At 33.0% G+C, this 144,179-nt stretch overlaps 8 protein-coding genes, 6 long non-coding RNA genes and 5 pseudogenes across 16 annotated transcripts; 8 read left to right on the forward strand and 11 right to left on the reverse strand.

Moving 5' to 3' along the window:
- The first annotated feature begins 7,907 nt into the window (after positions 1–7,907).
- LOC146935207 (putative F-box protein At3g16210) lies at positions 7,908–9,171 on the forward strand. Its single transcript, XM_085750359.1, has one exon. The coding sequence runs from the start codon at positions 7,936–7,938 to the stop codon at positions 9,157–9,159; it is 1,224 nt and encodes a 407-aa protein (XP_085606485.1). The 5' UTR covers positions 7,908–7,935; the 3' UTR covers positions 9,160–9,171.
- A 2,659-nt stretch (positions 9,172–11,830) lies between these two features.
- Positions 11,831–13,855, reverse strand: LOC146935208 (uncharacterized). 2 transcript variants are annotated; one of them, XR_015030153.1, is made up of 5 exons: positions 13,482–13,855; positions 13,263–13,330; positions 12,918–12,954; positions 12,140–12,267; positions 11,831–12,047 (listed from the first exon to the last, which is right to left on the reverse strand). It is a non-coding gene; the product is annotated as an uncharacterized LOC146935208 (long non-coding RNA). The 2 variants fall into 2 exon arrangements; XR_015030152.1 differs by having other exon boundaries at positions 12,894–12,954.
- A 4,946-nt stretch (positions 13,856–18,801) lies between these two features.
- LOC146935209 (pectinesterase-like) lies at positions 18,802–21,281 on the reverse strand. Its single transcript, XM_085750360.1, has 3 exons — positions 20,614–21,281; positions 19,872–20,201; positions 18,802–19,628 (listed from the first exon to the last, which is right to left on the reverse strand). The coding sequence occupies exons 1-3, from the start codon at positions 21,170–21,172 to the stop codon at positions 18,934–18,936; spliced, it is 1,584 nt and encodes a 527-aa protein (XP_085606486.1). The 5' UTR covers positions 21,173–21,281; the 3' UTR covers positions 18,802–18,933.
- Positions 21,282–22,182: 901 nt separating this feature from the next.
- Positions 22,183–31,957, forward strand: LOC146935210 (uncharacterized). The gene is made up of 3 exons (XR_015030154.1): positions 22,183–22,698; positions 23,392–23,453; positions 31,628–31,957. It is a non-coding gene; the product is annotated as an uncharacterized LOC146935210 (long non-coding RNA).
- Positions 31,958–36,587: 4,630 nt separating this feature from the next.
- On the reverse strand, positions 36,588–37,371 carry LOC146935211 (uncharacterized). Its single transcript, XM_085757604.1, has one exon. The coding sequence runs from the start codon at positions 37,302–37,304 to the stop codon at positions 36,639–36,641; it is 666 nt and encodes a 221-aa protein (XP_085613730.1). The 5' UTR covers positions 37,305–37,371; the 3' UTR covers positions 36,588–36,638.
- A 7,170-nt stretch (positions 37,372–44,541) lies between these two features.
- LOC146935212 (uncharacterized) lies at positions 44,542–49,553 on the forward strand. Its single transcript, XR_015030155.1, has 4 exons — positions 44,542–44,739; positions 47,441–47,539; positions 47,944–48,240; positions 49,444–49,553. It is a non-coding gene; the product is annotated as an uncharacterized LOC146935212 (long non-coding RNA).
- Positions 49,554–50,861: 1,308 nt separating this feature from the next.
- On the forward strand, positions 50,862–53,786 carry LOC146935213 (uncharacterized). Its single transcript, XM_085750361.1, has 10 exons — positions 50,862–50,951; positions 51,041–51,337; positions 51,428–51,522; positions 51,620–51,713; positions 52,538–52,627; positions 52,733–52,822; positions 52,901–53,041; positions 53,140–53,264; positions 53,336–53,402; positions 53,486–53,786. The coding sequence occupies exons 4-10, from the start codon at positions 51,699–51,701 to the stop codon at positions 53,603–53,605; spliced, it is 648 nt and encodes a 215-aa protein (XP_085606487.1). The 5' UTR covers positions 50,862–50,951; positions 51,041–51,337; positions 51,428–51,522; positions 51,620–51,698; the 3' UTR covers positions 53,606–53,786.
- A 2,066-nt stretch (positions 53,787–55,852) lies between these two features.
- On the reverse strand, positions 55,853–57,378 carry LOC146935214 (uncharacterized; the record flags this gene model as incomplete). Its single annotated transcript, XM_085749019.1, has 4 exons — positions 55,853–56,226; positions 56,690–56,824; positions 56,918–57,214; positions 57,307–57,378. Coding segments are annotated over 3 exons (480 nt in total), but the record flags the coding sequence as incomplete, so codon positions are not given.
- Positions 57,374–60,756, reverse strand: LOC146935215 (protein FAR1-RELATED SEQUENCE 5-like; annotated as a pseudogene). The gene is made up of 2 exons (XR_015030156.1): positions 57,630–60,756; positions 57,374–57,543 (listed from the first exon to the last, which is right to left on the reverse strand). The product of XR_015030156.1 is annotated as a protein FAR1-RELATED SEQUENCE 5-like (transcript).
- A 5,611-nt stretch (positions 60,757–66,367) lies between these two features.
- On the reverse strand, positions 66,368–68,686 carry LOC146935216 (pectinesterase-like). The gene is made up of 3 exons (XM_085750362.1): positions 67,921–68,686; positions 67,470–67,799; positions 66,368–67,215 (listed from the first exon to the last, which is right to left on the reverse strand). Exons 1-3 carry the CDS (start codon positions 68,477–68,479, stop codon positions 66,521–66,523), a joined length of 1,584 nt encoding a protein of 527 aa, XP_085606488.1. The 5' UTR covers positions 68,480–68,686; the 3' UTR covers positions 66,368–66,520.
- An 11,251-nt stretch (positions 68,687–79,937) lies between these two features.
- LOC146935217 (uncharacterized) lies at positions 79,938–81,465 on the reverse strand. The gene is made up of 3 exons (XM_085749020.1): positions 81,126–81,465; positions 80,749–80,873; positions 79,938–80,540 (listed from the first exon to the last, which is right to left on the reverse strand). Exons 1-3 carry the CDS (start codon positions 81,463–81,465, stop codon positions 79,938–79,940), a joined length of 1,068 nt encoding a protein of 355 aa, XP_085605146.1.
- Positions 81,466–100,300: 18,835 nt separating this feature from the next.
- On the forward strand, positions 100,301–101,290 carry LOC146935218 (pectinesterase inhibitor 4-like). The gene has a single exon (XM_085750363.1). It carries the CDS (start codon positions 100,357–100,359, stop codon positions 101,038–101,040), a length of 684 nt encoding a protein of 227 aa, XP_085606489.1. The 5' UTR covers positions 100,301–100,356; the 3' UTR covers positions 101,041–101,290.
- A 4,880-nt stretch (positions 101,291–106,170) lies between these two features.
- Positions 106,171–117,898, forward strand: LOC146935219 (uncharacterized). The gene is made up of 5 exons (XR_015030159.1): positions 106,171–106,598; positions 106,770–106,841; positions 108,296–112,758; positions 112,926–112,997; positions 117,603–117,898. It is a non-coding gene; the product is annotated as an uncharacterized LOC146935219 (long non-coding RNA).
- Positions 117,899–120,282: 2,384 nt separating this feature from the next.
- Positions 120,283–121,655, forward strand: LOC146935220 (uncharacterized). Its single transcript, XR_015030160.1, has 2 exons — positions 120,283–120,586; positions 121,190–121,655. It is a non-coding gene; the product is annotated as an uncharacterized LOC146935220 (long non-coding RNA).
- Positions 121,656–121,861: 206 nt separating this feature from the next.
- LOC146935221 (uncharacterized) lies at positions 121,862–122,498 on the reverse strand. The gene is made up of 2 exons (XR_015030161.1): positions 122,408–122,498; positions 121,862–122,318 (listed from the first exon to the last, which is right to left on the reverse strand). It is a non-coding gene; the product is annotated as an uncharacterized LOC146935221 (long non-coding RNA).
- A 7,205-nt stretch (positions 122,499–129,703) lies between these two features.
- On the forward strand, positions 129,704–130,560 carry LOC146935222 (secreted RxLR effector protein 161 pseudogene; annotated as a pseudogene).
- Positions 130,561–132,070: 1,510 nt separating this feature from the next.
- LOC146935223 (21 kDa protein pseudogene) lies at positions 132,071–132,903 on the reverse strand (annotated as a pseudogene).
- Positions 132,904–133,666: 763 nt separating this feature from the next.
- Positions 133,667–136,626, reverse strand: LOC146935224 (uncharacterized; annotated as a pseudogene).
- Positions 136,627–143,424: 6,798 nt separating this feature from the next.
- LOC146935225 (21 kDa protein pseudogene) overlaps positions 143,425–144,179 on the reverse strand; it is a 769-nt pseudogene continuing 14 nt past the window's right edge.

The raw sequence follows: 144,179 nt of genomic DNA on the forward strand, positions 1-144,179 counted from the left end.
TTTAATGTGTGAATGAACTTTTTATGTTTGCAGGATTCAACATCATAAACATAACTTTTGTTTTTTGTCAACAAAAAACAAGACAAATTATGTTTCTTTTACTTAATTATCATAAAATGATTCTTATTGATAAAAAAAACATGTTTATATTAGGTGTGTTTCAAAATCAATTTTTAGAAAACTAATTGTATTTCGAAAATAATTTCAAAAAATAATATTAAAATCGATTATGAATAATTAAGGTATCTAAAATTCCATTTATGGGCAATAAGTTATAAACATAAATAACAATAACTCTAATACATTTGGTAACACAATAAGTGTGATTGATTACATATAATAATATTCTTTAAAAAAAAATAATAACATTACTTCTCAGTCATAACCTATCTAAAAAATTAATTATCTCTATTATAAATATTTCCCCTATTTTATTTTGATAGTACACGTGGCAACCTTATATTGAAATGTGCATTTAATTTTTTATTTCATATACACATCAAAATGTTTTTTTTTAATAAATATACACATCAAAATGTTATTTGCTAAAATTCGAAGGAATATTTAATGTACTAGAATGTCAACCGAAAATTTACAATTGAAATTACTCAATGACCCGACAATTTTGGCAACCAGAGGGTAATGAGCTTCTTAATTTTTTTATTTTTTTTTAATAAACATTGTCTTAACTACTAAGGAAGCATTGAAAGAAATAACAAAAAATTATTTAGTCATTTGTCCATTGTTTACAAAGTATTACTATAATCGTGTTTTACAATCTGTCAAGTTAAATGAAATTAATAGCCATCAAGATTAATGCAATTAACTATAATCATTTGTTTCCTTTACTTACTTAACCATCTAATGAACCAAGAGTCATAATCAGTCTATTTTCTGTTTCTTAGACAAAATGAAATTAACTCCCATCCCATTGATTTAGGACATCTTGCTTTCACTATTCAAATTCTTTTGATTTAATTTTTCTATATATAACTACCTCATAGGAACCCATTTGCTCAACATTTGTGCATATACAGTCTATGACTCCTCTATGAGTGTTCCTGAGAAAATGTTACTCAGTTCCTCTATCATGTTAGATACTGTTTTCGAGCCTCAATAGTTTCACACAAGTATTGATATTAACATGTGTGAAAGGACCACTTATGTTAGGGAAAATTTTATCAGTTAGTTGTAAGATTTACGATGTCGTACGAGAGATAGAGTGTTTGGCAGTGAAGAACCAACATAAACATAATGTAAGCATTGTATAAATGAGCAGTGTCAGATTTTGAGTTATTTTATTAGGGGTGCCAATAATGTATTTAATATATATGAAACCGTTTCAAGAAATAGCAAGAAGTAATTAACAGCTCATTGGTTGGGTAGTTTTTATAATTGTTGATCTCTCTGAAGAGTGGTCACCCTTCCACTGCAGCTGACGGAAATTTAATTATATATTTACGCCTAATATGATATATATATACCAAACTCTTGGGGTATCATGGCTCCCATGGGTCTCCAAAGAGATCCGTCCAGGAAATGAGGATGTTGTGTTGGATGTGTGCTAAGACTAGATGAGATAAAATTAGAAATGACAACATTAGAGAGAGTTGAGGTTGCTCCTATAGAAGAAAAGATTATAGAAACTAGACTTGGATGGTTTGAGTATGTAGGGGTAGACCTAGAAAAATTATAAGAGAGACCTATTAAGAAGAATCTGGAGATAAATGTCTTAGAGAAAGACATGATTTTTGATAGAACATTATTGTATGTTTGATTCATGCATGTAATCGATCCCACTCAGTAAGATAAGACTTTGTTGTTGTTTTTTAATTATGTACAATTTTTTTCAGAGTCAAAGATTTTTATTTGTTCAGATAATTGTACCTTCGATAAGAATAACAATGAGATTCTGGATGCATTCTTATGAAGACGTGCGTGTCTGTGTAGCAATTGATCATATAGAAAATAGAAGCCTCAACTCACTACTCCACTATTATTTTTCAATTTGAAGTCACATAATATAAGACAATCTCCAAGATTTTTTTTTAATGACAAAGTAAATGTATATACTAAGACAATCTCCGGTTTGAACCCGGGCGAAGCCACCAATAAAAAGTAGCCAAAGAAAAAAGAAGATAGAATAACGTGTACTATTCTATCTTGGTTCATTAGATGGTTAAGTAAGTAAAGGAAACAAATGTGCCAAGATAAATAATTCTATCATACACATGTGAAGGATTAATTCAGAGATCTGTGCCAATGTTATTTTTATTTTTTTTGGAATTTTAAGTTGAGCCAATTGTCAAATATGTAAAAGGGAATTCTCAATTATTTTTTGGCTATATATTAGTCAATTATCAAATGAAATTCCCAATTATTTTTTGGTCATATAAGTAAGAATAAGAAGAATTGATTCGTTAAATTCTTTTGAATCATATTAATAGTATTTAATAAAATAAGAATGGTTGGATAGGAATTGATAAACCCAACCAACATCTCACAAAAAAAAAAAAGTCCACCAACATTTCAAATCAATTCAATTTAAATATGTTTTTAATATCTTATTTAAAGCTAAAATGTACCTTTTTTGTACAGTTTTTTTTTAAAGTCGTACAAAAAAATATAGAATGTTACAATGCAATGAATATTTTTTTTTTGAAGAAAAACAAAGCAATGAATATTGATCATACTAAATTAACATATCTAAATAAATACATTGATGTGAATATTATAACACACTATCATTTACCTGGAAATTAATTATATGTGTTTTAATTCAAATAAATGTTTCCTTCAAAAATAAATTCAAATAAATGACAAAGGTTCAGTACATAAAGAAAAGCCTAAAAAAAGTTCACAACTCACCACTCTTTTCACTCAACCACAAAGTTGTTGATTCAATTTTTTTTTTTTTGAAGGAAGTTGTTGATTCAACTTTTGTTGCCATCACGATAATCTATTCAATGAGTGATGTGCAAATACTTTTTTAAATACTTTTTGAATCATGAGAAATGTCATCTGATCCAGGCGAGTCTTCGGAGTCCTACTCACATAAAAAATTTATCAGAAAAAAATTGTTTTATTTAAATTGTTGATTTTAAATTTCTATAGTAGTCATTAAAAAGCCTCAATTAGTTTTTTCAAACTGAGAAGACTAAATTTTGGAAAATTCTAAAAGAAAAAATATTATTGAAGAACATGAGAATATCATATAATTATATAAGTTTAATATACTCAAGTTCTAACAACTTATCACATAGATCTAATCACGGAATCTGAAAAAATATTTTTAAGCATATAGTGAGATAGAGGCTAAATTTTCTACTTTATTTTTTGAAACTAAAAAGTGCTTTTAATTTTTCTTAGCAACTTGGGTCTCAATTTTTATACAAAACTAAATTTTCTCTTCCCTCAAAATTCAATTGTGTCATCATTCACTATGCTAACATGTAAATATGCGATATCATATTTCTAATGAAACATTTTTTTAAGAAATATATAACATCAATTAACAGCTCATTATTGTATTTATAGCAATAGCAATGACAATCAAATGGTTTCAACGCAAATGTATACGACAACATGTATTTCAAAGTAAATAAGGATGCAGACTTTCTTTTGTAAAAATAAATAAAATAAAATGCGGACTTTCTTGCCTTTTAAATTTGAAACCTTGACCTTTATTTGCATTCCCAAATATTTCATCTATTCAATATCAAAATTTGTACATTGTTTTTTTGTTGCATACGTATGTAACTCATTTACTAAAGACAAAAAGTGAAGGAATTTGAAACAATATAAGCATGCATTTTTCAGCTCATCATAGCACATTGGCGTTTTTCCATGGTTTGATCCCACCAAAGACCAGACGTGAAGGAATTTGAAATAAAATAAAAAATGGAAATAGTTTTTTTATTTAATATAAAATCCAAGCAAATGACATAAAAAAAGCTAAGAAGACAATTCATCATAATGTTCAAAGTTCTGCGGAAGTATACAATAGGTTGGATCACCACATTTGGCTAAGAGAAACCTCGCAAATGAGATCGACGCAATATTTTGATCCAAAACCTTGAGACATTACGGGTCATATCGCTAACACGTTGCTTAATATCTACTCTTGCGTCCAACCTAGAAGTTTAACTCTCACATGACACATCAACATCTCTTTTTAAGTGTGAGACTCTTTGTATTTGTGACTTGGTGAGATAGCCTAATAAGATCAGATGCACAACATGGTAAAAAAGGTGGGTTGGTGGCAGTTTCAAAGAGGGATTTTTTTTTCTTTCTTTCATGAGAAGAGAGAAAGTAAATTAGAAAAAGAAATAAGATGAAAAAGAAATTTGAACATAGAGAAGTAATAAGGGAAAATAATAAGTTGATGTTAATTTTATGGGTTTGTTGAATAAATTGGAGATTTCTGGGTAACTATACTACCAAAATATTAGAGTTATTAAAAAAATATCACTTTAAAATGTCTAATAAACCTGTACTTTGTTAACTTAGTATAATACATCTATGTTTTCCTTTTGTGAGATTCCACAAAAGACCAAAGATTAATTTTTTTAATTCTTTTTTTAATAAAGGAATAAAATGCAAAAGCATCAAGAGAAAGTTACGACTTTTCAACTATGTTGACACCTCATAACTAGCTTTTTCATTTTCTTTTTGTGGTGGCCGGGGTTCAGAGGGTGAAGAAATTTGAAATAATAAAGGTTGAATAAAAAAAATTGCATGAAAACGAATGACATTCAAAGTATCAAATTTAAGATAAAATAATAAACAAACGACACTAAAAAACTAACAAAACAAATCATTGTAATGTTTTGTCAAAAAAAAAATCATTATAATGTTTGTTCTTCCCATAGAGCTTGCATTGGATTGTATCATCGTATTAGACTATGAGAAATCACACACATGAGATTAATATTATATCTTCATTCAAAATATCTAGGCACATATATACATGTCATCTCACTTATATGTTATTCAACATCTACTATTCCATCAATTGTAGAACTTTAGCTCATATTTGACATATTAGCATTTATTCCCCAATTGTGTGACTCCCGCGTCCGTAAATATATGACATAGTCAAATAAGGTCAAACAGAGGTTCCTTTCTTTCATGAGAAGTGAGAAAGAAAAATAGAATTTTTTTTTTTGAGATTGAGATAAATGATACCGGTAAAAAAAATTGTGTTTTGTGCACGAGGTTATAAAGAATAAAGTGAGTCGAAGAAGTTCAAGATTTTTGAGTAATTAATTTACCTAAAAATTAGACTTAATTAAAAAAACACATTAACATTTAAAAATTTCTAATAAGCACGCATTTTGTTAATTAAACATAACACATTAGAGTTTTTCTATGTTTAAATCTCACCAAAGACAAAAGGTTGAAGAAATTTAAAATAATAGAGGTTGATAAAAAAAAATTACATGGAAGCGAACAACAACAAAAAATTTAAATTCAATATAAAAATTAAACATCTACTCTTATATTGGTCATCTCATTTTTAAGTGTCTCAACATCTACTCTTGCATCTAATGTGGAACTATAAATTACAATTGACACATTAACACATCTCTCTTAACTGTGAAACTATGCGTCTATGATCTGGTGACACAACCAAATAAGGTCAGGCGGAGGTACTCCCTCCGTCCTATAATAACTGAGTCATTTGCAAAAACAAAGTGTCCAAAAATATCCGAGCCATTTCACTTTTCAATGCAATATTAATTACTTTTTTCTCTTCATAACGCTAATTAATACTACTTTCATCACTCCCAATTCAATATATTCCACTTTGTATTTCTAATAGTGGAGAATGCACCAATACTTAACAAGATCACTTAAAACTATTTTTCTCTCTCCTTCATTTATACGTTTTTCTTGATATGTGTAAAATGAACAAATGACTCAGTTAATCCTGGACGGAGGGAGTATAACATGATTAAAAAGGTGGATTGATGGTGATTTCATGGAGAGAGGCTTATGATTCTAAATTTCATGAAAAGAGAGAAAGGAAATTGTAAAAAGAAAGAATACGAAAAAGTAATTTGAAAATGAGATAAATGATTGGAAAAAAAGTAGTGTGTGTTTCGTCCGTGAAAGTATTGAAAATAAAGTGAGTTATTTGTAATTTTATAGTTTAGTTGAAGGAGTTAAAATTTATGAGTAGTTATTACACCAAAAAAAAAAATAGGCTCAGTTGTAAAATGTCACATAATTTTAAAATATCGTTTTGTCAACTCAGCAAAACACGTGCATTTTTTCATTGTTAGATCCCCCCAAAGATCAAAAGTGGAGGTATTTAAATAATAGAGGTTGGATAAAAACAATTGAATGAAAGTGAATGACATCCAAAAATGTATATTTAATATCAAAAAACTTATGCAAATGAAATTCAAAAACTATCAAAACAGTTCATCATGATGTTCGGAGTTCTTAGAGTGCCTACAATGAGTTTGATCATCACATTTGACTAAAAGAAACCCCACACGTGAAATTCACATCACATTTAAACCTAAAACCTTAAGACATTAGATATATTAGTCATATCACTTATATGTTTGCTTATTATCTACTCTTACATATAATGTAGAAGTTTAAATCATACATGACACATTAACGTCTATCCCTCAGGTGTGAGACTATATGTATTTGTGATATGATTTGATAATCAAATAGGCTCAAAGGCACAACATGGTAAAAAATGTGGTCGGTGATAGTTTCATAGAGGGATGTCTTTGTTCCTTTCTTTCAAGAGAAAAGAGAAAGTAAATTAGAAAAAGAAAGAAGATGAAAAAGGAATGTGTACAAGAGAGAAATAATAAGGGAAAAACTAAGGAGTGTGTGCTTTATTCGTAGGGAATGAAATGAGTTGCTGTTAATTTTATGAATTTGTTGAAGGTGTTGAAAATTACTGGGTAATCATGCTACCAAAATAATAGATTCATTCAAAAAAATGTCACATCAATTTAAAATATCTAATAAGTGTATTTTGTCAACTTAGTAGAACACGTCTACATTTTTCCATTGTGAAATTGGACCAAAGACTAAGATTGAAGAAATTTAAAATAATAGAGGTTGAATGAAAAAATTTCATGGAAGCGAATGACATCCCAAAACTAAAATTTAAGATACAAAATTTAACAAATGACACCCAAAAACTAAGAAAACAAATCATAATAATGTTGGGACTTTCGTGGGAACCTGTATTGGATTGTATCATAACATTAGACTAAGAGCAAGCACACAAGTGAGATTGACATCACAGTTACATCCAAAATCTTATGACATTATAAGTCATCTCACTTATATATTGTTCAATATCTATTATATGGCATTCAATGTGTTATTTTAATCCACACTTGACACATTAACATCTCTCAATTAAATATGAGACTCTTCGTGTCTGTGATCCACCACCACGAAGCACTTCCGCTCCCCAAAAATGTTGAAGCGTATATGATATCACCATTGGGACTTACGGGGGAGACAACACTTGTGTGATTCGACACATTGCAGAAAAAACAACCACACAAGTGAGAATGATGTCGCATCTTCATCCAAAAATTTAAGGCTTTCATATATGAGTTTTTTTTTCTTTCACTTATTTGTTCTTCGACCTCCAATATTTTATCCAATGATCAGATTGAAATGACACTTTTTTTTTGTGGTGTCCGAAGTTTGAACCCCGGACCTTGCATATATTATGCATTGTCCATACCAGCTGAGCTAAGTTCACAGGAACTTTAACTAATAATTGATACATCACAATATTCTTTCCATTAAATATGACGAAATTCTAGCCCGTGCTTGGCACGGGTGTCCAAACTAGTTAGTTTAAAAATACTGCCAACTACAAAGCCAGTATCGCTTACAACGACATTCTAATTCATCATATCTTTTGCTTCCACATTTTCAGAGATGGTGGCCAAATCTCAAGGTGAAAACAAGGTTAGAAATTACATACCCAATGATCTTGCATTCTCTATTTTGTCAAAACTTTCTTTAAAACCTTTGAAGCGATTTGGATGCGTAAGAAAAACATGGGCTCTCTTATTTGAAAACCCTTGTTTCCGAAATAATTTCATATCTATTCCTCACTCTTATTACGATGGTACTTCGCTCCTCTTATATGAGGTTGTGGAATGTCCTGATTATTCTCTTCATTGCTCTTTCTATTTACTTTCTGGTGAGAGGTATGAGAATCAAGTCAAATTAGACTTTCCAAATCCATTTCAGGAGAACAACTCTTTCGGTGATTTTTATAATTGTGATTTTTATGGGTGTGATACTTTTACCGGAACTCTTTGTCTAAAACAACGAAACACACTTTTATTGTGGAACCCAACTGCCAGTGAATTCAAGGTCATTCCATTCAGCCCCATTGAGTTTGTACCACCTTATCGTGAGGCTTCAATTGATGTTCATGGATTTGGTTATGACTATATTAAAGACGACTTTAAGATTATTAGGTACATACAATTTACTCCAATAAGTAGCGGACATCTTGAACGTCTTAATGTGCGATACGAAGACGTGTCATGGAGCGAAATATCTTATGAACCTGAATGGGAGATTTATAGCCTAAGGTGTAACTCTTGGAGAAAACTTGATGTCAATATGCCTAAGCGTTGTTGTAGTGGTTCATACGAACCATTGTACATTGATGGAATGTCTCATTGGTGGTCTGAAAGTGAAAATTGTGATGAACATTTTTTGGTTTCATTTGACTTGAGTAATGAGATGTTTTTTACCACAATCATACCCATAGACCTACCTTTAGACATAGACACAAATTTTAATCTTGGTTTTGTGCAAAGACGATTGGTGGTATTTAATGGATCAATTGCTTCGATCTCATGGTATTTATTAGATACAACTACATTTTACATATCAGTTTTAGGTGAACTCGGTGTGAAAGAATCATGGACTAAACTATTCGTTGTTGGACCACTTCCTTACATTGATCGTCTTATTGGAGCGGGAAAGAATGGTGATATATTCTTCAAAAAAAAAGATGGTAAGCTAGTCTGTTTCAGTTTAAGTACTCAGAAGACTGAAGAACTTGGTGTTAAAGCAGCACATTTTTATGATCTTGCAATTTACAAGAAAAGTTTTCTCTCGTTTGAAGGAATAAATCATTAATTTGTTTTTCATGTTTACCACTTCGAAATTTATGATTGTGCTTATCAGTATTTTACCTTGTATGATAGAAAGAGGTTTGTCGATCACCGATATGAGCAATCAAGAAAGTATTTGATTATTATGAATTTTGTTGTTTTCAAGTGATTTTTTGCTGTCTTTGTATTTTGACTTGGTTTATAAAAATCACATTTTAGCTTCATTATTTATTTATCTAGACGGGATGTACAATTTGCCTTATGAGTCTTCATTCTCTTTCTATTTTCAGACTGGTGTGAATTTTATTTTCCAATGATATTTTGTCTTTTACTGAATAGCTCATATATGGAAGAACATGATAACCGAATGATCGACATATTTTTGTTTGAGTTTGTGCTTTTGTTCTTTTTCTTTTTATATCCTGTGACTCATGAATCGAGCTAGTAAAATTTCAGAGTAATTTTACAAACAAAATAATCGAATGTTTTGCAGTGGCGTATCCAGGACCCTAGGTCAGGGGGTGCAAATTTTTTAACTTCATAAATTATTATTGTATATAAATAAAAATGTTAAAATATATACTCCAAGTTTTTGTACATTAATAGTTTTCTTCGTATTTCACGATAAATATATGACATTTTTAACCAAATCACAGCAATTAAGAAAGTCGATGGTAATATTAAATTTGTTTGTAATTACTATTGTTTTTATAATTTTATCTTTTAAGAGAAAGAAAGTTGGTTTATTTTTGCAACATAATAATTATTGTTGATGAATAAAAAGATGTAAAATAAATAGAGATATGTTGGTAAAAATAATAATTAATGTATGGAACTACAAAAATTCTATGACTGAGCAGCAAAGAATATATTTATAGAAGTTTAATGCAAAGGTTAGACTATGCAATTTTTGATTTGCCAATCCTAGCTAGGTATGTAACCCGTGCGTTGCACGGGTTTGATTAAAATAGTGCTTGTAATTTTTTATAAATGATAAAAATAAAATTATGATAAGTATAATGATATAAAATTCAATGATTCTATAATTTTTTTTTGAAAGAATGATCTATAATATTATATTTTGAAATGTAGTGATATTATATTGAAATATGAGTGTTGTTTAAAAATATAAGAATTTGGATTGATTTATATTGTAGGGTGTGTTTAAGGACAATGAATATAGTTTTTGATGGATCTTATAATATTTTATAAGTTTAAAGACATCTATCATAATTTATCTTAATAGTGTAATCATGTAAGAACATTTCTTTTTTCGGGATCACAACGGTGCAATTATGCTTGTTGTTAATATCGCTTATTAGAAAGGTTGAAATAAGCTTCGTTTAGCATATGATTAATCTCGGATGATTTTGTCTTTTTTATCTTTTGATCATTTTCTTGGAAATTATGCAACGCTATTGCTTACTTTTACTTTCCTATATCCTATCTAAGGCATCTCATATTAATTAAAAAAACAATTCTTGTGTTAATAAATTATCAAACCTCCACTTTGTGCAATTCTACTCAGACTTTTATTTGTTTAGATTTTTTAGTCAATGGTTTGGTTTATCTTCTTGTCACTTTGCGTAATCCTTTTTCTTTTGTTTGTTTTCTTTTTCCGGATGACGTTTATGTTCTCTAATATTATTTTGTCTTTTTTCTTTTATTATATATGTTTGCTACATAGCATTATTATTTTAAGATAACATTTCATTTAGTATTATTCGATCTTATATAAACATTAATAGAAGAAAAAAAGGTGAGATTTTAATGTAAATATGTTTTGCTATTATAGTGAGAATATAGCCCTATTATTTTAAGATAAGATTGCTTTTAGTACTATTCAATCTTATATAAACATTAATAGAATAAAAAAAAGGGTAAGTTTTTTATGTAACGAAAGCTTAATTACAATAATATTAGAGATTATTATATAGAAAAAGAGTGAGTAAAAAGTAGATAGTATAAGAGAGAGTGAGAAGTTTCTCTAAGGAGTGTCACATCATCATGATTCTAACTTAAGAAAAATTGAAGCTTTCAAAATTAAGGTAAGCATATATTATGCATTGCCTTTACCAACTGAATTAAGCTCACGGAGACAACATGTGAGAATTTAAAAGGCCATAAGGATATTCAAAAAATATGAAAAGAATATGTTTAATTGCCACTACTTGAAAAATTGGGAATAGAGACGGGCAAAATCCGTCTCTAAAACGAGAAATCTGTCTCTGAACATGTCTGAGACGGAATCAGAGACGGAAATAGGTCTGTCGTTGAATTCGTCGTCTCTAAATCCTTTAGAGACAGAATTTAGATTTCCGTCTCTGATAGAGACGGAAACAATCCGTCTCCAATATATAAAACCCGTCGCTAAGATCTATATCAAAGAAGCTGAAAATCCGTCGCAGTTAGAGACGGAAACCACGGTCTCAATCTAATATAATTCCGTCTCTAAACTCTGTCAAAAAATTTAACATTCTGTCTCTATTCATTAAATTTCCGTCTCTACGGAGACAGATCGCAATTCCGTCTCTAAAAACCTTTTTTTTTATATATAAAATCTACCTTGATATTCTAAATATTTAGTACTAAAATAATGTTTATAATAATTGATCTAACTCTCAAGAATGTCACAATTACATTTTGATAAACATCAAATTTGCAAAAAATGACATGAAAGTCTTGATCCTAAACACTCATACAACATAACATCACCACTTGATATCAAAATATAAAGTTGTCCAACAAAACATCACTACTTGATTGTTTGATCTAACAAAAAATAAATATACAAAAGTAATCAAACTAAAATTCATCCACCTCGTTGTTACCATAGCAGCAACTTTAAACGCCAAAGGCTGTATAAAACTTATTCAACTCCAACTGTTTAATAGTTTTGTTCTCTCCTACAAACTTTTGTGCAACCCTCGTCAATAGATCAGCACCATTCCATCCAATATATCAGGGTAAACCTTAGATATTATGATTACAAGAGTAAATAATACCTCAAGTATTAATGCTTAGCAGCAGGGATATGCAATTCCACATAATCAACAAAGTCCTTTTGCGTGTTTGATGAATGATGAGACGTATCACCAACCTCTTTTTCTATTCACATGCCAAGCATTCGCAGCTGCATAATATATTCACCAATGTTAGGTCTTAAACAATAAAATAAAAATGATGATAATGAGTGCAAAACCATTCTCATCGATGGTGTGCTTTACGAGGTATGTAACATGAAAGACTTATCGCTACCGACCTGCCATAGTTTTGCTTCTAGAGGCCCATAAATGAAACAAAAATGATGGTTTAGTTGAGATACAAATCAGCAACAAAAGTTGAATTTACGTGATTGACTTATTTAGAAAATATAACTATACACCTACCACTTGTGCATCAACATAGGAATATGGTGTGGCACTTGATACAACCAAAAACAATTTAGTACTGCCGGACAAAGCCTGATGGCATTTGACAGCACAATATAAACCGTGTTTCATTACTTCAAAAGAATGAAAAGATAACAGACTTTCTTAGCACTAAAACATGCATCGCAGTACAGCCTCTCCCTATATATATCATTATCAGATTATTACATCACTAGATAGCAGCAAATACAGAAGCAAAGAAAGCATATGAATATAACTGTGAAGATATGAAGGCAATTGTATGCAAATAAAGATGCAAATAAAGTAGAAAATATTTTACACATATATGAATACATCCATTACACATGAAAATTATGAAATTAACTACCTCCCGCCTCATATACTGTCTCACCTATCAGGTCACTTCCTCATGCCTCAGGTTGCAATGCCTGTACAAAGAAAGCATATGAAAACTAACAAAGTGTAAGCCCCGCAAAAATATCCTTAGTAGCCCAATAGGAAACAATGTAAAATAAACTTTAATGTCTAAAAAAATTATTTCATTGTATTTGACCTTTATTCATTCATCTACTATTAAAAAAGCTAAAGACGAGTGTCATAAGAGTGTCAGATACCGGCGAGTGTCGAACACCGCAACACGCCTACCTTGATATCATATGGTTATTTTTTTCTCCTTCAGTTCTTTTACAATCTCTACATGCCTAAAGGCAAAGCAACAAGAGAAAATGAAAATTACCTTCACTTAGGCCCCCAGAAGAAATTCACTGATCCATGGCCCTCACATGCCTTTCTTATATATTCAACCTGCCAAATATTCATATTGATAAGCCAAGAAATCAATAATGATACCTTTGTCCCATGGAATTGAATTTGAAAACACAAAATAAATGGAAATATGCAACCAAAACAAGGAAAATTAAATAGAGTAGAGCTAAATTTTCATGTCGGTACATACACTGACTGGCGCCCTACACTACTCACTGCCATCTCCAAGAAAGAAGACCGACCTTCCAACACCGACGACAACGTGGTGTGCGGCTTCTTCCGTGGTTTTGCAGTGACTCCATATCCTAGTCGTAGTTCTTGCATCATAAAGATGTGATTGCAATGCTCATAGTCACCTATTTCTTCCTACTTTTTACATCTCTTTGTCTAGACCTTTCCTTCATATTCCCTATTCCCTGTTGGATATCTCTATGTTTAACTTTAACTAGAATTTATAGAGCAGCTACTCTCCTTTTGAATCCCTTAAAACTCTGTTGTACCCTTGGAATGCTTAGTCATGTGTTGTTATGTTGAAAAATAGGCAGTTATAAGAAGAAGAAAAAATCACAATCAACTTTGCAATTCTAGTCATTTATTTATTTATTGAAATACCATTTTTTATTCCTACTATGAAGAAGAAAAATTTCACTTAATTTTATTATTATATTTTCTATTAATTTTCATATACCATTCATTTGCGTTGTCATTTGTTCGACTTTCATGCTTTGAATTTCAACTTGTAGAGGACGTAACATTTTTGTTTAAAAAGCTGCAGAATTAGCACCTAGCACATCAACACATAATATTGTTTTCAATTAATTAAGCACTATTATAGTTTTCATGAGAGGATGGAAGTGCTTCCACATTAATAAAATGCACAAATATATAATGGTCATTTCATATCACTATAAACTAAATTTGAGACCATTCAACATCCAAACTCTCATAAATGGACCACTTTTTTTTTTTTTTTTTTTTTTTTTTTTTTTTTTTTACAATCACTGAATTATTCTGTAGTACAAAATTTTGCCTAACTGTAGATTGGGATCTAGTCATAATCTCATAGACTAAGTTGGTAGTAGAGCTCTTTTTCCTAATAAAAGGAGGAAACTTTAATATAAATAAAAAGATGGAAGATAATTTTTATTGCATTTCATGTTTGATGAAAAGGTCTCATCTTTTGTGGCATAGCATGGCATTATGATTTGACTCTCTTGTGCTTTAGAGAAAATGCTTTGATGAATGTGATGAATATTTTGAAAGAAAGTTTGAATATTTTAGTTGATGTTGTGAAAATGGTGATGATTTCAAATAGTGTGTATCATGCATGGCATGGCATGTAGTTGTGTCATAGGTTGCCAATAAGGGCGATTTACTCCGGTGCCGAAAGGGCGATTTACTCTTGTGCCAAGAGGGCGATTTATTATGTGTTGAACGGGCGATTTATTATTGTGCCAATTGGGGCGATATCCGGATCATGTTCTAGTTGCATTTCATGCATCATTTGCATAAAGTTTATATTTCTATTTATTTATTTGTATTCGGCTTTTGACTTTTATGTGGTGAGTGTTTTATTATTCTTCTTATCTTGTGCCTTTATGTCTATATGATTGTATTGTTGACACCCAAAGCTTTAGTTGCTGACACTTGATCTAACCAAACCTCTTCAGAGAGTTTTAAGAGGTTCTTTCCTACATACCAAGATTAACCAAACCTCTTCATGAGCTTACACAACCTCTGAAGTGAAACTCTCTAATGTCTTAAAAATGGGAACCAAACCAGTTTGTAAACTATTAGAAGCTGCATTGCGGACAAGCCTAATGGCTTCTTTATGTCTGGTCCTCTCATCATGCAATCTCTTCTTCATAGAATCTAAATTCACCATTAGATCAAAAGTAGGTTTTTATGAATAATTAATTTATGTATCAAAAAAAAAAATTATAAAACTGATGTATTATTACAAAGCCACATCAATATCATTTTGAAAGGAAAAAACCTTTCTTTACATAGCTTGATTTTCTATATTGTTCCCCTACGTGAAAACAAAAATACAAATCGTACATCAGTATATTCATGTAGATATATATGCCCCTATAATGGATAAATGTAAGAAATTCAAAGTCACAACAATACTAAGATGATATGCAACAAAAACCAATATATAATAAGAGTTAATCTATACCTAAGTAACGCCACAAATATAACTTGATAGGCTTGATCTAATCGTAGACAATGTTTTGAATAATAATAAAAGATAGTAGGCTATATTCTCAGAGCCAATCTACCTTATTGTGTGCTTGAAGAAAGTTGTCTTACCTCTGAGACATAGATCTATCGTAAAATGCTAAGGACTTAATTTGCATTGTTTGTGCTTGTTGAGCTCTTGATTGATACAAAGTGTTACCACAACAACATGAGAAGAGATGAGAGAAAAGGTCAATATATAAATGGAACAATATTTGGTTTTAAATTGGTTAAATAAATATGTGAATTGAAAAGGTGCACTAATTAAAAGGTTATGTACAGATGAAAGGTATGGATTAGGAATACCAAATGAACTTCTCTATCTATTCTATAGAAGAAAAAAAAAACGTTCATAAAAGTTGGACCTTCCTTGATATATTTAATGCATCGGTTTTGTTTTTTTAGGATTTGTACCATTAGACCTTATTAAAATGAATTTACGGTGGAAATGTGGCTACTGGCTAGGTTTTAAGAGAGGGATAACAGCAAGTACAATATAAAAAGAAAAGTTGGAGCTTTTCTAGATATGCCACATCAGCACGATAGAAGCTTAAGAACAATCCATGGTTCTATTACAAAGATATATATAGATAGATAGATAGATATAGATAGATAGTCATTTATCAGTAACATAAGTAGTCTTTCAATACCATAACTGCTTCTCTCTTAGATAGTCATTTATTAGTTTTAAATCCAAAATAATGAGAGTTAAAATATGACACTAATGGAAAAAATACATTTAGTCTGCTAGTCTCCTGAATCAAGTACTAAGAAACGTGGTGGATTTGCAGTATATAGGGGTGGGCAAAAATATCCAATAACTGAACTGAACCGGTTAACCGAACTGAACCAAACTAAAATTAACTGAACCATTACATTGGTTATTGAACTGAACCGTTATTTTAAAAACAGTTCATTAATTGAACCGAACGGTTAACCGAACCGAACCAAACTCAATTAACTGAACCGAACCATTACATCTCAATTAACTCTATATGTGTGTCCATATATGAATCAACATCTGAAATTAGAAACCATTTTTTTACACCAGAGACTCTTAATTAAATTTTTTTGGTAAGAAATAAACCAACTTGTGCCATGGTTACAATCCACTAAAATCTGTGTAAACTGTGTCAATCTACTGAAACCTTTTTCTTCTCTCCATTTTTCTCTAATTTTGTTATTGTAATCAGTCTCTATTCAAAAACACAAATTACGTTTCACTTTCAATTCTTATGAATTAAAACCAGTTTCCATAAGTTGTCTTTTGGAAACCGGTGTCGTATTTTTTTTTTACAGCAACAAAAATCTATGTTTAGCAAGTATAAACTTTAACAATATACTGCTATATCTGATATACGTTTGTTTAACATAAAAGTACTCTTGACAGGAACATCAGTATATAACTGAACTGAGCTTAAATTTTCTTGCCTTTAACTAATCCAAATCTTGATCATTGGATTATATCTGATTGTTCATCGGTTTAAGGATAGCTACATTTCAATGACAAGAGCATCAACTTTCTTGTTATAACAACATCAGAGCCAAAAGAAGAAAATCCATAGTGAAAACTCTCATCACCACCATTATTCACAAACAAACATTTATTAATGGATTACACTTAATATAATCATAATGTTTGAATACCTTGCAATTAAATTTAAAAAGGACAAAAAAAACACAATTAAATTCGCAAAAGGATAAAAAAATACATTTCGGTTCAAAATTTTAGTTTTGGTTCAGTTCGGTTCGGTTAATAGGCAAGCATAACCGAACCATAACTTTGGTTCAGTTCGGTTAGTTCCAAACCTTAAACGGTTCGGTTCGGTTATTCCGAACCATTTCAACACTTCGGTTCGGTTCGGTTAATAGTTAACCGAACCATGCCCACCCCTAGCAGTATAGTTATAATTAGGATGAGAAATGACATCAATGTAATATAGTACTGAAAATGCCACCACTGTGATTTCATTTGCATCTCTTAAAAAATCGTAAAGCATTTTCTTGTTTCCTGTACAAGCTGTGATGGCTGGATTTTGTTCATGAACAAAAGTAAACCGGTTGCCGACATATAAAGAATTGTGGAAGAATTTTTATTTATAAATAGAAGCCAACAAATCCTATACACTCTACCATTAGTTCAGACCTTCGTAAGGGAGTGTGTGCGAGTTGTTTATTTCAAAGAATAGATTGGATCCAACCAACTGCACTTTTTTCATTATAACTAGAAAAACATGCATGATCCGGCGAATGACTTCTTACTAAATAAATTACTAAATAAACAAAAAAAAAAATAGTTAAGAACCATAGCATTTCGCGATTCATTGGTAAATCTAGCTACTTTGATTCTCTATCAACCAAGAATTTTGGAGCATTACCATGGTTAAAGCTAACCAGTTTGAAGTTTAGACGCAATGTAGTATTCTTTCTACCACTATGTTAATACGGAAATTGGAATTTTTTCGATATAGAACACTCATGTCGATAAAATGACTTGAATTCTCTTTACGATGAAAAATAGGAAATAGAACACCAATTTAATTATAATTAAATAAGAATTTCTTCTTCTTCTCTCTGACTTCAAAAAAGGTTTTTCTTCTTCTTTTTCTTATTGTCATACAATAAGAATTTCTACAAGAAACATGGTGCAGAAGGTTCAGCTGGCCAAATTCTCCATTCCAAGCCGACCTTCAATGGATTGAAGAAAAAACTCAACATCCTCAATTCGGATAGAAGTGAGATGACAATTGCTTCTTCTTTTAGCAATTCAAGTTGTGAGCTATAAATTATGTACACGACGTTTAACAAAGTAGAAATATTCCAGTTACGGTTAAAGGTCCCGTTTATCTAATATAGAAACCTTATATGTATGTTTAATCTCATATTATCAAAAGCATTTGAGCACGTTAAACAAAATTAATAATTAAAACCTATGTCTAAGTGAACTAGCAATTGATAAATCTAGGCACGACTGCAAAAATTAGTGTTAATAGCGAGTTACAACCTTAAATTAATTCAAAATGGGATAGACCTTGAAAAGCATTAAGAACAAGATAAAACAAATAAATATAATATGAATTGCGCTAAGAAAAGGACTCATATAGGTCATGTGGTTCCAACTACAACAAAAATGTTCATCATTCAATCCTAATTTATGAAAGTTTAGTTACACATGATAACTGTCATAAACAACATAATTCAAAGGACGGAAGAGAAATACATAACCTGCGGTGTTGATCCTCAAACTTGTTTCCAAACCTTCCAAATTAAAGAATATTTGACTTAATTAAAGAATATTGACACATTTTCTTACAAGAATTACAATGAATTTAATTACAAATAACTAGGTAGAATAATTGACTTAATGAAGAGATATAGCTATACCACAATACAAATGATCAAAGACCAGATGTAAATGGCACAGTAGTTGTAGCCAACCATGTTGGTCCAGCAAGGAGTCCAGTAACCGTAAACTTTGATGCTTCCTTAGGGTTTGTTATCACATGATAACCAGGCCATTTCACCCTGTTTGCTGTTGATGAACCAGGTCCATAATTCTCATACTCTCCATAATACAATGTATCTTGAGCAAAATCAGTGTCACCCCATGGAGACCAACCTGGGGGGCTCACTAAAGTGTCCATAAAAGTTTTCATCACCATAACTCTTGAATATTGTTGCCAAGGCCTGCCCAGGAAGGTTTTGTACTTGTCAACCACAGCCTTTAGATCTGATGCAGCCCTAATTTGACAATTGTGGAATGAAATTCCAGTGTTTTGGAATGGATCACCTCGACCTTGGGCGGTGATCATGTTAGCTTGGCCATCCAAAGGCTTTCTTGCGAAAATGTTACAGTTTTGGAATACAACTGCGGCATTGCCAAATATGAAGTCTACAGTGCCATAAATGAAACATTGTCTGTAAAATTGACGTTGTGCATGAGCCATGAGGGTGTCTTGGTAGCCTGATATAGCACACCGGTAGAAGACAGATAGATCAGAGGCTGATCGGAGCGCCACAGCTTGACCCTTGTGAGGACCAGCAGTATTTTGGAAGGTTATGTCCCGTGCAATGAAGTGAAGTCCATCAATACCTAAATTTAAATGATCCAAGAGTGATTATTTTAAAAAATGAAAGTAATTGTATGTAAGAAAGCCGCAAAGAAATATTAAACACCTATCTTATTATAAAATTTTAGAGCTTCAAAGATAAAATAAAATTTTACCAAAGAAATTATTTTATATCTTCTATGTTCAGTAGTTGACTTGACACTATTTAATTTTATTTCTTTAATAACAAGAAAATAAAAAGAGAAAGGAGATTGAATATAACTCACCTGCTGTTGCAGAGCTATAAGTGGTAAAACCACCTTGAACACTTCTAGAGCTTGTTATTATAGTATTTTGCATTCCATCACCAACCAACATAATGTTATCATTATGAACAGCAACCTCAATGTTCTCTCTATAAACACCTTTCTTAACATGTATCACAAACCTTGTCCTGTATTTTCTCTTAGCAGCAGCATTTAAAGCAGCTTGCACAGTCTTGTACTGTCCAGAACCATCTTTCGCAACCACAAGATTGTACTTTACTGGAGACTTGGACTGCAAAAGCTTCCTTTCATGAACAGAAAACCAATTTGGAAATGACTCTTCTTTTGTTTCTGCAACAGATTCAGAAATTTAGATCAGTATGACTATATATATATATATATATATATATATATATATATATATATATATATATATATATATATATATGTCACCAAATAAACATTCAATAATTTATCTCTCATTTAATTCCTCCTAAATAAAGTTATTGAATTATTTTTTAGCAGTACAATACTTAAATTTTAAGGGGAATGCTAATGAGTGCCCTTGAGGCATTGGTTAAAGTACTAAAATAAGTAACTTTGCATCAAAAAGTTGTGTAATTATTGCTAAAACAAATGTAAAAACTTACGTTTCCAAGACATAATTTCTACTAATGGATTCTTAGCATTAACCATTGCCCTCAGAGCACTGGTTAGCAAGACCCAAATTTTAAATAGAAAAATATAAAATCATTGTTAGTACCTTTGTCATGTTTCATGAAATGCATATTGATGGCTAAGATGTTCCTTATCATCTCAATGACATTGGTTTGCATAATGAAATTGAAATCTTGAGCATTGAGTTCTAAAGCTCCACTTTTACATGTTTCAATATTTGTGAGAGAAGTTGTGAGCCATGTTTGTGCATCATTTGGTGAACAATTTTTGCTTGCATTGTTTAAGCCTTCAAGTGTGCGGCTGAGATGAAAAATTGTGTTTTCAAATAGCTTCAAACAATCACCATGAACCGTTTTATGCACTGATGAGTTTTGTTGGTGTTGAGAATTTTCTTGTGCTTCTTTTTGCATTGTAAGAGCTTGTTTTAAGGCTAATTGAACAAGCATTTCCCTGAATTCAACTCTATGTTTGAGTTTGAAATGATTGTTCATTTGTGTTATGTAGTGTTTGCATGGCTTAGGATGTGGTGTTAAATTGCACCACCAATCTATGTTGCTTGAGGAAGGTCCTTTTCTTGATGAGGCTATTGAGAAAATTGAAGATAAGAAAACGAGCATAAACAATGTTTTTCCAACGATTGCCATATTTCAATTGTAGAATAATTAAAGAGTTTAAAAAATAATAAGAGTTTATGTTGCATATAACAAATGTGTGTATAGATGATGTTTTTGTTCACTTGTTTTTGGTTTTGACTTATGAGAATTAAACCCTAAACCCTATATATAGATAAATTTTTGTAGGTGGAGTGTGAAGGTGAAAACGTGTGGAATGAATTGAAAGCGATAATGAAAAATGACACAGATACAGACAGTGGATGCAATTGCAAGAAAGAATTAATTGAATATAGGAATAAAATCTTATCAATTAGAAAAAATGGTATTACTTAATAATTCAGAAAGTTGAACCCTAATTACTATTATTGCAAGAAAAACAAGTGTCCTAATGTGGATTCACATATCAACATTATTAAGCTTACTTATAAATACACTAATTTGGAATTTGCGGCTGTGACTATATATATAATTAAATTAATATGTTGATGAGATGATGAGTTGGCTTAAGTTGTGTATTTGTTTCATATTCATGCATAATATTGTTAAAGAAAATTGAATATATTATCCTTTTTATTAAGAAGACTTATTTTAGGGTTGGGTGAAGGATAGTTTCTTTGAACATAGTAACCAAATTCACCTTGTAGGGTTTTGTGAGCGTTATTGTACGTACTCCATGTGCTTCTTTTTTTTTTTGACAAGTACTCCATGTGCTTTTAGTTTGCAAATTAAGCAAGAGAAGTAAATATGTAGGCGATTTTGACAAAAATTGTGTCAACATAAGTTCATTTTTTTAAGGGGTCAACACACGCTCATGTATATAATATAAATTAATTGGTCATATCTTTATAGGGAAATTCTTTGTTACCCATCCCACTATGGTGGGTTTCCTTACCCATCTGACTTGTCACACATCTAACCATCCATTTGGATTTAAACTTTAAAATGTCTTAATAACTTTAAAATGTCTTAATAGTTGTGGATTTAAACTTTAAAATGTCTTAATAGTTGCCAATTTTAAATATTTGCAAATTTACTTTAAATATTTGCAAATTTACCCCAAATTCATTATTTTTATTTACTGCTTATCTTCTCCCATTCATCGTGTCATAATCCTCAATCAACCACCATGCACGGGCATCGGCATCGGCACCACCGCCGGTGATAATTCCTACATACTAGTACCACCTCAAAAACCCTTCGACATCCCTCTTCCTCCACCGTCACTTTCCGATTTCTCCCCTTCACCTCTTCAACATGCTGCTTCCATGTCTCAAATTAAGATCAATAAGCCCGATCCTAGGCCCATGCCCAAGCCCATTCTTGAGGAGGACGATGATGAAGAATTAGAGAATGAAGATTCTTTGAGGAAAAGAAGAAGTAATAGAAACGTTGGTGTTGGTGGGGGTGTGGATAGCAGTAGAAGATTAGAGGATGAAGAAGATGAAGCTCCACCACCTTTGCTGCATTGGTACTTTGATTGCTCGTGAGGTTTCAAAGATGCTTGAGGCTACAAGATTGCACTATCACTCCAATTTTGCTGATAAGTGATAATAGAGGTACTCTAATGCATTGCACCACTTAATTGATAGTTTTATCTCTATATGGATTGTGGAAATTTGAAAATTATTTGCTTTTGAATTGTATCTCTAGCCACATCAATCTTGATATCACCACACCTCGCTGCATAATTGTTTGATGATGAACTTATAATTTTTAACTGCTAATTTTAAGACAAATTGACGGGAATGGTGTTGATTACTTAATAGATTTTACTGGATGTCTAGCTAGTTTATTCAAAAGGAAAGAATCAATCTGTGTGTCTGTTCTATGTATTTTGTCTTTTCACAAGAGGGGCTAGACTTCATTGAACGTTGCCTTGTTTGGTTATGTCATACAAAGAGAAGACATGAGCAGCCACTAGTTATTAGGGTGGATACAATTGAGGATAGTACTAGAGTTAAAAGCAAAGGAACTATTAGAAAAATCCATAAAGACCTATTTAGTTTCTCTGATTTTTGTATATTGGAACTTACTTAGCATTGGAGTTCTTGTGTTTTGGCTTTTATGTATTAGTGGTGTGTCTATCTTCTAGTACAGAGAGGATATTTGTTGCAGGTTTTTTCTTTAGACTTTATAGCATTGTAGTGGAGTCTGTACTTGTCCAATGAACCTCATTGTATTTGCGTTTTAGTTCACGGCCTCATGGAACTTTTGGTTGATGTAGTTTTGGTTTTCCTTTGGTGGTGTAGTTGTGATTGTTGTGGTTTTCGCCGTTCACACTTCTTCAGCTCTCCTACTTCACTTTGTCAAGGTAAAGGTTTTGTTTTCCTCTAAAATTTATTCATTTGAAGCTTTGCAGTGCGCGGAGCCCTTCATGGGTTAGGGTGGGCCACGGCCCACCCGAAAAAATTAAAAAATTAGCGATCATATGTCTACTTTGCGAGATTTTATACAATTTTGTGTCTGTTTTAGGTTTTGGTTGATCTAAATTCCCGCAAAGTGGTGTTGTGGCCCACCCGAAAAATTTAAATTATTCAATTATAGGTTTATTTTGGAAGTCTTTAAACAATTTTTTCAACGTTTATAGTTTTCCGCGGTTTCAAAAGTGGCATACGTGATTTTTGTGATGCTTATACTTGGCATATTGTCATGTCAACTGACAATTCTCTCAGTTAACAGTCGTAATGTACAAAAAGGTTTCATAATTTATAGTGTATGTTGTGAATTCGGACAAAATCACACCAATGAATAACAAAGATGTGTGGAGCAAAGGAAGTGGTAATCAATAGATAAAGTGTCTCCAAGCAACAACAACAAAAACAGATCTAAATCTAAGTGTAGAGCAACACCACAAGCATAATCAAAGCAATAAAGATAAGCAATGAAAGAAAGAAACAAACACACCAAGATGGTAACCCAGTTCGGTCCAATATGACCTACTCTGGGGGAGAGAGCAGCCCTCCAATCCACTAAGATGAAAGTGATACAAATGGGTTACAAGAAATTAGCTTAAAAGCTCACAAAAGAACAAGACCTAATTTCTACCCATTTTCATGTCACCCACACTCACAATGAATCCTAAGAGAAAACACAAAAGGAAGCTTTTGATCCTTCCAATGGTGAAATCTCACTACCCAAGGTGTTTACAATGTTTCCCAACCCAAGAGATCCTCACTACAAAGACACTCAACCCTAAAGTTACCTCCTTTGTAATCCAAGTTTCTCTCTCTTCAAGCTCTCCTTCAAAATCTGCAAAGAAACACTTATATAGCAGTCTTCAGCTGTCAAAATCGTGTCACGTTTGTCCAAATCGTGACACGTTTGATACGTACGACCCAAGGTACGACCAACCTTATCCTGAAAACGTGCCCAGCAAGCCGAAAATCGTGTCACGTTTTCCCAAAATCGTGCCACGATTATACACCAGCAAAACATGCTTTCGGCATAGCCAAAATCGTGACACGTTGATGAAATCGTGTCACGATTTCTCTGTTTCTCAAAACCACAAATTTGAAGCCAAAACAACATTCTCCACCTTGACTTCTAATTTGGTGATGATGTCAGTTTAACCATCAACCACCATGCTGCTCTCTCCAAAAGGGAATTACTCTTCAACAAACTTGATCAAGTCCAAGCAATGCTTGAACCTTGATCTAGGCAATGACTTGGTAAACACATCCGCCGGATTCTCTTCCGATGCCACTTTTTCCACCACAATCTCTTTTGCTTCAATCATGTCTCTAACAAAGTGCAAGCGAATGTCAATGTGCTTTGTCCTCTTATGATACACTTGATGATTCGCCAAGTGAATGGCGCTTTGGCTATCACAATGTATCTTCACACATTCTTGAGTAATTCCTAACTCACCAATCATCCCTTTCAACCATATGGCCTCTTTCACCCCTTCAACAAGGGCAATGTACTCCGCTTGAGTGGTAGATAATGCCACCACGGATTGTTGATTTGCCTTCCAACTAATAGCCGTGCCATAAAGAGTAAACACAAAACCCGATAGAGATTTTCTTGTGTCCACATTGCCCGCATAGTCCGCATCAACATACCCCTCCAAAGCATCTTCATCTTGAGCTGCTCTTGTGTATTTCAAACCGCACTTCAAAGACCCGTTTAAATACCTCAACACCCACTTCAAAGCTTGCCAATGCACAATACCCGGATTTGCCATAAACCGACTCACAATGCTAACCGCATAAGCTAAGTCCGGCCTACTACAAACCATTCCATACATGATGCTTCCAACCCCACTTGCATAGGGAGTACTTTCCATCGCTTGCTTCTCATCCTCGGATTGAGGACATTGTTTTATGGACAACTTTGTGTGGTGACCCAAGGGAGTGCTCACGGTTTTAGAGTTTGTCATTCTAAAACGCTCCACCACCTTCTTCAAATAACTAAGTTGAGATAAGAAAAGTTCACCTTTGTCACGATTCCTCAAGATATCAATTCCAAGAACTCTCTTTGCCGGACCAAGATCTTTCATCTCAAATTCACCATTTAACTTTTCTTTGAGCTTCACAATCTCATCCTTGCTAGAGCTTGCCATCAAGATATCATCCACATATAGAAGAAGGTAGAGAATGACTTTCTCACCCCTCTTCAACATGTACACACAAGAATCATACCCGCTTCTCACAAAGCCGGTCTTCAAAAGAAATTCATCAAACCGACGATACCATTGCCTTGGGCTTTGCTTCAACCCATACAAAGATTTCTTCAAAAGACATACCTTAGACTTATCCTCCACAAAACCTTCCGGTTGCTCCATGTAGATTGTCTCTTCAAGGTCACCATGTAAGAAAGCGGTCTTTACATCCATTTGTTCCAACTCAAGATTGAATTGATTCACAATAGCCATAAGTATCCTTATGGAACAATGTTTCACCACCGGTGAGAAGATCTCATTGTAGTCGATCCCCTCCACTTGAGTAAAACCCTTGGCCACAAGTCTTGCTTTGTACCTAGGACCTTCAACTCCCGGAATACCTTCCTTTTTCTTGAAGATCCACTTGCATCCAACTACCCTTTGGTGTTTAGGTAGCTTCACAAGTTTCCAAGTTTGGTTCTTTTCCAATGAATCCATCTCTTCATTCACCGCCTTCAACCAATACTTGCTTTCTTTGCTCTCAAATGCCTCCTTGAAGTTTCTAGGCTCCGAGTCTTGCACATCTTCAGCCGCATTTAGAGCAAAACACACCAAGTCCGCATAACCATATCTTCTAGGTGCCGTAATGGTCCTCCTTTCTCTATCTCTAGCCAAAAGATAATCGGGATCCACTACCGGTTGAGTTCCACTTGTATCCGATGTTGAAGCTTCATCTTCCACATCATCTTTCTCTTCATTTGGAAGCTCCACCTCAAACTGAGTTTCCTCCACCATTGTTTCCGGTTCTAAAGTCTCTAGGTCTTTACACTTCATCCCCATACGGGTCTCATCAAAGGTAACATCCCTACTAATCAAGACTTTTGATCCTCCACAAGAGTCCAATTTCCACAACTTGTAACCCTTCACACCTTCCGGATAACCAATGAAGACATATTTCAAAGCTCTAGGCTCAAGCTTGTCTTGCTTGATATGCGCATATGCCAAAGCTCCGAAAACCTTCAAAGAGGAGTAATCTGCCGGTTTCCCACTCCATACCTCCATAGGTGTCTTGAAGTCTATTCCCGTTGATGGACATCTATTGATCAAATAAGCAGCAGTTGTCACTGCTTCACCCCAGAAACTCTTAGGTAACCCAGCTCCTAGAAGCATGCACCTCACCCGCTCCAAAAGGGTCTTATTCATCCGTTCAGCAAGACCATTTTGTTGCGGTGTTCTCGGTACGGTTCTATGCCTCTTGATTCCTTTTAACCTGCAAAACTCATTAAATTGCTCTGAAACAAACTCCAGGCCATTGTCAGTTCTCAAACCTTTTAGTTTAGTTCCCATTTGATTTTCTATGAGAGTGTGCCATTCCTTAAACTTCTCAAAGGTGTCACTTTTGTTTTTCAAAACAAAGACCCACACTCTCCTAGAATAATCATCAATGATGGAAAGAAAATAGGAACCCCCTCCATGAGTAAGAGTCTTGGAAGGACCCCAAAGGTCCGAATGCACATACTCAAAAGGTCTACTAGAATGATGCATACCACTACCAAACTTCACTCTATGTTGCTTGCCTAGTATGCAATGCTCACAAAATTCTAGCTTGTCCAATTTATCTTTTCCTAGCAAACCTTGTTTAGCTAGTTCAACTAAACCTCTTTCACTAACATGCCCCAATCTCAAATGCCACAATTCGGAATTATTATGAGGTACTACACTAGCTACCGATGCATTACCAATTACTATGGAACCATCTAAAATGTATAAACCATTCATTTTAGACCCTTTAACCGTAATCAATGCACCATGCGAAATTTTACAAACCTCATGCTCAATTCTAGTGCTATAACCTAGACTATCAAACATGCTAAGGGAAATTAAATTTCGCTTAAGTTCGGGAACAAACCTCACATCCTTTAAAAGGAATTCACGGCCATCAAACATCTTTAGACGAACGGTGCCCATGCCTTGGACTTTGCACGCTTTGTTATTTCCGAGTCGAACAACTCCTCCTTCTTTTAGAACCAAAGTCTCAAAATATTCCTTCCTAGGACACATGTGATAAGAGCATCCCGAGTCCAAAACCCAACTCTTCTCCGGTTCCCAACTTGTGACCACTAGTGCACCCGCACTCTCATAACCATCTTCATCGGACGCCACCGCAACTTGAACGGAAGAACTACCATTGCCCCCTTTATCCGGGCAATCCTTCTTGTAGTGACCTTGCTTATGACAAAGAAAGCATTTATACTTTGATTTGTCAAAGCCCTTGGACTTAGACTTGGACCTCGACTTCCCCTTGCCTTTTCCTCTTTGCTCACTTCTCCCTCTTGTAACATTCAAGCCTTCACCACCATCATCAATCTTCAAGTCCTTGAACTTGGTCAATTCCTTGGTTCTCAAAGCCGATTGGACCTCCTCCAAAGTAGTGGTGCCCTCCTTACCATAAAGGATGGTATCCTTGAAATGCTCAAAAGACTTTGGTAATGAACAAAGTAACAACAAAGCCTTATCCTCATCTTCCATATTAACTTCAATGTTGGCCAAATCATCAAGAATTTTGTTAAATTCCGCCAATTGCTCCGAGATTGTTTTAGACTCCACCATCCTAAATGAATAAAGTTGTTGTTTCAAGAGTTGCCTATGAGCCAACGATTTCGTCATGTACAATGACTCCAACTTAGCCCACATCGACGCCGCGGTAGCCTCCCTCGCGACATCCCTTAAAACCTTATCTCCGAGACATAAAACAATGGCACTCTTTGCCTTGTCTATCATCTCACACTTCTCCGCTTGTGTCAAATGTGCCGGCATCGCCGCTTCACCCTTCAATGCTTCTACACACTTTTGTTGTGTCAAAACCGCTTGCATCTTAACCTTCCACAACCCGAAATCATTACTTCCGGTGAACTTCTCGATGTCCCACTTTGAACCCATGATACCAACTTTACCAATTCACGCCTATGCCCCACGGTGGGCGCCAATTGTTGTGAATTCGGACAAAATCACACCAATGAATAACAAAGATGTGTGGAGCAAAGGAAGTGGTAATCAATAGATAAAGTGTCTCCAAGCAACAACAACAAAAACAGATCTAAATCTAAGTGTAGAGCAACACCACAAGCATAATCAAAGCAATAAAGATAAGCAATGAAAGAAAGAAACAAACACACCAAGATGGTAACCCAGTTCGGTCCAATATGACCTACTCTGGGGGAGAGAGCAGCCCTCCAATCCACTAAGATGAAAGTGATACAAATGGGTTACAAGAAATTAGCTTAAAAGCTCACAAAAGAACAAGACCTAATTTCTACCCATTTTCATGTCACCCACACTCACAATGAATCCTAAGAGAAAACACAAAAGGAAGCTTTTGATCCTTCCAATGGTGAAATCTCACTACCCAAGGTGTTTACAATGTTTCCCAACCCAAGAGATCCTCACTACAAAGACACTCAACCCTAAAGTTACCTCCTTTGTAATCCAAGTTTCTCTCTCTTCAAGCTCTCCTTCAAAATCTGCAAAGAAACACTTATATAGCAGTCTTCAACTGTCAAAATCGTGTCACGTTTGTCCAAATCGTGACACGTTTGATACGTACGACCCAAGGTACGACCAACCTTATCCTGAAAACGTGCCCAGCAAGCCGAAAATCGTGTCACGTTTTCCCAAAATCGTGCCACGATTATACACCAGCAAAACATGCTTTCGGCATAGCCAAAATCGTGACACGTTGATGAAATCGTGTCACGATTTCTCTATTTCTCAAAACCACAAATTTGAAGCCAGTTCTATGTATTTTGTCTTTTCACAAGAGGGGCTAGACTTCATTGAACGTTGCCTTGTTTGGTTATGTCATACAAAGAGAAGACATGAGCAGCCACTAGTTATTAGGGTGGATACAATTGAGGATAGTACTAGAGTTAAAAGCAAAGGAACTATTAGAAAAATCCATAAAGACCTATTTAGTTTCTCTGATTTTTGTATATTGGAACTTACTTAGCATTGGAGTTCTTGTGTTTTGGCTTTTATGTATTAGTGGTGTGTCTATCTTCTAGTACAGAGAGGATATTTGTTGCAGGTTTTTTCTTTAGACTTTATAGCATTGTAGTGGAGTCTGTACTTGTCCAATGAACCTCATTGTATTTGCGTTTTAGTTCACGGCCTCATGGAACTTTTGGTTGATGTAGTTTTGGTTTTCCTTTGGTGGTGTAGTTGTGATTGTTGTGGTTTTCGCCGTTCACACTTCTTCAGCTCTCCTACTTCACTTTGTCAAGGTAAAGGTTTTGTTTTCCTCTAAAATTTATTCATTTGAAGCTTTGCGGTGCGCGGAGCCCTTCATGGGTTAGGGTGGGCCACGGCCCACCCGAAAAAATTAAAAAATTAGCGATCATATGTCTACTTTGCGAGATTTTATACAATTTTGTGTCTGTTTTAGGTTTTGGTTGATCTAAATTCCCGCAAAGTGGTGTTGTGGCCCACCCGAAAAATTTAAATTATTCAATTATAGGTCTATTTTGGAAGTCTTTAAACAATTTTTTCAACGTTTATAGTTTTCCGCGGTTTCAAAAGTGGCATACGTGATTTTTGTGATGCTTATACTTGGCATATTGTCATGTCAACTGACAATTCTCTCAGTTAACAGTCGTAATGTACAAAAAGGTTTCATAATTTATAGTGTACAAAAAGGTTTCATAATTTATAGTGGTTGTTAAATACGTAATTATTTAAGCATCCATCTTAACTTTTTAGTCAAACTCCGTCATTTCAACCTCGTACTTAATGCTTATTACAACTTTAATTTGTGTTTATATGTTATAATTAATTTTAGTGGCCCACCCGAGCTTTTTTTTTTTCTGGCTCCGCCACTGAAGCTTTGGTTATTGCTTTAGAAGTATCAGAAAGTTACTTGGTAACTGTGCTAACTGCTGATAGATTTTGCTTTGGTTGTTAACAGTTTTTATGTTCAGTTTTTTTTTTTTTTTTGTAAGGATTGTCATATACCATTTATAGTCATGTTTCAAATAAACTCCTAATATTTTAGGAAGTAGTTATGTGTTGTTACTTAGTGCATTAGAATGACTGGTCCGAAGCATTTTCAACCATCAATGAAGGAGCTACTAATGGAGTTTAGAGTTGAGGTAAGCTTGGACCAAGTTAAATATGTTTGAATGTAATTTGATGCCTTCAAAGAATGAGCCGATTGATGTGGTATCTATTGTGGAGGATATTAAGGTGTCATGGAGGTGGTGTTTGACTAGACTAGAAATTCCGACTTGCTTGTATCATGAATGGAGTTGGAATCCGAATGAGTGCCTGTTGAGGCAACATTTTGCGTGAGAGTTAAGCTCTGTTGAGGGTGGCTCCATCTTGTTCCGATCCTTAACAATAGATGTTGTGGCCGTGGTAGTTGGTGGCATTTTTTGTCTCGGGTGTGGGGGTTTTTTTTCTTCACTTTTGTGCTGCTGGTATGTGCTGCTGCGGTCAACTGTGGCAGCAGCTGCTGTTATTTTAGGACATCAGCGGTTGGAGTTTTGCCAGGAACCTCCGACTGTTCGTACCTTGGTGTTGATTGTGAGGTAGTGGTATGCGTAAATGGTTAGTAGGAAGTAGTCTTGATTTTCATGGCTATCCGTTTTTTTCACTCATTATCCAGCCTCATGATTTTTTTTGTTACTGTGCTGCCATAGCTTGCTTGTGACCCCAACTGTAACAATTTGCTATTATTAATGAATAATTAGGACAGTTGAAAAAAGGAGCTAAAAATTGAACTAAATCAAATATTAGGACTGTTGAAAGAAAACAAAAATTTGATTTTTTATAGTCTTGCATATTGTGTTTTTGTTTACCTTGTTATTCATGTGCTCTGGTTTGTTTTGTAGACCGGTGCACTGGAGGATAAGAGAAAACAGTTTTTGCAGGCAACACTTGGGATTCAAAAATGCTTCCGTGGTCTTCAATCCCGCTGTTATTTCTGTGAACTGCTAGTAGCAATATTAGTTTCAATTTTAGCAAAACTATCAATTGATTGTAGGCATTATGATATTTTTCTTCATTGAAAAGAAGATTTCTAATGTAATTATCATAAAAGCAATATTAATATTGCTTGAAATCCTCTGCTGTTTGGCCTCTAATTGAAAAATAAATTTGAGGATCTTATTGGGCACTCATTCATTGCGAAAATTATATACCTAGGTTGTAGGCTAAAATCATTAAATTCTTGTCACAATTGGTTGTTCATAACCTTGGTTCTAGTTTATTTCTAGATTTCTAATTGCTAGTTTGTTATATTGCAGTTATTTGTGGAGAAATTACACGAAGGAAACGTGGTGTTTTGATGAAATTTTCCATAACAATTTATTCTAAAAAACTTGAGGAGATTCTTTATAGTCTTGAAGGAAACCAAATCTAATATTATGATTGTTTGAAAGAACCAAAAACAAAAACCGAACTACATTGAAAAAGAACCGATTGAGAGATTGAATTTGATGGTTGAGATGCAACAATTGAAAAAAAAGAAGAGGATTTCAATTGAGATAATCAATTTTAGTATGTCAGATGCATGTGAGAAATCCATCCATATAAACGCACATAGTTTCAAATGTACTTGATAGGCTCAAATAAATTAATCATTTTTTTGTTTTTGTTGATGGATCGTATTATTCCTTTTGTGATAGCTATACAAATTGGTTATTGTTAAAGATTTTAGATTTTTAAATACTTATTTTATGATATTAATGAACTAATAAGATTATATAAATTACTACTTTACCAAACTAAGTAAATCAAGAGAGAAGGAAGTATGATAATATATTTTGATTTCTCAAAAGTTGGTGTATTTTTACATGGACCAAAGTGTGGTATTTATACTACTAAATTTACCACTATTACATGTGTGAAATTATTTGTTTCACTATTCTAATTTGGCATTTACCTAGGTAATAGGTAATTATCACTTACTATTGTAAGTTGACAATTTGGATAGATATTTCAACTATAATAATTATGTCTATATTTCAACTATAATAATTATGTCTATATAATTTATTATAACACTCCCCCTTTGAAATATCTATCATGGTGCTCCATTGAAGTCTTGTTGAGGATAATTTGATTGAAACATATGTTGCCTCATTAAAAACCTTATTAGGAAAAACCCATTGGGATAAAAACCTTAATAAGGGAAAAAGAGTACAACATTATGCTCCCCTTCAACCAAACACATATTATACTTCTTTAAAGGTCTCGAAACTGACGCATTCCAATACTTCGTATGTGCTTCTTGAAAACTGATGTAGGGAGTGCCTTTGTGAAGAGGTCTGCTACATTATCACTCGAACGGATATATTGAATATTCACTTCTTTGTTTCTTTCAAGTTCTTGTGTGAATGAGAAGAACTTAGGAGGGATATGTTTGGTTCTATCACTTTTGATGTAACCTTCTTTCATTTGAGTAACACATGCAGCATTGTCTTCATACAAGATTGTTGGATTCTTATCAACTGTTAAACCAGACGCCCATTGGATATGTTGCAAAACCGAACGTAACCATCTACACTCTTTGCTTGCTTCATGAAGGGCTATTACTTCAGCATGATTTGAAGAAGTTGCTACAAGTGTTTGCTTTTGAGATCTCCATGATATTGCAGTGTCACCATATGTGAATACATATCCAGTTTGTGATTTAGCGTTATGTGGATCCGACAAATATCCTGCATCTGCATAACCAAGCAAAACTGGTTTTGTATAGTTAGAATAAAACAAACCAAGATCAGGTGTACCTCGAATATATCGAAATATATGTTTTATTCCTTTCCAATGTCGCTTTGTAGGACATGAGCTGAATCTCGCCAGTAAATTCACTGCAAAAGCTATATCAGGTCTTGTACAGTTAGCAAGGTACATGAGTGCCCCTATGGCACTTAGATATGGCACTTCAGAGCCAAGATCCTTTTCATTATCTTCATTAGGTCTAAAAGGATCCTTTTCAATGTTAAGTGTTCTTCCCATCATTGGAGTACTCAAAGGGTTTGCCTTGTCCATGTTAAACCTTTTTAACACTCTTTCTGTATAATTTGATTGATGTACCAATATACCATTTTTGGTATACTCAATTTGTAAACCAAGGCAAAACCTAGTTTTCCCCAGATCTTTCATTTCAAATTCTTTCTTTAAGTACTCTCTTGCTTCTTTAATTTCTTTAGTAGTTCCAATGATATTTAAATCATCAACATAAACAGCAATTATTACAAAATCGGATATTGTTTTTCTTATAAAAACACAAGGGCAAATTGGATTATTCTCATAGCCTTCTTTAAGTAAATATTCACTTAGCCTATTGTACCACATGCATCCGGATTGTTTTAATCCATATAATGATCTTTGCAACTTAATTGCATACATTTCTCTTGGTTTTGATGTATCATGCATCTTAAGTCCTTCCGGTATTTTCATGTATATATCATTATCAAGTGAGCCATATAAATAAGCAGTAACAACATCCATAAGGTACATATCAAGATTATTAAATACTGATAAACCAATTAAATAACGAAAAGTAATGGTATCCATAACATGAGAATATGTTACTTCATAATCAATACCTGGTCGTTGGGAAAAACCTTGTGCAACAAGACGGGCCTTGTATCTTACAATTTCATTTTTTTCATTTCGTTTTCTTACAAAAACCCACTTATACCCAACAGGTTTCATTCCTTCAGGTATAGCCACAATAGGCCCAAATACTTTTCGATTTTTAAGAGACTTTAATTCAGTATCTATTGCATCTTTCCAGTTTTTCTAATCATGTCTATTTTGACATTCATTGACAGATCTGGGTTCAGGATCATCATTTTCATTTGTAATTTCACATGCAATGGAGAATGAAAATATTTCATCAATATTTATGTCTTTTCGGCTCCACAAATTTCCCGTATTAACATAATTAATTGAAATCTCGAGATCATTCTTATTTTCAGTTCCATTATCAATGATCTCATTATCATCATCTTGTGCTTTTTCGAGAGCACATTTTTCATTGTCAGATTTATCACTATCTAGTGTCTTTTCAAGATCACTTTCAATCATATTCACCTTTTCTGTTCCTTTTCTTTTTCGGGGATTTTTGTCTTTGGAACCTATAGGTCGGCCACGCTTTAAGCGTGCCTTTGATGTACTTGCTACATCATTTAGTTTCGACATCTCAATCCGAGCTGGGACATTTACAGCTGGTACATGTGACTTTGTCACCCTTTTTAAATCAGTAAATGAATCTGGCAGTTGATTTGCTAAATCTTGTAAGTGTACTATTTTCTTTACATTTTTTTCCCATGATTTATTATATGGGTCCAAATGTAATAAATGTGGTACATGCCATGTTATTTCATTTTCCAATGATTTATTTTCTCCTCCTAATGTTGGAAAATTTGTTTCGTCAAAATGACAATCAGCAAATCTTGCCTGAAAAACATCAGCTGTTAAAGGTTCAAGATATCTAATAATCGATGGTGATTCATACCCCACATATATTCCTAACCTTGTTTGAGGACCCATTTTTGTCCTTTGTGGTGGAGCTATTGGTACATATACTGCACAACCAAAAATTCTTAAATGAGAGATATTTGGTTCCTTACCAATAGCAAGTTGATAAGGGGTATGTTTATGATCAGCACTTGGCCTTAGACGTATTAGTGCTGCAGCATGTAAAATTGCATGACCCCAAACTGTAACTGGTAGCTTAGTTCTCATAATTAAAGGTCTAGCAATATATTGAAGACGTTTGATTAATGACTCAGCTAAACCATTTTGTGTATGTACATGAGGAACATGATGCTCAACAGTAATTCCAATTGACATGCAATAATTATTAAATGATTCAGATGAAAATTCACCGGCATTGTCAAGTCTAATTTTCTTTATAGTATAATCAGGAAATTGTGCCCTTAGTTTAATTATTTGTGCAAGAAATTTTGCAAATGCCATATCACGACTTGACAGTAAACAAACATGTGACCATCTACTAGATGCATCAATTAATACCATAAAGTACCTGAATGGTCCCGATGGTGGATGGATGGGTCCACATATATCTCCTTGGATTCTTTCAAGAAATGCAGGTGATTTTGTCTGAATTTTGCCTGTCGAATGTTTTGTTATTAATTTTCCAAGAGAACAAGCTTCACATGGTCTATCTTCTTTTGTAAGCTTTAAACCTTTCAATGAATGACATGAGTACTTTCAACTATTTTACGCATCATTGTTGAACCAGGATGACCTAAGCGGTCATGCCATAAAGTCATAGTTTTGGGATCTTCTTTTAATACTGAATTACATTCAATTTCATGTATATATGTATAATGTAGTCCAGAAGGCAATTTTGGTAGTTTTTCTAAAATATTCTTCTTTCCCAAAATATTAGTAGTAATATTAATGTATTTCATATTACCTTCGGTTGTAGTTTCAGTATCATATCCTTGACTATATATGTCATTAAAACTCAACAAATTTCTCTTTGATTTCGGAGAGTATAGAGCATTATTAATGACAAACTTCGTCCCATTTGGTAATATGAACATAGCATTACCTGTTCCTTCAATTAAATCTGCTGGACCTGAGATTGTGTTTATTACACCTTTAGTAGGAAATATTTTGGTGAAATATTTCTTACTTTTGAGGATCGTATGGGTAGTTCCACTGTCTGGAATGCAAATGTCTTTGCCATGATCCATTTCCATCCTTCTTAAAATAAAAATAAGATTAAAGAAAAGAGAGGGTAAGACAATACAACATATTCAACAATATTATTTTATTTAGATCATGAAAATATTACATAGTCACACAACATGCAAATTCTTAAAACAACACACATTACATATATATATTTTAACTAATTAATTAATCCATTTCTTCTCCTATGAAATCAGCAGTCTCAAGACAGGTAGTATCATTCTTGGGTTCAATTTCATTAAAATTAACCTCCCTTTCCTTTTCATCAACAGATTCTTTGTATCTTTTACACAGATACTCTGGTGTCCTACATGCTTTAGACCAATGACCTTTCTTCCCGTATCTATAACAACGATCATCATGATTTCTAGAGGGACCTTCCTGGATGTTTTTACCTTTACCTTGATGATTCTTGTTGGTTTGGTCATATTTGAGAGGCCTATAATTCATATAACCTCTTCCACGGCCTCCACCACGAAAATGGTTTCGACCATGATTTCTGCCTCGACCACGACCACCAAAACGAGCATTACCACCACGTCCTCTTTGAAGACTATAACCACCACGCCCTTGATTAAAAGTTGTGGCATTTATTTCAGGATATGACATTGTTCCTGTAGGACGCAACTGATGGTTTTTTATGAGGAGCTCGTTATTTTGTTCAGCCACTAGAAGGGCTGCAACCAAATCAGAGTATTCAGTAAATTCCCTCATTCTATATTGTTGTTGCAACAACACCTGAGATGCATGAAAAGTTGAGAATGTTTTCTCCAACTTTTCCTTTTCGGTTATAGTTACGCCACAAAATTCTAATTGTGCTATAATTTGATGCATAGCAGAGTTATATGCAACAACACTTTTATAATCTTGGAACCTTAATTTGTTTCATTGATCCATCAACGAGGGCAGTAATACTTTCTTTTGATGCCCAAATCTTGCCTTAAGTTTGTCCCACAAGATCTTAGGATCTTTTGCATTCGAGTACTCTGTTTGTAATCCATCATCAAGGTGGTGTTTTATTATCCGATTTACTTTTGATTTTTTCTTTGTCAATTCCTCTGGGACATCTCCCAAATCGTCTCAAGAATCTTGTCGAGTCCCTCACATGCAAGATATTCAATTACGTTGTTGTTCCAAGTTATGTAGTTGTCTCCAGTTATGTTTAAAATTTTGAATTGGTGCTTAACATTTGACATGATTATATCTAAAATACAGAAGAACATAATCAACATTTAATATATATACTATGACGAAAATAGAAATATTATTTTATTTAATAGCAACGATTACAAAAACATGATAATACTTTAATCTAAGCCTCCACGAAAACAAAAAGTAATTACACAAGCTAAGATTAATAATGGTAAAACACTAATTATAGCTAATCCTACAAAATCTTTTCCTAATTCTTCAATATGGGTGAAAAAGAAGAAGAACACAATAACCACAAGTAGAGTGATGCATAGGAAAAGGATTTTAGCCATTTTGTAAGTATAGGTAAATATTTTGAGATGTGAAAATTATGAATGAAGGTGATGTATTTATAGAGTGAATTTTGTAAAAATGACCGTTACTGTTACCGTTAAATACACTGTTCATAGCCATTGAAATCACTGTTCATGACCGTTGAAATCACTGGTCATGACCGTTAAAATCACTGTTCATGACCGTTGATTTTAATATTCATGACCGTTGAAATCACTGTTCATGACCGTTGATTTTACTATTCATTAACGTTGGATAATGAGAAAAAGATATTTTAAATGTTAAATTTCATCTAAGTTAGGACACATGAGTTGTATGGAAAATCACAAGACAACATATATGGTAAATGAATATATATGATAAACACATTAAATTTATTTATTTATATTTAATAATATCTCATGAATCAAAATTATAGATGGGCTTTTGAACCTCCATTAAATATAAAAGTTAGATGGAGTTTTAGACCTCCATTGAGCATGAAACTAAAATTAGATTAGATGGAGTTTTAGACCTCCATTAAACATGAAAGTAAAATTAGATTAGATGGGGCTTTAGACCTCCATTAAACATAAAAGTAAAATTAGATTAGATGGGGTTTTTCGACCTCCATTAAGCATAAAAGTAAAATTAGATTAGATGGGGTTTTTATACCTCCATAACAATAATAGCCACTCTAGTTATAAATCACTTGACGGATTGCCAGTTTTCTATAACCGGGGCAAATAATAATAATATTAAGATGATAAAGATAAATGATATACATAACAATAGTAAGGTAATAATATTAAAGTGATTAGTATAGATAACATACCTAGCAGTAGTGTAATCTTCTGGTAGAAACGATCGTGCTGATAACGTGTTAAAGATTTTAGATTTTTAAATACTAATTTTATGATATTAATGAACTAATAAGATTATATAAATTACTACTTTACCAAACTAAGTAAATCAAGAGAGAAGGAAGTATGATAATATATTTTGATTTCTCAAAAGTTGGTGTATTTTTACATGGACCAAAGTGTGGTATTTATACTACTAAATTTACCACTATTACATGTGTGAAATTATTTGTTTCACTATTCTAATTTGGCATTTACCTAGGTAATAGGTAATTATCACTTACTATTGTAAGTTGACAATTTGGATAGATATTTCAACTATAATAATTATGTCTATATTTCAACTATAATAATTATGTCTATATAATTTATTATAACAGTTATCAAAATAGAGGTCATAACAACTACTTCGTTCCATTTCCATGTGTGGTGGTATTGATGGTTTTGACTGAGTCCAGATCTGCTCCATTTATGTATCTGTCCATTTACGTGGTTCTCTTCACTGATGAATGACATGTGGCAACTAAAAATTCGATGGCTAGGATTAAAAACATCAATTGATGAAAGCCATAGAGAAGCAATTCCATCCCTGACCCCAAATCACAGCAACTACTCCTCTTCTCTATTCTCAATCGCTGACCCCAGCCATGTCCAACCATTCCTCTTCTCTCCACTTGTGATTCTCTTCTCCCTTCTCCGTAAACCTATTCCTTCTCTGTTTTGTTCCATCGGAATATGTTCATCAATTCATTATTAATTATAACCAAATTGGAAAAGGGGATTTGAAACTATGAATACAGTCTAAATTTTATTAACAGAAGCTATGATATGGTTGAATTTCTAACATCATCCCATGTTTACCAATTTGTTTGATTTTGTTTCCAATTAGAAAAGGGGATTGTAGAAGATGATAAAACATAGAGAGGCAGAACTGATGCAAGAACAGAGGGACGATGGTTGTTACATTGTGTTTCCCTGTTACTTTCACAAATTGATGTTTTTAATCCTAGCCATCGAATTTTTAGTTGCCAAGTGTCATTCATCAGTGAAGAGAACCGGGTAAATGGACAGATACATAAATGGAGCAGATCTGGACTCTGACTGAGATTTATGGGAGAACATGCTAAGATTTAAGATTTTGACTAATTAACTGCAACATTGGAGTAAATGTTGCAAAATCTTATCATTGGAGTAACGTTTCACACAATAGCATGTTAGTAATTTTTAAATTATGTAATGAATGCAACATGGTAAGGGTAAAAAGTAATATAAATAGATGAATATTTTATATGAAAACTATATATTTAATAAATTAGGTTTTGCTTTTTCAATTTTTTTTACTAAAACAATATATTTTGGTCCCTTAAATATTTTCGTTCTATGTCTTTTAAATTACAAATTTTATACATTTTGTTTCTCTTATTTGTATACGTTAGACACTTTGGTAATTTATGTCATTTTAATCAAGGGACAAAGTGTATAATATTTGGAGACTAAAATTTGTAATATGTGTAACTTAAATTACCCGTAACATGGAGATTACCGGGCTTAGGCACTCATTTCTATCAACAAAAAAAATTATGTGTGTTTGTTTCAAGGATTAAATTTACAATCCTGGGAATAACTTTTCCTGGAACATTATTCCTAGGAATCTTAATCCTATTAAAGTGTTTGTTAATTATTTTAGTTTCCCAGGAATGTTTTAAAATATATTTAATTTATAATTTAAAATAAAAAATAAAAGAGTTAAAATGGTGTGATAGTGGGAAGTTAGGGTGGTTACATCTTATTCCCATGGGAATAAAAGATTCCTCTACTTTAACATAGGAATAACAAATGAAAAAGTCATGTGTAAATTTTATTCCTAGGAATAAAATATACCTACGCATACTTTATGATAACTTGAAACAAACATGGGAACCAAGGATTCCCAATGTCACATTCCTAGGAATAAATTTGCAATCCATGAAACAAACACCCCCTAGAGATTAGATGAAAGGGGACTAGTCTCTTATAATGTAATGAACAACAATTGAAATTTCTATCAAGAGAGGTACTTAAATTTGTTGTGTAGGAATTCACCGAACAAGTTTAGCTGTAATAGAAAGAGACATGTGAGAAATAAATAAATAAAAAAGCATAATTATTCAGCTTAAACTTTATTATCCCTCGTGTAAATTAAGTTCTTAAAGTTGTTTAAACTAAAGTGATGCCTGCATTCGGTCGTCTGTTGCTACAAAACAACCCAACAACAAGTCTCATGTAAATTTCAAATAACAATTAATATTGTGACAATATCATTCACAATGTTCAAATTATTCAACGCATAACATAGCTTCCTCTTTCTTTTGATATCATTGATAAAAAAAAGAAGAAGGAAGAATACGAAGAGTAACATAAACATAAACTTGTCGACTAACATAAGAAATGGTCGCTCTAGTTAATGAGTAAGTAATCATATTTGCATGTTTCATTTGCAGTCTAATTAGGTCATATCTAAAGGTCCGATCAATTTTGTTTGATGTCATTGAAGTAGATAATATAGTCAGAAGGAAAGGGGGTTTGAATTGTGACCTTTTAAAAAATTATCCTGCAACTTAAAATTAATTCTCAAGTTGTTTTACTTGAAATGTTTAAGTTAGTGAAGTGACTTCATAGTTTAATAAAGTAAATGTGTTTGTGTGTGTAGTGTATACTGAAATTAAAGAGTATAAGGAAGAGAGAAATAACACACAAAGATTTATAGTGGTTCACCCAATGTGGGCTAGTCCACTCCTCACAATCTTGTGAGAGTTTCCACTATGATGCTTGAGATAACCTCTCAAATCCTGCACCTTACAACCTTTGTTCACCTGAACAATTACAAACTTGTATTCTCTAAGCCTCATCAGGATTGCACCTTCTTGATAAGTAACCCACTTAGACTTTTACAATCTTTGCTCAAACTAACACTTTAGTACCCCTAAAGCTAGATGAGACTTTGATTACAATTTGTATGAGGTTTGAGTGTTTGTAGAAACACACAATAGAAGAATGGAAGGAAAATTTATTTTTAAAGAGATAACAGAAAGAATTGATTTACACTACAAGAAGATATAAAGAATCTCAGTGATGATCAATTCAAATTGCAAGAGCTTCAAACACGTTTCAAATGTTTTCTTGTATGCTTTGCAATGGTGTAAGTAATGTTGAGCCTTCGATATCTATTTATAGATTTTTTTTGGGCTCATATAACCGTTGTAGGGTGTCCAATGGTGTTATGTCACGTGTCCTGGGCCCCACAAACTTTTACTTGAAATTCTGGGTAAACGTTCTGAACATAAGAATGTTGTTGTGTTCTTCATCAGAATGTTGATGTTCATCAGACATTCATCTAGGTTCATCATATATGAATGAACACATGAGTTTCTGGGTTTGTCATATGCGTTTCATATGATTTTCTGGGCAATATCCATGAATATTAACTTTTCCACATACATCAAAATGTTGCTGGATAAAGTTGGATAAAGTTAGATAAAGTTGCTCTAGATCTGCATTGGATTGTGTGCAGGAGAGAGAGAGTAGTGGATCTGCAATCGTCAGGCCCATGCTTCTATGTGATATGCAAGGATACTGTACTGTATCATATCTCATACGTGTCCTTCTTTGATTGATCAGGACTAGATCTCCATTTTGCTTTGATTTTTAAGTTTTCACCTATTGTACTGTTCATAGTATGAAACATATGCAGAGTTGAACATTTTGATCATCAGAATGTTCCATTTGTTTTCACTTAGGTTGATTTGTAAGACTTGTACTTGATGTAATCAATCCTAATACTGAACATAACTGAAGCGCAGTAATTGCAACATCTAGGATGATATTCACATTGGAATATTCCTAGTACTTCAATGTTCATAATCTTAAAGAACATTGAAAAACCTTTTTGACATTTAACTTTGTAAATGCCTTTATTGTTTGATTGATCCATGCAAACGTACTTTTCTGGACATTTGTTCATGTCATAAGTGACTTGCATGTTCTTGATAATGTTCTTGATATTATTGGCTTGTATAAGAACAACCTTCTGACCTTTGCTTGAACATTCTGATCAACTCACTAAGCAACATTCTGAACTAACTTTCTAACCTCATACTTAGTTCATAAAACCAAATGTCCTTTGATTTCTTGAATCTTGATATAATTTAAACCTTGTTCATGTCTTAATAAAACACTCAATAGCACAAGTTAAATACCAAGAAATTAATCAAAGTCCATTAATTCCTTAATCATCAAGGTTTATTATCTTTAAAATTAATTAGAGATTTTCCTCAACAGTCATAAGTCGGTTGGATAAAGTCGGTTGGATATGTTTCAATCAAATGAGAAGCGCTCTTAGATGTTGACAAGGTTTCCAAAAGGGTAGTTTATCGTATTACCTTGTACGGATGATTCTGATAGACGATATTCAAGTTCCAATTACATTTTCAGTTTTATTAGGTCATATCCAACGGTCCGATCAATTTTATTTGATATTGTGAGTCGGTTGGGTCCATTTCAATCAAACGATAAGTGTCCTTTCATGTTGACTAGTTTTCTAAAAGGGTAGTTTCTCGCATTGACTTATACGGAAGATCTCAATAGTCGAAATTCGAGTTTCTATTTCATTTACAGTCTAATTAGATCGTAACCAAAGATCCGATTGATTTTATTTGATATCGTGAGCATGTTGGGTCTATTTCAAATTAAGAAGAAGTGTCCTTTCATGTTGAGTAAGTTTTGGAAGGGTAGTTTATCGAATTGATTTATACGAAAGATTCTCATCGATGAAATTCTAGATCTTGTTTCATTCTTAATACAATTTGGTCATATCCAATGGTCCAATTGACTTTATTTGATACTCTAAGTTGGATTGGTCTGTTTCAATTCGAGTTCCTTTTTGTTTATTTTCCTCTTGGTTTGGTTAATACATTTTGAGACCTTAACACATAGTTGAGGCTCCTTTTTGGTTTTAAAAAAAATTAATTATGTTAAGGGTCTTGTTAACGAGTGCCCCCGGGGCACTCTTTAAGCATGCTAAATTAAGCAATTATTTTTTTAAAATGTCAAAATTTTCAAGTTCCAATGCATTGATTACACAAACTTTTATAAAAAGTTGCTATTTATGGTCCTTAACCAGTGCCCCGGGGGCACTAGTTAACATTTTCCTTATGTTAATAGTCAAAGTTGATGATTGACATGTGTGAAGTGGTTGACAACGACTTGTATTTAGGAACATAAAGAGTATATTGTTTGTGTCAATGAAATATAAGAGTAAATTCAATCATTTCACGTGCATAATGGTCGTTTTGCAAAATTTAATTTAGAACCCGTTTATTATAGCTTTTTTAATTTTAATTAAAAAATCACTTATTTTAAAAAAAAATTGAGCAAACTCCATTTGCTACCAAAAAATCTTAACAATATTAATTAAATCTTAACCTTAACAATATTTCTAGTTTTATTAATTAAATCTTAACAATCACTATCAAAAAAAAGAAAATTAAATCTTAATAATATTAATGGTATACATATTTTTTCAGATTGAACTTTTTATTTTTATTATCCTTTTTTTTTAATCACAAAGGAAATTTTATTAATTCATCAGGTCATAAAAATACACCTCACTTATATTTCTATGTAAGTGGGGCAGATTTTTTTTTTTTTTTTTTGGGACAGATTATGAGAAACATTATTGCCCATTCTTGGACTGAATCTAAAAAGACAGGAGTCAAAGGAAAGCTTCAGATGTTGAATTTCTTTGACCCCAGATAGGTTCGATCTTCATCCTCCTGAATCTTCACCATACCTATCACTTTTTCGTTGTCACTTTCAAACTTGCCTGAAACTGCAGTCAATCGTGCAAAAGCCTCACCAGATCCAGACTTCGTGAAAGCCAACAGTGGCAGCCGAGGAACTCTCTGGTATTGTAACACCCATACTAGACGTATCTAGAATGTCTAGCACGTGCGTTAAGTTTAGTATTGGATACATTAAAAATTCTACAACAAAACAACTACGAATGAATATATATACAACCAAATGCGTTCGTACATAATAATACAACTCAACTTTTCTAAAGATATTATGAATGCATCCTTGATTATCCATCTCATCCTGCAGCGGGTACGAACGAACACTTGTCGTAACATCCATTCAGCTACTAGCTTGCTAATCCAACCTGTTTATCTGAAACAAATAAGGATTGGGATGAGACATAATGTCTCAGTGAGTTCCCCTAAATCCTAGGCTATAGGCAACCTCAAGGGAAACCTACGGTCACCACGTGTCTAAAATACAACCTGACGGTTGATTATACGTGTGTGGGGACTTGCATACTTAGACGGTCGTGCATACTAGGGCCGTCATAGTCTTATCTCACCGTTATAGGCTTCACTTCCTATGTCATGGCGGTCGAGGGGAAACTAAAACCGCATTGTCAAGAATACGCTCTACGCATTAAGGCCCAAGTCTAACATAATCATGACACGATTCTAACCCGGATGATTAGGGAAAACCTAATATCGTCAACGGTATATCTTTCTCTATACTTGCTCTATGCATAACTATGTTGTATCTAACAACATATTCCATCCTGCTATCATGCTAGTTTGACGATCTACGTCTATGTTCTACTATTCTTGATGATCTACGCCAAGGCTCTACTAATTCTTGACGACCTACGTCAAGGCTCTATGACATAACATAAATATATCTAACAAATATGCATAGTCAAGTTTATTCATAACGTTAGCGTTTAACAAACAAATATTATCTGAGTTCATTTTACGGAAAGCCCCGAGTGGAGTAACCCCGAGCGCAATCCCTATCTATCCGATGGAAACCTATCTAAGGTATAACCAACGGCACTCCTGCAGTGACGTGCGGGATCCTTACGGCTAACCCCGTTTCACCTAATGGAAACCTCTTGAACCAACCTAGTGTGGACACAAGAGACACGACCACTACATCTTGCTAAAGCTTCTAGGTGAAGAGATATCTAATCGCCTCACAGCTTCATTAAAATCTTGGTCTAAATATATATGCATGAGTATTAAATCAATACTAGCTATCTCTTTTACCTCGGATGTCTATGCGATCCGACTAGAGGTAAACTATGTGCTTGCTTAACTTACTACGTGAAGAGATATCTAATCAATTCACGTCTTGCCATACTCGTATGGCACTCTAGTTTCTATTCGAAGAGATTACTCTATGCCACTTCGCAACTAGTCAAGCATACTACTCATGCCTAACATTCTATTCTCTACTAACTATTCTAGTTCTTGACAAGCTATGTCAAGGCTCTACTTTCATCCCATGCCTAGTTCTTTGCTACCCGAATAATTCGGCTAAAACTCTCTTGAGCCATCCTTGTAATACATGCTAAGATTGCCATGATTAATGGTGCAAGGATCAATTGACGATGTGTGCAAATTTTCAATACTTTCTGAAGACCGAAAATGCCATAAACCCAAGTTATGAGCCGTTTATAAATTTCATGATTTGATAAAGCCAAGCTTGTACCAGTAGAAAGATAAGTAAAAACAGTACAAGAATACACCGAAAAGATCGCTACGGACCCCCACGCGACTGCCCCCAAGCACCCAAGCGCAGAACAACGCGAACGTTGTCCTGTCTGGGGCGCCTGGCGCCAGAGGGAGGGCGCCTAGCGCTGGCTCCCTGACTTGTGGGCGCCTAGCGCCCTTGTACAGGCGCAGCGCTGCGAATTTTTGCGTTTTCGGTGCTTTCGGCTACGGGTTTTCGCCATTTTCGACCCAAAACTCGACCAATTGGACCCTGTAATGCACCAATACATCCAACAACATATATAGCTTCATTTAAACATATCTCATGGCAATTTTTAGCATGTAAACAACAAGAATTACCTTGGGGTTACTTAAATTTCATAAAAGCAAAACTAACATAAAACATGATTTTTCTACAAGATTACACAAACCCAAAGGTGGGTATTCTATCTATGGAACTCACCTAGATAGGATTGCACTTGATTTCCAAAGCCTCCAAGTCCTAAGCTTCAAGAATGCCAAAACCCTTGCTCTTGGTTCAACACAAATCCATGGCTTTAGCTCATCAATCCCACTTCCTCCATCTTTCTCTTTGTTTCTTGATCATAAAGAACCACATCATGCACAAAATCATGCTTCTACTTCCATCATAACCAATACCCTAACCTCTTGAGGTTCTCTTGGACAAAAGAAAGAGTAGTGGTAACAATCCAAACCAAGCTTCCATTCTTCACTATGATCTTGAAGAATCCTTGCTCAAGTATGTATAAAGATGGAATCAAATTCTTGGATGGCAAGGAGAAGAGAGGAGGGCGTGAAAGAGGAGAGAAGGAGGAGAAGAATTTCTTGCCAAAACCTAGAGAGAGAATGAAGAGTGGAAAGTGAGATATTTTGAGCCAAAATCAAATAAATATCTCTTAAACGTGCAATTACTAAATTGCCCTTGCTCCAAGCGTGTTTAATACGACACTGATACTTAACTCGTATTAAGCTGACATCCCATAAAATATTTCCATCCCACTTATTTTCCATGAACTTAATTCCTCTGGCACGATCGACTGGTAATATTCTGATACTGACAGGCGGGATATTACAGGTATGGTCATGGTACCTAGAAATAGAAAGAGGTTTGTTCAAGGTGGTCATAACATAGCCCTGCTTCTGCAATTGCTTGATCCAGAAGAGGGAAATTCAGGTAACAAAAAGTTCTTAATCTCTATCTTAATGTCATTGACAAGTTGCAATGGTGCAAGGAAAAAGATTGTTAGTTCTGGTTATGCCAAAAACATAGACAAACTAGCAGGGGCTGAAGTTTCTTGTGATGCTAAAAAACTTGTCAAGAAATTATCCACAAACAAATTCCGAAGTATGTTGAATGGAATCCGGCACTCATGAATGCAATTCATCAATTATTTTTATCTTTTTTTAAAACTGTATATTTACTGTAGTGTCTTACAAATTTTGCTAATTTGTTTATCCCCATTCAATATGCTTTCTGTTTTATTTCATTGGCCTTGCCTATGATAACAGTAGCACATACCATTAATTATGTTGATTGTAATCAGAGTTAGCGATGATACCATAGAATCTTTGTTGTAGATTTTCATGAAGATACTCTTTGCCATTGCTGTGAGAATATTAGCTATGGTAGATTGTACCTAAGAAGGAAACAATTATAATATATTATACCAAAAGAAACAAAAAAAAATAAAAGAAGGTTGGCGTCACTGTTGGCTTTCACGAAGTCTGGTTCTGGTTTGGTCCATTTGGAATGGCAAACGCGAACCGAACAACGAGCTGGGAGGGGTTGAAGCGGATCTGAGATAGGTGCTTAAAGTGTAGCACTCTAGAACTCACTGATGTTGTGGATTGCTTTCTGGATTATTTCTTCCTCAGGTAAATATCTATCTTAAAAAATGATTAGATTCTTAGCAAACCAAACGTTGTTTGCAATGGCTGCAATTTGTATCAAAACATTTTCTGATTTGTTGAGTATAGAGTCAATAATCAGGCCAAGAAAGTTAACACTTTGATCAGGCTTGATGGTACGAAGAAAGCCTATGTTCGGTTGACTCCAGATTATGATGCATTGCATGTTGCCAACAAAGTTGGTATCATCTAAGTTGTACTGCTTATTTCACTTTTAAGATAATTGATAGATATCACATGTTAGGAATTCTTTCTCGTCCTTATATATTTGCTTCGATGTATTCAATTTTGGGGATATTTTCATATATCAGTTTATATTTTAAAGTAAAAAAAAATCCAGTCTGAGACCAAACCATATTTTTTTTATCCTTTCGTTGAACTATTATTCATTTTTCTTATATATGTATATTTCGTTAATTCAAAATGTAGCAAAAAAAAATTATAAATTTAAAAAGTGATAATAAAGGAGAAAATTTAAAACCAAGTTAATTAGATCGTGAGCTAAAATTTAGCTCCACTACTTATACATGTATATTTCGTTAATTCAAAATGTAGCAAAAAATAAAATAAAATTTAAGAAGTGATAATAAAGGAGAAAATTTAAAACCAAGTTAATTAGATCGTGAGCTAAAATTTAGCTCCACTACTCATACATGTGCAACATGGCTTGAATTCATGGTAAAAGCATTTTACATTAAAAACAAAAAACAAAAATTATACATTGGGCGGGCATCAGGTTTTTTCCCTCTACTTTTAGCGCACACACACACACGTTGCCTCATTGTTTGTGAGACTCTTCCTCATCCACTATTCATTAACTTCCCTCACTTCTTACCTTCACCTTCCTTTCCTCACAACTTCATTCTTTGTTTCTGAAGAGGTAAAACCATTTTAATTGATCTTCATTCCATTACTCTTTGTTTTTTTGAAGAATTCATTTTCATTTTATTATTTACTTTGATAATTATAATGATAAAACATTTTAAAGTTGTTATATAAAAAAGACATCTTGCTAAGATAGAGAGCAATTTATACGTGTGTATGAGTCAATTGTGAAGAAGATATGAGATGACTACTAGAATTTATTTCAGATTCTTGTTTTCTTTTATATACGTGTATACTTTTCGCGCTAGTTGACACAACAAAAACATGTGTATATTTTTCATTCAGCCATGGTTGAAATAAAACGCCGACGAACGGAGGTTTGCAATGGATCAACTATGTCACCCTCTTCAGACAAAAAAAAGGAGCAGTTTTTTCCTTATAATTGTGATTTGTTTGTCTATTATTATTATTATTATTATTATTATTATTATTATTAAAAGAGTTTTTATTTGTGACAGTAAAAGTGCATTATCATATTGCTGGACCAAATATACTGATTTATCTTATTTCCGTTAAATTTAAACTTGCGCAAGTGCTCGTTTTTTGTTGAATTTCCCAACTTATATTACAAGAACTTTGCAATGGTTGTGTTCAGTATAATATGTCCATTAGATAGCTTTTTCGCAAGATTTTGGTCTCACGGATACTTTGATCAATTTCCCAGCTTATATTACAAGAACTTTGTAATGGTTGGCGCTTTATGTATGAACTGCTTATATATTATAAACTGCGGTCCACCGTAACTTTGATCAATTTTCCTAAAACTTTATACGTGTGTGACATATCTGTCTGTTAGACATGGTTTTACGATGGGTAATCATAGAGGGTCAGACACTGTACAAACCAGCCTTTTGCATGCGCATGTCGTATTTGGTGTGAAATCCGTGCTGATCAATCGAAAACATTAGGATCATTCTGTGGTGCATAAAATAGTTATTAATTGAGTGTAAAAAAGTATACGCAAATGGACGTTGAGCTTGATGTACAGAACCTATGTCGTTGAGCTTGATCATACAATGTGTCTGAAAAGGATTATATAGTTAAAAATATATCAGCATTTTGATGTTTGCAGTCATTTTATATTTTAAATTGCGGCGTTTCCGCAGCTTAAATTACTGTTTATGTTCACAATACTATAACCCTGTAGAATTCTTAAATCATGTTAGCAATATCTTTCAATGTATCAGACAAGAATGATGGACGTTTTGTAGTTTGATTTAATTCTATAATCTAAATCAATAAGTTGTTGTAACTTTCATCAAAATAACACGAACAGGAACTTTATATATATTTGATGACTCTTAGACGTTATATACATTCTTCACCAGTTCATATATATATTTGATAATCTTAAAATATTGTTTATGTTGAATTGATTTATCTATGTAGCATGGGTAAAAGTTGTTGTTATTATTATTATTATTATTATTATTATTATTTCTTTGATTGGTTTTTATTTTGGTAAATATCTCTTGATAATTTAACCCACATGTACCTTCCTTTACAAAAAAATAGCCACATGTATCTTTGTTTGGTTAATTTTGACTTAGTATTTTTCTCAAAAAGCTTATGTGTACCTATTTTTTAGCTCTTTTTTCTCAACTTCCATTTAGTTGTTGACCACGTGATTTTTTTGTAATGTTGAGCAACACGTGATTATGTATATATATGTATTTCAAAGCAAGTAAGTCATTTATCTTATTGATTGAACTTGCAGTGAAGAAGACACAAATATGGATTCCAAGAATGGAAAAGAAATATTTGAAGATTGGAATCCAACATGTGAACATGAGGTAATTCATTTGTAGTATCAATTCATACAGTTTATCTACTTACATACATTTGACATGTAGTTATGAAAAATTTGCTAACATGTGAACAGGAGCTAAAACAAAGGATGGCTAAGATGGAGCTATCCTTGGAAGAGATCAAAGGGATATTGAAGAACCTCATGCACCAACCAGTTCCGATGTCTAGTGTCAATGCTGATAAGGAAGATGGCAATAAGGACTGTGAACCCGTTGACAAGGAAATGTTTCGGAAAGTGTTTTTACCATCAGGTAAAAACAAAAACGGCAGCACACCTCTTGTCGTAGCCAGCACTCCAACTGGGTTCTACATTAGATCCCAAAAGAGCCAAGACACTCACAGTAAATTATGTGGACCTTTTATTCCTAGTGTAAGTAATTTACCTTTATGTTACTCATTTGGTATAATTGTTATTATAGTTTTCGTCATTAATTATTTTTTATGCCATTTGTTCATGCAGTGGCTGTCTTCGGTGTTTAAACCAGTGAAGGCAATGACTTTGAACTCTGACGAATGTGATATGGCATCTTATTTGTTTGGCCGTTCAACTGATGAGTTAGTCATACATTTAACATTTCATTTAATATTATCGTTTCTTAGAAAAATATAAACATTAGAAGTGACAAAAAATGTTTATTTTTTTTATTTGCAGCAAACAGGTCTTGATTGTCTCAGACATACCATACTGTGAAGGAACAAGAGAGGTTCTATAGTGTCTGAAGCCTAGAGAAATGCTTGACCAAGACGTAGTAATCTTATTTTTGTTTAACATTATTTCCATTTGCTATTTTTTTCTTTCTGAAATTTCAAATTATGTTATTTTTCTTCCTGTATATGGTATCAGTTTCTATCTATCAAATATATATATATATATATATTATGGTATTGAAATATGACAATGACAGATGAAACAAGGTCTTATATATTAAGGTCTTTTGTTTTTTTTGAAACATTATATTACTAGTCTGAATCATGAAACTCGTTGATTTGAATATACTTCAATATAATGTTTTGTACAAACTGCACATTGAACTGAAAGTAAGCAATTCTTTACTATAGTTTTATCAGCATTTTCATTTTTGTACTGTCATCATGATTTAGTTAGGTGTTGCATTAATTCATGATTATCATCATATGATAAGTTTTATGATTAGAAAATCATATTTTGAATATGCATATTATGGTAGATAGATGAGAACCTGATATACATGATTGAAAATTTATTGCTGATAATGACTATAAAGTGTATGAGATTACGTGAATATTTTAGTTTAATGCATATGTGTTGCTTTGAAAACTAATAAGGATTTTAAATGAAAGGTAATGCACGATCTAATTATATTGTATTCTTCAAACCAAAATTAGTAATTGTGTTGTGTATCTTCTATAAGAGTGATGCATATGTGAAAAGGTCCAAATACAGTTTTGTTAAAAGGATGAATATTCTTCATTGGAGCAATTTTTATTTCAAACATGATGTTTGTTGTTTGACTATTATGCACCATCTAAATGTGAAAATGCTTGGCATATATGATATACATTTTAACATAATATCTTCACATTGTTGCAGATAATAAATCTAGCTGTGTGTATGTTGACTTATCAAGCAAAGAATGAAGTGACAAAAAGAGGAATTTGGTTTTTGCCGACCATTTTCTCGGTACAAACTCACATAATTTTCTATCACTTATTAATTTAATTAGATTTGTTTTAATATACTACTTCACATATATCTAAATGTCACTAAAAATATTGTCTATCATAGCAATATGTGCTGGCATGGAAGGCACAAACACAGGTCATGATGAAAAAATACCATAACAAGTTTATGGGGACCTTTGATAAGATTTCAAAGGTAATTCACAAAACAATATCATTACACGACACATAGGTATAATATATTCGCCTAAATATTATCTGTGAATGTATACAGATATTTTTACCAGTGCATGATTCTGAATGCTCACATTGGTTCCTGCTTGTGATCGACTTTGACAAAAAAGAGTTAATTTATCTCGACTCACTTCCAAGTCATTCAACCCGTGCTGACAGGATGCGAAGCATTAAGAAACTGGTAAAATTATATCCTTATAATTATGTATGTTTATAGATTTCCTTATACCTTCAATACAAATTTTATATCATATCACTAACAAACATTGTTGGCTTTAGGCTTTGTATATGGAAAAGTTCCTCATGGACTCCTCTTTTTATATGACTTGGACAAGAAATAAACCGAACATATCCGAATTTAGCCTAGTCACTCCGAATGATTTGGGAATGCAGGCAGCTAACTCGTACATAATTCAAATTTATTTTCATTTTTTATTTTTCTTATATGTTATCTAATCATGAAATTCAATGTTAGGAATGATTGTGGAATATGGGTCATAAAGTGGATGATGGAAAAAGGCGCAAATGAGTATCAGATTGATGTATGACATACTTCCTTTTCAATTGCTTTTGTATTTTAGCTTTTACGTAAATTTTACTGATAAATATGATATGTATGTTATAGGTTGATGAAGGTACAAGACTCAGGATAGCATTGGATTTGATATTGGATCCTTCAAACTTATTGAATGAGACAACTTTGGCAGTTGCAAAACAGTCAAGGAGGGTCGAACAAATCAACTGAGTCACTCGTAGTTGTTGAATTCAACTTTATTTGTTTTTTTAGTGTGGTACAAGGATTTTATTTGTTTTCTACAACTCTGTATTGTTGACTAGTTTCTATTTCGACTTTGCTTTCGTCTTATTTTTGACAGCTTATTAATGTCAAAACTCCTTTTTTTTATTATTAAGTAATTCGTTGGTTCTGATTTTGCGTGAGTATTTTCAATCAATTCTTTTTTGTAATGTGAGTGACGTCGCTTTAATCACCATGTCATTGGCTAGTACATTTCATATGAAAGTAAGTAATATCTTAAAGTCTAGAGGCGGGTAAGATTGAAGATTATTTGAAACAGGAAGAAAAAAATCATTGCTTCTCCAATCATTGGTGATATAAAGAGCAAAGTGTAGGTTCTGCCTTGTTTTTGCTGTTGGATCTGCAATATAGAGCACATACTTTTATGATTTTTGAGGAGGTTCTGCCTTGTTTTTGCTGTTGGATCTGCAATATAGAGCACATACTTTTATGATTTTTGAGGTGTTTGTGGCTGCTATTGCTTTTCCTTTAGTTTTGAGGCAGGTATGCCCAATTTTCAGTGCAGGTTTATGCATTTTCCTTGTGTTTTTTTAGGTCAGTTTAGGTGTAGTTGGAACCTTTAGAATTACGGTCTCACTGCATACATGCATGATAACAGATTAAGTTCTCTACATAATTTAGAATACAATTACATATTCAGTTTTAGATTGTTTTTTTTTTTTTGAAAAGATAAGTTTTAGATTATTCAATTTATCTCAAATGTTATGCCATAATTCTCGTGTTCACTCCCTTTCTTTTAGTTTTTATTTGATTATTAAATTTAGCACACAGTGAGTCTTAATCCCGAAGTATTAATGCAGGTTTCATAATTTGTTGTAATAAGTTCATTGAAACATGGTCAAAATTACAACTAACAAGGGTGTCTTATTGTAGATAAACTCAAATAAGCTCCTCCAAAGGGACCTTATCATATATGCTGAGACACTTGTAACTCTAGTTTCTCTGTGTTTAAATAAGATGAGTAACTATTTAATAGTTAGATTTGTGCCTATACATACATGTATAAGACGGTGTAGTGCAAAACCATAGAGCATATATTGCAATGACTCATGAATACTTACATATACATAGTAAGCAATTCATATCCAAACATATATTTATTATAATCCAAGTGCCATAACAGGTTCAATTTAAGCTTCAATCGCTCGGCCTCAATTTGATTGAGCATTAAAATCCGACGTGAATACTAACAATGGCCTATTAAAGAAAATATCCAAATTGACAAATTTTTATTTTGATTTTTTTTTCAAGTCAATGTCTCCCATGTCATTGTTCTTTTAAATCAAATCTTCTCGTCGAAATTTTAGCTTATAGGTAATCAGCATTATATTACACCAATAACCATCCTAAGAAACTACTAAAGCTTACACATAATTCAAGTCCAAAAACCGGCTTTCACATCACAGTTTTAATGACTATAACATTATTGTTACTGCCAGGAATCTTCATAAAAATTAAACGAATTCATCTGACATGTCCTATTGCAATGACAGCAAGAAGGATTTCATGAGCAACATTGTTACAAATTCTACTAACATACAGTACCCTAGTAGGTGGCTAAAATCTGCAGACAGTGTAAGATTGCATTTTCCATAGTAGTGTTGTTCTTTAGCCCATTGTAAACACCAACGCAGTCCCATCGCTTCAGCCACTAGGGGGAGACTTGAATGTCCTCTCTTCTTGTTGCAACATATAGAACTGATCCGCTATGATCTCTAGTTATCAGTCCCCAACTGGTTTTCTCATTCACCAAACAGCTTGCATCCACATTGATTTTTAGAGTTCCGTGCGGTGGGGGCTGACACTTGGCCTGAGGAACAACTGAGTTCTTAGCATGCAATTGTCTCAAATTTGGTCTGTTATATTCATCCACAAATAAGGCAGCTGAAGATGCTACTTTCACCGGTTCAAAGATTGTGTTCTCAAAGACAAAAGTATTTGTTGCCAAAGTTTCGACAAGGTAACGCCTCTGTCGCTGAGAGACACTGCAGCAGCCAACTATTTGCTGCATTGCAAGGGATATGTATTCAAAGAGGGGATGTAAACCAGAATGCTTTTGCTACATTGCATTGCATAAAAAGGTGCTTGTTAACACATTGTGGCAGGAGTTGTTCTCCGACACCTCGTTACACCCCAAATATTTTGCACCAAACTGAAGGCACGTGACAACAAGTATTCTCAAGCTAAGGATCTTTCAGCAAACCACAAATATTGACATTCATCTAAAATAGCTGATAAAAAAACGTGACACGTGCATGTCTGAAGGCATGTGTCAGCAACAAGAAGTCTTCAAAGACCCGACCTTGCAGCAAAGGTCATCCACCAGACATCAACAAAGTTTTACCACTAAAACTACAGAAGTTTGATTGTGCAAAGTAAATAACAAGTTTGGATCATTACTCCATAACTCAAACAAAGAACATAGAGTTGCAGACACTGTCCTGCAATTTGGGCAACTGTGGGATGGGTGAGGCATTGATATCACGACCGCTACCAGAAAAGCCAATCTCATCTAAAAGGACATGATAATGAGTTGGCCTACTGGTACCCTGAGAACATATTTTCACAACTAAATTAAGTATCATGGTTTTACTATAGAAATCCGTGACAATTGCATGCAAAAAGGATTGCAAATGAAAACCATATGGTTAACAAACCTGTTATTCAATAAAATTACTACACAATTACTAGTGAAATTAAAATTATTTGTAACTGCAATTATCTATTCCAATGGCTTAAACTGATTCAATTAGCTATTAAATTGAATGAACTAATTGACATTAATCAATTGAAAGTAACTTCAGGCCTTCAAACTTTATACTCTAAGCATTACACTATCATTTCAATCATCAAGGAAGTTTTAAACTAACTAACAAGCAAATCAATCTAAGCATTCCATGATTCTCAGCAGTTAAAGCAACAAATAGGAAGATATATGTTAAACCTAAAACAACAAAAATGAACAATTAGTATAAAAAAATGGCAAAACAGACATTGGAACAAATGGTAAACCTTTTGCACGACTCAAAATTATCATCACTTTGGATGCTTGTCCCATTGCTTGTGATTCGAGAGTTTGGAATCTTCATTTCCACATGTATTCTTATCCATTTTTGCTAATCGTTCCATCTCCAAGGCACCCATAAACTAACATAAATAGAGAATACAGATTAGAGAGAGAAAACATATTTGACAGCATAAATTCACATAATTAGTAATATGAATGTTGTGTATACTCACAGGTGTATGATGAGGGACATTATGTGCTCTGCCATATCCAACAAAACTTGAATGTGATGGGAAGTTGTCTGCTCGTGGAAATTGGGGGAAAATTGATGCACCTTGATTTGGAAAAAATTGTGGAAACGTAGATGCAATTTGATTTGGAAATTGAGGAAAGATCGGAACACTTTGAATTGGAACACCGTTGGCGCTGGTAAAATAATTAAGAACATACATTGAACCATCTTTCCATGTTACATTTTGGTCTTCCATTTTAACAGGGGGTTTATCATGTACAGCACCTTGATCTTGACTCTAGACATTTTGTTTTGAAACAAATCAAAACATCAACAATAAAATCTCAAAGTACTGAAATCTGCTCCAATTAACTATGAGAAACTACTTACGTTGTCAAATCCTGTGTGCATGTTTTTATCTATCATGTTTTCATTAGGTCGACCAATCTCTTCATTTTCAATCTAGTGCAACATTATAAAAGTTGTCAAACACTTAATAAATTTCCACAAAAAGTATCAAGTATCTTCACTTACCTGTTTTGATATTCTTTTATTGATATCTTCTTGCATTGAAGTAACATTGACAACTTTTCTCTTATGTTTCCTATCACAACTCTTATCAACACCCTGTGCAAACAAATTATAATTATATTGAATAAAGAACACAAACATTTACAAACAAAAACACATTTAACACGATGGTGTAAACATACCTCACATCCAACGTTTTTGTCATGGTCAGATCGACGAGAATAGTCCTCTTCATTGACTGCATTTAGAACATCACGTCCAGCTAGTTCTGGACAGTTTTGCTTCGTGTGAGCAATATTTTTACAGACAGAACAATGTCTCCTTTTCCTGGATGATTTCTTCTTCTTACGAGGGGCACCTTTGGCCTTGGCTTTGATAGGATCACCAATAACAGATGGATTGGTCTTATATTTTTCACCACTCTCACGACGCCTCTTTATTTTCTCACACAAACTATAAATCCCCTCCATAGCCTCTTTATAATCATCTGGGTGTTTACAAGAAATGTCATATAGATTATTCAATGCAGTAGACATAGTTCCTCGACAGAACATGAACATTTTTTCATCATCACATTCTTTAGAAGACATAGACGATATGTAATCATCCTTTGCTGATTTGGTCCACCTTTTGCAAATTAGACTATCAGGAAACTCAGTCATGTGCTCGTGTCTCATGGCACAAATAATATGGGAACATGGAATTCCAATTCGTTCAAACTGTCTACAATCACATAAAAATTTACTTTGTTCCTTATCAAGATAAACTAGATACGTAGAATCTTTGTTGCCAAATCTATTCATCTTAAACTTCACAGTCTTTTCGAGACTAGACTGCTCAAAAACATTTAATGTGATTGCATCTTCTATTTCATTTTGAACTTCATAAAATTTTATCCTCGTAAAGATTTTTGAAGCTTCAAGCTCAAACCTGTGTAACTTTGTTGTCAACACAGGTTTGTAATAGAACGTATTAAAATCTGCCATTAACTCTTTGTGCCTGTATTCTTTTACAGCTCTATTAAAACCATGCATGAAATCAACCAGACTGTTTTTGCTTTCAACATACATATTTATAAATGAGTTTATGTCTTCACACCTGGATGTAGTTCTTATGCCACAAAAAAAAGTTTTCTCGCATGTATGCACTCACCCACATTGTCTTCATCTCATATGCTTTTTTAACCCATGTATTGTCTGATAAATTGTAATCATCAGTGACCCTCTTCCACTCAATTTCAAATTTGTCCACGGTAAAATTAGCATAAATCAAGGAGGAAAAGTCTTCCAAGTATTTTGGATTCTTCACATTCTCTTCAGCGTTTCGATGAAAATGCCATGAACAAAGACGATGCAACGAGTTTGGAAATACCTCTTTGATAGCTTCTCTCATTGAAAGATCTCCATCAGTAACCACCCCTTTAGGCTGTTTATGATACATTGCTTCTAAAAATGTATTTAAAAGCCACTTGCATGTCTCACATGTTTCATTAGAAAACTAAAGCACAACCAAAAATTATAGTTCCTCCATGATGGTTACACCCAGAAAAAATAACAAGAGGCTTGTCATATCTGTTCTTCCTGTAAGTTGCGTCAAATGCAACCACATCCCCAAAACACTCATAGTCAATCCGGCTGGTTGAATCCGACCAAAATAAATTTTCTAAACGTCCTTCTTCTGTTGTGTAAACTTCGAAAAGAACATTGGATCATTATCAGCTTTAGCCTACAAATAACTCAGCGCAGCAAAAGAATCTCCACCTTCTATTCTTGCCTTTCCTTCATTGTATAAGTAGTTATATAAGTCCTTCCTGCAAAATCCCAGACTCTCATGACCTCCTTTTTGAGCCATCATAAAACCCAAAATATGACAGGTTCTAACACCGTGTGCATGAAGACCATCAACAAGGGCTTTATCAGATTCACTCAATTGACGGTTCTTAGGAACCAAATGAGCATAACGGGTTGGAGTTAACTCATGGTTGTGTGAGGGCTCGAATCCAGAAACTCTCCACTTATTAGTATCAACATTTAAAACTACTTGAAGCCTTGCAGAACACTTAGTTCGAATGGTCTGCCTCGAATATGTACTTTGTTTCTTATTTTTATTCTCACCCTCTCTATTACATACTAATCGACGTGCAATTATATTCCCATCATCATCTTTGTTTACATCATCTTTTCTTACCACAAACCCATGACAATCTGCATAGATTTCATAAAATTGTGTCGCTTTTTCCTCTGAATCAAATTCCAATCCTCTTATATCATCATCCGTCAATTCCCTAATCTTCTTGTAAGTATCCATATCCTCTTTTCCTTCTTCATTAAACACACCATTACCGCTGGCCAAATCTTCACCATTTATGTCTCCATCGTTTGCGGCCATTTAAATTATTTATCACAACCTGTCATGGTCCCAAAAAAATAATATCAAAATAGCATTACTAATATAATTCAATGCGAGATATAATCCAAATAGAATTAGACAAGACATATAATATCCAAATAGCATTACTAGCAAATAATATGCCAATTGATTCTGAACCATAATTTACAGTATCATAATTGTGAATGTAAATTAGGTTTTCCTGAGTTATTTACTCTAATAATGTCCATACCTTTCAACATGTGAAGTCCTTTATTGTAAGGTATGAATTTATACATTGAAAAGTACACAAAATCTGATGTTAACACAATTTTGTTCTTTCATTATTTGTGTTAATGATCTGTTGTACTATAAGAACTATAATACTATATGATAAAACAATACCAGTACCAGCCAAACAATTGTGAAGCACTAGCCATGGAAATTGACAGCTACAAAGAAACCATAAATTGAACATACATTTTTATTCTGAAATCTCAAAGAGTTCACAAAAACAGATTATGCTCCCTGATTATTTGGTTAAAACTTAACATAAATTTGATGTCACTTATGCATACTACTTGATGGAAAACTAAAATATTTCCATCTGTTAAGCATACAACATGACTGCAATATTTAAAAGAATAAATAAATCAAACACCAAAGTTAAACCTTCCAAAACTGATGCCATATTCTTGTATCGATGTAAACAAAGACAAATAAACATCATAGAATTTCAAAACATAAGTTATCAACATACTATAACCAGCAAGTATTTGAGATTTGTCTGCTCATCATTTTTTCGGGATTCAAATCCCAAAAAGAAAGAAAAAAAATTAAATCAGCGAGTTTCTTTTTTTGTTACATAAATCAGTGAGTACTCACCACTCAAAACTGATGCCATATTCTTGTATTATAGATTTTCAAATCTTCAATGTATTAATTATTCAAACAAAGAAAAGTTTTCATGATTCTCCATAAATCTGAATGCAAATTAGGTTTTTCTGAATGCCCAATTCTGAAATGTTATTTACAAAAAGCCAATTGATACTGAACTGTAATTTACAGAACTATAATTCTGAACGTAAATTAGGTTTAGAAAACCTTCTGAATTGAGCATATGGGATTCAACATTCTGAATCATAATTTACATCAATAACTCAAACATTCATAATTATAATTATGAATAAAATAGAAGAAAGAAAACCTGGAGAAGATGAGTGGTGATCGCTGTTGTTCCTAGATGGAAAGTTGGAGATACCGATTCACTCTTTTCACATAAGGTGGATGGATAGAAAGTTTGAATGTTTGTGAATTGCTAATTGTTTACAACAGTTTCACAGAATTGAAAGCAAAAAAAAAACCAACCATAGTAGAGAAAAGAAGAACGTGGTTATGTGTTATCAATGTTGGACAAAAAAGAATAAGATGAAGAAAGAGGGTGAGTTTACAATTTTTTATAAATTATATGGGAGCAATTAAAGATTGATGACATGTCACAATAATTTACACCTAAGGTCCTATATGCCATACAACTCACGTGGGTACAACAAACCCATCTTTGTTCCATGGGTAGAGAAGTTGTCACCATCTTTATATTATTCTTTATATTAATTGGTCATACCAGTAAACAAATGATTAGGGAGTGGCAATCGTTGATTTCCTTAAGTTTTTAGGTTTATGTATTTCTCATTTGGTAATTGATTTTCATTCATTTCATGTTGTAAGATGTGTTCATGAGTATTAGAGATGATTGGATTTATTTCTTGGTCAAGTATCTCTATATGATGGTCATGTTCATATTCATTGGTTGCATAAGGTTCAGTTTCAACATCAGAGACTATGAGATGATTTGAGTGATATGTCCAGTGGAAAGGTTGATTTGGATTTCAATATGGTAAAATATATTCATGATAGGTTACGTTTCTAGATATGAAAATGGTTTTGGTGTTTAAATCAAGAATTATAGCACCTTTGACACTTTGCTTATAACCCAAGAAAATGCATTTCTTAGCTCTAGAATCTATTTTTTTTTCTTCTATGAACTTGTAAAGTGGATGCATAGCATAGTGAACCAAAGACTTTTAATTCATTTAAGTCAGGATCATGACCAAACCTATGAAAGAAAGGAGACTTATTTTGCAACAAAGGACTATGAATACAATTTATGAGGTAAGTGGCAAGTAAAACAACATAGGACCAAAATTGTTTAGGTAATTTTGATTGAAAAAGTAAAGCTCTCCCCACAACTTTGTTTGATGTTCTATCCCTTTAGCAAGAATAAAATTCAAGCATAGAAAACTCAGGATCATTGTCGGTTCTTAAAATTTAAGCAACCTATTATTAGACAAATGTCTTTATCTAAAGTGCCAAAGAGCTTCTTGAGGAATAAAGGTGGATTGAGGTTTTGCTTGTGACGAGGCTATGGTGGCTTGAGGTGAAGCTTGTGTAGCAAGAAAATACAATCCCTTAATCAAATTAGCCGAACCAATTATCTTCAAGCTCCTTCATTCTTGAATCAAACATTTATCATTGTGAAAGGTTATTATGCAATCAATATCAACACATAGTTTTGGTACCAATAGCAAATTCAGGAAAAAATAACACATTTTGTGCAACTAATCCTGGTGAAAACTGCACTGTGCCTCAATATCTTGCTATTGCCATATGACCATTTGGTAACTTGATATCTATTGGTGCAATATTCTCATAAGTATCAAAAGATGTTAAAGAAGAACATATATATGATCAATTGCACCAGAGTTTATACAGCCAATATTTGAGTGATTCGTTACATGTGATGCTAAATTCACCTTGCTAGAAGATGTATTATAATTAACATTAGAACCGGATGAGTGGAGTAAAATAACCAGCTGATCATACTGTTCTTAGGTAAAACCATATGAGTCATTGCCTTTGTAAATATTTTTAATCATCAATGTCCTCCCCTTTCTTCTTTCAATTCAAAGGAAGAGCTTTATTTCCACTCAATGGAAGAGCTTTTATATTCGCAAGTTTGTTCAAATTTTCGAGCACCAATTGATTGATTTCTTATGTAGTTTTTTTTTTTATCAACAAAAGATAATTTGATCAAGTTCAAGTACACGTGCCGAACGACACTTGCAATAAAGAGAAATTAGGAAAGCGTGAAGAGCAACCTTCAACCTTTTGGTGTTTATTACTCCTTACTTTACTTCCAAACAAAAAAAAAAGGATTAAACGTGGTAGTAAATTCTAAACGATCGAGAAATAAAATGCAAAAATTACTTCACCAAACGATCAAGAGGTATAAGGTAAAACTATTCATAAAAGAGACAAACCTTAATGAAATCAACCACCTCTCTCACTATTGGAACCTTAGAACAAAAATTGTAGCCGTTCCTTGCCTTTTAAATTGCCCACAGTAACGAATGTCAAATCAACAACAAGCCTTTTCTTCCTTTCCATTTCCTTGCAAAAGAAGAGAAACTCTCTAACAAAGTGAAAAGGTCTCCCCGAATTACCCACACCAAACCATTTAAACATTTTACCACAAATAGCTCCCGCGAACTGATACTTTGAAAACAAATAGTCTTCGTATTCTGATTCCCCCTCACTCCATAAGCAAGTGGTCTCTTGACCCCTACCCAACACACCTCTACCATGAAAGTTAACCTTAGTCGGAAGCCGGCACAATAACATTTTCCAAGAAAAGATAATTACCTTAGAAGGAGCGCAATTCTCCTACAACTTTTCCAACAATTTCCCCTTACTTTACTAGACATATCCATCCATCCGATCGTTGGGACAATTGCACTTCTTGAATCAACGCCAAGAAACAATTATAAACTTCCTCTTCCTAAACAAAAAAGGGTGCCTCCATTTCATCAACCAATGCCAACTTGCATCAACCCACTCCCCCATCTCGGAAACTAAACACCCTTGTTACTATGATATAGCAGATAGCCTCGGAAACGCTACTTTTGGGTTGTAACTCCACACCACACGGCATGCCAAAATTGGGTTATAGCGTAGTGCCTTATCAATATCAATAATCATCTTCATTTCATTCAATGCTTCCTGAACATTTCCCTCCATCGCTTTTTAGTAACATAAGTCTTTCAATGACTTAACTGCTACTCTCTTTGATAGTCATTTTTTAGTTTTAAAAGGGGAGACTTATGGAAAAAAAATACATTTTCTGAAGGGTTTTCACATCAGTAGAGCATATACCCGATGAATCCACGAAAAATATTAGTCTGCCTGTCTCCTGAATCTAGTTCTAAGAAACGTGGTGGATTTGCAGTATAGTTATAATTAGGTTGGTGCAATTCATGTTCCCTTGCAGGCTTGTACAAATCTCCACTCATTATTCCTTACTCTTTGACGAGCTTTGTCTCCAATATCTTCTTCAATTCATCTACCATCTAAGAAAGTCTACTAACAGCAGAACCCCAACTGCTCACTCCATCGACATTGCGAAAGCTAGAGAAATTGTTTCCTTCTGAAAATAAAAAGAGCAAAGACCAACACATTATACTGTAACTATGTTTTCTTCTAGGAAACATGAATATAACATTAAAAAAAAAAAAATCTTACGTTAAGACTAGATTAAATAACTGATCATTCTGAACTTCCAGTAAATAAATGAAGAATTTATTGCATTGTTTTTACTTACTTGGACTACAGGTTAATGTGATAGAGATGAAGAAGCAATCAGAAGGATTTGCACATTACATTTCAATATTCTCTGTTTTAATTTTTGCAAACAAATTAAAAGGATGATAAATGACATCAATGTAATAGTACTGAAAATGCCACCACTGTGATTTCATTTGCATCTCTTATATTTTTTTAAAGCATTTTCCTGTTTCCTCTACAATATGCGATGGCTGGATTTTGTTTATGAACAGAAGTAAACCAGTTGCAGAGAAATCCTATACACTCTACCATTAGTTCAGACCTTCATACATAGAACTACCAATTTATAATTAAATACTGATACACCATTGATAATAGCACATAGACAACTCTCTGACTTCAAACAAGGAATTTTTTTTTTCTCTTCTTTTTCTTATTGTTATTCAAGAAGAATTTCTAAAAAAAAAAAACGGTGCGGGAGGGAAGATTCAATACAACATAATTGACATATAGTAACACTTCAAAACTGTTACTAAATCAGGAAAAATGTTACTGATTAAATTTAGTAACATTTGTACAATTGTTAGGTAATGCTCGTGTTACTAAAGAGTTTTAATTACATTTTATAGTATTATATGTAACAGTCAAAAAGTGTCGCAAAATATTACATTATTGTAACACTTTTTGTAGCACCGGTAACACTAACAAAATGTCACATATTTCTTCTTTCATTTGAGCATTAAATTCATAAGAAGATAAAGCCAAAATAAATTGATAAAAATTATAGAAACAAGCCATCAATTCATACACGTGAAGCCCATTAATTCTACAACAACTAACAAAAGCTAACAAAGTAATCAAGCAACCAATACAAACGTGGGAAAAATTATAAACACAAACAAAATTAGAAAACAGCGAGAGAAAAGAAGAGAGAACACACGAAATTTGTTTACCCAGTTCGGTCCAATACCGACTTAGTCTGGGGGAGAGAGCAGCCCTCCGTTCCACTATAATGATGAGTAACTTTACAAAAGAGATATCAAAGGGTTACAAGAATAAGTCTTCAAACCTAATTCTACCTAAAGTCTCAATCTCTTCTTGTGACCAAGAGACTCAATCCCAATAGTGTTTCCAAGGTGAATCAATCCCAACCCTAGTGTCTCCCGCTTATAGAAATCTCTCTAAAACCCTAGTTTGTTGTTTGTTCCTAAACCCTTGTTTTCAGCCCCTCTATCTCTCAAGGTTTCATCTGATACAAGGTCTATATTTATAGTAAAAGAATCCCTAAAAAATTGGAACAAATCTCACGCATAAAAATAAGTTTTATTTTTATGCATCAGCGCAAAATCGAGGCTCAGTTTTGCAAATTGTGGCTCGATTTTTGCAGAAGTAAAACTCCCAAAACTGCACCCAAAATCGTGGCTCGATTTCTCCAAATCGAGGCCCGATTTTGGCAGATTTATGATCCTCAATTTTGAGTCACTTTCACAACACTATGTTTAGGTGAATTACATTAGCAATTGATAAATCAAGGTACAATTACAAAACCTAGTGTTAATAGCGAATTATAACCTCAAATCAATTCAAAATGGGCCTATGCGCCTCACATATGAAGCTCGTGCGTTTCCTGCTGCTCCTCTCTACCACAACATTTCATTCGATGATATTTTTAAATAAAAGACCAACTTTTTCCGAAAACCATGTGTAACTCACTCTAATGTCCACTAAAAACCTAGAATGACGTAGCAAAAAGACTCGATAAAACACTAAAAACATCATATGATGAGAACCGAGGAGCCATCATATCACACATTATATACAATACTTTTATATTCTTGTGAAATGACAAGATGCTTATTTGTTACTCAGTTTAAGATATATAAACTTTTTAAACATATATCTGTTGGATCATCAAAGGTGATCACTTGTATAGTAGTACAAAGATAATGTTATATAAATATGAATAATAATATCTCTCTCAATATACAAAAGAATATTGAACATGTTCTTACAAGAATTAGAATGAATTTAATTACAAATAATGAGGTAGAATAACTGACGTAATGAAGAGACACAACACATAAGATCAAAGACCAGAAGTAAATGGCACAGTAGTTGTTGCCAACCATGTTGGTCCAGCAAGGAGTCCAGCAACCGTAAACTTTGATGCTTCCTTTGGATTTGTTATCACATGATAACCAGGCCATTTTACTCTATTTGCTGTTGATGAACCAGGTCCATAGTTTTCATATTCACCATAATACAATGTGTCTTGAGCAAAATCAGTGTCACCCCATGGAGACCAACCTAGGGGGCTCACTAAAGTGTCCATAAAAGTTTTCATCACCATAACTCTTGAATATTGTTGCCAAGGCCTTCCCAAGAAGGTTTTGTACTTGTCAACAACAGGCTTTAGATCAGATGCAGCCCTAATTTGACAATTGTGGAATGAAATTCCAGTGTTTTGGAATGGGTCACCACGACCTTGGGCCGTGATCATGTTAGCTTGGCCATCCAAAGGTTTTCTTGCGAAAATTTTACAATTTTGGAACACCACTGCAGCGTTGCCAAAGATGAAGTCTACAGTGCCATAGATGAAGCATTGTCGATAAAATTGACGTTGTGCATGAGCCATCAAAGTGTCTTGATATCCCGATATAGCACACCGGTAAAAGACAGAGAGATCGGAGGCTGATCGGAGCGCCACAGCTTGACCCTTGTGTGGACCGGCAGTATTTTGGAAGGTTATGTCACGTGCAATGAAGTGAAGTCCATCAATACCTAAATTTAAATGATCCAAGAGTAATTATTTTTTAAAAAAAAATTAAAGTAATTGAATGTAAAAAAGCCCCAAGGATAATTTAAATATTATAACCCTATCTTATTATAAAATTTTAGAACTTCAAAAGATAAAATAAAACTTCAGCACGGAAATTATTTTATATCTTCTATGTTCAATAGTTGGCACTATTTAATTTTATTTCTCTAATAACAAGAAAATAAAAAGAGAAAGGAGATGGAATATAACAACTCACCTGCTGTTGCAGAGCTATAAGTGGTATAACCATCTTGAACACTTCTAGAACTTGTTATTATGGTATTTTGCATTCCATCACCAACCAGCATAATGTTATCATTATGAACAGCAACCTCAATGTTCTCTCTATAAACACCTTTCTTAACATGTATCACAAACCTTGTCTTGTATTTTCTCTTAGCAGCAGCATTCAAAGCAGCTTGCACAGTCTTGTACTGTCCAGAACCATCTTTTGCTACCACAAGATTGTACTTTACTGGAGACTTGGACTGCAAAAGCTTCCTTTCATGCATAGAAAACCATTTTGGAAATGACCCTTCTTTTGTTTCTGTAAGTGACGGATCCAGAAATTTCGATTAAGATTAGTATGACTTAAAAAAAAAATTATCACATTTTTTTAAAGAAAAAATTAAAATATTTATATAGAAAAAAAAAATCATTGTTCGTACCTTTGTTATGTTTCAGGAAATGCATATTGATGGCTAAGACGTTCCTTAACATCTCAGTGACATTGGCTTGCATAATAAAATTGAAATCTTGAGCATTGAGTTCTAAAGCTCCACTTTTACATGTTTCAATATTTGTGAGAGAAGTTGTGAGCCATGTTTGTGCATCATTTGGTGAACAATTTTTGCTTGCATTGTTTAAGCCTTCAAGTGTGCGGTTGAGATGAAAAATTGTGTTTTCAAATAGCTTCAAACAATCACCATGAACCGTTTTATGCACTGATGAATTTTGTTGTTGTTGAGAATTTTCTTGTGCGTCTTTTTGCATGGTAAGAGCTTGGTTTAGGGCTAATTGAACAAGCATTTCCCTGAATTCAACTCTATGTTTGATTTTGAAATGATTGTTCATTTGTGTTATGTAGTGTTTGCATGGCTTAGGATGTGGTGTTAAATTGCACCACCAATCTATGTTGCTTGAGGAAGGTCCTTTTCTTGATGAGGCTATTGAGAAAATTGAAGATAAGAAAAAGAGCATGAACAATGTTTTTCCAATGATTGCCATATTTCAATTGTAGAATAGAAGAGTTTAAAAAATAATAAGAGTTTATGTTGCATATAACAAATGTGTGTATAGATGATGTTTTTGTTCACTTGTTTTTGGTTTTGACTTAAGAGAATTAAACCCTAAACCCTATATATACATAAACTTTTGTAGGTGGAGTGTGAAGGTGAAAACGTGTGGAATGAATTGCAAGTGATAATGAAAAATGACACAGATACAGACAGTGGATGCAATTACAAGAAAGAATTGATTGAATATAGGAATAAAATCTTATCTGATAGAAAAAATGGTATTACTTAATAATTCAGAAAGTTGAAGCCTAATTACTTGTTATTGCAAGAAAAACAAGTGTCCTAATGTGGATTTACATAGCAACATTCTTAAGCTTACTTATAAATGCACTAATTTGAAATTTGCGGCTGTGACTATATATATAATTAAATTAATATGTTGATGAGAATGTTGAGTTGGCTAAGTTGTGTGTTTATTTCATATGCATGCATAACGTTGTTAAGGAAAATTGAATATATTATCCTTTTTATTAAGAAGACTTATTTTAGGGTGGGGTGAAGGATAGTTTCTTTGAACATAGTAACCAAATTCACCTGGTAGGGTTTTGTTAGCGTTTTGTTCAAGCATATAGAAGAAATTTTACTGTACGTACTCCATGTGCTTTTAGTTTGCAAATTAAGCAAAAGAAGGAAATATGTAGGCGATTTTGACAAAAATTGCGTCAACATACGTTCATTTTTATTTTTTTGAAGGGGTCAACTCACGTTCATATATTTAAATTAAGAGTAATTGGTCACATCTTTATATTATTCTGTTTCAGCGATGCTATTCATTGCGAGGGAAATCATCCCGAGGCTATCCCGAAAGTATTTCCTAGTTATAATTGTGCAACTGAATAAAAGGCTGAAATAGTGGAATTCAGTTGGCAATGGTGTTATGTAGTACAATTACATATATCGGGATAATTCGGGATAAATTTAAGTCGGGATGATTAGCATTTTTCATTCTGTTTTTAATCCTATTGTTCCTAGGGCTGCGACCCTATTAATCTGAAGTATAAGTTAACGGTAAATAAAGTCTAATCTGAAGTATAAGTTAACGTACATGAGTATTGATTTTTCTTTTCTTTTTAGTTTTTGTGTATTCTAAATATTGAATTATTTATCTTTTACTGGGGTTTGAACCCAATTCATTCAATTCACTGATCATAACTCAAATCTGTTGAGCTATTCATTTCTCCCGAAATTCGTACTTATTGATTATTATTTATTTGGCATTCCTCAACTCATCAACCGAACTTTCTTAGGACATAAATCCGATTAGTAAATTCAATGTTTAAAAATTTATTTGAGTCAAAAGGGCATAAACCCGTAATAGTTTTCTGAAAAGAAAAAGAACAAAAGTAGATTTTCATTCTTATCTAATGCTATAGTCATTTTCATGCATGCTTATTTTTAACTTATTTTTCCTTTTCTAATAAAATTCATCTTATAAAATCTTTAGTATTCACCACTGTTTACACAAAGTAGCTTATGAACTAAAGAAACACGGATAGGTATCTTGCTGTACTGATTTGCTGCTTGATTACGTTTGAGGCAGAAAAGTATAAACAGTTATTGCTTTTAGGCGTAAATCTTCAATGTGTTCCTCTAGAAAGTTTGATAGTATATCGGCATATTAAACGTAAGAGAAGAAATTGATGGACATCTCATCCATCCAACTGAGCCGGCCCGAGAGTAAGACCACGAAAATCCTCGTTTTAGGCCTACCATAAAAAAAAAATAATCATCAATTTTATAAGTAAAAGAGTCTCATATGCAGACAAAAATAAGGCTTTATTTATCAAAATTTGTTTTAGGTCTCATTTATTTTTAAAGATTATTGGACGACCCTGCCACCCCACCTACACCGCTTCTCTCTCATGGTTTCTCTTATCTTTCTCTCTTTGCTTTGTGTATTGGAGGGTGGGAATGTAGGACCCATCTGAATTGTAGAATTGATAGATGAGGTGTTTAAATATCATCATCCTAACGGTAATCCCACATTAATATTAAAGAGATATAAAATTGTGTTGGTGATGAGGGACAGAAAAAAAAAAGGTGTAATTTTTCCTCCAAATTCACGAAATTGCTTTGATAATGTGATTCAAAATGCATTAAACAGAATGGAAAATGGATATTCGGGTTAAAATAGGCAAATGGCAGAATTTTGACCCAAACAGATTTTGTGTATAAAATGGAGAAATGGAATGGAAAGAAAAGAGACGCCACACTTTCTAGTTCAACAAAGTGATAAGTCTATGGGATTGAGGATCACCACAAGAAAGGATTCTTGATATGGTCAAAATTGGTTCAATCCAAAACCAAAAAGAAGCAAAGCTTCCAAATTCACATAAAGTGACTTTTTTTAATCAAAATTCTCTATCTTTACATATCATTTTCGTGCTCTATTTATAGGAGCTTATTACATGATGATTTTGACTCTAAAACTCTTAGAAAATGAAAGGAAATGCAGCCACTAATTACAATAATGTTTTGGTGGCTGATTAATGCAAATAAAAGGTTACAAAATGACTTTAAGGTGGGGGTGGCTGCATCAATGCATGGAGATGTTATACATTCATTTGCTTCTTTAATGTGTTGTTTCTTCTCTTACATCAGCCCATTCATCAAAATCACGTCATCCAATTCATGCTCATTTTACACCAAGAAATATTCCGAATTTGCTCTTGAGTCCAACAGACGAAATGTAGAGAATATTCTAAGCTTTCCAACGCATTAAAGATCACCTCAAACGGACATCCAGAGCTCCAGATATAGCCAAAACAAGACTGACATATCATGACCTGCGAAAATAAAACTTAGAACCCAAAATTAATTTGGTTCTTTTATTCCACAATGACTTTATTATTCTTTTCAAGAGAGATAATTTTAGGATCACATCATACTCTCCCTCTTCAAGAGAATTCGACCTCGAATTTTTAGCTTGAATACCTCTTGGGTCAAAAACAAATCTACAGAATCCATCACATGTAACTTTAACTTTAGAGAGCTCTTCACTTTTGTTGGAAGAATTTGTTTGCTTTTCATCAACTTTTGATTTATGGACATAATAATCGTTCCAAATCTCATAATTTCCTTCCACCTGTTGAGAAAAAGTTTCTTCATTGACTTTGTTTCCTTCATGACATAAAGAAGAAATGTTAGGAGATTGAACAATATTAGAAGAATTCCAACAATTAACAACACAAAGCAACTTAGAAGAAGGTACTAGTGTAATAGTAGGCCAAAACTTCAAACTATTTTTTTCTTGATTTTCATTCTCACTCTCCTTTTTCTCTTCTTTTCTCTCGACTTCTTCAGCACCTTCTTTTCTCTCTTTTTTTTCATCTACTTCTTTTTCATCACATTCTTTTTTTCTTCTTTTTCCTTCCTTTTCACTTCTTCCTCATGACTTTCTTTTTCTTCTATCTCTTTCTTATAATTATTTTGGATTTGAAAGAGATTTTCCATTAATATTTTAGAGATATCAGTCATTCCTCTATCAATGGTTTCCATCATTTCCTTCTTTCTTTTTTGTCTTTCCCTTTCTCTTTGCAATATTTTTTCTCCTTCTATCTTTTCCACCTCCTTTCTTTGAATTTCTCTAAGATGATAAGAAGGTGCATAACGCCTCCTCATCATTGTTTTCATTTCCTCCCAAGTTTCAATCGGTGGATCTCCATACCTCCTTCTTTCCTTGATAGTTTGATCCCACCACACCAATGCATAATCTTTAAATTCAAGAGCTGCAACCTGCACTTTTTGAACATTAGAGTAAGTGTTGCATTGAAAAAATTGTTCAATTTTTGTTTCCCACTCTAAATATGCATCCGGGTCTCTTTGCCCTCGAAAAAATGGAACTTTGATTTTTTTGTCACTATATCTTTCCATTTTTTTCTAGAATCATAAAGATTAAAATGAAGAAAAGAAATGGTAACAATGGAAATGGATTTCCAAATTGAAATTTTTTCCCAAACGAAATCGTGCTCTGAATACCAAATGATGAGGGACAAAAAAAAAGGTGTAATTTTTCCTCCAAATTCACGAAATTGCTTTGATAATGTGATTCAAAATGCATTAAACAGAATGGAAAATGGATATTCGGGTTAAAATAGGCAAATGGCAGAATTTTGACCCAAACAGATTTTGTGTATAAAATGGAGAAATGGAATGGAAAGAAAAGGGACGCCACACTTTCTAGTCCAAGAAAGTGATAAGTCTATGGGATTGAGGATCACCGCAAGAAAGGATTCTTGATATGATCAAAATTGGTTCAATCCAGAACCAAAAAGAAGCAAAGCTTCCAAATTCACATAAAGTGACTTTTTTTAATCAAAATTCTCTATCTTTACATATCATTTTCGTGCTCTATTTATAGGAGCTTATTACATGATGATTTTGACTCGAAAACTCTTAGAAAATAAAAGGAAATGCAGCCACTAATTACAATAATGTTTTGGTGGCTGATTAATGCAAATAAAAGGTTACAAAATGACTTTAAGGTGGGGGTGGCTGCATCAATGCATGGAGATGTTATACATTCATTTGCTTCTTTAATGTGTTGTTTCTTCTCTTACATCAGCCCATTCATCAAAATCACGTCATCCAATTCATGCTCATTTTACACCAAGAAATATTCCGAATTTGCTCTTGAGTCCAACAGACGAAATGTAGAGAATATTCTAAGCTTTCCAACGCATTAAAGATCACCTCAAACGGACATCCAGAGCTCCAGATATAGCCAAAACAAGACTGACATATCATGACCTGCGAAAATAAAACTTAGAACCCAAAATTAATTTGGTTCTTTTATTCCACAATGACTTTATTATTCTTTTCAAGAGAGATAATTTTAGGATCACATCATACTCTCCCTCTTCAAGAGAATTCGACCTCGAATTTTTAGCTTGAATACCTCTTGGGTCAAAAACAAATCTACAGAATCCATCACATGTAACTTTAACTTTAGAGAGCTCTTCACTTTTGTTGGAAGAATTTGTTTGCTTTTCATCAACTTTTGATTTATGGACATAATAATCGTTCCAAATCTCATAATTTCCTTCCACCTGTTGAGAAAAAGTTTCTTCATTGACTTTGTTTCCTTCATGACATAAAGAAGAAATGTTAGGAGATTGAACAATATTAGAAGAATTCCAACAATTAACAACACAAAGCAACTTAGAAGAAGGTACTAGTGTAATAGTAGGCCAAAACTTCAAACTATTTTTTTCTTGATTTTCATTCTCACTCTCCTTTTTCTCTTCTTTTCTCTCGACTTCTTCAGCACCTTCTTTTCTCTCTTTTTTTTCATCTACTTCTTTTTCATCACATTCTTTTTTTCTTCTTTTTCCTTCCTTTTCACTTCTTCCTCATGACTTTCTTTTTCTTCTATCTCTTTCTTATAATTATTTTGGATTTGAAAGAGATTTTCCATTAATATTTTAGAGATATCAGTCATTCCTCTATCAATGGTTTCCATCATTTCCTTCTTTCTTTTTTGTCTTTCCCTTTCTCTTTGCAATATTTTTTCTCCTTCTATCTTTTCCACCTCCTTTCTTTGAATTTCTCTAAGATGATAAGAAGGTGCATAACGCCTCCTCATCATTGTTTTCATTTCCTCCCAAGTTTCAATCGGTGGATCTCCATACCTCCTTCTTTCCTTGATAGTTTGATCCCACCACACCAATGCATAATCTTTAAATTCAAGAGCTGCAACCTGCACTTTTTGAACATTAGAGTAAGTGTTGCATTGAAAAAATTGTTCAATTTTTGTTTCCCACTCTAAATATGCATCCGGGTCTCTTTGCCCTCGAAAAAATGGAACTTTGATTTTTTTGTCACTATATCTTTCCATTTTTTTCTAGAATCATAAAGATTAAAATGAAGAAAAGAAATGGTAACAATGGAAATGGATTTCCAAATTGAAATTTTTTCCCAAACGAAATCGTGCTCTGAATACCAAATGATGAGGGACAAAAAAAAAGGTGTAATTTTTCCTCCAAATTCACGAAATTGCTTTGATAATGTGATTCAAAATGCATTAAACAGAATGGAAAATGGATATTCGGGTTAAAATAGGCAAATGGCAGAATTTTGACCCAAACAGATTTTGTGTATAAAATGGAGAAATGGAATGGAAAGAAAAGGGACGCCACACTTTCTAGTCCAAGAAAGTGATAAGTCTATGGGATTGAGGATCACCGCAAGAAAGGATTCTTGATATGATCAAAATTGGTTCAATCCAGAACCAAAAAGAAGCAAAGCTTCCAAATTCACATAAAGTGACTTTTTTTAATCAAAATTCTCTATCTTTACATATCATTTTCGTGCTCTATTTATAGGAGCTTATTACATGATGATTTTGACTCGAAAACTCTTAGAAAATAAAAGGAAATGCAGCCACTAATTACAATAATGTTTTGGTGGCTGATTAATGCAAATAAAAGGTTACAAAATGACTTTAAGGTGGGGGTGGCTGCATCAATGCATGGAGATGTTATACATTCATTTGCTTCTTTAATGTGTTGTTTCTTCTCTTACATCAGCCCATTCATCAAAATCACGTCATCCAATTCATGCTCATTTTACACCAAGAAATATTCCGAATTTGCTCTTGAGTCCAACAGACGAAATGTAGAGAATATTCTAAGCTTTCCAACGCATTAAAGATCACCTCAAACGGACATCCAGAGCTCCAGATATAGCCAAAACAAGACTGACATATCATGACCTGCGAAAATAAAACTTAGAACCCAAAATTAATTTGGTTCTTTTATTCCACAATGACTTTATTATTCTTTTCAAGAGAGATAATTTTAGGATCACATCATAAAACTTAGAACCCAAAAACAAGACCTGCATAAAATTCGAGGTCGAATTCTCTTGAAGAGGGAGAGTATGATGTGATCCTAAAATTATCTCTCTTGAAAAGAATAATAAAGTCATTGTGGAATAAAAGAACCAAATTAATTTGGTTCTTTTATTCCACAATGACTTTATTATTCTTTTCAAGAGGGATAATTTTAGGATCACATCAGTTGGTATGTCAAGTGTAAGTATGAATCCCACATATGATGAAAAAATAGATGTTAAGTATCATGTAAATGAAATGATTCACATGCCTAATGTTTTAAGATTTTTATGAAGATGTAGTGTCCAATTTAACTTGTGGTGATCCCCTCATCTGCCATCAAGACCAATAGTGGTGTCAGATTCATATTTGATTAAAACGTGACTAACTCCTAGTGTCGATAGTACATCTTCCAGGCAATGGTGGTAAGGTGACATGTCATGTTGATGTTGAATCCTAACGACTATGAAAGTATCTCTAGATGCAAGCTTTCAATTGAGGGGGAGCAATTGCAAGTGAACATATTGACTCACATTCAGGGTTAGCTTTCTGGTATGTCAAGTGTGAATAATAATCCTAAATTGGATGGAAAAACATACGTTGATCATTATATAAATGCGATGATTCATATAGCTACCTTAAGATTTTGGAGGAAGATGTGATGACTAATTCTATTTGTGGTTTTTTTTTATATAAGCCAAGAGCAAAATGACATCAAAAAGAACAAACTGGATCCAACCCTAAACAATTCTGACAAATAAGCGGGTCTAAAGCTTGGCGAATGAATCAATCGTCAACACGAAATCGGATCACATACCATTAGCTCCCTACAACAACAACATCAAGCACTAACGACTCTTTTGAGTCCAAACAGTCACATGTCAATCAACAAGATGGTTGGGATATATAACCACAGACAGATGCTTGAGTGTAGGGAGTTGATTCGATCGCCAACACGGTAATTAGCGAGTCCACGTCACCAACTGTTTACTGTGATGATCAACATAAGCCATTCCTGGCCCACAACAAACAATCATACAAACACAGCCTAGGCACAAGTCTGACTCCAACCTTTTACCAATGACAATGAATCCGACCGCCAACACAATAGCAAACCCACCCACCAACCACTCACTGAGACACAATACAGCAAGTTTGTACGACCATTTCTAGCCTATCAATCTGAATCATTCGTCAAATGGAGCTGCCATCCGACAGAACCCACACGCTCGGGACCCGAAAGTACAGATCTAATTCGGATCACACTAACTCGTGCGGGTTTTTCCAAAAACACGAGAACCAACCAAAGCACCAGTCGTGGCGGTGACAAAACCCACCGCGGGATGAGAAACATGAACATATCGGCGAACCGCCGCCGAGAACGAAGGAGACACTGGATTTTCTTGCAAACAGGACCACGTTCTGATAAAGGAACAAAACGTGTAGCAACTTAAGAGAAAATCCTCGACTAAATCAGAAGCCAACACCACACATCTGAGAAGAAGCAGGGAAGTCGGCCGGAGATCTAGAAGGGATGGTGCTACGGATGGTCGTCCATCTTCGCACCACCACCAAAAATCTCTACATCGTGAAACAAGGGGTTCGGATGAAGGGATATGTGAGGCGGCTAGAAAAGTTGTAGAAAGAGGTTAGAGACAAACAAGTAGTAGAAAGTGAAAGAAATTTCTTAATTAAACAAATGTGTGGTTACTCTAAACTCATGTGACGATTTCTCGAACTCCCGTCAAGACCCAACAAAATGTTACCTCCATAACCAAATTTTGGTTAATTTTTTTAACGTAAAACTTATTTTATTTTATTTTTTGAGGAGGATATTTTTTTTCTCATATATTTATTCACATTGTTTGGACGGTTTGGGTTAAAATTTATTTCAAATATATAATTATTATTGAAATGGGTATTAGTATATGTATATAAATATAAAGGGGCTTGCTAAAAACACACTCCTTTTTATAAAAGCCTATCTTACGAAGATGCACCTTTTAATTTGAAAAAAAAAAAAAATCAAATTTTTTTTTTTTGAAAAAGTTTAAAGAAAAGGGGTAGTATTATTGTTTGAAATATAAAATAAATTTCCCAAATTTAATTTCTCATTGCAATATGAGTGGTGGAATGTTTGGGAACGAATTTTCTGAATTGGAATCCTCTCAGTTTTTCTTAATTGTTGTATCTCAACCATCAAATTCAGTCTCCTATTTTTTTATAATTTTTTTCTCATTCTCTTAAGAAAAATTGAGAGGATTCTATTATAATTTTTTCTCATTCTTTGAAGAAAAATTGAGAGGATTCTAATTGAGATCCATTTCTTGAAAGGTTCTTTTGTCTGTTTAGGGTTTGTTTGTGATTTTGGAGGGAAAGGCATGAGAGAGCTTTTAGGGGTGAAAAATATAAGCGAAAATAGAAAAATCATTCACATTTTTTGAAAAGAGTATTTTAATTTTTTTATACAAGAATATATTTTTTGTGATAAATTAATGTTTATGCTAACATTTTTTAGATTTAAGAATTTTATAACAAATAGATTGAATTTGAAGAATTCATTTAAACATTCTAAAACCCTACGAACCCCACATTCAATACAATTTTTTGAGTTTCCTTAAATTAACATGATTTTGCATTATGAAAAAAAATGAACCTCCAATAGCCCTAGCACCTGATCGTGATTTAACCTAATAACTACTTCAGTAGATATTCTCTTTCAAAATAGAATTTAAAAATTCAAATACAATAGTTTGAAATCCAAAAACAACAATAGACAAAAGTAAATATAAATATCTTTATAATAATTCTTTAAATCTAAATATCTTCTCTGCTTTAAACTAAACCGCCATTACCTCACCCAAAATTTTTATTACGGAAAAAAATGGAGTTGACGAAATGCAGCATGTTACAACTTAGACGTCTCCGATTCATAAGTTGCACATGTCACCCCCTCGTGAATATAGCTACCCTGTCACCACATTTTTTTTATGTATACTCGTGACCACAAGGTTTTATTTCTCATCGTTTAATGTTTTTGAATGAAAACTTGCCTGCACGATCATTCGACTTTGTAGATAATTCATGACTCTTATGAGTTCGTTTTATACTACTATGTTTCATGTGCATGTAGGAACCTAATTATGTGTCCCACTCCAATGCCGGCGGGTCATTTATTCTTCATTTTATATTTGTTGTCGGTAAAGGTCATATAGCCTATGATATGATCAATTTATATTTTGGTGTCTACCTGAATAATAATAATAATAATATGACATTTTTTATAATTCTTTATTAGATAATCACATTATAAAAATTTTCGTTCGATTGAAAGTCATATCACATATATCAAATCCACAAATATTTTCATTAATCGGATATCATTTTTCATGTTAACGAGAGATATGTAAAAATTAACATGTTGCATAAAAGTTCATAAGCCATTAATTTTGATGCAATTCATTAATGTATCAAATAATATCTTATTAACGTTAAATTTTGTAGACATAATTTATGTGATAATAGCTTTAAATGTAATGGTGGGTTTTTTAATACATACACGATAAAAAAAAAAAATCAATGGAGGTGTCATCCATGAAGATTGACATGTGTCAATTGATTACAGTTAAAACTCTATAAATTAATAATGTCAGGACCAGAGAAATTTATTAATTTAGAGAGTTATTAATTTATCGATAAATTAATAATTATTAATTTAAAGAGTTTTTAAGTAATTATACTGTACATACCAAACAAAAAGGCAAATTAGTCTATGCCTCTTAGAATTACGTTCCAGCGAACCTTGGGACTCAACGTAAATTAGTAATTACTGCGTTCATATGCATTGGAAATCAATAATGACTTTTGAAGTAAAGTAAATGTAAACAAGAGGAACAAATGTTTTCAATGTATTCTTAATATATTTTTTTCAGTTTCTATGAATTATTAATTTATGATTTTCTTGGGACCGAAAATTATAAAGGGATCTCCCGAAAAATTATTATCTTATTATTTTATCGAGTTTTTCAATTTTTTACATTGGCCCAAGTCGGGACCGGACAAATTTATCATTTTAGAGAGTTTATTAATTTACCGAGTATTAAATTAAAGAGTTTCTACTGTATATAGTTTATATAGACAGCGTATCATTGAGTAACCACGTGGCTAAAGATTTTCATAATGAAATTCTTCACTTCTTGGTCCTAAAATTTGTACATTATTATCTTACACAAGTCAATTAAAAATCATCACTTCAAAAAAATAAAATTAAAATCATCACTTATCGTGGGGTATATATTTATAAGTATTTATGCCAATAAAAAAATGTTTGGAATCTGGATTACTTTTTATTCCAATAAGTATTTTTGACAGAAAGTTTACTCATTTTATTATAAATACAAGATTGAATATATTGGCCAATTTTGTAATGACTGTTTTAATTTTTACTTTCTCTGTTTTTTTTAAGGAAATATGCTTATAGCATTTCATTAATAATAAGAGATTCAATATATTCGGGTATATGAAAATAAACATCGGGACTAACTAGTAATGTGGCTTATCCTGCAAGAACATGAGCAACCTCATTGGCTTGTCGTCTAACAAACTTCACCCTAGAGTTGGTAAAGAAAGAACTAACTAGAGTACGACAGGAAGAAATAATAGACCCAAATTCAGAATAATCGTCTCGAGTAGCATGGAAAGCATCACAAGTAAGCTTGGAATCTGTTTCAAAATCAACGTTGTCAAATTGCATATCGCTAAGCCACTGCAAGGTAGAATGTAACCCCAAAGCTTCATCAACGTCAACTGAATAACGACATGGGTAGCTAACAACCTTAGCTAAAACAAAAGTACCTTCGGAATCCCAAACGCAAATGCCAATACCAGTGCAGTTGAAATGAGATGAGAAAGCAGCATCAATATTACACTTGTACCTACCCGGCGAAGGCCGCTGCCAAACAAAAGCATTCACAGATGCATGAGTGCCAACTACGGGCGAACTCCCCCTTTCAATAGGCTGATGCACTTGTTGAGGAGAAGTGGGCTCAGCTACGACTGGAATATTAGCAAGCTGCCAATCAACAACCAAATTCTTAGCTCGCTCAACAACCACGACACTAACCTCCGTAACATCATCCCAAACTCTAAGATTTTGGAGCTTCCAAAGGATCCAAAAATAGTGAAACCAGCAGATGACTAAGCTCAGCAGACAAGGTTTCCAACAACATAAATATAGCATCTACTGTCGAAGTAGAAGATGACAAAGCATGCTAAATCGTTCCCCAAAGTCCTGTCATTCTATGGACAGCAAAAGGACAATTGAAAAATATATGAGCAAGATCTTCATGATTTGAAGGACAACTGACACAGTTAGTAGGACATTGAACGCCTTTGTCAAGAAGGCGGATCCGAGTCGGTAGGCAACCCCGACACCACACAAGATTCTTAACCTCAGGAGGAACTTTGAGCTTCCAGATGTCAGGCCAAAAACCTGGGCGTCAGAAATGAGAGGAGTCAACGAGCTCATCAACACACAACTTGTAAGCGCTACGAACAGAATACCTACCATGCATTTCCACTTTCCAAATGATTCGGTCCTCTGGTACCTGAGCAAGAAGCGGCGTTTGAAGAATCTTCTCAGCAATATCAACACTGAATACTCGACGAATTACCTGTTCATTCTAACTTTTATCATAAAGATTCATTAAGTTATTAATGGTAACATTGTGAACAAAGTGGGCACCTGCAATGTCACTACCAATGCATTCACCATTAGGAAACCATGGTTCATTCAAGATTGAAATAGACGCCCCAGACCCAATACTCCAACGACCACCACCACGAACAATAAATCTAGCGTGCAAAATACTACGCCATACATAACCGGGATTGTGACCAAGTTGGGCTGTAAGATAGTTGCAAGATGGGAAATACCGTGCTTTGAAAATACGGGAAACAAGGGAATCAGGTTCCGAAAGAAACTTCCACCCCTGCTCTCCAAGCATAGCCAAATTGAAAGCGGAGAGATCCTTGAAGCCCATACCACCATGAACCTTAGGAACTGATAACCTCTCCCAAATCATTCAATTAATACCTCGTTGAGTAGTTCTACCATGACCCCACCAAAAAGAATTCATCATCTTTTCAATGCTATTAACTAAGGTAGTCTGCAGCTGAAAGATACTCATAACATACGACGGAATAGCATGCAGAACAGATTTAATCATAACCTCACGCTCTGCCTTAGATAAACACTTAATGCTCCAAGAATTTATTTTCTACCAAACATGATATTTGATATAGGCAAAAGTCGCATTTCAATCCCTACCCACCATGAAGGTGAGCCCAAAAATTTGTCGGTCCCCAAAACTGCCTGAACCCCAAGGATATCAATTAGAGTATGTTTCAGAGGATCAAGAACATTACGACTACAATAAATCTATGACTTAAGCAAGCTAATAGCCTGACCATAGGCTGCCTCATAAAAGGAAAGAATATTTTTCATAACAGTTGCTTGACCTGCATCAGCCTTGAAAAAAAGAAAGTAGTCATCTGCTAACAAGAGATGAGAAACAGGGGGTGCCCTACGGCAAATTTTTGTACCTGCAAATTTTTACTTTCTCTTTATTTATCTTAATATTCGTATAGTATATAAAAAAAAATTCAATCTAACCTGTAATTGCGGAAGAAAACCACTATTTATTTAAAGTTAGAAAAATGTATATGTTAGATAAAAAAAAATTACATAACAATTATGTGTGTTTTATTGTTTTTATCTATACTATATATAAAGGAAACTACCCCTTTCAGCACACTTTTGGGTTGGAATTTTCTTTCCAAAAATACCCTTAGTTTTAAATACAAGTAACACATGTAACAAATAGATAAGAATAAATTTAAATATTAAAACAAATGTAACAAACACGATATGAATATATGTATATCTGTTCTTTTTTCTTTATCATTTAAAAAATATAACAAACTAGATGAGTATATTTATACTTACTTTTTCATTATCCCAATTATACCCTTAAACAGTTTTTTCTATAATAAAGATTGTTGTTCGTGTCATTAAAAAAAGCAACAAACATTTATATTTTTACTTTTAATCAAAACTAAAATTTCATTAAAAAAAATACCGTTCATAATTTTCAAATGTTAGCGCAATAAAAAGAGCGGTAAGACGGGCACGAAGTGCCCGTCTTTTCGCTAGTGTACTATAAAAGGAGTTAATATAACGTAAAAAAAAAAGGAGTTAATATGTCCACAAGTCCTAATTCAACTAGCAAAAATGTCAAAATTGCAAGTTTGGATGTCGTAATCGAGGTTCGAATTTCGACTCCTCCATTGATGCGTGTGAGCTTAAAGGTTATTTGTTATTTCGTTTATCTAAAAAATGGTTCAATATGGTTACTTAATTATTTTATCTTATAACTCTTAATTTTTTTTATTACAATAATATAGTATTAATAATGATGACAATCTTATTAAATCATCTATATGTTTTCTTTTTACAAATATTATTTATATGTTTTTGAAAAGGAATATCCTAGATCTAAGAAACTTCTTTAACGGGCCATATGACATGACATTTTTAGTTAAGTAGGTTTTTTTCAAAAGTCTTTGACTTGTCTATTTTGTTTTCTAAAATATTAACCCTGGCCCGAATCTTATGTAGGCTATCTCACATACCCCCTATCAACGGCATCATATACTCCAACCGCAAATGAACTTCAACCAAAAAAATGCGTGTTTATATGAAATGTAAAGATAAATAATGTTTTCTGCACACAATATGATAATTATATCCAAGAAATGTTTCGATAATTATTTACTCTAACCTTTAATGGAAATAAATTAGATTAAAAGAAAGTCTTACATGATCACAAGCATTTGAGCATATAATTTGAGTATACATGCTTAAAAGTACATTTCCCTTTAATTATTTTAAAAATACACATTATTTAAATATTTTATCCTTCTAATTTTTTTTTCAAATGTATAAATATGTTTCAATAGTCTCCAAATACTTGTGACCAACAAAATATTCTCCATACATCCGGAGTGCATTTAGAACACTATCAAATACGGTGTCATGTTTTGCATGTCCAAGTTGTACGGTCATGTTAACCAATGTCCTCGGGGCTAAAAATGGCAAGAAAAGAGAAAATTACCATTAAAAACAACACTTTTTCAAATTTTAAAAAGTAACATACACAATTTCCAAAAAAGATATTTCTTTCTATAATTCCTTAACTAGTGCCCCGGGGGCACTAGTTAACATTTCCCTATAATTATTAAGGGATTAATGAATGATTTAATTTGGGTTGGGAAATCCGATCTAAGTTTCACACCGAGTATTGTGAATAAAAGAGGTAGAGTGTTATTATAAATATAAATATTTTTTTAGACAAGAGATAAATATGAAGAGTTGATTTGAGTTTTCTTTACCATAACATCTCTAATCTCTTGGTTGTATCGAAGGCTTGAGTAATTGTGTGACTTGAGAGTTTGCAATTTTTCCGTGCAATAACTATAGTTGAGAGTTTTGTAAATTGTAGATGTAGGTATGAAACCACAATAAATTGTTGAGTTGTATTTTTTTTTTTTTTTATGGTTGTGCTTCCACTTTGTAGATATTTTCTCCTTTTCATTTTCCAATAACTACATCAGAGTAAAGATTTCGATCAAGGGAGGATTATAAATGATTCATTTCAAGAGAGGTGGATTATCATCTTATTTGTGTTTTTTCTTAGATAATGTTATGGCTACCTTGAACTTGGATATTCCTTTGTTTTATAAGATGATGAACTTCTCCTTATAGCAATGCAAAAGTCCAAAATTTATGGAGGATTTACAAAGCATGAAAGAGAAGATAGAAAAGTTGAAGAATACTCATTTTGCAAATGTGTTTAACCAGAGATCAATGTTATTTCACTATTTGAAGATGAAACTCACTATAAAGTAAATAAATGTGAGACTTTGGATGAAGGGAGAATTTGTTAGGTCAAAGTGGATATCCATCCAAGTTCCACAAAGAGTAGTGTAAAGAAAGAGAGGTAATGTTATTATAAATATGACAAGTTAGTTTTCTTCACAACATCTTCAATCTCTTGAGTGTACGGGAGGCTTGGGTAGTTGTATATCATAAAAGGGTTTGTAATTTTATCGTGCAAAATTAAAATTGAGAGGTTTGCTATTTTGTCCTTATAAAAATTGCAATTGTGTGAGAATTGAGATGGTTTGCTATTTTACACATGCATTAAATAATATGACACTAAAATGCCACATTAGTTTAGCATATAGGTTTTAAATTATCTTTATAAATATCTATGGAAACAAAATTTATGTTATCGAGTAGGGCTGATTTTAGAGCATTTTTTTTTATCTACAATCACTCATTTGTACCTTTTTTTCTTTCTTTCAATCGAAATAAATGGTTTTCATATATTAAGTTTTTCTGTTTTTTTTTTGTGATTTCGTCGTTTGAGTGTGGCATTGTGTTGTTCGTCGTCTTGTGCGTCGTTGTTGATTTCGCGTCTTGTTGATGTGTTAGTTTGGTTCCTATTGAAAGATCGACTTCAGACAATTATAGATTTATTCAATGATTTGGGCGTCAACTTTTGCAGATCCCGGAATATAAGCATTCCGGTGACTTAAATTTTATCTTTATTTGTAGATGGTTTGCCGTTGTATGCTATTAACTTTGGTGTTGTGAGTTTGTTCGCAGACTCACTCTTTATGTTTATTGCGATGTTGAACAAATTATTGTATATGATGTATTCTATCAATTTGAATGAATGGATATTTTTTTTGCTTTTGTAAAAAAAAAAAAAAAGTTTACATCATTGCATAGAAACTAATCTCATTAACTATTGCCAATGAATTCCAAAAACCAACATTGTTGTTTTTGGATTTCCAAACTGTTGTATTTGGATTTCCAAATTCTATTATCTACCGAAGTTGTTACTAGGTTGAGTCACGACCAGGTCGCTCTCTTTAAGACATTTCGTGGCACTACCCAAAATTGTGCAAGGTAGACTATCAACCACGCCGCCTCCAGGATAAAACAAGCCCAGCTACAACTGTTCGATTAACTACTGCACTGTAGAAAATCGTTCGAGAATTACACCGTCAAATATGGTACTAAGACCAATCTTTAATACTGAAACCACTTTAATATGGTATCATTACCATTCTATTATGGTGCTAAGACCACTCAAATATGGTGTTTCCACCATTCTAACCTTTAAGTTCTCCAAACTATCAATATGGTACTATGACCACTCAAATATGGTGTTACCACCATTTCTCCTCAAATAAAATTATTGAATAATTTTTATATACCGTTAAGATCATTCTTGATTCCGACGGGACATTGTTTATTTCAAATAGGGACTATGATCTTAAAAGTACTCTTTATTCCGAAGGGACATATATTATCGAAGGGGCTATGAACTTAAGACCATTCTTAATTCCGAAGGGACATTAAACCGAAAAGGGACTATGGTCTTAAGAACACTCTTAAAATTATGGTTCAATCGATTGATCGAAGCCACTCGATACGGTACGTAACCGCTCTATTTGAAACCGAAAGGGACAGAAAGGAGTAGAAGCAGAAGAAACTTGTTAACACAAGTCGGAGGGAGAAGAGAAGAAAAGAATTCCTGACAACTCAATGAAATTCTTTTCTGTGTATGGAATGCACTATGTGAGTTCTCTATTTATAGGGAAAATTCACAACTAATAAGTGAGAAACTTTGGGAACAAGTAATATGAGAAACTTTGGGAACAAGTAACATATTACTTTGCGATTAAGTAATTCACATATTAGATCTAGTACAAAAATATCTTAATTGAGTACCAAAATATATTATATTTAGTACAAAAATATTTTCGCAAAACTTGGGGACTAAGAAAGCACTTTCTAATAATGATTAAATTAATTATTTAATTTATCATTTCCAATTAATAAAATATATATCAATATATATTTTTTCTCTAGTGCTTATGTACCCCCATTAATTTGAGGTACACCCCCACTATATAAACACTACTAATGTGTGTGTTCCATCCGATGTGGGACTTCCACTTTTTTCAATTCACACAACACTAGTTCTACCCAACATGGGAATTTGTGTTTAGTCTTTTTACTCAATTTCCACACATGTTCCAACAATCCCCCACTTGAATTTAAAAAATGGTTTCATAAATAACGTCAAAAACGTCTCCATAAGATTTGCTAGTAAACAAAGGTGTCGCCTATGTAACACCCCGTTCTCCCAACAGCGTAATATTAGTTAATTTAATCAGAGTAACCACACAACGGAGTGTCACACTGCTAATCAAAATTTCATAAATAGGAAATATCTATTTATTTAAATACCAACATTTAAATTATCTTACAAACTGCAGCGGAATAATTCTTTAAAATATAAATTTAACCAAATTCAACATCAATAAAAATCTTGGCACAAAGGCCACAACATAATTCAACTTTATTCTAATAGCAAGTCCTTTCCAAAATGAGAAGACACTCGCGACGATCCCCATCCTAATATGTATCAGAGCCCTAGACACTTGAGCCAATCAACCTACAAGCCATCATTACCTGCACATTACCCACGGTCGAGGCAACATATACGCAGAAGGGGTGAGAAACTTATCCAATAATAATAATATATAATTCATCGAATTAATGAAAACAACAACATATCACAACATGCATCATTAATAAAGTATATAAATAAATACATAAGCAACAACATAATTAATTTCAGCAACAAGGTACAACAACAACAACAACAACATTATCCACAACGACACCGACAACTCGACAATGCTACAACGACAACAACGACTCAACAATGCTACGACAACAACAACGACTCAACAATGCTAAGACAACAATAACTACTCAACAATGCTACGACAACAACAACTATGCATCATGCAGGTGGTACCAATCTACGCGCGTTGAATGCTAAGCATTCCAGGGCATAAGCCCCCAACAATTTGGATGGTTAAAGCATCCCAGGGCATAAGCCCCCAACAGGTGAATGATAAACATTCCAGGGCATAAGCCCCCAACGGGTTGAATGATGAACATTCCAGGGCATAAGCCCCCAACAGATGTGAGTATGCAAATGGACTCAACTTGTGTATATCAACATACAACTTCAACAGCGACTACAACAACAACATATGTGCCTAAAACAATTATGACACACTCCCCAACTTTGACATTAGATGATACAACAACGTCAACAACATAACATATATTTATAAATCAATTACATTCAGCTCAAGTCTAAAACATCCCCCAAAAGCAATTAAGTTTTGATCAATAGAACATAAGTCAAATATCCATAAAACACCTCAACTAAAGCCCTAACACTTAAGTTTGAAGTTGGGAAACCAACCATAAGTTTTTGGACTAACTTGGGATTAGTTATGCTAAGTTTTCTTAAATTTTGCTAAAGACCCACTTGGACTATTTTTATCATAACTCAAAATCTACAAATCTTTTCCACTCCAAACCAAGGCCATTAGAAAGCTAACTCAATTATCTACAACTTTTATGTTTACACCGAAAGCTAATTCAAAACAGAAACGGGCGAAAAAGTGAGTGTTTTCCAGTTTTGACTGACAGGAAATCGGGGCCCGATTTCGGCAGTTCGGGGCCCGATTTTTGTCGAACCAAAGCTGAAAAATCAGCTCAGAATTCGGGGCCCGATTTTGGCAGTTCGGGGCCCGATTTTGGACATTCACAGCTTACGGGAAAGACCAGTTTTCACTCCAAAAACCCAATTTTTGATCCCCCAATCTCCCAAAATGAATTAGAACAATGTTTACAGGTTTAGTATACATCATAGGGGTAAAACAACCTATATTCATACAATTAAACAACATGTTTTATCATAAATTATCATCTAACATAACCTCTCAAACCCTAAACTCAAGAACAACAATTTCATCAATTTTCAAATTATATATCAAGATTATTGAAAGGAATCCCACCCTTACCTTAATTCAGCAACACCAAACGACAAGCTACCGCAATCGATTCCTTCCTAGCTCTCTCTTTGCCTCTTCTAGGTTTTCTCTCCAAAAGCAGGTTTTCTTCTAATGTTTTCACGTGAAAATGTTTCTCTCCCTTTTTCTTTCTTTTTACTTCAAAAATATCTCTCTTTTCTTTTCTCACCCAACTCCCTTAATTTCTATTAATTTCCACTTAATTCCCATTAACCAAAAATAAATACTATTTCTATAATATTTCTATTTCTCATATTATTTCTATCAAATAATAACAACATTCATTTAAATAATACACAACCCCAATATTCATATAATAAAATTGCATCATAACATATTTCATATAAAAATCATATAAAACATATATTTCACATAAAATCATTTATATAGCAATTAAAGTCATATATAAAATATTCACACATCTACTAAAATATTAGAATAAAAATGAGGCGTTACAACTCTCCCCAACTTATAGAATTTCGTCCTCGAAATATTACCTCAAGTAAACAACTCAGGATAAGACTCCTGCATCTTACTCTCCAACTCCCAAGTAAGACTTTCACCAGCTGCTCCCCCCCAAACAACTCTCACTAGAGGTATCTCCTTGCCTCTCAACGTCTTCACCTTGCGATCATCAATCCTCAAAGGTAAAGTTTCTACCGTAAGGTTGTCTCTAACCTGCACATCATCTCTAGGAATGACATGTGAAGGATCCGCTACATACTTCCGAAGTTGCGACACATGAAACACATCATGCAAGTTCGAAAGATGTGGTGGCAAACCAACTCTATAAGCCACTGTGCCAATTCTCTCAGATATTTGATAAGGACCAATAAACTTCGGAGCCAACTTCTTGGACTTCAATGCACGACCCACACCGGTCATAGGAGTGACTCTCAAGAACACATGGTCACCCTCTTGAAACTCAAGGTCCTTCCTACGCTTGTCATGATAGCTCTTCTGTCGACTCTGCGACGCTTTCATATGCTCTCTTATTATCTTGACCTTTTCCGTAGTCTGCTGAACTATTTCAGGCCCCAACACAATACTTTCACCCGACTCAAACCAACATAAAGGAGTCCTACACCTTCGACCATATAAAGCTTCGAAAGGTGCCATACTAATACTCGAGTGGTAACTATTGTTGTACGTGAACTCTATCAATGGTAGGTGACTGTCCCAAGCTCCACCTTGCTCAAGTACACACACCCTCAACAAGTCTTCTAATGATTGAATCGTTCTTTCTGACTGACCATCTGTTTGCGGATGATACGCTGAACTCAACTTCAACTGAGAGCCCAAAGCTTCTTGCAAGCTCTTCCAAAATCTCGAAGTGAACCTCGGATCCCTATCCGACACAATACTCGATGGAACACCATGCAACTTCACAATATTATGAATATAGATCTCCGCCAACTGAGCTACTGAATAGGTGATATTAATCGGAATGAAGTGTGCCGACTTCGTCAATCTATCGACAATAACCCAAATGGCATCATGCCCTCTTTGCGTGTTTGGTAAACTCGTCACAAAGTCCATGGAGATGCTATCCCATTTCCATTCCGGCACATCTAATGGTGTCAACAAACCAGCAGGCTTCTGATGTTCAACTTTCGATTTCTGACAAGTCAAACATGCATAAACAAATTGTGCGACATCACGCTTCAATCCAGACCACCAAAACAGTTTCTTCAAGTCATGATACATCTTTGTAGCTCCCGGATGGATACTCAAGCTACTTCTGTGACTCTCTTCTAAAATCAACTTTTTCAATTCATCGTTATCAGGGATACAAATCCTGCCTCGGAATCTCAACACTCCTTGATCATCAACCTGAAAATCACCATCTGCATTCTGATTACTAGCAACCATCAAGTCTACAAATTTCACATCAACCTCCTGGGCTTCTTTGATACTCTTCAAGAAATCATTATTAATTTTCAACATACCCAACTGCACACTCTGAGGTGCCAATTCACAAACAAGGCTTAAGTCTCTAAACTGTTCCAGCAATTCAAATTCTTTCACCATCATAGCCGACATGTGCAATGCTTTCCTACTCAAGGCATCTGCAACCACATTGGCTTTACCCGGATGATAATTCAAGCCAAAATCATAATCTTTTAACAACTCAAGCCACCTTCTCTGCCTCATATTCAACTCTTTTTGATCAAATAAATATTTCAGACTCTTATGATCACTAAACACTTCAAATCTGGAACCGTACAAATAGTGTCTCCAAATTTTCAACACAAAAACCACAGCAGCCAACTCAATCATGTGTAGGATAATTCTTCTCATGTATTCTCAATTGTCTTGAAGCATAAGCCACTACCTTGCCATCTTGCATAAGCACACCACCTAAGCCTAACTTGGACGCATCACAATATACAACAAAAGGTTTATCCGGCTCTGGTAAAATCAAAATTGGAGCCGTCGTCAATCTTCGCTTCAACTCATTGAAATTATTCTCACACTGAGCATCCCACACAAAAGCTTTACCTTTACAGGTCAACTGAGTCAATGGAAGTGCCAACTTCGAAAATCCTTCGATAAATCTTCTGTAATAATCAGCCAAACCAAGAAAACTTCTGATCTCCGTAACTGACTTAGGAGTCTCCCATTGCGATACCGCTTCTACTTTCGACGGGTCAACTGCAATACCACTACCAGAAATAATATGGCCAAGAAAACTTACTTCACTTAACCAGAACTCGCACTTTGATAGTTTTGCATACAATTTCTTTTCTTTCAGCACCTGTAAAACAATCTTCAAATGTTCTGCATGCTCTTCTTCAGTCTTAGAATAAATCAAAATATCATCAATAAACACAACAACAAACTTATCCAGAAAAGCATGAAAAATTCTGTTCATATATTCCATGAACACACCAGGTGAATTAGTAACACCGAAAGGCATCACCTTATATTCATAGTGCCCATACCGTGTCCTAAAGGCCGTCTTCTGCATATCTTCATCCTTCACCTTAATCTGATGGTAACCTGACCTCAAATCGATTTTACTAAACACACGTGCACCCACTAATTGATCCATCAAGTCATCAATTCTCGGAAGTGGATACCTATTCTTTATCGTCACTTTATTCAGCTAACGGTAATCTATGCACAATCTCATGCTACCATCCTTCTTCTTAACTAGCAACACAGGCGCTCCCCAAGGTGACACACTTGGCCTTATAAACTTCTTATCAAGAAAGTCTTCTAATTGTTTCTTCAACTCTACCAACTCCGAAGCTGACATACGGTAAGGAGCCATCGACACCGGCTTCGTACCCGGCACTAGTTCAATCGAAAATTCAACTTCCCTCTCCGATGGCTCATCCGGAATCTCATCAGGAAAAACTTCAGAAAATTCATTCACAACGGGCAGTCTATCAATTACCGACTGATTTTCCACAAACAAATACGCCATTAAAGAAAACATCAAGTCTCCATCATGTTCTAACTGCTTCAGCTGCTTGGTAGATAAAAATTCTGCTCCACTTTCTTCTTCAGCAGAAGAAAAATACACCGACATACTAAAACAATTAATATGAACATGGTTGTACTCCAACCAGTTCATACTAAGGGTTACACAACAAACAACAAACACGACAACGAGGACAATACAAAATTGTCACACAACACTACTAGGCTCGACACGACTCTACTAATTGGCCGCACGGACCGACTTGCTCTGATACCAATTGTAACACCCCGTTCTCCCAACAGCGTAATATTAGTTAATTTAATCAGAGTAACCACACAACGGAGTGTCACACTGCTAATCAAAATTTCATAAATAGGAAATATCTATTTATTTAAATACCAACATTTAAATTATCTTACAAACTGCAGCGGAATAATTCTTTAAAATATAAATTTAACCAAATTCAACATCAATAAAAATCTTGGCACAAAGGCCACAACATAATTCAACTTTATTCTAATAGCAAGTCCTTTCCAAAATATGTGATACATAAAAGAAATGAGAAGACACTCGCGACGATCCCCATCCTAATATGTATCAGAGCCCTAGACACTTGAGCCAATCAACCTACAAGCCATCATTACCTGCACATTACCCACGGTCGAGGCAACATATACGCAGAAGGGGTGAGAAACTTATCCAATAATAATAATATATAATTCATCGAATTAATGAAAACAACAACATATCACAACATGCATCATTAATAAAGTATATAAATAAATACATAAGCAACAACATAATTAATTTCAGCAACAAGGTACAACAACAACAACAACAACATTATCCACAACGACACCGACAACTCGACAATGCTACAACGACAACAACGACTCAACAATGCTACGACAACAACAACGACTCAACAATGCTAAGACAACAACAACTACTCAACAATGCTACGACAACAACAACTATGCATCATGCAGGTGGTACCAATCTACGCGCGTTGAATGCTAAGCATTCCAGGGCATAAGCCCCCAACAATTTGGATGGTTAAAGCATCCCAGGGCATAAGCCCCCAACAGGTGAATGATAAACATTCCAGGGCATAAGCCCCCAACGGGTTGAATGATGAACATTCCAGGGCATAAGCCCCCAACAGATGTGAGTATGCAAATGGACTCAACTTGTGTATATCAACATACAACTTCAACAGCGACTACAACAACAACATATGTGCCTAAAACAATTATGACACACTCCCCAACTTTGACATTAGATGATACAACAACGTCAACAACATAACATATATTTATAAATCAATTACATTCAGCTCAAGTCTAAAACATCCCCCAAAAGCAATTAAGTTTTGATCAATAGAACATAAGTCAAATATCCATAAAACACCTCAACTAAAGCCCTAACACTTAAGTTTGAAGTTGGGAAACCAACCATAAGTTTTTGGACTAACTTGGGATTAGTTATGCTAAGTTTTCTTAAATTTTGCTAAAGACCCACTTGGACTATTTTTATCATAACTCAAAATCTACAAATCTTTTCCACTCCAAACCAAGGCCATTAGAAAGCTAACTCAATTATCTACAACTTTTATGTTTACACCGAAAGCTAATTCAAAACAGAAACGGGCGAAAAAGTGAGTGTTTTCCAGTTTTGACTGACAGGAAATCGGGGCCCGATTTCGGCAGTTCGGGGCCCGATTTTTGTCGAACCAAAGCTGAAAAATCAGCTCAGAATTCGGGGCCCGATTTTGGCAGTTCGGGGCCCGATTTTGGACATTCACAGCTTACGGGAAAGACCAGTTTTCACTCCAAAAACCCAATTTTTGATCCTCCAATCACCCAAAATGAATTAGAACAATGTTTACAGGTTTAGTATACATCATAGGGGTAAAACAACCTATATTCATACAATTAAACAACATGTTTTATCATAAATTATCATCTAACATAACCTCTCAAACCCTAAACTCAAGAACAACAATTTCATCAATTTTCAAATTATATATCAAGATTATTGAAAGGAATCCCACCCTTACCTTAATTCAGCAACACCAAACGACAAGCTACCGCAATCGATTCCTTCCTAGCTCTCTCTTTGCCTCTTCTAGGTTTTCTCTCCAAAAGCAGGTTTTCTTCTAATGTTTTCACGTGAAAATGTTTCTCTCCCTTTTTCTTTCTTTTTACTTCAAAAATATCTCTCTTTTCTTTTCTCACCCAACTCCCTTAATTTCTATTAATTTCCACTTAATTCTCATTAACCAAAAATAAATACTATTTCTATAATATTTCTATTTCTCATATTATTTCTATCAAATAATAACAACATTCATTTAAATAATACACAACCCCAATATTCATATAATAAAATTGCATCATAACATATTTCATATAAAAATCATATAAAACATATATTTCACATAAAATCATTTATATAGCAATTAAAGTCATATATAAAATATTCACACATCTACTAAAATATTAGAATAAAAATGGGGCGTTACAGCCTACAACTTGAACCTCTGCATAGCGAGTAAAATTCTGATTAACAAGAGTTGCTTACAGCATTGAACTCTATCTCAGACATAGAACCCACACACAAACCTTTTCATAAGGTGTATTCTAAAAGCCCGTGCGTTAATGGCCTTGCACGTGTATCCCGGTTTTAACGAACGCTCTAGGTATTCTGCCCCGAATCCCATAGGAACCGGCCCTTAGTTCCACATTCGTATAGGTGAGTCTATCAAGAGTACTCCTGTAGCTATGTACTCCACTCCAAATAGAGTATAGATCTCATTAAGAGTTTCTATTATCTCATCCTTCTATCGCTGCAGGAATCATGCTTTCTTACTTTTATCATAGCATGTTCTATCACTTGTGACTTGTTATTACCCATTGAACCTATTTCTTGGGATCTCCAGTCATGTAGGTCGGGTTACCATCACTTATGACCTTTGGGCATTAGTCCCATCCTATTGGATGTGTTTAGGACTTTCTTTTTAGTAATTCCTTTCGTCAAAGGATTAACTAATTCTTTATCAGTACGTACATGATCTACTTTAATCGTTCCTTTTGAGAGTAGCTAGCTCTCTAATACTTTATGTGTTCGTGACTTAATAATCGTCTCTTACCATTGTGGTAACGATTCTCAATTTTGTAATAGTTGCAGACTATCACAATAAATTAACACTTCTGGAAACGGTTTTATCCACTAAGAGATTTCAACTAGCAAGTATCTTATCAACTTGCTTCTTCACTAGTTTTCTCTAGTGTTCCCATCTCAGATTCATTCCATAGTGGACTGAGTCAATATCATTTGTTTGAACAAATAACTCCTCTAGTGATGCTCAATGTGCAAACACTAGTCGCTAAATATTCATCTAAAAGATGTTCTATTTTATATCTTGTACCATTTAATATGTTACTCCTCATAATTTAATCTTAGAGTCATAGTCTTCTTAAGGCACCTCAAGACTCTTTCAATAGCATGTCAATGCTTCTCATTTGTCTACTAGTAAACTTGCACAAGAGTTTTACGACATCGGCAATGTCGGGTCTAATACATTCAGTGGCATACCTAAGTATTGCCAATGATGCTCACATTTGTTTTTCTAACTCCATCTCAAGTGTTCTTACACATGATCATAATATATGAGTGCAAGTTTACGGTGAAATAATTACATTTCCTTAAGCTCTTCTCAACTTTGTGAGATTTATCAAAAAAGTTCTCTTTTCTGATCTAGTAATCTTGAAACCAAGAATTACTTCAACTTTGTCTAGGTCTTTCTTATCAATGTTGTTGATAAACAATGATTTCACATAATTCATAACATGAATCTTTAAATCAAATATGAGCAAGTCGTCTTTATAGAGACATATGATCGTGCAAATATTATTTGTCACTTTCATTCACTTTATACTCATTCGATAACATTAGAATGCCAAATTTTTCATGTCATTCCTTAAGAGTTTATTTTAGACCATACAAATAATTATCTAACTTACAGACCTTGTTTTCTTGTCCATGAATCGCAAAATTTTTCAGGTTGTTCCATATAGATTTCTTCTTCTAGTTCACCATAAAAAGAGGCAACTTTCACATCCATTTAGAGTACTATCGAGTTATGAACGGCGGCTAAAGGGACGAGTACTCTTATGGATATGATTTTCGTGACTGGTGAATGAATGTCGAAGAAGTCTATATTTTTCTCTGTCTAAAACCTTTGACTACAAGGAGAGTCTTGTATTCATCAACCGTACCATCAGGTTTTAGTTCCTTTTTTACAAAATCCAAATACAACCGATTGATTTTGCAACTATGAGACAAGTCAACCAAGTGTCATGTTTTGTTAGACTCTAGAAGATTCATTTCATCGTTTATTGCTTTTTGCCATAATTCAGCATCCAATGAGGATATAACTTCTTTAAGGCTTAATGAATCTTCTTCCAATGTATAAACCAAGTTCATACTCTTTAGCATTTTTAGCTTTCTTACCTCCTTGAGGTTCTATAACATCTCGTATGATGTTTTCATAACTATTTCTAATTACATGAATGTGATTAGATATAGTGCCCCCACTAGTTCTTAATTTTTAGAAGGGAGTTTAGTTTACCCCCACTAGTGCCCCCACTATTCTTTAATTTACAGGGGTACTTACTTCATAGAAATCAGCATCTTTTAATTCTATGATCACTTTAACATTTAGGGCCTAAAACATATATGCTTCGTTATTTATAACATACCTAATGAATACACATTCATAGGCTCTACTAGTGAGTTTAACTCTCTTGGGGTCCTGAAGCCAAATATAGTCCGGACAATCCCAAGTTCAAAAATAAGACAAGTTGGATTGTCTTTTCTTCAAAAATTTCTTAATTAGAATTTTTGTTCTTAGACTTGAGTACTCTATAAATTTCAATTTTCGTTATAAAAATTGAACATATCAAGCTTATCAATTTTATTTTCCAAAATTCACAGTCATCAATAAATATGATAAAAACATCATTTTATCATTTCTAATTTATGTGTCATCAAATTCACACATATCATAATTTATTATGTTTAGAGATTCATATTCTCTAAATTCTGATTTATATGAACTTTTGGTTCATACATCTTGACTGCAATAAATAAAATTGTCTAATCATATAACGTTGGAATTAAATCCAAGTTACTCAAGTTTAAAATTAAACGCTTGTTCATGAGTCAAATATTAAAATCACACAACTAATAAAATAGAAGGAGAATTTTAATTTTGAACATGCCATCTTTTTCCAACAAGAGTGCATAACACACAAGTCTCTCTTTAAGTCTGAGTCAACTCAGTCTTATTCAATAGAAATCTGAAATTCAGATTCTTTCTTATTCTTGGAGCATACATCAAGTGCTAGAGAATGATTCAACTATGTCAAAACATACGCGATGACATTTATAGCAGTCATAAGTGAAGAGGCTTTCCTTTAGTTTTTGGGTAACATCCGCTAGTCATGATTTAATCAACCTGGTATGTTTGATCATCTCTTAGTCTTAGATACCTTTTTGTCTATTAATTTTGAAACAAAAAAGCTGCAAGCAAAGCTCACGTTGATTGCTCCAATAAGAAACGTACGTGTGAACGTGCTAAGCTATGCCTGCTCCCGAAGTCAATGCAAGCTTCAATCTAATATTGATGTATGTTCCAACAAATAACTAATATTACTAATCTTTAGCATATTAGTGATGCTTTGTGTTATTGTTATAAAAACAACCACTTCATTGTTTCAGTCGAAAGATGTAATTCTATATAGCCAGATTTATCCTTAATGTATTTAGGGACAACTTAACCTCAATAAGTAACTTCTTCGGTAGACATAGCAGTACCAAACGTCTTAAAATTGTTGTTTTTGGATTTCCAAACTGTTGTATTTGGATTTCCAAATTCTATTATCTACCGAAGTTGTTACTAGGTTGAGTCACGACCAGGTCGCTCTCTTTAAGACGTTTCGTGGCACTACCCAAAATTGTGCAAGGTAGACTATTAACCACGCCGCCTCCAGGATAAAACAAGTCCAGCTACAACTGTTCGATTAACTACTGCACTGTAGAAAATCGTTCGAGAATTACACCGTCAAATATGGTACTAAGACCAATCTTTAATACTGAAACCACTTTAATATGGTATCATTACCATTCTATTATGGTGCTAAGACCACTCAAATATGGTGTTTCCACCATTCTAACCTTTAAGTTCTCCAAACTATCAATATGGTACTATGACCACTCAAATATGGTGTTTGATGACATCCTGTCATTACGTAATATTAGGGACTTATTGTGACATTTTGATAGAGTTCTCATGCAATTTATACTGTTCTGGAGTGCAAAAAGCTTAAATATTGAAGTCTGTTCGAAGGAAATCGCGCCACGCCAATTTCAAGCCGTGCTGCGATTTTTGAAGCAAAATTACATCCTCCCTGTTTGAGGGAAATCGCGGCACGCCATTATACAAGGCGCGGCGCGATTTTGATGGGTCAGGCCCATGACTTCTATAAATACTGCACTAATCCTGAAGAATGAGGGTTACGATTTTGGAGAGCAAAGTGCGATTTTGAGACATCAGAGACGGCTAGAAGGGCGATTTCTTCATCCTTTTACCAGTTCATGTATGTGTTAATTATTTCATTGATTATGCTATTTGTAAACTCGATTATGAGTAGCTAAATCTCTTAGAGATTAGATCCGCGATGAATCTTTGTAACCCTAATTGACACATGTTGCTGTGAAACTCTATTTTGTTTATGAATTCAATTCTAGTTTATTCAATTTAATTGTTCTTAATGCTTTTTATATCTTGATCACATATAACTTGATTTCGTGAGAATGAATGACCACTGACCATGGCTTTCAACTTAGACCTAATTGAATTGTTCTAATAAACAGGGTTAGTCTAGGAATAGATAATCGTTTGTTAGTGATAATAGGTTAACGTTCGGTAAAACCTTCAAGAATTATTAAACCACCTAAGGAATTAGGGGCTGTAGTTTAAGAAGAGGGTCCTAACTCAAGGGATTGATTAGGGCTAATTTGTTAATCATCGTAAACTAGAAGAGGGTTCATAACAAATAGGTGCAGTAGACCAATTAGGTAGAGGATTCGACGGATCTGATCTCATCTTTCTCTCCATATTTTCTTAATCAAATCTTTATTCTCTTTTATTTGATTTCATAAAATCAAACCAAATCTTCTGCCTAGTGGCAAACTAAAAATAAACTTTACACATCCTAATTATATAACGAAATTGAATTATTGAAGTTAAAAACAGTCCTCGTGGGATCGATAATTTTTACTACTTCGATAGTATTTGGTGCACTTGCCAGAGATCTATCAGTGTTACCACCATTTCTCCTCAAATAAAATTATTGAATAATTTTTATATACCGTTAAGATCATTCTTGATTCCGACGGGACATTGTTTATTCCAAATAGGGACTATGATCTTAAAAGTACTCTTTATTCCGAAGGGACATATATTATCGAAGGGACTATGAACTTAAGACCATTCTTAATTCCGAAGGGACATTAAACCGAAAAGGGACTATGGTCTTAAGAACACTCTTAAAAATATGGTTCAATCGATTGATCGAAGCCACTCGATACGGTACGTAACCGCTCTATTTGAAACCGAAAGGGACAGAAAGGAGTAGAAGCAGAAGAAACTTGTTAACACAAGTCGGAGGGAGAAGAGAAGAAAAGAATTCCCGACAACTCAATGAAATTCTTTTCGGTGTATGGAATGCACTATGTGAGTTCTCTATTTATAGGGAAAATTCACAACTAATAAGTGAGAAACTTTGGGAACAAGTAATATGAGAAACTTTGGGAACAAGTAACATATTACTTTGCGATTAAGTAATTCACATATTAGATCTAGTACAAAAATATCTTAATTGAGTACCAAAATATATTATATTTAGTACAAAAATATTTTAGCAAAACTTGGGGACTAAGAAAGCACTTTCTAATAATGATTAAATTAATTATTTAATTTATCATTTCCAATTAATAAAATATATATCAATATATATTTTTTCTCTAGTGCTTATGTACCCCCATTAATTTGAGGTACACCCCCACTATATAAACACTACTAATGTGTGTGTTCCATCCGATGTGGGACTTCCACTTTTTTCAATTCACACAACACTAGTTCTACCCAACATGGGAATTTGTGTTTAGTCTTTTTACTCAATTTCCACACATGTTCCAACAAAAATAATGATATTCGAATCTGAATGTAAGTCAAAAGCAGGCCACGAAATTTACTAAAGACATGATTAATAGCATCCTCTCTTTCTTAACTTACATTTATACCATAAACTAGTCCTAGAATAATATGGAGGAAGACGTGCCTTAAAATATTCATGAAATACACCTATAAATCACGAAACACAAAGTCATTTAGAAAGGACATAAACTCACACACAAATACAAGAAGAACCAAGATCTAAACATGGAAGCCAACACTTTTTCAAGTTTTTCTTTCAGCCATGTTCTCAAATTTGCAATTTTGATATTGCTAGCTATATCTAGCATCACTTCAGCATGTGAGGACAATTCTACAATCCCTACCAATTCCACCAAAACCAACTTTTCATACACTTCATATGCTCCCTCAAATTCCACCAACACCAACGATTTCAAAACCTATATTAAAAATTCATGCAATTCAACCACATATCCATATATATGTTACAAATCTTTATCTCCATATGCTTCAAAAATTCAGGCAGATCCTCTAAAATTATGCAACACTTCTCTCTCGGTCGCATTAAATGCGGCTCGCGATGCATCCTCCGCCATATCAAAGCTTCTAAACAAGGATGACAATAAATTGTCAAGCATTGGTGAAGAAGTTGTGCAAGATTGCTTTGGCAATGTGAAGGATTCAATAGAGCAGTTGCAAGATTCTCTTGATGCCATGGCACATTTGGATGCTGATTTTGATAGAGAATTTCAGATTAGTAACATAAAGACTTGGGTTAGTTCAGCCATTACTAATGATCAAACTTGCTATGATGGGTTTGATGATATGAATGTGGATTCCACACTTGGGAACAAGATTAGAAGAAGAGTTTTGAATGTGGCAAGGAAGACTAGCAATGCTTTGTATTTTATCAACAATAACATATATTAATTAAGGTATAAGTTAATAAATTGAGGCTTTTTTTAAAAAGGTTTTCTTTTTGAGTTTGGTATGTTATTTGTGTTCATAGAGTGAAAATTGAAGTTAAAATGGTTTGTAATCAAGTTAAAATGGTTGTTTTTGGTTTGAATTACAAACAAGTGCCAAGTAGGTTTAAAGGAATTGAGTTGGTGTATTATGGAGTTTTTTTTTTTTTTTGGTTCAATTATGGAGATATTTAATCATAATCTAATTCATTTGATATTTTAGTAATTTTTTTTTAGAAAAAGCTTACGTTTAAGAGGTTCCATCCGTTTGTTTTAGTTTTAGTTTTTTAAAAAGTCAAAATTCAAAAAGTTAATTTGATTAATTCATCTTAAAAATCATTCTTGATAGGTGATTTAAAAAGAATCATTATAGTAAACAAGTACAAAATAGTTTCTATTTTACTTAATAAATTTTAAAAAAATAATTTTAAAATTATTAAATGCTAAAATCATTTATTTTATAACTGGTAGGAAACTAATCTGTAATCTTTCAATATAGTTTTTTTTTTAAGAAACTAAAAAATGAAATATATTAACTGAATCACTCAATCCTCCTAGCATACGGAGTGTCATAAAAAGACAAAGGAAAAGAGAAATCTGCTACATCAAAATCCAAAAGAAACAAGATTAAAGAGCAAAAACAAAACTCATTAGAAAACAACTCATAAACAAGAAAAGAGGTTAGACACTGTATATGATAGTTAATAACAAAATTAATGTGATTTGCTTTCGGCCACAAAAATGATGAATCTTAATCAATGTGATTAGCTTTCTATATAGTCAACCAACAACGCTATATAACCAAGCCTCTTGGTGGTGCTCAGAGGTTCAATTGGTTCTTGGCCAGCAATACCCATGCATGTATCAAGATAGTAATTAGTCCTTGTTTAGAAGCTTTAAAGTAATAAAAAAGGCAATTTCTATGGTACTCCAAACATGGGATAGGATCCTCTCCAGTGCAGTTTTTGTCCTGTGAGATCTCAACCCCATATTTTCCTTGTAATCAATGCAGTTTTAATAATTAAAAATAAATTAATGGTGTGGATGTACACTGAACATACTCCAGTGAAAACTTCACAGGAGAGAATCCATGCCCCCCATGCATGTATCAAGATAGTAATTAGTCCTTGTTTAGAAGCTTTAAAGTAATAAAAAAGGCAATTTCTATGGTACTCCAAACATGGGATAGGATCCTCTCCAGTGCAGTTTTTGTCCTGTGAGATCTCAACCCCATATTTTCCTTGTAATCAATGCAGTTTTAATAATTAAAAATAAATTAATGGTGTGGATGTACACTGAACATACTCCAGTGAAAACTTCACAGGAGAGAATCCATGCCCAAACAAAATTGAGTGTTTTGGTACTCTTAAATGTTTAACCAATAGAAAAGTGTCATTTCAATTAAATGATCCATGTCAACATTATTAAACATTGACTTAAGGGAAAGAGCTTTGGTACACTTCTCTATTCAATTTAACCCCCAAAAATTGTACAAATTATTATTTCAGTAAATTAATTAATTAATTTTTTTAATAAAAAAAACCAATTCAGTAACCACCATCACAATTTTCTCTCCAACATTCATCATCTGAAACTTAACCACCTCCTTTTCTTTCTGGGAACACAAAACTGCAAATTAGTGTGTGTGTTCCCCTTTTTCTTGCTGCAAATCATTAAATGCAAATTAGTGTTGTTTTTCATGTTGTTCCCCTTTTTTGGTAGTGTCGTGAGTGTTTTTGGTAGCTATCCCCCTTTTTTGCTATAAAAAATAACTGCAAAGTTTAATTAAAATCTGTCAAATTAGTTCTTGTAGTTTCCCACATATAAGCAAATTAGTCCATGGCATTAGCATTCCTTCGTGATAATACCTCTCTTGGAGACCAGAAAAAATAAAAGATTTTTATCGTTTGGCAACGTCCAGATAAAACTCGATGAAAATGCTCAAATTATTGCAATGAAGGAGATGAAGAAGAAGAACTGCTATGAAGGAGAAGAAGTAAGGATTTAAATTTGATTTCTGTTAAATCAAATTAAAATTAACTATATCATAAAATAAAAGCCCCAAAGTGCAAAATTCACAAGTTTGGTGGTGCTAATTCTATAATCCAGTCAAACTTACTTGTTCCATGCTGTCAAAAAACTATTGGCCATTTTAGTTTGGAGTATTGGTAGATATAAATATATGGGTGTACGGTAGAAGGAGCCAATAAAAAAACTTGACAACATTATTTGATCAGATTCTTGTTTGTATTTTTCTTTGTTAACACCGGGTTGATTTTACAATGATGAAAACCGCCCAATCTGGCTCAGACGTGACAAATGGTCACTATACCATCAAGCTTACAATTATTTTATTTTTTAAAACTTGAATAATAATATTTTATGTTTCAATAATCATACCTAACCAGTTCTAAATCAAAGTCAAAAGCTCAATCTCGGATTGCACATCGTAGAAGCATTAAGAGCGGTAATAAAGACATTAATACAATATTATAGGATTTATTTATAGCTAGTCACATATTACACTCAATCCCAACATAAAGAGAAATTAACTACACATATTATATAACTTACAATAGGATGCTAAGATGTATTTCCACCTCGCTTATGCCCTTTAACGCTCTCCTAAGCTTGCTTTCTCTAACTTAAGTATTGAAAGTAATACACAATACAAGTGCTTTTACCATTCAACCGGATATAGCAAGTCATCATCTCAAGATCACAAACACACTACAAATATGAGAAAATCTTGTGTGGACCAAGACCAAGAATTTTGGTTTGGTCACACACAAAGAGAGAAGAGAGAAGAGAGAAGAGAAGAGAGAGAAGGAGAAAATCTTGTGTGTGTGACCAAACCAAAATTCTTGGTCTTGGTCCACACAAGTGTTTCTCCTACAATATAGCTAGTTTTAGTTAGTTACAACCAATAACTTGCTAGACAAGTTAACCAGTTAGCTTTCTATTTCTATATAAAAGATTTCTATAACTAACTTGAAGTTAGATCAATTCGTTCAATAGATCCAGTTATATTCATTTTCTCTTTGCTCTTGATCTCATAATATGGTATCATGCGCCTTTAGAACTCATGCTTTCGCATTCGTTTTTTCTTCTTGGATTTTCCTTGATTTTCTTGTAGATTCTTACTAAATCATCTTTACCTTCGCGTTTTCTTGAAGAAATACTTCGTTTCTTCATTTTTCCATTCGAAATTCATCGATTTCTCGTTGAATTTGGTGAAATTGCTTTGCTTTTCTAGTGTATTCATTAATACTAAGTTTTTTCTTTGATCTTGATTTCATTCAAGCTTCCATGTCGCATAATACAAACACTTCAACCAGTATTGTGCAGAATAATACAGTCATTTATCCTGCATTGTAACAAACTTCTGAATAATATGTACACCCTAGTGAAGGTCCAAATTCTGTGATTATTTCTCCAAAACATGATGGATCTAACAACTTAGCATGGACGTGAGCTATGCGCAAAGCTTTAGGTGTGAATAACAATTTTAATGTGTTGATGGATCTATTCTTGTTCCTACACTTCTTGATCCTAATTGTCATGCGTCGGAACGTTGTAGCAATCTTATTCATTCATGGATCGTGAATTCGGTTAGTTCTCAGATTGCTCAATCTTTATTAAGAATGTTGTTGATGTTTGGAACGCGTTAAAGGAACAATTTTCCAAGTTTGATCGCATTCATGTTGCTAAGCTTTGTTCCAGCATCAATTCTTTGAAACAAGGTTCACTTCCTGTTACTGGTTACTTCATTGAGTTAAAGATTCTTAGCTACTTGTACGTCATCTTCCTACTTGTACGTGCCATTATCAGTGCCAATGCTTAGCTATACCTAATCCCAAGGATTTTCATTGAGAGGATCATGTACTACAAATCCTCACGTCTATAATGATCAGTTTTCCATCGTTCAAACATAATTTTTTTCATGGAACCTTTATTATGTCGTAATCGTGATTACTTTTTAGTCTTGAAAGAAGAGAGTAAAGTTGTCTTTGAAAGCATTAATCTTGATGAATCCAAATCTCCTGTTAATGTTGCTGCTTCAAAGAAGTTTCATGGTAAAAAGAAACCTCTTTTTTCTTATGGTTATAAAAGCATAGATTTCCTCCAAACTTTGGTCGAATTTCTTCTGTGAATAATACAGAATCATCGCCTGATAATGTGTGTGTGTGGCTAGAAATGTTGAAGAGCCACCAAAAGTTCAATCATCTTCAGAACCAATGTGTTGTAATCAAATGCTGAAGAGCCACCAAATACTAATAATTTACCCCTATTGTGTTGTAATCAATGCATTTAAATTTAACTTAATTTTTTTTATTAATTGATTGCACAAAATTCAAGAGAATGTTTTTACTTTTGAGTTTTTGAGGGTGAGAACTACGTTACCCTCTCTTGTTTAGGGGGTAATTTACCCTCTCATGATATCAATCAATCAAAATGTAATATGCATAGAAAACATTAAATATCAAATAAATGAATCAATTTTTTCTAAAAATAAAAAAGTTCATCTTAATCATAAGGTAACTTTTAACACTTTTAATTTTTATTTAGAGTAAATTACACTCCCCTCCCCTCTTATGTTAAAATATACACTTCCCTCCCTTTAAAAATAAAATCTACACTCCTCTCCCTCTAAGATGCTTAAATTACAACCCTCTCCCTTAATAATTAAATATGTACTACACTTTAATCTATTTTAACATAAATAAATATTTTTATGATATATACTAATTTTGAACCACCATTTAAGAAAAATAAATTCATTTCTTTATAATTTAAATATCAATGGTAATTAAACTTAAATATTTTGCTATTAAGTTTATAATTTATAGTATAAAACTAATTTTTATATAACCATATTTTATTGTATTTAGTAATTATTGTAATTTTATTTTTTGGTTGTTTCATATTTTATAATAGGGTTTAAAATTATATGTTAATGTAATTGTGAATAAAAAAATAGCGAAAAATATGTATTCAAATTTTGATTATGTTAAAATAGACCCGCGGTACTTTTTTTTTAAGTGTGTTAGATTATTTTATTTTATTTTTGCTAGATTATTGAGGAAGTAAATGAAATGCACCATCTCATTTTTTTTTAAATAAAATAAATAAATAAATAAAAGAAAAAGAAAAGGTGTACAGAAAAAAAAAAAAAAAACAAGATTTTTTTTATTTTTATACATATATGTAAGGAAGAATCGAGAGTTCTCTCTCTTTCCACTCTTCCATCTAACTTTTCCCCTTTCACATTTTTTTCTTCTTTTTCTTATTCTTTCCCAGCGTATCCTTCCCTTCTTCTTTCTCATCCTCTTTCTATTCTTCTTCTCATTGAGTTACAATTCCATTCACAAATCAAACTCTAATAAATGAATTTTACCTCTAAAACAAAATTATCTCTAGTTCTACAATTACACTTGGATAGAATTTTGGGATTAAGGTTATTGCTTCATGGAAGGAGAAGAGTACCCATCACTTGAAAGTTGTTTATTAAGACTCTTTGAGGTAAATATACAACCCATAACTCAATTAAGGCATCTCTAGTCATGGGTAGTTTGATTTAGAAACTTATTTTAGAGTTTAGAGTAGGTATTAAAGGAATTTAGGAATGCATATGATCGATTAGAAAAATTTTAGAATACTCATTTTAATCTTGAAATTATTATTGATGCTCAGATTGGATAGTTGATACTTTGCTTGCTACTACGGAAGCAGTCGGAGAGAAAATGTGGTTGGTTCGACATAGCTGTGAGTTGATGACGATCATTATCGCTTATTTTCAATATCGTTATTATTGCTATTTTTATGATTTTATATGTTGAAGTATTTATCAAATTGGGAAACACACCTTTTGAACATTTTTCCCGTCATTGTTATATAATTTCAAAGTCATCAAATCTAATTATACTCTATTTGGATTTATCTATGAATTATTGAGCAAAAGATTTGAAATTGAGGTTTGGTTGCCTATACTATGTTGAGAAATGAAGAAATACAGTTTTGAGATATGTTTTTGGGATTTTCGATATTAACATACGATCCATTTCGATATGGATTTTACTTGTCATTTATAAAGTAGAGAAATTGAAACGGAGAATTTGATTGTATGTATTTTCGTAGTTGTGTTGAGATCTTGTGAAACGTGATTTTGAAATATGCGTTTTCGAAAGGTTTGATATTAATTTGTACGCGATTTGGATTTTGAATTGGATTTGAATTTGGATTTACTTATAATTATAAGTAGTAGATTTTCGATTGAGTTTTGATGATACGTATTTTGAAACAAGTTTCGTTATGTTGTGAAATATGATTTTAGCATTGTGTTTTAAGAATGGAGTTTTGAAAATTACGGTTATAATGATGACGACCTAGGTGCACCTAGTATGTGATTTCAATTAGGTAGAATTACCCCATTAGATGGAGCCGCCCCTATGGAAAGGCCACCATTAGGAGGAGAGGGCTATCAATGCATGGTAAACTCCCTAATTGAAAATGTTTTACACTTTGTTTTGAGTCGAGAGAAAAGAGCTATCCGTTAGATGGAGCCGCCCCTATGGATAGGCCACCATTAGGAGGAGAGGGCTATCAACGAGATGGAGCTAGTTCTCGATTCACCCATTTTGATTATTTTACTAAATGGAGTTTTCTATATTTTCTTTAAAGACTTTTATCAAGATTTTCGACAATATATTTTTAAAGGTTTTTGTTATGATTTTCGGCGGTATATTTTCTAAAGACTTGTAATCTTATTTTCACCTCTTTACAACATTGAGATTAAAAATACTCTTATTTATGATATTGTTTTTCATGTACAATGATATAAAGTAATTGCAAGTAGAAATATTCATGTTGCTTCTAAATGTTAGACATGTGAAGGCTTGTAGTAAGGTTATACCAGAAAGATAAACTCATGGTTTAAAAGGTGTTATAAAAATTTCTCTAATAATTTGATTCATTTTATTACAGTTTGGCTAAACAAGCTCAGAGCAACATATTTGTTATGTCGGTGACATTAGACTCAGAAATATTCTTATTTGATTTTGGATTAATAGAATTTTATTCAGTTACTAGTTTGTAAATGAACATTAGATTTTGAGAAACTTAATTACTCGTGCTCATGTGTGTTTCCCTTCTAGTTGGTGGTGGTTGTTGTCTCTCACTAAGTCCTTGTGACTTACTCTTTCATTTTCTATTTTTTTCAGATTTCCAAGCAGCTAAGTAGAGAGCTGCTAGTAGACTCGAGTTCAGCCGCGTCACTCTTTTTGGTAGGTTTCCTTGATGATTGTCTCTATTGTTTATGTATACATTGAGTCAAAGTACCTGCAGCTATTTGGGTTTAGAAATGTCTCATTTTGAGTTGTACAAATATGTAAAATGTCACTTTGAAATTCTGGTTGATGATAATAGTTTATGAACAGGATTTATATCTTGGTAATGTTGAAAGTACAGGGGTTACTCTGTCGAAATTTCAGTAAACATGAGTTTAAGTTGAAAGTTAGTTTGAAACTTGTTTATTTAAATCTTTGGTCTTTAGGCTTGCCGAACTATAAGGTATTAGTTCGTGCGCCGGTCACGAATATATTTTTGGGTCGTGACAAAGTTGGTATCAGAGCTCGGTTGTAGGTCCTAATAGCTGCAGACATAGAGTAATAATAGATTTTTGCTAGTAAATTGTGAACCGCGGCACCATTTACTTGCAAAAAGCAATTAGCACTCTATGGTAGTGTCACTGGTTGTCTAATCTTCTGATTTCTTTTGTTGTCTCACTTTGTTTGTCGTCTCGTCCTATTTTGGGCAATTTTCTTTCATTTTGTGATGATGCCACACAATACTAGAAGGGAAATTAGTTCGTTCTGGGTCTACAGCCTAACCTTAAGACTCTCGACAAAGAGGTCGAGGTTGTATTCAACATCGATGCAGAATGAATGTTGAAGATCGAATAATTAATGTTATATGAGTTTCCTTGGATATAGAAGTAGAAAATATTGAGGTCGTTATAGGAAAGCAAGGATAGCGATGTTAGTGCAACAATTTGCTTAGGTCGTTGTTTGATAGTATCAGGGTAATGAATGATAGAGAAATCTCGTTGTCCATCAAGAAGTTAGATTGGGTGAGCATCAAGCGACTACTCTTAATAGAGGGGTTGAGATTACTTTTGCAAAATTCATTAAGTTTAAACCTCATACGCTTCTGGTTTAGTTTAAGTGAAAACTCTTAATGGTTCATTAATGGTCTAGAGAGGTTGTAGAGGAAATTAAGATGCTCAAATATAAGGGAAGTGAAGTTGACATATTTTTCAGTTGGAGTGTGTGGCATATTTCTAGTTGGATATGTTGACACATGAAAGGAAAATAAGATCACCTCTGTTGAAATGAAGTGAGACCTCTTGATTGTTCACGGCCCACTTTCTTGTAGAAAGTGTTGTAGATAGATTAACTCACAAGTATCAAAGATTAGAAAAAAAAATGAAATGAGCCCATGTCAGTTTCAGAGTACAAAACCAGTTTCATCGAGCTTTCACTGAACACCCTCACCCTTTCATAGAAGAGATGTGTGTCAAGTGGTTCATTAGAGGATTAAGAGGATACTTAAGTAGCTTTGTGGTTGAATCTAACTATCCTACTTTGCGGCGGTTTCGAGCTTGACACTTTAGATTAGGTAACAAAAGTTTAAGGGAGGTAGTAAACAAGACTCTTACAAGTTGGATGATAATACTGTAACTATGCTTATCGTGGTGGCGAAGTTATATTTAGCCGTTAAGGACAACAAATAGCAATATCACGGATGGATGGTTCCACTAGACCAACTTTTAAGCATAACGCAAAATTGTAGGTTATATTAGGGGGCATATAGATAATCCACTTTACCTAAGAGTAATTTTGATTTTACAGTTGTATCATGTTTTATTTAGAGTTAATTCTTCTTTAGAAATGGTTTCGAAAAAGGTAAAATGTGATTTGAATCAAGTATGTCATATAAGGAGGGATCATCTTTGGAAACTATATAATAATCATCATCACCCATAGGTTTAGTATAGATTTTAGTATGATTTTGTGTATGAATTGATTGTCTTTCCATCATGTCGCCTTATAATATCATCAGGTAGTGAAAATTGATTGTCTTTACATAATTGGAACTCAGGCTTAGGGGCTAACAAGTTAATGAAGAGAGGTTGTCCAGGATAATTGATCTTGATTAAGGATATATAAGTGGGTAAGGGAGAATTATAGAGTTACAAGCGTGTAGGTATCATAATGTTTTTCCTAAAGAATTTCCTGGATTTCCACTTGGTAGTAAGATTGAATTATATATATAGACTTGGTTCATAACACTCAGCCCATATTTGGACCTCTTTAGCGTTTGGCCTAGCAACACTTTAGGTGTTAATAGAGAAGCTACAAGATTTTCTCAGTAAGAGATTTATTTGCCAAAATTATTTTCATTGAGTAACACTGGTACTGTTTGTAAGAAAGATGGATCAATGCGATTATGTATGAGTTATAGAAAATGACTAAGGTGGTAGTAAAGAGTAAATATTGTTTAAAGAGTTGTTTGATCAATTTTAAGGAACTCGTTGTTTTCCAATGTTGACTCGTGGGTTGGGTATCATTAATGGAAGATTAAGTGGGAGCATATGTGAAAGAAAATTTTTTGTACAGATTACGAGCATTTTCAAATCCTGATTATGCCTTTTGGACTTACTAATACTCTAACATCTTTTATGGATTTGATGAGTTGGGTTTTAAACCATTCTTAGATCAATTTTGATATTATTCATTGATGACACTCTTGTTTATTCCAATAGGTAAAGAAATGAACGATCCAAACTATCCTAGGCATGATTTGATTATGGCAACAGTGATTTTTGCTATTAAGATTTGGATGCGTTATCTATATGACAAGATTTTGTTAGACTTATATCGACCACAAAAGTCGTTAGAATAACTTAAATTTAAGATAAATAAAGTGGATGGATTTCTCTAGAAAATTTTGATGTATGGATGAACTCATACCACCTTGGAAAGACAGGTGTTGTTGTAGATGCTTAAGTAGAAAGTTCATGAGTAGTCTTACTCATTTAGACAAAGTGAAGGGGCTTACAATTAAAGGGTTACAAAAACTTGTGGAAGTGGGATTCGATTTTAGCTTGATCATTCAATGGCATTATTGGTCATGTGTAAATTTGTTCCACCGCAGTATACAGTATTAGGAAGACTCGGTTAAGATTTAGACTAGGTAAAGTTGATAGGTATGGGAGGAATAGTAAAGTTACAAACTTCTTAGTTGATTTCGACGATGTTTTGAGGTTGAAGTCGCGACTGTGTGATGTTGGTGATTTAAGGAGAAAAGTATTAAGAGGTTTATCATCATTGTTATATTATTCACCAAATCCTATTTAGATATACCAAGACATATGATAATTGTACTGCTAGGAAGGATGAAAAGTGATGTAATATATTTTGTCTCTAAGTGCGTGTTGTGCTAGTAAGTAAAGGTTGGACACCAAAAGCGTGCAAGTTTACTTTAACTTGTTGGAATACATAAATGAAAGTGGGAGTCAATGACTATGGATTTTACTATAGAATTATTATTACTTAGTGTGGTGATTATAGACTGTTTGATCAAGTTCACACATTTCTTATTTGTGAAGATTACTTATACTACGTTCCAATAGGCTAAGATTTATTTAGAGCAGATCATTTTGTTAAATTGTGTGTTGATCTCTACTATATGTGATAGCAAGGTTCAATCTGTTTGAACCTAAATACAACTTTCGTCCCAAGAAGGATTGTCAATTTGTGGAAAATATACAACACGTGTAGGATATGTTTTATGCTAGTGTTCTGGACCTTAGAGGGAGTTAGGGACCGATGTTTTTACTATAATAGAATTTTCATATAGATAGTTACCAATCTAGTATTGAAGTGGTGCCTTTTCAGACATTGTAGATTGACGATGTGTGTCTTCGATATGTCAGGATAGTTAGAAATTGGTGAGTCTGAACTTGTGGGCCTAGAGTTGATTCAAGATATCATAGAAAATGTTAAGTTCATCTAAGATTGTTTAGTGATAATTCGAAGTAGGAAAATTCTAATTCTAACAAGAGGCGTCATCCGGTAATCCGGTGAAGAAACCACATGGAAACCCAAAGAAATAATGCGTGCGAAGTATCCATACTTATTCGAAAAGTAAGATTAGTAGTTAAAATTCGAGGACGAATTTTCTTAAGAGGGGAAGAATGAAATGCACCATCTCAATTTTTTTTAAATAAAATAAATAAATAAATAAAAGAAAAAGAAAAGGTGTACAGAAAAAAAAAACAAGATTTTTTTTATTTTTATACATATATGTAAGGAAGAATCGAGAGTTCTCTCTCTTTCCACTCTTCCATCTAACTTTTCCCCTTTCACATTTTTTTCTTCTTTTTCTTATTCTTTCCCAGCGTATCCTTCCCTTCTTCTTTCTCATCCTCTTTCTATTCTTCTTCTCATTGAGTTACAATTCCATTCACAAATCAAACTCTAATAAATGAATTTTACCTCTAAAACAAAATTATCTCTAGTTCTACAATTACACTTGGATAGAATTTTGGGATTAAGGTTATTGCTTCATGGAAGGAGAAGAGTACCCATCACTTGAAAGTTGTTTATTAAGACTCTTTGAGGTAAATATACAACCCATAACTCAATTAAGGCATCTCTAGTCATGGGTAGTTTGATTTAGAAACTTATTTTAGAGTTTAGAGTAGGTATTAAAGGAATTTAGGAATGCATATGATTAGAAAAATTTTAGAATACTCATTTTAATCTTGAAATTATTATTGATGCTCAGATTGGATAGTTGATACTTTGCTTGCTACTACGGAAGCAGTCGGAGAGAAAATGTGGTTGGTTCGACATAGCTGTGAGTTGATGACGATCATTATCGCTTATTTTCAATATCGTTATTATTGCTATTTTTATGATTTTATATGTTGAAGTATTTATCAAATTGGGAAACACACCTTTTGAACATTTTTCCCGTCATTGTTATATAATTTCAAAGTCATCAAATCTAATTATACTCTATTTGGATTTATCTATGAATTATTGAGCAAAAGATTTGAAATTGAGGTTTGGTTGCCTATACTATGTTGAGAAATGAAGAAATACAGTTTTGAGATATGTTTTTGGGATTTTTGATATTAACATACGATCCATTTCGATATGGATTTTACTTGTCATTTATAAAGTAGAGAAATTGAAACGGAGAATTTGATTGTATGTATTTTCGTAGTTGTGTTGAGATCTTGTGAAACGTGATTTTGAAATATGCTTTTTCGAAAGGTTTGATATTAATTTGTACGCGATTTGGATTTTGAATTGGATTTACTTATAATTATAAGTAGTAGATTTTCGATTGAGTTTTGATGATACGTATTTTGAAACAAGTTTCGTTATGTTGTGAAATATGATTTTAGCATTGTGTTTTAAGAATGGAGTTTTGAAAATTACGGTTATAATGATGACGACCTAGGTGCACCTAGTATGTGATTTCAATTAGGTAGAATTACCCTGTAACGCCCTCCTTTTATTTAATTATTTTAATTAGTTTTAGAATATATTTATATGATTGGTATGATTTACATGATTTATGTGATATTTTGTTATGTTATATGTTGGTATTTACTAGCATAATATAATTGTTATTTGGTGTAGAAATATATTTGTTATTTGTTATAGATATATTTGTTATTTGGTGTAGAAATATATTTGTTATTTGTTATAGATATATTTGTTATTTGGTGTAGAAATATATTTGTTATTTGTTAGAGATATATTTGTTATTGGTGTATTATTATTATTAAGTGGAGGAGAGATATATTTAATTTAGAAATAAATAAGATTATGAGGAATAGAGTAGTTTTGAGGTGTAAGAGAAATAAGAAGGGGGTTAGAATAGAAAGAAGAATAAGTTGTTGGGCCAAAATAGATTTAGGAAGAGCGTTTAGTATTATAAATAGAGAAGCTTAGGTTAGAAAAAGTTTACCGAAAACCGCTTTTTGGAAAAGAGGAGAACAAGAAAGAAGAGAAGAGGAGAAGACCTTAGGAAAGAAGAACGCTGCCGCTGATTCAGGAATTAATCTAAGGTGAGGGTGAGACTATCTTGCATTAATATTAAGTTGTTAAATCATTAGATTGCATCTAACAAGTTGGGGAAAGTTTGTGAGAATTTGAGAATTAGGGTTTTGAGAGAGATTTGATGATTAGATGATGAAAACTTGTTGAATTGATGTAGAAATTGTATACAGTCCTTAGATAACCCATATGACGATTATTGGATGTAGTTTTGAGGTTAGAACCATGGAATTGGATGAGATGTTGGTGAGTTTAAGAATTAGGGTTTAATAATTGTAATAGGTTGTTAATAGATTTGAGAACCCTTTGAATTTGCATACAGTAAGTTGATGAATAATTAGTGTTCTAATGATAAGGTAATCATAGGGTAATGATTAGGGTCAAGTTTGGAGAGTATTGGATCGAATAAGAAGTGGAAAAGATTTCCCCAAAGCGAAATCGCAGCTGAACTGCGATTTTGCTGTCAATGTGCAAAACGCGTTTTTATTGTCTCAGTTTGACAAGTTTAAGTTCCGAACTGGGTTTAGGTGTAAACACGAAAGTTGTAGGTATGGATGTTAGCGTTCTAATGCCGTTGGTCTCACGTCAATAGGATTTATAGAACTTGAGTTATGGTCAAATTACTGCACGTAGGTCACAGTGAATTTTTATGGACTTTCAGCACAACTTTTCCGAATTTAAAATGAAAACTGGTATTGATCGGTACAGAACTGGTCTTAGGCGTAAACATGAAAGTTTTAGATAATTTTGTTAGATTTCTAGTGGCTTTGGATTGACGTGAAAATAATGTTTGATCTTTGAGTTATGATTAAAATACTACAGGGAGGTCTTTGCAAAATTGTACGGTGACAGCATTCTCTGTTTCATGTTTTTGCGTTTTGTTCATATGTTTCTGTTTTGAATTGATCTTTGTTGTAAACATGAAAGTTGTTGATATTTGTGATATCTTTCCAGTAGCTTTTGTTTGACATGAAAATATGTTGTGCACAATTTATTATGTTTTTACAAAGATACATAGTGAATTATTGTTGATGTTTAAATACGATGTTATATGAAGTTGTTTATGATTGATGAATATGATGTTTTAAGATGTTGTTTATTATCATTTGATATTGTTATATTATGATATGACATGAATTATTTATGTGATCCATATGTTGTCAAGATGCTAAGATGTTAAGACGTTAAGATGATAAGAGTTGTTAAGTCATCGAGTCGTTATGAAGTCATCAAGTTGTTAAGATGCTATATTGTCAAGATGTCAAGATGTCATAGATGTTCATGAAGTTGTCTAAGTTGTACGAAAGTTATGTCGTTGCATTAAAGTTGTGTCGTTGCATAGTCAGAGATGGGGGCTTAATGCCCGACAGGTTCTTTATGGCCTTAGCGATGGGGGCTTAATGCCCGACATGTTCAAATATGACCTTAGCGATGGGGGCTTAATGCCCTGGTGGTACCACATGCATGTTGAAGTTGTCTAAGTTGTTTTTGAAGTTTTCTAAGTTGTTGTTGAAGTTGTCTAAGTTGTTTTTGAAGTTGTTGTTGCATTGTAGAGTCGTCATAACTTATATTTAATTATGATTTAATGATGATGATGTTTGACGATGATGTTGTTCATGTTTGATGATGATGTTTGATTTTGATGATGATGTTTGATGATGATGTTGTTCATGTTTGACGATGATGTTGTTTAGGATTGATGATGATGTTGATTATGATTTGCTTATGATAGTTGAATATGAAGTTGTTATGATAAGATGCTATGTGATTTATGATATGCTGATATGTGAATATGATAAGATGTTATACGTTTATTAATGATGATGTATGATGATTCCTCGTGATTATATTTAAGATGGATTGTTTGTGATTATGTTTATGGTTGATATATAATGTTATGAGATGGTTATGATTAGTACTTGATGTTATATGATGTTGTTTATGTCTATGATTAAGATGCTATGATTAAAAGGATATATGATAATGCTTATGACTAATATTTGTAGATATGTGATGATATTTATATGATGATATAATATGAAGTATATGACTAATGTAGGAAGAATAATGATACTAGTTAAGGAAGTTTAAGTTGCTAGATATGATTAATGAATTATAGGATGTTTAAGTTGTTGAATGTGCTTTACATGATTTATATGCTTTATATTATTGTTTGAGAAATCCCACCCCTCTTCTTGGAAATGTTGCTCTTCGTATGGGTAACTTGCAGGTAACCAGGATTAGTTGCGGTCGTGAGTGGACTCCTCACAAGTGTGTCTTAGGTGCTCTGATACGTAACGGGATGGGATTATGTCTTTACTTTCTGTTCCTTACGTATTACTTTATGAATCTTTCAAGAATTGATGTTGAACTAAGTTTTATGAAATTTTATATTGAGGCCCTTGTGCCAAAGATTATTTAAGTTGTCAAACTATTCCGCTGCGAAGATTTAAAGATTATGTTGTTATATTTTTGAAGAATAAATTGTTATTTATTCCGTTTATAAATTTTTAAGAAATGTAGCATTCCGTTTAAGGTTGAATTACTCTGATTTTTAATTATGAAATTTTTACGTTGGGAAAACGGGGTGTTACATACCCCATTAGATGGAGCCGCCCCTATGGAAAGGCCACCATTAGGAGGAGAGGGCTATCAATGCGTGGTAAACTCCCTAATTGAAAATGTTTTACACTTTGTTTTGAGTCGAGAGAAAAGAGCTATCCGTTAGATGGAGCCGCCCCTATGGATAGGCCACCATTAGGAGGAGAGGGCTATCAACGAGATGGAGCTAGTTCTCGATTCACCCATTTTGATTATTTTACTAAATGGAGTTTTCTATATTTTCTTTAAAGACTTTTATCAAGATTTTCGACAATATATTTTTAAAGGTTTTTGTTATGATTTTCGGCGGTATATTTTCTAAAGACTTGTAATCTTATTTTCACCTCTTTACAACATTGAGATTAAAAATACTCTTATTTATGATATTGTTTTTCATGTACAATGATATAAAGTAATTGCAAGTAGAAATATTCATGTTGCTTCTAAATGTTAGACATGTGAAGGCTTGTAGTAAGGTTATACCAGAAAGATAAACTCATGGTTTAAAAGGTGTTATAAAAATTTCTCTAATAATTTGATTCATTTTATTACAGTTTGGCTAAACAAGCTCAGAGCAACATATTTGTTATGTCGGTGACATTAAACTCAGAAATATTCTTATTTGATTTTGGATTAATAGAATTTTATTCAGTTACTAGTTTGTAAATGAACATTAGATTTTGAGAAACTTAATTACTCGTGCTCATGTGTGTTTCCCTTCTAGTTGGTGATGGTTGTTGTCTCTCACTAAGTCCTTGTGACTTACTCTTTCATTTTCTATTTTTTTCAGATTTCCAAGCAGCTAAGTAGAGAGCTGCTAGTAGACTCGAGTTCAGCCGCGTCACTCTTTTTGGTAGGTTTCCTTGATGATTGTCTCTATTGTTTATGTATACATTGAGTCAAAGTACCTGCAGCTATTTGGGTTTAGAAATGTCTCATTTTGAGTTGTACAAATATGTAAAATGTCACTTTGAAATTCTGGTTGATGATAATAGTTTATGAACAGGATTTATATCTTGGTAATGTTGAAAGTACAGGGGTTACTCTGTCGAAATTTCAGTAAACATGAGTTTAAGTTGAAAGTTAGTTTGAAACTTGTTTATTTAAATCTTTGGTCTTTAGGCTTGCCGAACTATAAGGTATTAGTTCGTGCGCCGGTCACGAATATATTTTTGGGTCGTGACAGTAAAGTGTAGATTTTAACATAAGAAGAGACAAGAATGTAATTCAAGCTTCTCTTAAGGCCGAAGGGGAATGAAATGTTTTCTAATATGTTTGGAATAAGGGGGGAGGGAAGTGTATATTTTAACATAACAGGGGAGGGGAGTGTAATTCAAGAATCTTTGAGGGGAGAAGAGTGTAATTTAGTCTTTTATTTAATTATATTAAGGTGTTCAATCTTAATTAATTTACACTACAAGACTTATAACAAATAAAATTTTTATATCAAATTTCTTTCATCTGGATGTCCTTAAATTCATCACTTACATTCATAAAATTTCTTCCATTCCACAAGCCCGAACGTGAGAACAAAAACATCTCCTTCATTCAAATTTCTTCTTTATTCTTCCCTATTGATCAATTCTTGTTTCTTTTTCGTTTTCTTCCCATTTTGATTGTTCAATTTTGTCGTTCCAAACTGCTGCAGTTTCAAATTATAGTGAGAATTGTCGTTGTTTCTAGAACCGCGTCAGGTATCGTGACTTTTTTTATTTAAGTAGCCAACCTAATAAAATCTGCTAACACGCATAGACCTGCCCCACTATCAACCAAAGCCTTTAAGTCCAATCAAAAGAACAAAAGTCATGTGACATAACTATTTCAGCAGCAACCGAAAAAAATGCTAGCAAACTCCCAAAACATCACAGCAGCAACACCTGCTAGCAATCCTTAAAGTATAACGGATGACTTACTCATAATTAACTACCTCACAACCAAGAAAAATCAAATCAAAAAGAAAAGTCAACTCACCATATTTGACGTGGTTCTGGAAATAATGGTAATTCTCACGATATTTGGAATCAAACGAACGACGACGATTCTCACGAAAATTGAAAAATGCGGCAGTTTAGAACGACAAAATTGAACTATCAAAATGGGAAGAAGAAATTTCATGAATGTAACGGATAAATTTAAGGACATTCAGATGAAAGAAATTTGATGTGAAATTTTAATTGTTCTAAACCAGTCTTGTCGTGTAAACTAATTAAGATTGAACAACTAAATATAATTAAGGCAAGATTACATTTGGGGTCCTTTATCTTATTTTTTTTGTAACAATTTGGTCATTTATCTTTATTTTTTCCCGTTTAGGTCCTTTATCTCTCTTAAAAGCACATATACATCTTTTTTCTCATTTTTTATTAAAAAATACATAATTTTATTTCTAAAAATATATTTTTATTAAAAATGAAAAAAAAAATCCAGAAATATGATGAAGATGTTCATCATCTTCATCTTCTTCCTTTGAATCTTCATCATCTTCTTTAAATAAAAAAAATTCTACTAAAATATATCTCCAAATATCATGAATTAATGTTATATTCACCTTCAATCTTCTTTTAAACACAAAATCAAAACCTTAATTTCACAAATGTTGCAAGGCGGATGGTGGAGGCTTAGTCACTGGCGGAAGGGTTAGGCTTTACAAAAGTTAAGATTGTTCTGGAAACAACAAAATTGATGTGCAAAGCTGCTCTCAACTTTGGGGTTATTTTTATGCCGAGTTTGAATATTGAGTTAGAAAATAATAATAATAATATACGGTGTGCCAATTTATATAACTAATTTTTTTTTTTTGTGATGAAACTAAATCTCTTTTCTATAGGGTTTTGATTTTTGTGTTTAAAAGAAGATTTGAGGTGAACATAACATTAATTCATGATATTTTGAGATATATTTATGTAGAATTTTTTCTGATTCAATGAAGATGATGGAGATTCAAAGAAAGAAGATGGAGATGATGAACATCTTCATCATATTTCTGGATTTTTTTTCATTTTTAATAAAAATATATTTTAAAAAATAAAATTATGTATTTTTTTAATAAAAAAATGAGTAAAAGGATGTATATGTGCTTTTATGAGAGATAAAAGACCTAAACGGAAAAAAATAAAGATAAAGGACTAAAGTGTTACAAATAAATAAGATAAAGGATCTATAATGTAATCTTGTCTATAATTAAATAAAAATTAAAAGTATTAAAAGTTACCTAAAATTGATTTTTTTTTTATAGAAAAAATTTACTCATTTATTTGACATTTAATGTTGCCAATGTATATTACATTTTGATTGGTTAATATCATGAAGGAATAAATACCCTCTAAATAAGAGAGGGTAATCTAGAATTTTGAGACTCCAAACTCTCATATATATATATATATATATATATATATATATATATATATATATATATATATATATATATAACATATCTAATGAGAATGAGTATATTATGTGAGAATGTGAGAATGGTTTATTAGCCATTAGATTAAAAAGTAAAGGCTGAGATTAAAAGTGAGTATCTTAACCAAATCTCACTCAATTTGCTTTACGTTTTTCTTTTTCTTTCTACGCTTCAGCTTTTCTTCTTCCTGAGATGCGTTTTCTTCTTTACCCCCTCAACAACGTTTTTCTCCGGCGACCCCAACCTTCACCGAGATGCCGCCATCTTCCACCACTGATTTGAGGTGCCGCCGCCACCTTCCTACACCCATACGGTCGCAACCCTCTTCTCTGGCGACCCCAACCTCCGGCTACGACCTACCTCCGACGGTCATCTCTCTCTTTCTATCTCTATCTCCCTACTCGATACAGTTAAATTCTTTCCTCAAAATGATTTAACACAACTGAGCAAATTAGCTTCCAAAACCAATGGATCTCTCCTCCTCTTTCAATCAATTCATTTATTTTTGGTTTTATTTTGAAGGGGATTTATTTATATTTAATAATTTTTCAGAATTGAAGAATTAGCTTTATATGGTCCCTAATATGATTATTTGTGTTGTTAGAGCAATTTGGAGCATTCTGTTGGCAGTTGTGTGCTTACTGGTGTATTGGTTCTTAATAAAATTGATTGTTAAAAAAAAAGAAAAAAAAGAGCAATTTTGAGTTGTTACACAATTGGTGATTTCACTTTTTTATGTATGTGTTGCTTGAGTTTCTTTGGTACTGTGTTTGAGTTGTTACAAAATGTATTTTAGAGGTATGCAACTACTATGTTATTGTTGAAACATGTAGCCTACAAAATCATTGGAGTCCTAATTAAGAGGCTGTATGTTGGATTGTTAGTTTTATGAAGTTTTGCACTGTTAATTGATAGAAAAGCTGGACATGGTTTCTGAATGTTGTTGCTTGTACTCTTGTTTATAACTGCAGGGACATGGGAGATATTTGAATTTCATTGTGGTTTGGAAGGATCATCAAGTGTGAGGAAAGGGGCATGGCTTAAAGGAACTGGATTGCTGTTTATGGCTTAGGAGGCTTATTTCTCACAGTATGTGTTGGTTTTTAGCTCTGGTACGCTGCTGTTGGGACTGTCGGAGCTGTTGTTGAGGCAACTGTATGCTCGGCTAGGTTTGGAGGTTACAGCATTGTTATTGCTGTTTTGGTTTCTTCTACCTAATTAACCCCTAAGTATAGTTTTGCATCAGGATTAGTTTTGGTTTCGGGTGGTTTTTTTTTTTTTTGGAATTATGTTGTATCGGTTGTTTGTTTGTTGGGATTTCGGTGTTCCGCATATATACGGTACCTGATATTATTAGTTCATTTTCGTTTTTTCCGCGAGGGGTACTATTTATAGTACAAACTCGACGAGAATAAATTTTCCCAATTCAAAAAAAAATATATCAATATTGTGTTTATTTGAAGTAGTTTAATTTCATTTTGGTATATAGTGAAGCACTTGCTGAGTGCAGAAAATTCACAGGTTTTTGAACAATAGTGCAGAAAATTAGAACCAAAAGCTGAGATGAAAAAATAACAAGCATCAGCCAAAAAAAGTAGCAGAAAGAAAATGCTAGAAACAACAAATAGTAGCAACAAAAAAACTGAAATTAGAACCAACATTATATATTAAATGCCTTGCACAAGAATTTCAAAAGGCTAAAAGAACTACAAAGCAGAAGCTGGCTTAGCATATCAACACCACCCAAAACGTGGGTGCCAAAAAGCGGACATATGAAGTGTACATTCAATATTGTTAACTAACAACAAGCCTAAAACAGAAAAACCAAACTGTCAACTGCATAACAGCTACCAAATAGCAGCTAAACGCACATCACAGAAGCCAAAACATTTGTGCCACCAGTCACCAAAAAACACCTAACAAGTTACAAAGAACTTGAGTATATCGTTGTAGCATATAGTCATCATCTCTAAAATTAACTGAAATCAACTAATTGAAATTCAACAGCTCCAAGTAGCAGTTTCTTCAACAAAAAGAAAAAAAATAGCTTCTTCAACAAAAAGCAAAAAGGTCCCTATCTCCAATACCATGTTCCATTCCCTGCATATAAGAAAAACAATAATAAATATGAATTAACTATATCTTTAGAATAAGTGTGTGACTAAATACACAAAGTCTTGTTATCTTACCAAAAGCTATGAAGAGGATTTTGTGGGACAATTGCGACTATCATGGGATGCATATTGCTTGCAAGCTTTACAAAGCCTCGTTCTCTTTTTTTGTTGTTCCATTGCATATTGCTTGCATAAGCTTTACAAAGCCCTGCATAAGCTTTATAAAAATCACCTCCTTCTTCTAAAGTATCAAATACCTTGCCAATCACGGGTTTGATTGTGGAGGAGAGAGAATTGAATGGCACATGACATTGTCACATGACTCACTTAAGTGATAATCTAATCTCAGCCATTCCTTTTAATCTGAAGGCTCACATTCATTCTCATCATTCTCATATAAATATACCATTCTCATATGATACATTCTCTCTCTCTCTCTCTCTCTCTCTCTCTCTCTCTCTCTCTCTCTATATATATATATATATATATATATAGGTTTTGCTAGAAGACACCTTTTATGAAGGTGTCTTTTAGCAAATTATTATATGAACATTTGTCAAAAGACACCAACTAATTTTTATGAAGGTGTCTTTTAGCAAAGTTATAATTAAAAAGTGAAAATCACACATTGGGGTGTGGATTGCTAAAAGACACATATGTGTGTGTGTGTGTGTCTATATATATATATATATATATATATATATATATATATATATATATATGGGTTATGTTACAAGTCACCCTTTTGTGGTGTCTTTTATCAAGTCACACCTCAAGGTGTGATTTTCACTTTTTAGTTATAACTTTGATAAAAGACACCTTCATAAAAAGTAGTTGGTGTCTTTTAACAAATGCTCATAGAGTAACTTGATAAAAGACACCTTCATAAAAGGTGTCTTCTATCATAACCCTATATATATATATATATATATATATATATATATATATATATGCAAGGATATTTTATCAATTTACTTAATTTATTATCGAGTACGGGTACCCACAGGCACGAGTATCATCTGTATCCATAAAGTAACGGGTAGTTAAATACCTTTTTATTATACATGTTTAGCTACATGTGCTTGTGCGGTTGTGCCCGTGACGAGTTTTACCCGCGTGCATGAATTTTTTTGTCATCCCTAGTTCCATCATCTCAAATTCATGTGATTCTTACTCTTTTTAGTTTCTTTTTATTTATTTGTAAATGCACAAATTGAAGTACACATTAGTAAACTTATTCAAATACTCTTTTTAGTTTATTATCATTAGAGTTGAGTGGTGAGGCCTAGATTACCCTCTCTTGTTTAGGGGGTATTTACCCTTTCAAGATATCAACCAATCAAAATGTAATATACAAATGTAACATTAAATGTCAAATAAATGAGTCAATTTTTCTATAAAAAAAATCAATTTTAATAAGGTAACTTTTAATTTTTATTTAATTATATTTAGGTATACAATCTTAGTTAATTTACACTATAGGGTTTGTAACAATTAAAATTTCACAACAAATTCAACCCATAAATATTTATTTTTTAGGATGCAAAATTAATAAGTTTTTGGAATACTTTTAAAACATTATTTGTTTTTTAATTAAAAACAAAAAGGTGTAGCCAATTTTTTCTCTACAAAAATAAAAAAATTGTTCCTAATTTGTACTTCCACGGATACGTTGATATAACAAATTTACATCAATATTTGTATTTTTGTTGCAAAATTAATAAGTCTTTGGAATACTTTAAAATTTTAAATATTATTTGTTTTTTTAATCTGCTAACAATATATAAAAAAATTATTAAAAAAAGATATCAAAATTAAAATCCAACAAAATTTCATAATTGTCCTTCTTAAAAGCCAATATATTATCATGATAATTAGGGACAACTATTTTTTCAATTCCACGGAACAAATTTAAATATCTACTTTTACTACTAATCTACTACACTAATACTATAATAAGAAAATTAGAAAATCTTACTCGAGTAAAATTTCATAATTATCCTCAAAATCTTCTTAATTTTATGGGTTTAATCGTCATTTTACAAAATAAAATACAAATTTATTAATTTTGAAAAAATTATTATATATATATTTTATCTTTCTAGCCTAACTAATTATCTATGTATCTTCATTTTTCAGATTTATCGCTTCCAAGCCTAACTAATTCTCTATATTGCATTTTGTTTTTTTTTTTTACAAGCTATATCGTCATTTTGTTCTCATCTATTTTAAACTCTTAATCTTAATAATTTGCATATTTAAAAAATTAATAGAAACGATACAATAATGTTAAATTTTTTAAAATAATCATTAGTTTTCAAAATTTAAGCATATCAACTTTCTCATATCGGTATACATAAAATTTGATTTTGGAGATATAAGCACGTAAAGTCTACAATGAGTGTGGTGTAAATATTTAACGGAATTTTGGAGAAACAATACAATGATGTTGATATTTTAAAAATAGTCACGAGTTTTCTAAATTTTATCATATTGACTATTACATATTGTTAAAAAAAAATATCTTCTGCATATATAAGTATATAAAATCTTCAACGAGTGCGGTGCAAATATTTATCGGTGTTTTAAATACTCCCTCCGTTTCAAAATGAGTGTCGCTTTAGCTAAAAAAATTTGTTTCAAAATGAATGTCGCTTTACATTTCCAATGCAACTTTAATTTTTTTCTTCCAACTTTACCCTCTCAAACTTTTCTCTCACACAATTTTCAATGCAACTTTAAGTTTGTCTTTTTCTAATAAAGTAAGGACAGTTTAGTAAAAGCATTATATCCAATGATTATTTCATTCCATTTCTTAATCTGTGTGCCAAAGCCTAAAGCGACACTCATTTTGAAACGGAGGGAGTATAAAATAAAAAATTATTTAATAGAAATATTACATCGATGTTGATATTTTGAAAATAGTCACGAGTTTTCAAAATTTTATCATATCGATTTTCTCATATATGTACATAAAAATTTATTTATGCATATATAAACACATAAAATCTCCAACGAGAGCGGTGCAATTATTGAACGATATTTTGCATATAAAATAAAAAGTTATTCAATAGAAACACTATATTAATGCTTATATTTTGACAATATTAATGAGTTTCTACGATTTTATCATATCAACTTTCTCATATATTAACATAAAAAATTATTTCTGCAGATAAATCACATAAAATCTACAATGGGTACGGTGAAAACATTGAACGGTGTTTTGCATATAAAATAAAAAGTTATTTAATAGAAACACTACATTGATGTTGATATTTTGAAAATAATCATGGGTCTTAAAAAATTTATTTTTATTGACTTTCTTATATGTGTATATAAAAATTTGTTTTCGTGTACATAAGAAAATAAAATCCACAACATACGCGATTCAAATATTTAACATTTTTTATATATAATGTATGAAAAAAAAACATTTGATAGTACTAACAAAGTAATTATTTTTTATATGATTACCACAATGTTATGTGACCCGTGCGGTACGCACGGGTCTATTACTATTTAAAAAATAAAATAAAGCATGGCAGTTTTTTTTCAAAGGAGAAAACGTGACAGCTGTTTTATTTAAAAATAAGCTATGAACTTGGCCGTTATTTTTTTAAGCCATGAACACGTTGTTTTATTAAAAAATAATTAAACTAAATTAATAGGGTTAAAATTGGAAGAAAATATAAAAAACTACCAGCTATAAACTCAAAAGCTACTTGAAACAGCTTCTCAAAAACGCTATAAGCTAGTGGAAAAAGCTTTTTACCCAACACATCTTATTATATCAAAACAAACTTATAAGCTTGTCCAACAAGCTATAAGCTAGCTTATTCGTGTTATCAAACACAGCCATGATGGGTTGAATTTGAAGTGAAATTTTAATTGTTACAAGCCCTATAGTGTAATTTAATTAAGATTGTATACCTAATTATAATTAAATAAAAATTAAAAGTTACCTTATTAAAATTCATTTTTTTTTAGAAAAAATTGACTCATTTATTTGACATTTAATGTTACATTTTTATATTACATTTTGATTGGTTGATATCAGGGGCGACAGCACCCCCCAGCTAGCCTGGGCTAGTGCCCAGGCTCTGCCTCTACATTGCTTCCTAAAAGCCCAATCCAATAGCCCAATTCCTATTTATTTTTTTTTAAAAAAAGCGCAAAGTTGTGTTATTTTTAAGGAAAATGCTAGATGTTTCAGCTGAAGTACATGTTTGGTTCACATTGTTTGGCTCTCCTTCACCCTTCCGCCGTCGCCGCAAGTTTGCATCATCAGAATTGATTTTCAATGAAGCTGCAATTCCTAGCTTCTACAAATCAATTTTCACAACCGTGGGTTTGTTTTCCCCCAATTTCTCCTTTTTACCCTTGATTCTTGCTTATCTGAATCCTAATCTCCTATAAAAAATTAAAGACAAAGCTGTTTATTTCACCCATATCATAACTTCATTAAACTCTAATTCCTTTCATCATATTTAATTTTACAGATCAAAATCAATCGATTCACCTACCTCAAAACTTCTTTATATATGTTGCCTCATCTCTCACCCTTTTCATTCTCTCAAGCACGCAAGAAAAGGAAATTAAGCAAAGTTCCAATTAGCAGCAGTGTTGGATAGCTCAAGGTAAGCTCAAATTCTCCTCTTTTATCCATTAATTCAGTTATGATAACAATGCATTTGATGTGTTTGATAAAATGAATGAATGAATAAATATTGTTTTTCTTTGTTTTCCTTTGTTTTCCTTAAACTTAATTTTGATTGCTTCTTTGTTTTGCTTTTAAAATGATAATGATATTGATAATGATAATGATAATGATAATGATAATGATAATGATAATGATATTGCTTTTAAAATGCATTTATGATTGTTCCGATTATTGTTATGTTTCTTATGATTTCATATGTTTCAAAGCATGTTTTAGATTGTGTGACATTCAAGATAGCTCCTGATATAGTAAATTAGCGTATATTCCCTACATGTATTTTTATTTGGATACTGTGTGATTAACAAGTTATGTTAATCTTTCCCTAAAAAAAAAGTTATGTTAATCTTATAATTTTATTGTCAGTTAATAAAAAAAAAGGATGAAAAAACTAAATAAAAGTAGCATAAGGTAGTTAGTCCATGTATAGAAGTAGCATAAGGTGGTTAGACCGAATGGAAGATAGTCCAATAATCCGAGGTAAAATTTGCGATAAAAAGGAGAAATTGGGGGAAAACAAACCTACGGTTGTGAAAATTGATTTGTAGAAGCTAGGAATTGCAGCTTCATTGAAAATCAATTCTGATGATGCAAAATAGTTTTCTTAATTCACGTGTTTTGAATCATTCAACAATTAGTATTTTTTGCCCTTTTACTTAGTATTCAATATCCAGTTATAAATGATGCATTTAGTCTATATCAAACAATTTTTTAAATTCTCGTGTTTTCTTAAAACGGTCATATGGACCGACGTAATATTCTTTTTTTTTACGTCAAAGACAATTTTATTAATAAAAGTCTGGTAATAAAACAAATGACAAGACTACATAAATACAAGGCGGGGTCTCTTTGATCCATTTGCAATCTGAATTATGAAGAGCATATTTAGTTAAATAATTAGCAACTTGGTTGGCTTCACGTCTAACATGCAAAAAAATTAAACTATGAAGCAAACATTAAAACTAATACAATCTCCAATAATAGAGCAGACATAGGTGGAAGAATGTTGATGAGCATTCGACACCAAGACCACATTAGAAGCATTTGATTCTGCTATGAGATTCAGAAAAGAGATATATTTTGCAAATTTCAAACCCTTCCGCTTAGCCAAGGCTTCTGCAACCTCTGAATCTGGTAATGAAAAGATTTGTCAGCAACTAGCAGCAAGGGCAACACCTTCATTATCTTTACTGCAACATCAATACCCCACTTACCATAATCTATCAAACCTGCTGCATAAATATTAAGTTTATAGAAATCACTAAAAGAATATGTCCAATGAACATCATATATTGACAAAATTAGACCTCCAACAACATTATACTAACACTCTTAAAATTCGCAATAAATCTTTGTGCTTTTTAAACTCTAGCAACCCCATCAACAATCAACATCACTCCCCACAAAATATTTACATTTTTTAAGATACTAAGTTGATTTATCATTAAACCCCAACAAAAGTAAAAAAAATAACAAGTTGTACGTAAAAAGAAGTGGAAAAAGACAAAGTCGGTTGAAAGGTGGGATTATTTTAATTTGAGTATGTTGAAAAGTGGAATTAGCATATGGTCAATCTGAACAAGTTATCATTTCAGACTTGGGTTGCCTTTTTATAGTACAGAATAGTGGGGACCTTTTGAGTATTCATAAATTTAATTCAAAATATTTTTCTTTTATTTAAATATTCAAAAGACTAGCTCAGTGATAAGGGTCTTATAGCTTTAATGATATTTTTTCGTAATGCTTAGGTCCTTTAAGTTATTTAATTTTAATTTTTAGTTCTTAAATAACTTATATTTTTAAGATCTAAAATAACTCAAATTATTACGGTTAAATAACTTAAAAGACTTAATTGATACAAAAAAACTTAAAGAACTAACTTGTTACAATTAATTAACATAATGGATCTAAGTGGTATGAAAAAAACTTAAAAGATCAATTTGTTGCAATTAAATAACTTAAGGGACGTCTGATGTAATTTAGCCTAAATTATACTACTTTAATTCTAAATAAAATCAAAACAAACTACTTCTTCTGGTCACATTTATTAACAAAAACTAGACCTCAATGCCACCTCCACAATCTATTGTTCTATTTGATATCAGATTTCCTTTATCAAATCACCCACCATTTATATTTATGCACCAAACTCAATGATGTTGAGTTGGAGGGATGTGTTGAAGAGTCTCACATTTGATTAGTGATTGCCTAAATAAATGATTATAAGTGACAACAATCTTCACATCACACTTCGATTTTATGGTGTTGATTTAGGCTCAACCACAAATTCTAAGATCTATCACCCCCAATTCAGGCTTCATCAAAATCATCATTCATGGCCAATTCATCATCTGACCCTCCAAATATTATATAGAAGGCACTATACTCTATCAAACTCAAATTGGTCCTCTCTTTGGCCATCAGGTTTTCATGCAAATTGTGCATGGACCCGCACAATTTGAGTCTTAAGTCCAATTTAGGATGCAAATTGTTTTACATATTTAGTTTTAATAAAACAGCAAAAGTATATTGATGAATTGCTAGAGAAATTTGAGATGGAAAGTTGTAATTCAATCTCAAATCCATCAGAGACTAGCTAAAAGTTAGATGAATGCAATGAATAAGAGAAAGTAGATTCAACAGAGTTCAGACAAATGATTGGATCATTGAGATATCTTTGCAACAGCTGGCCAGACATTTGCTATTCAGTCAGTGTGATTAGCAAATTCATGCATGATCCAAGGAAATATCATCTGATAGCTACTAAGAGGATCCTCAGATACATCAAAGGAACAATGGAATATGGCTTGCTATTCCATAATGGAAGCAGAAGTGAAGGGAATGAGCTCATAGGATACTCAGATAGTGACTGGTATGGTGGCTTGACTGATAGGATGAGCACTTCAAACTATGTTTTCAATTTCAATGATGTTGCCATATCTTGGTGTACTAAAAAGCAACTTGTTATTGCACTCTCATCTTGTAAAGCTGAGTACGTTGCAGGAAATTTTGCAACATGTCAAGCTTTATGGTTGGATTCAATGATGAAAGAACTCAAGTGTGAAATTGTGAAACCTCTAACACCGAGAATTGACAATAAATCTATCATATGACTTGCTAAGAATTCAATTTCTCATGGTAGAAGCAAACACATTGAGACTAGATTTCATTTCACTATGGAGTAGGTGACTAATGGGATGATTGAAGTTCAGTATTGTCTTACATAACTGCAACTTGCAGATGGTTTCACTAAGACATTGGAACTTGATAGATTTGAGTTTTTGAGGAAGAAACTTGGTGTTTCTCAACATTCAGCAGTTATGAATTAAGGGCGAGTGTTAAGATTTAATCCATAACTTCCATGTAGCAAGTTAGTTAGAATTTTGTTACAAAACTTGTTAGTTAGTTAGTTAGATAGCTTGTGCTACAAGCAAGTGTTATATTTGCCTATGGAAGTCTTTGTAAGGTGTACATTCAATTCTTAATGAGATTCACAGTTACAAGCAAACTCTCGATTCTCTTCTATGTCAGTTTTACAAGTTTGTTTGTTATCTTCTCACCTTGCTTAAAACAACTTATTCTGAAAAGCACTTATGTTACATATATTGATCAAAGCTTGATCTAACATGAACACTTTCAACTCTATGCATGAGATCGCTACCCAAACAAGTGTTCATCATTGCAAAACCTTCAATTTTGAGTCAACCTTCAACTTTCACTTTCTTTTTTCTCTCCATCAAGAGAGCTGACAATGTCTAGCTTCAATTCCAACGACCATAGGTCGTATTTTAACAAACTAATCAGGTTAAAAATTTCCACATGTTAAAGATCTACAAGATCTCTCAGGGAAATTCGGCATTGAAACATTTTTTGAAAATGAAGCTTTTTCCACTAGAAATCAGGATAAGCAAGTTCTTCTTTTCATGAAATTTAGTTATTTTTGCTCATGATGGACCCTTTTGGTAGACAATCTCAATTTCAACCCGCATCAAAAGGTCACATTTTTTAGGGGAAAATAGCTCTTCTCTGGGAGCAGTCCGGAACATTAAAATAAAAAATCCCTCCACATATTGTACATTACATTGAGAATGAAATGAATGACAAAAACAAACAAAAAGTAAAATTGCAAAGTATTCAAAACACGCTTATAATTTATTTTATGGGTGTATCATTAGTGTGTTTTCCTCCAATGTTAACATTGAATTTTCTAAGGTGTGTTTGATGTTGAAATGAAATTTGTCTGGATCCAAACATATATTATGGTTGGCAGTTTGATGTTTGCAAACAATTTTTTTTTTATATTTTTTTAGGGAATTTTATTTTTATATTTTCAACAACCATACCCCTAGCTATTTATGGTGACGGAGTGAGAAATCTAACAGTGAAGAGCTAAGCCAAGAAGTGTGTGATTTTTTATGTGAGTCATATATTATTTGCGCTTAACTATAAAGACTAATTATTCGAGTTAAATAGGACGTAATAGATGACATAGTTCTTGCTCAAGAGATTTAACACTTCTATATTTCAAAAATTTGATTCGAACCAAGACCTATGATTAAATTGGAAGGATATCCATTTCCACCTTATCCAACTGTTCTTGGGTAACATAATTGTGTGCTGTAAATTAAATATCCTAATTTATTTCCCCATATGATCAGAACCATTAATTATAACAACCGATATTTTTTTTTCTTGTTTGCCCTTAGATGCTACCATAAATCTCAATAGAATCATATTTTCTAGTTTTCTAATCAAGTAGTTGAAGCCACCAAGGACCAACCAGTATCACAAACGCTGAGTTTGATTCTCCAATTACCCAATGACTACCATAAAACTTGTGTCTTAAAATTTGATTAAAAAAAATTTGTGTCTTAAACTGACCATCTTTTTGTAAGATAATTTTTTTTATTGCAACTAATATATTTTATATTCTAAATCCATCAATGTATAAATTTCACAACATTAAAATTCAATAAAGAAAACAAAACTTCAACCTTCCAATATCAACAAGAAAATCATGATATAAAAATAGTAACTCTATTTCACATTTAAAAAGCATCACAAAGATTCATATTCTATATATATAGATGTAATTACACATCACACACATCACATTAAACAAAACAAAACATAAAAGAACCACATTTAAGTGTTTCTCAACAACCTTAAAAGCAAAAACTTCGATTCCTAGTGTTTAATTTATCCCTAGTGATTAGTACCATATTGATTAATGAGTGCAAGAGCATTACTAGTAACCTGAGCAAGATTAACCATTCTTGATCTAATAGAGGTTTTCATTCTCCCATCAAGTGTTTTTCCACCAAATCCATCACTACAAGTACTTGCATCAGTCATAGCTGCGCTAACCCATGTTTGAACATTACTTATATGCCAATTGAAATCTTGACCATTGATCTTGCAAAGTTTAAGCTCCTTAAGTGAACGGCTAAGCCTATCAACACTATCAGTAATTTCTTCAACACAATCATGAATAGCAGCATATTCTCTTGGTTTAAGACCTTTAAACTTTTTGCACTTTGTAACAAAGCCTTTTGTGGATTGAGTTTTGTTTAGGCTAATTGATAAAGCTGTTTGGACCAATTGATGAGGGTCTTGTTGGATTGTTGTTGCATAGACAGAAAGAGATTCAACACAAAGTGTTGGGTATGATGTTGTGCTACATGAGGATTTGATGAAATTTGTTGGAGTTGAAGTTGCAATAGATAGGAGAGTTAAGAGAAGGAAAAGAAGAACATTTGTTGCCATGGTGGTTGAGATTTAGTTAGAGAGAAAAACACTTGCTAGATTTTGTTGTGGTTAGTTATGACTTGTGAGAATGAGAATATGGATCGAGATATTATATAGATATAGATGAGGGATGGGATTGTGAGTCAATATAGTTCACAAACCATATCATATGCCTAACTTACCATGTCATATGCCAAACTCTTTGTGGTGGGGTCTTTATCATTTGATTTTGAAAAACCAAAAATATCAATTTAGTTTCTTACAATTTTTATTAAAGGCTTAGATGCATTTTGATTTTTGATCTCCTTATTTTTCATAAATTAATATTTAAGTTCTATTTTTAAAGTTGGATCTTTTATCCATCTGTTTCACAGGAAGTTTCCTCTCCATATTGATGCTTTGATTTGGAGATGTGGCATTACAATTAATGACGTGGTATCTTTGTTAGACCATGTACAATGGTTAATACCATTCAACACCCTTCAACACCCACTTTTTCAATTTCCAATACTCCACATCATTTTCTCTCTCTTAATTAAACACTCATTCAATTTTTACCTCTCTAATGGTTTTCATTCAACACCCTACCCCACCACTTTTTATTTCTTATTCTTATTTAATTTTTGTTTTTATAATTACATAAAATTATAATTATCGATTATAATTAAATTAAAATAATACAATTAACAATTTATTTTTTAGTTTTTATGGAAAAACAAAATTTTGCAAAATAATTTATTTTTACTTCCTTAACTTAAAATGCAATACAACAAACTAAGCACGCGACACACAAATAGCTTAAAATGCAAGACAACAAACAAGCACACAACACACAACTAATTTATTTAGTCTGACACAAATAATCTTCAATCACGAAATATTCCAAACTTTGTCCATATGTGCTTCACTAGATCTGCTTGCAATTCGTGATGAACATTTGGATCACGCAACTCGGATCTAGCACGCACATGATTTGCAAAGGTGGGTAACACCTCGGTCGAGTATGGTTGCGGTGTACTAGATCCACTTCCCTCAGATTGCTCAAAATCGGTCCAACGTTGAGCATATGTATCTCGTTCATCCTCAACAAACATATTATATAATATGATGCATGACCTCATGATGATACCCAAATCGGCTATGTCCCACAAGCGAGCTAGTTCACGGATGATTTTAAATCGAGCTTGAAGCACTCCAAAAGCACGTTCGATGTCCTTCCGACAGCTCTCCTGTTGTTTTGCAAATAACTTATCGGGTTCACTTTGAGGAAGTCTAATCGATTTGACGAAAGTTGGATAAGAAGGGTAGATACCATCAGCTAGATAGTATGCCATATTATAGGGACGTTGATTCACAAAGAAATTCACCCTTGGAGCCTTTCCCTGTTCCACATCATCAAACACCGGTGACCGATCTAGAACGTTGATATCGTTCAACGTTCTTGGGCATCCAAAAAAGGCATGCCAGATCCATAGATCATGAGATGCAACTGCTTCAAGAATAACTGTGGTGGTTCCCTTATCCCCCCTAGTAAATTGACCTTCCTATGCTTTAGGACAATTTTTCCACTCCCAGTGCATGCAGTCAATACTCCCGATCATCCCTGGGAACCCCCGCATTTCACTAACATGTAGTATTCTTTGAAGGTCATCTTGGGTTGGTGCTCTCAGGTACACTTGCTCATACAATCGTATGATTTCTTTACAGAATCTACGTAAGGACTCCAATGCTGCAGTACCTCCTATTTTGATGTATTCATCGACCGCATCTGCTGCCACACCATATGCTAACATTCGCATTGTTGTGGTACATTTTGCTAAGGGTGATATACCTTCTTTGTTGGTGGCATCAACTCACTGGGTGAAGTAGTTATCACTACTTGAAAGGTCTCCAACGATTCGAAGGAAAACGTGTTTTTACATCCGGAACCGACGATGAAACATTGCATCGTCATATGTAGGCTCATTGGCAAAGTAGTCGTCAATGAGTCTTTGGTTTGCCGCTGGATGATCTATATTTAAATATTTTCTACTACGAGATCCACTACCTTCCTCTATTTGTTTTCGACGCTGAATAAATCGGTTGACGATATAAGTGTCTTCAACATCACGTTTTTTGAAGTAGGCTTCCATATCAAAAGGATCCATTGATAGTTTTTGGTGATATTGGAAGTAGATATGAATGAGATTTGTGATATTGGAAGTAGATCTGAATGCAATTTGTGATATTGGTAGTAGATATGAATGAGATTTGTGATATTAGAAGTAGATATGAGTCCCTATATATAAGTACATTGTGTGTTGGACAGTGAGGATAATTAAAGTCACGTATAATTATTAATGGGCAAATAGTGTGTGGTGGACAGTGGGGATAATTATTAATGGGCACACAGCGAGGAAGACCTTCAAATAGTATGTGAAATTAAAGTCACGTATAATTGGTAAAGCAAATAGTATGTGAAATAATGGGCACACAGTGGGCATAATTATTAAAGCAATAGTAGGTGAAATAATGGGCGCACAGTGGGCATAATTATTAAAACAAATAGTTTGTGAAATAAGTCACGGGGGACTAGACAACACTAGGGACTATCACTGAGGACTAGACAACACTGACAATTATTAAAGTAAACACTAGGGACTAGACAACACTGACAATTTTGACCGAATACAAACAAATATTACAGTGAAATTAATTTCCAAATAGCTCACGCACCAAGTTTTCCAACAGAATTTTTTTTCGGTCATCAAGATGCTCTTCGGAACTTAACTTTATGTACAGTTTCATTTTCTTCAATCTGATTTTCTCCTGTTGCACTGCGGTGTACTCTTTCATTCGTTCAATCTCTTGCACCTTGATTTCTTTGAATTCAACCCACTCCTTTTCCACGTCCTCCAAGGCAGCAGCGTCCTTGCTTTTCTTTTTTCCTTTTTTTAGCTGTCTCCCTACCCGTTGGACGAGCACTAGATCCTACAGAGTCCTCGTGAGATCTCTTATATCCACTACTTCCTGAGCCAACATTTCCTCCCATTTGACTACCATAACGTGGTTTATCACGGAGAGCGTGCCATTCTTCCTTTAAAGTAAATTGAACATTCTTCCCACATGCAAATAATTCCTGGGCTTTTGCCAAAACATCATCTTCCGACCAACCGCTTTCTTGCTCACGCTTAGCGCTTTCATAAGCACCAATCCATTTATTTATTACTTTGCTCATATAATTAAAACGGTATCGGCGTGCAACTAGATCGCGGGGAGAATCAAATGAGCAATACTCATTACAATACTCAGCAATTTTATCCCAATATGTTTCTCCTCTCTGGTTTCTCCCGACAACACTGCTTGTTCCATATTTAATCCATGCACTAATTAGCACCAAATTTTGTTGAGTGTTTCATGCTGGTTCCTTACTTTTCTTGCTCTTAGGAGTTGAATCTTCTGGAGTGACTTCATTAGCAACTGCCATGCCACCAGGAGTTATTTGTGTTGAAAATTCAGGATATTGAGATGCACTACCACTGGGAAAATTTTCATTCTCCATTGGCATATAACCATTAAACGGGGGTGTTTGAGATGGATATCTCATCATAGATCCATAATATCCATGAAAGTTTGGAACAGAGGATGACTGGTTGAAATTTGGTGTAAAACCAAAATTAGGTACGTTTTGAGGTATGATTTGAGGACGTTGGTTGAAAAATTGATTTGGATTTGGATAATTGTTGGGATTTTCGTAGTTAAATGGGAAATTAGAATAATTTTGGTTGTTGAAAGGGTTATTATTGGGATCCATTTCACTAAAAAGAAGATTAAAACTTCACTTAGTTTGCTAATAGAAAGATAATAATAAGATGAAGATAGTGAAAAACTTGGTTTTTTTTTTGCTGTGTCCAAATCAAATGAACCAAGTCTCTATTTATAGAGAAAAAAAAATCATGAATTTTGGTATTTTTTTTAAATTAATTTACAACGAAATAGTTGATTTAAATAATTAAAATGATAAGAATCAGGAGGGCCAATCAGAACGAGACACGTATGCAAGCTTATCCAAAAAGCAAATCCTCTCTCATCCGGTCTGCAGCTCACACGCTGCTGTCGGCGCGTGTGCTAAACGCGCCTGTTTGGCCGAATGATTCGTCGCCACGTGGCATCGGATGGCAGTTTCAATTGTGTTGAATGACTTCATCATCTCTCTCCTCCAACACTACATTCAACATGCATTCAACAAACCATTGCACTACTTTTACTTGTTGAATGTCAGATTAAACAAACCATTGCACATTTTCTTATATAGTTACATGGTATGAAGTATGGATACGAAGTATGAATGCAGGTACGATACAATATAAATATGTAAAAAAATTAAAATTTAGCATACAATATCTTAGTTGTTTTTAATGTGACTTTTTTACTTTTAAATTGCTTAACATGTAAGATTAGGGCACAAGTTAGAAAAACTTTTTCTCTAATACTACCTCTTATTAGTTACCGTAAGTTGATTTAATTATTAATAATTGAACACTCTTTGAATTTTAAACTTTTCCTATTCATACTGAGTCATGGAGTCAATTCGCCTAAATTTGTTTTAGAGTCATGGTAAGTTGGTAACCAGTCTTCCTAAGACGTTGGTTGAAAAAAGAAAAAAAAATGTTGTTTTAAAAAAATTATTTTTTTACTTTTAAAAATTAATTACATTAGTTTTAAAATATTTTTACTATATTGATTTCTTTAACTAATGTCATAGGAATATTTTTAGCATATTCCTTTTGTTTTATAACAAGAGTATAAAAATGTCTCAACATTTTTTTATTGCTTGATGAGGGATAGGCACAATATCACGGAAATTTTTGGCGTTGTGTCCTCTTATCACAAACATGGTATGGGCAATCAAATAATCGCACATAACTAGTTAATGCACTTCCGGTGAACTTTTGATTTGTTTTGAAGAAAATATTTGAGTTCAATCACTTATAAAATAGAATTATATTCATGTGTTCGATTGGCCTTAGAACACTTATTACCAATTTTAAAAAATAAATAGGTGATATGTTCATGTAAAAAAACATAATCAATTTTCCATTCAAAAAAAAAACAAAATCAATTTTTAAATTTTAAGGTGGGCTCGAAAAAAAAATTAAGTTATTTTTTTGAAGGAAAGTTGAAAGTGTTGATTGTTTTGCTTTTAAGATAAACATTCTATTTCCCTTAAAAAAAAGATAAACATTCTATTTATTCTTTTTCTAAGAGTGCCGTAAATTATTAACCACTTTTTCAAAATCTAAATAAACGAAAGTCTCTTTCTCATGCAAATCTAAGGATATAACAATGATTTGTTTGCACTGAAAAACAAAGTTGTCGACGTATAACAAAGTTTTTAAATTTTTGAGGTCGACATATAACAAAGTTGTCCACATATATATATCTTAATGTGATCGAAAAATCCCAAACAGTTCTATGCTTTTTAACGAGATGATTGATGGTTTTGGATTGAGAAATGATATTTGAATATCCATTTTTCAACAACTTTTGTGATAACTCTCTCTATCATACTTTATTGTATTTTTATTCTCTCTCTTCCTTTTTCTCTCTATTGTTATTGTCCAATAGAAAGAGAAAAAAAAGGTTGTCACCAAAAGTTGTTGGAAATTGGTTGTCAAAATATCATTCCTCTTTTGGATTATTATCCAAAATAAATAAAAATATTCTGTTCTGTGGGGCCACTTAGCAAAAATTAACCAAAAGTATTGGGTTGTGTGAGGAAAAGAAATGGGAATGCCTTTAACGTTTGCAAATCATGCAGTGACATGGTCCCGTACTCAGATTTTATTTTTTTTTAAATTAAAGTGTTCTTGTTTTTTCAACCGACATGAATATATGAATATATGATAATCAGCTTTGGTAATTGAGAATTTTTTTTTCCCTACCCCTATCACCAAAAAAATTGATATGTCTGACCCTAGTTGAAAACTATTGATAAAAATGCCTTTGTTCTCCAATTCATTTGGCGAACATAACCCTTTTTCATCACTCTCTGCAAAGTTGCAGGCTTCCTGCAGACTTTTTCCGTGCTCTACAAATTGAATGGCGAACAAGCCATTTTTTATTTTTAGTTTTTTTTTCTTTTCTTGTTTATATGTTTAAGATGGCGAGCATGTTTCCATTTTTTATCCCACACTCATCTTTTTTTTTTAAGGGATCCCACACTCATCTTGGTATTTTTCTATTTTGGCTTGTTATGTAGATTTATTACACGTTGGATCAATGTCATTGGTATTCATGCACGTAACATTGGGTAAGGCAAGTGTCCTCTATCCATTTCATTGATGAATTTGGCACACAGATTTAATTACAACTGCCTACTTCTAACATCATTCTAGCATTTACAATAAACAATATTGTAGTGAATAATTTCAATTCATCCTGCTTCCTCATATTTTAAACATGCTCGCCATCTTAAACTAAGAAACAAGAAAAGGAAAAAAAACTAAAAATAAAAGATGGCTTGTTCGCCATTTCAAATAACGAACAGAAAAAAAAAACTTAAAAAAAAAACTATGCTCGCCATTCCATTTGTAGAGCATAGAAAAAGCTGCAGGCACCCTGCAACTTTGCAGAGAGTGTTGAAAAAGGGTTATGTTCGTCAAATGAATTGGAGAACAAGGGCATTTTTATCAATAGTTTTCAACTAGGGGCAGACATATCAATTTTTTTGGTGATAGGGGTAGGTTAAAAAAAATTCCTGGTAATTGATGTTATTTTTGTATCAAAAAAAAATTGATGTTATTTTATTTCTTGATGAACAAAATGCGCTTTACCCATCCTTAAAAAAAAAAAGCGCTTTACCGTGGCTACAGGTGATGAAATTCAAACTGGTCCAAGTTAAAACTACAAATCTATAAAAAAAAAAAAAAAACTAAAAACAGCACAAAATTGAAAATTACTAGATGTGTTTGGATGTTATTTTATAAAAACCGTTCGTATTGAATTAGATTTTGGATTGATTTTTCAAAACCGAATCAAATTGAACTGAAATACATGCATGTAATTTAATGTATATTTTCATTTTTTTTAAGTATGATATATTATATTAAGCTATTACTTTGTTTTTCTTTTGAACTCTTAACTCTACATATTAGTTTAATTTAATCTATTTGGTTATGTTAGTTTGTACTATTAATTTTTAATAAATCGTATGCTATATTACCATAGCTAACTTAGTTAAAATAGAGGTTTGCATGTAGTAGGATGTTACATCTTTGAACAGCTTCCTTGAGGCCAAGTCGTCAAAAGGGTTTCTCAACATAATCATCATAGTTAACTTAGGGATTCTACTTTCTCAAAGTTAACAGCTTCTAAATTAACTGTACAACATTATAACGGTCAGATATTTTCCTCTTTATATGACAAGAAATCTAGATAACTTTCAAAGTAGGCTTTCAATGTTTTTATCTTTCTCAAGCATATTTAAAAAATGTAACTTATATTAGACAAGTAGCTCCTTTCCTCTCCCGAACTCAAGAAATTTGCCAATAAAATAAAGTTGATCAAATTCTATTTTAAAGATTAGCATTTAAACAACTTGTTTAATTTATAAGAAGCTTAAATATTGTAATAAACATCCATGCAAACACTTTACAACATCATAATTTCTTAAACACCAAAGTAGTTTAGCTCATGATGAGTTTAAACACAAAATTAGAAATGGAAGAGAACATGAATAAAAACATCATTGAATAAATAGAGATAATCAAAGTTTACAAAGGAGAAATTACAATCCAACGTTAAAGAAAGTGAGTTCTTTGCATTACTCACTCAAAATACTCATATTGCTCAAAAACTCTAAAATCGAGCTACAATGCCCTTAAGGTGAGAGGCATGAAGGTTCTTAGTGTATAAATGAAGGTTCTTAGTAGATGTCTTATCCTTATCATTTTATGCTCTTTTGTCATTTCCATGCAAGTCGACCTTTTCCCTATCCATTAAGGTTGATCATATTCCTTATCCTTGTACTATTTGAGTTCTTGTGAGGCTCTCTTAACTTAAGCTCCAAGTGTATGATGTTCTGGGTCCACCTTAACACATAACCACTAGACCATACTAATGCACCGCAAGGCTACAACTTCCACTCTAAAGTTGCAACCTTGACCTGGAGTTCACCATAATGCACAACATGTCCTTTAACCCAAACACTAGCAAACATAAGATGTTCCTAATGGCTAATTAACATGAACTTGTGTCTAATGGTTAAACACTAGCAAACAAGTATCACAAACGCTATTATAGTTTGATTCTCCAATTACCCATTGACTACCATAAAACTTGTGTCTTAAAATTTGATTAGAAAAAACTTCTGTCTTAAATTGACCATCTTTAATAGGGAGCTTCTATAGTGAAGTCAGCCATATGACTTTTTTGGTGAAGTCATCTATGTGGCCTAATAGGAAAGTGTCATGTGGAATCATTATTCTTTATTTATTTATTTATTTATTTATTTATTTATTTATTTATTTGGAGACTTTTCCTATTCCAAGATCGATGCTTTGCTCTGATACGAGAGTTTTAGGCAGAGTGCAGAAGACTTTTTTCATAGATAAATTTAGATTATTCAAATTCTTTTGTCTAATTTTTCAAGTTGTAAAGACAGCCCTGCTACTGAGCTTTGTAATTTACTTAGCTCTTTTTGTTCTGAGATTTCAAAATCTCTTTTGGGTGGTGTTACTCTAAGGCTTTGACTCCTGAATAACGGTCTTCTTGTTTCCTATATTTTAGATCAGAAAAGTCAGCTAAAACCTTATGTATTTTATTTGTTATACTTCCTTCAGTCATTTTGCTAAAACAGTTATAATTTTAGATTATAGATTTATTTTTAAATTTATTTAGTTAGTTTTTGAAGTCTTTCTTTAAGAGTTTCGGCTATGTATTCTGAAAAAAAGTTGGTAATCAAAATCCACTTTCAAAAAGTAATTAGCTGATTCCATTTAATTTGTGCTTTTACTAGACTAATTTGTTGGTAATTAGGATGTAAAATAAAAGGAGAAGGAATAATTCTTATTTTTTTTTACTATTTTTGACTATTTAAGTCTGTTGCTATAAAAACTGATTTAGAAAGTTTTGACTTTATTTGGTAAAGTCATTTTGAGTGACTGCACCGGAGAACTTGCCTCTTTAATAAGCTATAAAAATTTAAGGCTTAATTACACATTTGGTCCTTAATTAATTTTCAGGTTTCGTTGTGGTCCCTTAATTAATAAAAGTTTCATTTTGGTCCTTTAAATGTGCTTCCGTTAGTCAATTTAGTCCCTCACCGTTAATTTTAAAAAGAAACCGTTGGATCATGCAAGTCTGTAGTATCTTAAAGTGAACCATCAACACTTAATCTTTTTTCCTTTTCTTCTTCATCTTCCTCCTCCTCCTCTCTTCTTCATCATCTTCATAGACCTTCATCAAAACATACCCAAAAAACCCAGTTTTTTTTTTTTTTGAAATTCAATAAAAACATAAACAACGCTACCTAAAATCCCTCGTGACGACATCGTTCGCTGGAACGGCACTCAGAGACCCCAAGCTTCAGATCCATACCTATCATGGCCTTGTATTGAATGCAAATTTAAGGGACTGTTTTCTTAACTCATGAAAGTGAAAGTAATTTGGAACAGTTTTTTTATTTTTATTATAAGATTGTTTTTTTTAATGCCATATACATAGGCTTTGCCATGCTAGCAATCTCGAGAGGTGTGGTTTCTCGTCTGCAGCAATTCCCCGTGGCGCCATTGCCGTGATTTTTGAGTTCCGATGTGGAGATTATACGGAGGATTGAAGTAAAACCTAGTGTGATGACACCGAAATCACAACGAACTGGTGTTATAGCTGTAAAATTCAATTATTTGATTGTGAGTTCTATGTTTTTATTGAATTTTAAAAATAAAAAAAACTGGGTTTTTTTTGGATATGTTTTGATGTAGGTCTATGAAGATGATGAAGAAGAGAGGAGGAGGAAGAAGAAGAAAAGGAAAAAAAAGATTAAGTGTTGATGGTTCACTTTAAGATACTACAGACTTGCATGATCCAACAGTTTCTTTTTAAAAATTAACGGGGGGGATTATATTGACTAACGGAAGCACATTTAAGGGACCAAAACGAAACTTTTATTAATTAAGGGATCAAAACGAAACCTAAAAATTAATTAAGAGACCAAATGGGTAATTAAGCCAAAATTTAATTGCAATATATTTTATATTCTAAATCCATCAGTTTATAAATTTCACGAACATTAAAATTGAATAAAGAAAACAAAACTTAAACCTACCAATATCAAGAAGCCACACATATTGGAATGTCACTTGGGTGACATTAGTTTTTGATGACATTGGTAACATTGTTTATATCTTTCTCTTGATCAATCATTCTCTCTCATCTAAATAATTTATTTTAATCATCTATCCATCATTCTTTATCATCTAAAATACACTAATGTTATCAACATTATCAAAAACTATGTCACCCAAGTGGAACCCCACATATTGTATGTTAAATAATGTTAGGTTAGGAACATTACCTAGATTCATAAATTAAGATGAGTACTAACAAGAAAATCATGATTAAAAAATAGTAACTCTATTACACATTTAAAAGCATCACAAAGATTCATATCCTATATATAGATGTAATTACACATTACACACATTACATTAAACAAAACAAAACAAAAAAGAACCACATTTAAGTGTTTCTCAACAACCTTAAAAGCAAAAACTTGGATTCCTAGTGTTTAATTTCTCTCTAGTGATTAGTACCATATTGATTAATGAGTGAAAGAGCATTACTAGTAATTTGAGCAAGATTAACCATTCTTGATCTAATAGAAGTTTTCATTCCTCCATCAAGTGCTTTTCCACCAAATCCATCACTACAAGTACTTGCATCAGTCATAGCTGAGCTAACCCATGTTTGAACATTACTTATATGCCAATTGAAATCTTGACCATTGATCTTGCAAAGTTTAAGCTCCTTAAGTGAACGGCTAAGCCTATCAACACTATCAGTAATTTCTTCAACACAATCATGAATAGCAGCATATTCTCTTGGTTTAAGACCTTTATAATTTTTGCACATTGTAACATAGCCTTTTGTGGATTGAGTTTTGTTTAGGCTAATTGATAAAGCTGTTTGGACCAATTTATGAGGGTCTTGTTGGATTGTTGTTGCATAGACAGAGAGAGATTCAACACAAAGTGTTGGGTATGATGTTGTGCTACATGAGGATTTGATGAAATTTGTTGGAGTTGAAGTTGCAATAGATAGGAGGGTTAAGAGAAGGAAAAGAAGGACATTTGTTGCCATGGTAGTTGAGATTTAGATTTTGTTGTGGTTAGTTCTGAC

This window comes from Medicago sativa, chromosome 3 (genome assembly GCF_051527215.1).
Source record: "Medicago sativa cultivar Bolivia chromosome 3, Bolivia_mono, whole genome shotgun sequence".
Taxonomy (NCBI): domain Eukaryota; kingdom Viridiplantae; phylum Streptophyta; class Magnoliopsida; order Fabales; family Fabaceae; genus Medicago; species Medicago sativa.

Bases quoted from the DNA above. Each gene is read 5' to 3' on its own strand.
- LOC146935209 (XM_085750360.1), bottom strand. From the start codon at position 21,172: ATGGCAATCGTTGGAAAAACATTGTTTATGCTCGTTTTCTTATCTTCA. The intron at 20,202-20,613 runs GTACTAACAATG...AATCTGTTGCAG, and splicing joins TTTCATGAAACATGACAAAG to AAACAAAAGAAGAGTCATTT. The intron at 19,629-19,871 runs GTGAGTTATATT...ATTTAAATTTAG, and splicing joins TTATAGCTCTGCAACAGCAG to GTATTGATGGACTTCACTTC.
- LOC146935213 (XM_085750361.1), top strand. The intron at 53,042-53,139 runs GTAAAATTATAT...TGTTGGCTTTAG, and splicing joins TGCGAAGCATTAAGAAACTG to GCTTTGTATATGGAAAAGTT. The intron at 53,403-53,485 runs GTATGACATACT...TGTATGTTATAG, and splicing joins CAAATGAGTATCAGATTGAT to GTTGATGAAGGTACAAGACT.
- LOC146935211 (XM_085757604.1), bottom strand. From the start codon at position 37,304: ATGCATCAAATTATAGCACAATTAGAATTTTGTGGCGTAACTATAACC.
- LOC146935207 (XM_085750359.1), top strand. From the start codon at position 7,936: ATGGTGGCCAAATCTCAAGGTGAAAACAAGGTTAGAAATTACATACCC.
- LOC146935218 (XM_085750363.1), top strand. From the start codon at position 100,357: ATGGAAGCCAACACTTTTTCAAGTTTTTCTTTCAGCCATGTTCTCAAA.
- LOC146935216 (XM_085750362.1), bottom strand. From the start codon at position 68,479: ATGGCAATCATTGGAAAAACATTGTTCATGCTCTTTTTCTTATCTTCA. The intron at 67,800-67,920 runs GTACGAACAATG...CGTCACTTACAG, and splicing joins TTTCCTGAAACATAACAAAG to AAACAAAAGAAGGGTCATTT. The intron at 67,216-67,469 runs GTGAGTTGTTAT...ATTTAAATTTAG, and splicing joins TTATAGCTCTGCAACAGCAG to GTATTGATGGACTTCACTTC.
- LOC146935217 (XM_085749020.1), bottom strand. From the start codon at position 81,465: ATGATTTGGGAGAGGTTATCAGTTCCTAAGGTTCATGGTGGTATGGGC. The intron at 80,874-81,125 runs GTGCCCACTTTG...TCTGACGCCCAG, and splicing joins CATTGGTAGTGACATTGCAG to GTTTTTGGCCTGACATCTGG. The intron at 80,541-80,748 runs GTCAGTTGTCCT...ATCCTTTGGAAG, and splicing joins TTCAATGTCCTACTAACTGT to CTCCAAAATCTTAGAGTTTG.